The sequence below is a fragment of the Meles meles genome, chromosome 3 (assembly GCF_922984935.1).
Source record: "Meles meles chromosome 3, mMelMel3.1 paternal haplotype, whole genome shotgun sequence".
NCBI lineage: Eukaryota > Metazoa > Chordata > Mammalia > Carnivora > Mustelidae > Meles > Meles meles.
In genome coordinates, this window is record NC_060068.1 from 176,193,799 (window position 1) to 176,337,977 (window position 144,179).

The following is a 144,179-nucleotide window of genomic DNA, read 5'->3' on the forward strand; positions in this document are numbered from 1 at the left end:
GGGCGTGGGGACCCGAGAAGCGGACTCTCAGGCCCTGCCCCGACCTCCCGAGTCAGGATCTAACCTTTGACCGGCTCCGCGGGGTCAGGGTCAGGGTCAGGGTCAGGGGCTCCGTTCAAGTTCCCTTTTCTCTCGCAGCGGGAGGCCGGGCTCCGGCTCTGCAGGGCAGCGGCATGCGCTCGCGAGCACAGCCCGGCTCCTTTAGTTTATCTTCCCGACACTTTGTTTCGAATTTCAGAGGCCGATGGAGAGCGGGGCTCGGGCTGGTATCCTTCGGGGGGTTGTGGGCTGTGCTCACGACATTGACAGACGCTGCCTTTGACGGCCCACATCCGGGAGCAGCAGGCCCGGCCACCCCCTAACCCCCAGCCCCGGTGGCCACCTGCCCAGTAAACTCGGAAACCGAGTGAGTCGGGCCTCCCTGCTGCTAACACCAGCATTTCCTCCCCGTCCTTCAGAAAAGGCCGCCTCCTGGGAGGGGCCGGCCAGTCGGCGCACGCGCACCTCCACACCCCGCCCCGCTCCCCCGCAGGACCTGGTTACGTGTAGTCACATGACTGAGCCTGCCTGGTACTCTGTTTTCCTGCGCACAGTGATTGGTCCAGCACTGGTCACGTGACGGAAACTAGACCAATCAGAGTTCTTCCCTGGGGCTTTTCCTACTGAGGCAGGGAAATCGGGTCGCTGTTCTCTCTGTTCACGGTTCCCTGGACGGGCACGATGTTGGTGTCACCACCGCAAGGTACAGTCGGGGCAGCCTCCACAGAGGCTGTGCCGTGGCCGCAGCCACATGGATGCCCCAGCCTCGTGGTACCTGCCCCACAGAGGTTGCCCAGCCGTGGACAACACGCATCCTCGCGGGAGGAAGTCTGCGGACCACGGAGGAGCCGGGGTCAGTAAAGAGGGAGTCCCGGCTCCTCCCAGCGCCCCCGCTAGTCCTGCCGTCGTTGCCGTACTGTCCCCAGAGCCGTCCCGACACAGTGCTTTTTCTGCCCACACTGGTTTGGGTTTGGTTTCTGTCCTTTGCCACTGAAAAATTCCTAAAGCCTCCACCTTTCCGCTGTCCGCGCCAGGGGGCAGGGTCGGGCCCTCGCGCTGGTATTCATACCCCTCCCCCACCCCCATGTAACTCCCTGGCCCGGCCCGGACCCCGCACTGGGAACTCTGCCAAGGTGCTGCGCCCTCTGGGACGTTCCAGGCCCTTTGTTTCCTGCCGGGGCTTCGGGCTGCAGCCAGCAAGAGCACCTTCCAGCCGCCCCGCAGTCCTGTGGCTCTGCGGGTCTCCTCCTTAGGCTGTGAGCGTCCCGGGGGGACTCAGCCTGGGGCCGGTGGATTTCGCAATCCTGGAACAGTTCAGCAAGTCCTGTGGCGGGAACCTCCAGATTCCCCGCGTGGCTTTTCAGCGCCGGGTTCGTGACCGCGTTGTGTTTCAGGGAAGGCTCGGTGACCGTCAGCCCGTAAACTGCCTCCATCTCTGCAGCCTTACAAGGGGGGAGTCACAGCTCCTGCCTCGCCGGCTTGTCAGGAGCCGTGCTGCTGGAGCTCTTAGGACCATGTCTGGGGTCCAGGAGACATCGCCGACGACTCACTTGTGTGTTGTCCATCTTCTCCCCCCCCTCCCCCACTTCCTCTGCCTTCTCTCACCTCCCCCTGGTCTTCTCCCGGCGTTTCTTCACACCTCTTCTCTGCTCCTCAGCACAGGGCGGGAATGGCTACCCCGGCACCTGCCCCACCCCAGGGGAATGCTCCCGGACGGCTGTTTGGCCACTGACATGTGCTGAGATGTCCCTTAAGTAGGAAAAAAGGTACCCCTCCCCCTCCATTTTTCCATTCCGTGTGCTTCATTCCATCCCCACCCCACTGTCCCCAATTTAGAGCCTCTTTCCAGCCAGGTGACCCAGGGCTCCGATGTCCTCATCCCCCAGATATAATCCCTGGCTTATCCCCAGGATTGGCAGGTCTAAGACCCCCCGGGGCAGACGCTGGGTGGTTGTGCGTCAGAAGGAATCAGCACAGCCCCGGAAGCTCCCCGGGTCCCTAAGAGTCTTCAAAGGGTAAAAGGATGCGTTTTCTCCTGTACAACATCTTTTCGCTCTGATTACTATATCCTCCCCATTCAGATTCACCTGGGAAATTTTAACATGCGGCTAGTCAGTGCTGACCATCTGGATTTACTCTCTGAGTAAATGTCATCCACAAGGACAGCCCTGACCCCATGATCAGGGCACTGGGCTGGGCACAGACAGGCCAGCCTAGTGGAGCTTCACGCCCCCTCCCCAAGGGCAGCGGCAGACAGCACATCTGGTATAACGCTTCGCCACAGCTGGATCGTTCTGCCAAGTCCCACAAACACTGAGTGTTCAGTGCGACCCTTAGTGTGGCATTGGTGGGTGAAAGTGTTGGGAGGGACGCAGAGGCGGAGACGTGGAGTGCTTCCTGTGTTCTTTCTGCCCGTTCAGATCCCTGTCTGCTTCTCTTAGCCACGACACCCCCACTTTTCCTTTGGGAGAACCCCAGTGCAAGGGTGTGAGTGGGACTGAGGTCTCGCCACTCAGATGGCCCCACTTTCCCGCCTGCTCTGACCCATCTGGACGGACAGGTTCCCAAAGCCAGGCCACTCTGAAGCTCCTGAGTGCACCAACGTCTCAGGCTGAGCCAAGAGATGGAGAAAGGAAGGTTTTAGACGGCTTTTTTGGAACGACCAGATCCAGCCACTCTGAAACAGAGGCTTGCTGGCTGTTTCAGGTGGGGGACCCCTACATTCCCTCTCTGCACACCCGGCGAGGCTGGGACTCCTGGCCTTGCAACGTGATCCTGATCCCAACAGTCCTTCCCGTTCCTCTGCCCCGCACCCCCATTCTGGCCTGCAGTCCGCAGCCTCAGCCTCCTGGGGCCAGGTACCAGACTCCTAGGGGTAGCCCTTCTGCCCAGAGCCCATGGAAGTTACCCAAACCAGCAGCTCTAACCTGCCTGCCTTCCTCCTCCCCATGGAAACCAAAACAAAGGCTCTTGTCTCTTGCCTGAGACCCCCCCATCCCTGGTGCTTCCCCATGTGGCCCCCGTTGGGGGCAAGCCCCCCTGCTGCTGGGAAATGTGGGGAGCAACCTCCCTTACCCATCTGTCGGCCTTACTGTATCTCCGGTCTTCTACTAACATGCTGTGTTTTAAAGCTAACCTTGGGCTGCTTGTTCTGCTGTGAGTAATGAAGCCCCCTCTGGCCCTGCCCCAGGAGCTGTGTGTCCCCTGGCAGTGTCCAGGACACCCAAGGACAGGCCACCCGTGGGAGCAGGCAAACCTTCAGAGCGCTCACAGGCTGGTCAGACCCAGGCCTGCACAAGTGGCAGCTGCGGGGTTTGAAGAAAGCAACGGAAGGTCTGGAAGCAAAGAAGATGCCCCGGTCAGTTTGGGCGTGAGAGGAAGCAGATCCTCTTGGAGGAGCTGAGGCTGGTGAGCCCTGCTTTCTGGCTTTTCCAAAAAGGGGAGGGACTGTGAGGTCAGAAGGGAGCACCAGGCCTCCGGAGTCCCCCGAGGCTTTAATGCTCACATGACCCCATCCCCCAGGGAGCTGGTGAAAAGGCAGCCGGATTCAGGAGTGGTGCAAGCTCCCAGGGGGATGCCGGAGGCTGCTGACCTTGGCCTGAGCTTGGAGCAGGGCCTGAAGGACACACTCAGCACAAGGCTTGCCCTTAGCTGTGGGCCTGGAGAATGGGACAGAGACTGTCTTGTGCGCAGCCTGCGCCGCCCCGTCTCATCTTGAATCCCATCGCCCCATCCCCACGTCAGATCACACAGTCCCCATCCCAAAGTTTGTAATAAATCAGCGACCAAAATGCGTGATTCATGGCAATGATTGCCAGGGACCTTGGGAAATTTCTGGATCAAAAGTTGGGGTTCTCAGAATGGTTCTGATCTCTTTCAGGGCGCCTGGGTGTCTCAGTAGGTTAATAATCTGCCTTGGGCTCATGTCATGATCTCAGGGTCCTGGGATCGAGGCCCCATGTGCTGGGCTCCCTGTTTAGGGGCGAGTCTGCTTTTCCCTCTCCCTGTGCCCCCCCCCCCAGCTTGTGCTCTCTCTCCAGCTCTCTCTCACTCTCTCAAATAAATAAAGACTCTTAAAAAACAAACAAAGAATGGTCCCAAGCTCTTTTCCGCTCCTAACATCTCCCGGAGGACCTCCAGTCTCTCAGAAACCCGGCTGCTGTGCTCATCGCCTTACACATGGATGGGGGTCCAAGAAATAAATGGCTTCTGAATGGATAGGAAAAACTCTATCAATCTGTATTTGTGTATTTCATAGCTCCAGGGGACCCCTGAAAGGAAGAAACCTCCCAGAAGAAATAACCACATTTGCTTATGGCCTGTTTGTTCATTTAGCTGCTCTTCTGGAAACCAAGGAATCCCTATTTTTAGCACCTCCCATGCTCAGGCACGGATTTTTTTTTTCTCCCCTTCAAGCTCTCTTAAAAAGTTGACAATTCCCAGCTTATAAACTGCAAAGTCATGTCATGCATTCAACAGGAGGAGATGGGGGGGTGGGTGCGAGGCCCAGGGACAGAGGCAGCCACTCAGGGAAGGCCTCGTCTTCCCACGGCCCTCGGCAGCTCACGGGGCAGAAAGAGGGGCCTGGAGAGTCCGCAGGGCTGTCCGTGAGGAAGCCTCCCTGCAGAAGGCCCAGCTCTTTGACCTTGGCTGACCCCCTGTCTCACAGGGCTTCCAAGGAGCAGGATCCCGGGGCCCCGCCTCCACCCACCCTGTTCTCTTTCTGCTCCAGGGTGTGGGGCCGCCAAGCCAACCTCACCAAACAATCATTTCTAAGCCGCTCCCTGGAAAGTGGGGGGTGTGGGAGCCCAGCATGAACCCCCTTGTAAAAATGCTTGCCAGAGGAGAGTTGTCACACCCGGGGTTCCGGGCTGGAGAGTTTTCTAGCTCTGGCTCTCTGGAGGAGCTTGGGCAAGGCTGAATTCTGTGTGTCTCCGTTTCTCCGAGAGTGACGTGGGAATGCAGACCGGAGACTCTGTCCCTGGTAGAGTCCTGGAACTGGAAAGCTCTTCCCAGATTCCAGGTGATGAATGCACAGCTCAATCACTCGATCATTCCTCATTCGTGACGTCTCTAGCGCGAATCCACACGAGGAGCCGTAATTAAGGCAACCGCTCCAAATCCAGACCCGGGAGTGGCAGAAAGAGCTGTGAGCAGTGGTGATGCAGGACCGGAAGAGAGGAGACTTCCAGGGCATTCAGCCTCTCCGTGCTCGTGGGGACAGGCAATGGCTGAGAGGAGTGAGGACCGATGCGAGCGAGACCATCACCATCGATCTTTGCCATCAGAAGCTGCAGGCAGGCGGGGCGGTGCCACCACGAGCCTAGGACCGCTGGTGGCCAGCAGACCCCAGAACAGATGAAGAGTGTTCCCTGGAGCCTTGGCCCAGCCCTGAAGACACCTGAAGACACCTCAGTTGGCACTTCCTGTCCCCAGAGCTGTGACAATACCCTTCTGTTGCGGGAAGGTCCCCCCTCCCCCAGTGTGACACTTTGAAACCGAAACAGAGGGGACCCAGGACCTGGGACAGAGAGGGCCCCAAAGGGAGCTCCCAAGGGCTTCAAGAACACTCAGCGGCAGACGTGGGGCACCTGGAGAAGGCTCTGGTCCCTCCGGTCCCTCTGCTGGTCCCATCTGACCCAGGGCAGGAAGCAGCCAGGGATAGTCATGATGCCTCTGCGCTCTCTGCCCCCACACCCACCGAGCAGGCTGGCTCCCCGCCTGTCTGCTCGCACCTGTGGAAGGAGAAGCACCCTCCGACCAGACCAACGGCAGGTGCAAACGAGCAAAGACTGTGGTGTGTGTTCTCTGAGCTCTGAGTGCTCCCTGCCGGGAAGGCTGCCCAGCTGTGAGTTCTCTCACTGGGGAATTACTGAGATGAAGAGCCCCACGTCTTTGCCTCCTGTCTTCCTTTTGGCACCATATTCCCTCCCTTTTTTCTCACTCCTTGAATTCCCCATTTTGCTAAGCTCCTGTAAGTGCCTTAAATGCCGACCCAAATCCTTCCTGCCTGTCCATCAGCAGATCTCAGCCCCAGTCCCCATCAGCCACATGACCCTGTCCTGCCTTGTCGCAGGGACACTGGCCTTCTCCATCCAGCAAGTTCAACCGGAACGCCTTCCTCCTCGGTGGAAGCAGCAGGTCTTCAGGGAACACAGAACAGGCAGCGGGGCTCAGGAAGCTCCCACAGGGCACCCAGGACAACCGGGCTCAGGAAATGATCCGGGCAGCATCAGGGTCAATTTCAAAGACCAGGGGCCAGGAAACGGCCTGCAAGCCAAGAATGGGTTTTTATGTTTTTTAATAGTTGAATAAAAAATAAAATAAAATAAAAGAAGAAGAGCATTTCATGACATGAGAAAACGATAGGAAATTCAAACTTCAGTGTCTATAAGTCAAGCCTGATTGGAACAGGGCCATGCTTGTTTGCATCCCCATTGTGGCCGGAGCTGCTTTTGCCCTTCAGCCTCAAGCCAGAGTAGCTGGGACAGACCCATGACCCATGGAGCCTAAAATAAGCACTAGCCCATGCTTACGAGACGGATTGCCGGCACAGACTCCGGAGCCAAATTGTCTGACTTCAAATCCTAGATCCACTGCTTACCCGCAGCATGACTGGGGAAAAGTTCTCAGTCTGCCTCTCCCTAAATTTCCATATCTCTCAAATGGGCACAATAGTCCTCATTTCAAAGTATCCCCGTAAGGATTCGATGAACTGTGTGTGCCCGGCGCACAGAAGTAACAAGGATGGGTGAACTTATTTCCAGTCTCCCCAGATTACCGTCCCATAGCAGAGTAACATATAGAAGAATTCTTAAGCCTTCCTTCTACTCGACACTCAAGGGCTCTTGAAACACAGCATTCCCTTTGCTTTGCCTCAGGGCTCCATAAGCAAACAGATCCAGGGAGCCTTAGCTCAGACTTTCCAAATCTCGGAGGGGTTCCTCAGAGTAAAAAAAGTCTGTCTTCCCCAGCAGGTGCATGGGGTGACTTTGTCAGACAGACGCCACCTCCGTATTCTCCAGCATTAAAAGATGCTTTTGGAAGCCCTGTGGATCTTGACTCGAAAGCAAAAGCAGGATGATGAAGCCTGGATATCCCACGAGGACAAGGATGTTTTCCTTCCTTAACTGTGGGTGGTGGGGTTGGTGCGTGGAGGAGTCTGGGAGAGCAGGCACGTGGACGGTGGGCTTCGAGGGTTTCCCCACCTCCTCCTGCTTCTTCCGTGGGATTGAGTCATGGGTGGGCTCCTGACCGCTCCACTGGAGACGCACCGGGCAGGTGGGCATGGTCATGTGACTAAATGCACCCCCGCTGGGAAGGAGGTGACAGGCACCACCCGGCTTGTGGGCCTTAAGGCATCAAGCCTGTGCCCCGCCATGCCTTCCGCCTTCCCGAGAACCATACAGATGACAGTGACACTAAGTGATGGCTGAACAAAAAGATGGACAGAGCTTGGGTCCCTGAGTGACCATGTGGTTCTTCTTTGAGAGTAAACATCGGTCTTAAGTCACTGTCACAGGAGCTTAGCTTTTACCCTTAACAGACACAAAGCCCTGCAGTCCCCTTGCTTTGGGTTACAAGTGAGAAGATGGATTGGGCAATCCCACCCACAGCCCAAATCCCATACTCAGCTGCAGAACGTGGTCTAGAACCATTTTCTGACCTCACAGCTCCGAGCTCTGCCACTTACTCAACATGGACTCGATGTTTACTTTTTGGCTGTGGCCTGCATCCCCTCAGGTCTCTCAAAGAACCCACCTGGCACTCAGCCTACGGAGTTCCCTGGGTTCCGAGTCTGTGGGTTCCCCATTGGACCCCAGCATGGGTCTAATCAGGAGAGAGAAACCACATAGTCATTCAAACGGGGAGTTTCATGTAAGAATCATTCGGTCACTGTGACAGGACAGAGGTACGAGGTATTGGCTGGTGAGAGGCGGAGAACGCTGGAGAGTAATCAAAGAGCAGATCTCACCAGGAGTAGCCCCTGCCCCTCAGGAGTAGGGTGGTGGGCTCGAGGCTGAGGTCCCTGGGGTTGGTGAATGGTCTTCTGTGAAACGGTGCCCCCAGCAGCTGGCCCGCTCCACACTGTCCTCATGTCCCAGAAATGCCAGCGCCCGCCTCCTGTGGTTGCCGTGAGCATCCTTGAGCCAGAAAATCCTCACCTCAGCACAGGTCCAGACCTTACCAGGTGCTGCCGGGTCAATGCACTTGCATCTCAGGCAGGTGTTATCCCAACCCAAGAGCCCCCGAGGCCTCGCTGGACGGCGTTTGCCAGGGCACTTGGTACCAGCTGTCCGACTTCTGGTCACGCCCCTGTTCGCTCCACTTCACGTTGGATCCAAGCATGACGCTGGGGTTTGGCAGGGGTGGAGGGGGGGGGTGACCGAGTGGCCCCTGTGCCCAGAAGGGAGCCATTCTCTATCCCAAATCTATACTGGCTCCATCCAAGTAGGGGAGAATTTGTGACCTCCTCCACTCTGGTGGGCTACACACCAGCCAGCCATGCCGCTCCTGGGAAGGACCCAGCCTGGAAAGATGGAGCTTTGTGGCATCAACGCCCACTTGGTCTCCTTTCCCTGTTGGCTCTTGCGACGTCACGGAGAGCCGCACCAGGGATATGGCGCAGATACAAGGCGGGAGGCAGGGGGACAGAAGTGTGAGGTTGGGGTATCGAGGCTGCCCTTGGCTTCTTAGCTGTGGTTCATTTTCCAAGAAAAGGGGGTTAATTACACTTCTCCTCCCACCTCAGGGGGTTCCAGGGAGAATGTGCTTTGATAACCAGAGAGAACTAATTCTGCGTGAGAGTCAGAATCTTCCCTAGGGACAGTCTGACCCCTTTCATTCTTTTTTTTTTTTAAATGATTTTATTTATTTGAGAGACAGAATGAGGGGGAGAGAGAGAGCATAAGAGTGGGGAGGGTCAGTGGGAAAATCAGACTCCCCGCTGAGCAGGGAGCCCAATCGGGACTCGATCCCTGGACTCCAGGATCATGACCCAAGCCGAAGGCAGTCGTTTAACCAACCAAGCCACCAAGGCACCCCTGATGCCTTTCATTCTTTAGAGACCAAGACAAGGAGCCTCAGGCCGACAAGTGTTTCAAGGACCTTCAGAAAGTTTAAGACTGGAATAAAATTATGAAATTATAAATTATATATATTATATATAATTATAAAATAAAAATATAAAATATGGAAATAGCAATATGGAACTCCACAGTGATTACTTTATCTATTCCTTCTTCATTAATTGTGACATTGAGTATACATACAAATCGTCCTACATTTGAAAACCATTTGTAAAGCTAGACTTTCTCATGTTACAGGAATGCATAAGTAGGCCAAGTGATCGCCAGCAAGGAACAGCTAATTGTAAGTTCAACGTGCGACTTTCGGCCACATCATTTTCTGAACACGATCATGGCCCCGCCCAGCTCCCTCAGACCGCATCGTGCCAGGTGATCGCCCGTTCCAGAACCGTCTCTCCTTCCGCCTTCTCTCTTTCTCACCCACCACGAATACCAACCAGCTAAACTTTATTTCTTTAGAGAGGGAAAATGCAGAAGCCGACGAAGAGAGCGAGGTTGGAGACCAGCCGATTCTGGTTGCAGGTGCGGGGACACTGGCTTTGGACGTGCATCTCCGCGGGTCGGAGAGCTCCTGAGTCCGAAGGTCAAAGATGCCATCACGTGCGCCTTGTGGCTTTTCCAATCCTGCTTGCCCCCCAACCCACTCGCTCTCCTACGGTGAAGGGAAAGCAGATAGTTTCCAAACCCACACCTCACCAATGCCAGGGATTTTTTTTTTTTTAAATGCTCACTCTCCGTCACTGTGAAGTCTGTTTTTTAAGTGACTTTACTTGGAATAATCTTTTTTGGCTCCCGAGGTGCTGAATCCAGATGAGGCCATCTGCTTCCTCTCAGCATGTGTGCAGAGCGTGGTCCCAAACCCCCAACGATCCTACTGGGGTCCACAGGAACCCCACCCTTCTCCCTGCAATTTTGTGGGTCTCCCTGCAATTTTGTGGGTCTCCCTCCGGAGTGCCTTTGTTCAAACACTCCAGTCACTTGAATGACTTATTCCATCCAACAGGGTAATTAATGATGCTTGCGACAAGCTTGTAGTTATTAATTAAACCATTTGAGTGAGCCCCCAAGGACACTTAACCGTCTGAAAGCCAAACCTCCTTTGGCTGTTTCAGAAAGAAACAACTATGGGATATGAGGAAGAAGAAAGGCGGCTCAGTGATGGGACAGGAAGAGTCCAGACCAGCAAGGGAATAGGAAAAGTGCTCTCTCTAATGAGACGAGGCCCGCGGGCCGCCTGGTCGGGATCCAGCTCCCGAGAAGCGAAGATCTGGTTTTGGCGCACAGCACGCCTGTTTAATTAGGTGCTAGAACAAGCTGCTGGAGGCTCTCAGGCAAAAACAGACAGGAAAGTGCCTCCCTTTGTATGCTTTGCTAGTTACAAAATTAATTCATTTTCCACCTTCTGTCTGGGCACTTGGGAGCCCGCTGGTCGTTGTCAACACAGAGGGACAGCTTCTGGGGCTGAGGCTAAGCTGAGAGTGACCAGAGGAAGAACCCCCCCACCTTGGCGTGGGAGGGACAGGGCCAGAGCCCCCAGATCGCAGTCCGGGGTCAGTCTAACTGACTCCCTTCGAAGTCCTTGCTGGGACAGCCAGTGGGCCAGCATGAAGGGGAGGGGATTCCCGCTCTGCTGACTCAGGGGCCACCCTAAAGAATATTCTGGAAACCCGGCTTGAATCTGACTGTTCTGATGTGTACTTACTCCCAGAAACAGAAGCTGCACTCTGGTCATCCCCCAGAGCTGGCATGCGTGTTCAGGGGACATCCGCTGGACAAAAGCCAGCTCAGCCTTCTGTGCCCGGTTCTCTTTGTTTGAATGTCGGGGCGCTCTCGGGGCGTCCCATCAGACCAAAACCATTTTGAGGCGCTGGAAATTTTGTCTAAGGGAATGTGATTTCCAGTTCTATGACAAGGTCATTCTGAAGACCTTTTGTGGTCTGAAGATGCCTTTTGTGGGGCATCTCGGTGGCACCGTCAGTTAAGCGTCTGGCTCTTGTTTCAACTCAGGGCGTGACTTCGTGGCCCTGGGATCGAGCCCCGTGTCAGACTCTGACCTCAGCGTGGCGTCTGCTTGGACTCTCCTTCTCCCTCTCTCTCTGCTCCTCCCCCTGCTCACTCTCACATGCTCTCTTCCCTCTAATAAATAAAATCTTAAAAAAAAAAAAGACCCACATTTTAAGACGAAGGTCAAGCACAGAGCCCGTGCACCCACAGGGGCTGTTTACCCCCACCCACGCTGTGGCAGGTGTCCGTAGCTCGTTCCATACACCCCTGCACAGATACACGCCCAGCCTCCCCCACGGGCATGTCCAGCGCCAGAGGGACGCATCGTGACCGCCGATGAACCGCACAGCCTGCCTGGGAGCGCACTCCCGGCGCCGTGCGCTCCGCGGGTTCAGACACGCGCATCAGGACGTGCGCCCATCACCGGATCACACACGGCATTTCCCCGGCTCCGCCTCTGCACCACCCCCACCCACCCTGGCTGCTGTCTTTGTAGGGTCTCCAAGTTCGCCTTTCCCAGAGCGTCTCTCAGACCCGCTTCTCTCGCCGGATAACGTGCGCTTACACTTCCCCGCGTCTTCTCCCCGCCTGGCGGCTCGTTTCTCTCAGAGCCGATGACGGCACCAGAGCTTATCCCCTCACCTGCTTCGTTCCCTTTCATTCCCTTAACACTTGTGATTTTCTGGTGGAGTGAAAAGATGTCCCAGTTTGCATTTGTTAGTTCAGACATCCGCGTTAGCAAGTTTATTTATGATCATATTCATCTATTCTCTGTCTCGTTAAACTCCATCAAATTTACCTTCTTGACATAAGCCAGCGTGACTGGTCATGAGGTTCTTTTGGTAGATGTCGATGGCCTCCAGGGATGACAGGACACAGGGGCTCTATGTTCCTCCCCTACAACCTCATTAAATGAAAGCGTGTCCCACCCCCACATTCTACCCAATGGACAGATACTTGTTAGCAAGCAGGCCCCAAAGTCATCAGGTCCATGGTCGCCCGGATGGACACGTTGCATGATACGGTCTCCCCAGGGCTGACTCAGTGACATCGATGGCTGGCCTCCCAGCTGGGCCAGGCACAGGGTCTCCTGGGAAAGAGCCAGGACAAGGCAGGTTCCTGGCTCTCAGGTAGCAATTACGCAGGAGGAGGCTCTCTCCTCCCTGACGCAAATTTTTTCTCATAACGTCGGGTTCTCGCAAGTCTTTGAACACGGATAACTTTTATTAGCAGGGTGGCTAGTCTACAGAGAGCTCACAAGCCAAGCCATTTTTAAGTTCTCCAAAAAATGATCTAAGATGTGTTCATCACCATTTTGAAGAGTTAATATAAAGTTAGCAAATAAAGGGTCTGGGATGCTCATTTCTGTTCTGTGGACCACGTGCCGGTCTAACTTGTCTGCTTTGGGGCACCTGGGTGGGTGAGTCCGTGGGGCGTCCAACTCCTGACTTTGGCAGAGGTCATGACCTCAAGGTCGTGAGGTCGAGCATGTCAGGCTCTGCACTCAGTGTGGAGCCTGCTTGAGATTCTCTCTCCCCCTCTGGCCTTCCCCCTGCTCGCTCGCTCTCTCTCAAATAAACAAAATCTTAAATAAATACATACATAGTCTACTTTCTTTCCTGGGGCCGTGATGCTCCTCCAGCTAGCAGGTGTCCCCTAGGCCAACCTCTCCCACAGATCCAGCTTCGGCAGAAGACACTCTGCCTAGGGGGTCTTGGGGTGGTTGTCTGGGAAGCAAACATCAGCATTTCTGCTCATCGGGGGTCCCCAGTGAGAAAAAAGAACAGCCAGTCTTACACTGCCCACCCCCACTCTGTAGCATCCAAATAGATTGTTTTACTCAAAAAGACTGTTTTCCTGCTCCGAATCCTTTCCATGTAAGGGTCTTCCAGGAAACATGGCAAAGAGCAGACCCCAGAACACACGAACCACACGGAGCTCCCGCCATGAGAAAAACTCACAGAGCACACCCGTGTGCTGTAAGACAAGCTGTATTTGGTGCCAAGGTTTTAAAAAGCACTATTTGACATTAAAAAGTGTTCTTCTCTGTAATAATGGCCTCTGTCTTCTGAGGGTTCTTCTCGAGGCTTTCTAAACTTTCCTCTTCAGAACGAAGAAATCCGCAAGACCTATCATGCCATTCTTTCTAGATTCTCTAGAATGGAAACAGATGAAGGCCCTTTTAGTCATTTCTTACAGCAAAACAATGCAATTTTTATGAAATGCAACATAATTTAAAGGTTTTACCTAGAAAAATTGATGATTTCCAATCTCTAATTAGTAATTCTTACCTCCAAAAAATCAAGCATTGTTTTCTTGTACAAAATGGGCATTTATTTCTAGGTGAAAAAATCAGGACATACTTATAGGTTCTTCCTCACTGACCACTCAAATTCTAGTCACTACTCAACAAAGTATCCTTCTATTGGGAAATTTGGTCCAGCGAAACTCAAAGGACTGTCTTGAGTCCCTGAAATTTTGGCGTTGCCAACAGCGCGTCTCTCGATTTTTCTTTTTTTATCTACAGATACTTCTACTTCCTGAGAGACAGTGAGCATTAGTATATCTCTACTGCCAGCATCCACAGATGTAAAAATACTGAACTCAAACAATATTCATTCTCTAGGTCGGTGGGGGAAAGGAGAACCATCTCGAGGGCTCATCTTTTCAAGGTAAAAAGATCATTCGAGGTTCTAACCCGTATTTTGCCATAAACAGCAACCACCTCTCACAGCCCCAGGGAAACCACAGGTGTCCGACAGTCTCCCGCTGTGGCCGCTTAGAGGGGAAGAACAGAATGCTGGAGAACTCGGCCTGTCCCCCGACCCCTCGCTGTCCTGGGCGGGAGGACCTCCTGCTGTGGCGGACCCTACAGCTCTCCTCGGGCTGCGGGGGACAGTGGGCTTGCGTGTCAGCTGTGCCAACGACCATGGAGGCCCAGCACGAGTGTATGTCCCCCGTTAAGGAAGAGCCACTGACCAGGAGCAGGGGACATCGGGCAGCAGGGCCAAGGGGGCGGGTGTTCCGAAAGCACGTGCGGTGCCTGAAGTGTGTTTGGGGGGCAGGGAGCTCGGCTGGCTTGAAACCCCCAGACCCGTGCCGTTGGGGTCCTGTGGGGACCTGTGGAGTGCTAGGCAGAGAAGTGAGACTGCAGGGGGGCGGGCGTTGGACCCTGTGGGACCTCTGTGCATCCGGTGTCTGTCCGCCCCCAGGGGAGCAGAAGAGCGCGGAGGAGCCCACACCCTGCGAACACTCAGGGAACGAAGGTGTGAAGTCGCACCCTCCACCCGCGGGGCTGTTGAGATGTGCCTTCGAGCTTACTCTTTAACAGGCTGCGAGTTTAAACCACTGCACACAGTGGACTTAAGAATCAAGGTCATTTCCAGATAAACTTTTCTCAGAGACGGGATAAAGAGAACCGGACTCCCGTCCGGCACTGCCCTGCATCACTCGTGAAGAAAAGCTGCCTCCTGCCGCTCAGCTTTCTTTAGCACGGCTTGGGACATCTTGGGGACACGTGGGGCGCAGTGTGTGCGGCTCTCCCTCCCCGCCAAGGCTGGATTACTTGCAGCAAAGCCATCTGGGAGGAGAGAAAGGACCTTCTCCAGTGGGCCACGCACAGGAACCCCAGGGCGGGCTGTTACTTACAGAGTGTCCTTTAAAGTGGCGAGATAGGTTTCCGTGTCCCCTTGGAGGACGTCCGAGTCCAACTCGGACAAGTAGCGGTAGACGTAGGAGAACGTCTCAAACGGGATGCGCGCCGGCCCGCCCTCGGGGTCGGCGGTGAGGACCTCACACAGGTGCTTCATCGAACTGTTCAGCGACTGGAAAGACCACAAACCGGGCACAGTTACCACCTAGAATCGCCACGGTGAGAGCGTAAGACGCCGGCAGAATCAGCCCTTGGGTACGTTTCACGGAAATGCTCCGGCCGGTATGCTCTCAACCGGCATGAACTAGGTTTACGTACACCTGCTGTAAGCGAAGAAATTAAAAGGAAAGTTTTCATCAAGATGCTTGTGGCCTGAAAAGAATTTTAATCCACAGATTTTGTTTTATGTTGAAATGGGAATGAGGAAGCATCAGTCTCCTTGACGATGAGCCCAGAGCCAGCCCAGAAGCCTCCAGGCCCTTCAGTGCCCGGACATACCTGCGGCCACGGTGCGAAGGCCGGGGTGGGCGGGCTCTAGGACAGATGGCCCAGGAGCTGTCCTGACGCCCACCTGCGATCAGCCCACCTGCGATCAAGCTCCGTGCCGGCTCCACACGGGGCTGGCCCTGCTCTGGGCCTTGGCTCCCAATAGTACCAGACCTCGCTCCCCTGCGCGCTGTGCGTCTCCCTCCTGCCCCTTCTTTCTGTCTGGGTCAGTCACCCCGCCCACCGGGCTGACACCTTGACCTTCAGCCTGAAAGCTGGTCCCTGGAGAAGCCACCCCACTCCCACAAGGCACAGGCTCAGAGAGTGGGGACCCTCCCTCCAGGCCAGGAGGGCACGGGGACTGTGTCCAGCCCCTAGAGATCTCACAAGAGCCTGCGGGCCAGCCAGGCAGAGGCATTCACACCTCATTCAGGGGCTCCCGGTGCAAGTCAGGGCCCTTTGCCCCTGCAGAGAGCAGGCTGTTGAGATTTAGGGGGCGGCCCTTAGAGGGAGGAGCGAGGAAAACACAGGCGGGACAGGCACAAAGGAGAGTTTCCCATGTGGGGAGTCACACGCAGACCTGCTTGACCGTGACTGTTGGGAGGGGAACAAGCCTGACACCCTTAGGGACGCGCAAATGGCTAGAGCCACAGTTCCTATCCCGACATGCCTGTGGGACTGGGTCATCCAAGGCTCCGGTCGGGGTGGTGGTCAGGGTTTGGGCCTCCTCCAGAGGCGTCACTGGAGACGGACCTGCTCCTGCCCTCACCGAATTTGCTGGCAGATGCCCAACACACGGCAGGGGGCTTCCCCAGGAGCTGGGCCAGCTTCTCACAGTCACCGCGGAGAAAAGCCCTCCTGCCCCGGCAGGGAGAGGGGAAAAGGCCGAGGAGGAAGTCCAGGGGCCCAGAGAGGGTGGGTGGCCGGCTCGAGGTCAGCCCGCAGGACCGCCACACCCCAGCACCGGGAGGAGCCACGAGGCTGGCTGACTGGGGGAGCTGCCCTGTCTGTCCCTGACGAGCCCGGAGGCCTCCATCGCCACAGCTGGGGCTCGGCACACGTGGAAAGCCGTTTTCCACACTCCCCGGGACGGCCGGCCGTGGCGGTGGCCCGATGCTCCGACGGGAGAAGCGGCCGCGGTCCGTCTGCCGAGCTTTCTCCGGTGCTTTCTCTGGGGACACCGGCTGCGTCCCTTCCCTCAGAGCGTCCTGAAGAGGACTTGGTGGAAACAGAGCTGCGCGCTCCACGATCCGTGTCCCTCGTTTGGAACTTGGCCGAGACGCCAGTTAGTTGTTAACTTTCGCCTTTCTGCCGTCGCAGGCGGGAGAGTGTGGCCGCCGTCGCTGGGCAGGAGGCCGGGCGGGGACACTGGCTCCCGCAGGCATGTGAGGCCTGAGGAACGGAGCGCCAGGCTTCCAAGGCCGACGTATTTAAGGAAAAGAGACACCCCAACGGCCCCGTGTCACCGCCTCTGCGAAGGCACAGCGAACATTCCTGCCACGAACTCCGGCCACGAACATTCCTGACCCTGAGACGTGCGCATCTTTATATCCAAAATGTTTGCAAGGGCAACTGGCTGGGCTTTGCCCCCACGAGCCTGTTTCCCGGACCCGATTCCTGCGCTCCCAGGGGCTGTCGGCAGCGAGGCCAGGGGCTCGCCAGCGGGAGACCCTCCTGGACAGGCGCCCCTCCTCCTGCCCCCGCCCCGACTCCCCGGCCCCCCACTCCAGACACCGGCTGTCCCGGGAGGCGGGGCTCCCAAGCTGCACTTGGCCCTGGCCCTGGCTCAGCCTGCGCCCCTGTGAGACGGAGGCGGAGACGCGAGGGCAGAGTCGGCCTGCGGGGCCCGCGGGTCCTGCTGTTTCCCACGCGTCTGGAGCTGCCAGCGACGTGGGATCCGCTTCGGAATTTTAGCTGCTCGTGTCATGACACGCGGAGTCACCTCACACCTTCCCCAACGCCGGGAAGTGGCCCTGGGTGCGACATCCTGCAGGACCCTTTGTCGGGAAGGAGAGGGGCCTGGCTCCGAGGTGTGGGCGGAGGGAGCGCAGGAGAGTCGGCCCAGAGCTGCCCGCAGGGGGCCGGCCCCAAAGTCCGCTTTTAAGAAGCTGGAGGTCCTTTGCGTCTATTTCCGCCACTCCTGGGTCTTTTCTCATCTCAAACGTGCGTCCGTTCGTGGACTCGTGGCAGGGGAGGGCGGGAGAGAGGTACCCCCAGCTGGCGGGGACGCCGTCCTCCTGAGAAGCCAGTTCGTTCCAGCTGAGGCTGCCCGCGTCACTGTCGAGGGAGGTGCAGGGCCCCCGGTTGTCAGCAGTGACCAGGCCAGTGGAGGCATGGGGGTGGGGCGCACCCCAACTCCCTTCTCTCCTCCTTGGGATGGGGGGCCACTCAGCCGTGAGGTGACTGTGCCGGGGGCCCAAGGGCAGCCCTCCCACTGCAGCTACCAAACAAGTCTGTGGCTTGAGGCTCCCACGCACGGGGGGTGGCTGTCTCTTCCGTGGCCACAGGGTACAAGGAATGTTCTCGGTCACCTCAGAATGGGCTCAGCGGGGGGAGCTGACTGGACCGCAGCAGGGGCGCTAGCTGGACGCAGCCTCCAGCACTGGGCCCCCACCCCAGGGCACCGGCTGGGCGGAAGGACAGCTGTGCCCGGTTGATGCCCCAAGATCGTCAAGGTGAGCGCGGTTAGGAGGCTGACGCTGAGAGCTCTCTGGGTACGAGCCGTGTTCGGGTGTCAGCGATGTGAAGCATCATCCTTAGGAGTCGTTCATCTCTGAGACAGGAAGTGGCAGGCTGTCATTCAGTGTCCCAACCTGTGGGGGCACGCGCCTGCCCCCCCCACCGGCGCCCGGCGTCCGCATTCAACTTCTGCTCAACCACTTTCCACCGGAGCCACTGAGCCGCGCTGAGGTCCCCAGGACAGGCCCAAACTCAGAGGGGCGCTGGGGGGATCGAGAACGCAGACGAAGGCCCTGAATGCTCCAGCCCCTGGCGAGAACCCTAGACACGGCGCCCGTTCACGAGCCATGTGAACGGAAGCTTGGACGGAAGCTTGGGTTGCACACGTGTGCATTCGCCACGGAACACGGGGACACATGTTCTTGGGATAAGGAAAATTTGGTGCTTCTCAGAGCCTCACCGAGTCGGGCCGGTGGTTTGTCATCGTGGACTTTTTCAGTCAGTGGGGGCCGAGGGTGTGTGGAAGGAATGGGGGGCTTCCTTCTCAGTTTTTTTAGGTAATATGAAAGATCTTTGTGCTTACAAAAGCAGAGGATTTTGATCCACCGTTTTAACGCTTGGGGCGGTTACTGGGATCTGCACAGCACAGGAGAGGAGGCCAGGAGTCGGCGGCACACCCAGCCCCATCCGCCGGCCCGGGCAGCCCACGCGGCCCCTTCGCCCCATTCCTAGCTCCTGACACCACACGCAGGGGCAGGACACGGAGGGACGGAGGGACGGTGGGCTCGGACTCCCGGGGGTTGGGCCGCCTGTCTGTTGTGTTCACGGCCAAATCCTCCGCTCTCAGGAGAGGAGCTGGCACAAAGCAGCTCTCAGCAAATATTTGGGGAGGAAAGAAGGAAAAAAGGGAGGGAAGGAAGGAAGGAAATGGACAACTCTGAAATGCAAGCAGGAGTTCTAGTCTTTGCAGGGACCTTACGCTCGGTTCATCTGACCAGAGACTGTGAAGAAAAATTGAAGGGCTCGGAGGACGCATCTGCCACCAGCCGGGCAGAGGCTGGGGATGAAGGAGGCAGAAACGGTGGCTGTTGTGCTGACAAGAGCCACCAGATTCCAACGTAAGGGAAATCCCGCGTGGAGAAGGGAGCAGGCAGTGAGCCCCTGTAAGTTACCCGCCTGCACTTTGCTTCTCCGTCTCCTCCTGTTTTTGAAGGTTTTTTTTTTTTTTAAGCATAAAGATAGGGGTGCCTGGGTGTCTCGGTCGGTTCAGCATCTGACTATTGATTTTGGCTCAGGTCCTGATCTCTGGGTCGGGAGACTGAGCCCCGCATCGGGTTCCACACTCAGTGAAAAGTCGGCTCAAGACCCTCTCTCCCTCCGCCCGCCCCCCAAAAACACAACCACAGCATAAAGATGGACGCTAAGTTGCCAAGTTACTCCAAAATTGCCACCTGGTCACCTCCAAGTCGCAGCTTTGTGCTGGTGTACCTCCAAGCCACCCCAGCCAACGTGGGGACACAGTGGCTTCTCCCCATTCCAGCCTGGCCGCCCAAGGGCTGTTTGCACTAGGGGCAGGAGTGGGGGGCATGTCAGGGCAGAGCCGACACCCCCTGCTTCTGACTTCTGACACCTCCCCGCTCACCCTTCCCCCAACCCTACCCCCCACACAGACATGGTCAGTGAACCAGAGACCTTCCCGGACGGCCTGGCTGCAGAGCCCACAGCAGACACGACTGTCGAGGTAGCCCAGCTAGGGGACCACACACCTCGAGGTGGCCCAGCTAGGGGACCCCACACTGACCAGCGAGGATGAGAAACAGTAGAGGAAAGGACGGGCGTGGATGCTGCTTTCCGGTTCCTTCCCCACGTTCAGTCCAGAAGGTGACCGAATGTCTCCACCTAGTGTCCCACACGACACATGGACAAGAAACCCTCTCTTGCTCCGACTGGGTCTTAAATCCAGCACTTACTTTCACGATTGGGGAAGTAAATACTACGAAGACGGATCCCCAAAATATGAACTATCCTTTCTCACCACTGCTAAAATCTAAATTTCACAGCTAAGTTTAAAGGCACAAACCATAAACGTTCGTTCTAATCTTAGCTACTCATTTCACAGTATTAAAATCTTGCTTTCGCAGAGCTCCCAATGAACAAAGCGACGTGCCATTATCTTCCGTAGGCACATCTGTCTTTGTCCTTCCCACAGCAACACCCCACTCCCCGGTTACGTGTGAGCCCCGCTTTGCCGCAGGACAGTCCCCGGCACAAACCAGCCCAGGGCGCTGGTCCTCTCTGCCGCTGACGCAAACTGCGCCTTTGGGCACTTACGTGACTCCCTACGCAGCAATGAGCCAGCACCTGGCTTTCCTGGGGCTTCAGTGGCTCTCACAGGGGCCATTAATAGAACCAGTAAAAGGTGGTCTCTTCTCGGGAGTGGCTATTACACAGCGGAGGCAATGGACCACCTACTGCCGTCTGCGATGATGCGAGGGAGATGGAAATCTAACTGGGAATGAATACAAATTCCAGAAGATTATGAACCACAGACTCCTCTTTACATGACGTTAAAACCCATGAAAATTAAATACTGTATTTCTTGGGGTACGTATGTGGCCCACGGGAAGCAGGAGATTTGGGAAGGCGGTCGCTTCAGGCCGGGGAGACGGGGCAGGGCGGGGGGATGGGACGGAGGAAGAGTGCGCACTCATGTCCTTGTGTCCGTGATCATGTGGTGTCCATGGGGGTTTCCTACACTAAGCGACTTCTAAAAACTAAAATGGGAGCGAGTGTGCACCAGGACTGTGAGTCTCCCAGCTACGTTCTCCGCGGTCCAAAGACAGGAGGGGGGGAGTGAAACCAGCGCCCGGCTCTGCAGCGAAGGGGGCCGCCTCTAAAACCCCCTCTTCGCAAGTGGAAAGCAGTAACGCTTCCTTCCCTGCATCCCAGTGTCTCTCACAGAGACTCGGACACCGGAGCTGGAGAGAGACTTCCAGATTCCCAAAGAAGTCCTGCCCAACGATTTAACAAGACGGGACACGACAGATGTTGGCGAGGACGCGGAGAAAGGGGAAGCCTCTTACACTGTTAGTGGGAACGCAAGCCGGGGCAGCCACTCTGGAGAACAGGATGCAGGGTCCTCAAAAAGTTGAAAATAGAGCCACCCTATGACCCAGCAATCACACTACTGGGTATTTACCCCAAAGATATAGATGTAGTGAAAAGAAGGGGCACCTGCACCCCAATGTTCATAGCAGCAACGTCCACAATAGGATCTCCTTCAGCAGATGAAGGGATAGAGATGTGGTCCAACATACAACGGAACATCACTCAGCCGTCAGAAAGGACGAACACCCACCACTTGCACTGACGTGGACGGGACCGGAGAGATGATGCTGAGTGAAGTAAGTCCAGCAGAGAAAGGCAATTATCATACGGTTCCACCCATCTGTGGAACATAAGGAATAGTATGGTGGACCACGGGGGAAGGGAGGGAAATCTGAAGGGGGAGAAATCAGAGAGGGAGACGAACCATGAGAGACTGTGGACCCCAGGAAATGAAGTGAGGGTCTCAGAGGGAAGGGGGAGTGGGGAGAGGGTAACAGGGTGACTAAGGAGGGCACGTGATCTGATGAGCACTGGGTGGTACCCGCAACTAACGAATCACTGAACACATCAAAAATTAATGATGCGCTGTACTGTGGCTAGCTGTACATCCAAAAGAAGGAGCAGGAGGAAGAGGAGAAGAAGTCGTCCTGCCAACTCGTCGCTCTCCAGCCCTTCCCTCCCCACCCGTCCTTGGTTCAGAGGCTCCTCACCTTGGGAACTGGAAGGTCATCTCTGTCTTCATTCCCAAGGGTCATCCTTCAACATCGTCAAAGCTGCACTATATCTGTTAGCTACCAATCATATATTTTAACTCAAATATAAAACAATGTTACGCCTCTTCCCATAAATGAGGAAAAAAGTATCTGTTGCCCAAATGATGTGTAGTTCAATAAAAAGTCACCAATGCGTTCTCTTCTAACACCTAAATGCATTGTCATAGTTGTCTCTGTATTTTATCCACTGCTAACAATTTTAAAATTGAAGCATTCCTAAGTATTTAACTTCTGCAAATTAAAATAACTATAAGCTTATGGGGCGCCTGGGTGGCTCAACGGGTTAAGCACCTGCCTTTGGCTCAGGTCACAATCCCAGGGTCCTGGGATCGAGCCCTGTGTTGGGCTCCTTGCTCAGCAGCGAGTCTGCTTCTCCTTCTGCTGCTTTCTTGCTCTCTCTCTATCCCAAACAAATAAGTAAATTTTAAAGATTTTATTTACTCCTTTGATAGAGACAGCACAAGCAGGAGAGGCAGAAGGAAAGGGAGAGGGAGAAGCAGACTCCCCGCTGAGCTGGGACAACCCCCCCCCCCCCCCCCACCCAGTGCAGAGCTCCATCCCAGGACCCTGAGATCATGAGCTGGACCAAAGGTAGACACTTAACCATCTGAGCCACCCAGGTGCCCCATAAATAAAATCTTTAAAAAAAAAAAAGTAAGCTTAGAAATACAACAGACACCTGAAAAAGAATTGCTTCTGACAAAGTTACTAATGAAAGTGTTTCCTTCGGTTACTGAAACACCTACAGTACTTTTTTTTTAAAAAATAAGATCTTATTTATTAATTTGACAGAGATAGAGAGATCACAAGTAAGCAGAGAGGCAGACAGAGAGAGAGGAGGAAGCAGGCTCCGCGCTGAGCAGAGAGCCCGATGTGGGGCTCGATCCCAGGACCCTGAGATTGTGATCTGAGCAAAAGGCAGAGGCTTTAGCCCACTGAGCCACCCAGGCGTCCCCACCTACAGCACTTTTAAGCCAGGCCGTGATCACACAATTACTCAGAACGCGACTCGAAGGTACGTACCCCGCCGAGCATGCTGCATCCAAGCGCTAAAAATTTTATCCACTCGATTTTGTCTTCGCAAGGATCCAGCTGCAACAGCGCTCTGAAGTTCTCCACCGGCAGGCACAAATTCTTCCATTTCTCCTCAAGGTCCGCTAGGTCCACATACTGCTTGTGGCTGCACTGTAGCGAACACACAGTCACGACAACGTTGGCAAGTTTTTCAGTCTATAAATACATTTTTTTTAAGTTTTAGAAACCCGGGAAATAATAGAATGCTTATGAATAGTTCAACACACCCCAGTGCCCAACTGCAGGCAGGGAAAAGACAGACTCTGGATGCACAACACGGTCAGCCCCGGGAAAGCAGGGCGGGAAGGTGTGCGGCCGGAGGGGCGCAGGGCAGGGAGGCAGCAGCAAGCTGACCTGGGCCTGTTTTACTTCTCAAAAGGAAAAAGCAAACAGGGACTGATGTTATGGCTGAGTGAACGGGCCCACAGATTGGATATAGGATTCCGGGCTGTCTGTGCGAAACACCTCACAACAAAAAGTTAGCATCAAGAAATAAAAACATTTAAAATCCAATCTGCTAAAAGTGCTAATCGTTAAGTGGAAGAAATCTTAACATTGAAAATAAATTCACTTCTTCCCTTATTTTGAACAACCTGTGAAAACTGGTCACGAGGGCGATGTGCTAGCAGCCTTCTCTGTCAAAAGCTTTGAGCAATTTTAGTGTGTTTTTTCCCCCAAGCTACCCCTTCCGATGGTCATTCCTTTTCCCTTAAAAGAAAACTGTGGAATAATCTATTTTCAGAAGTCAATGCATCACAGAAGCACGGTCGGTCGGATTGTATAATGGGGACAAACCACTTTAGAGCTCGCGGTTGCAGCACGGGTATCGCTGAGTCACAACCAACTCAGTCACTGGGAAGGCCAACCCGCCGGTGATCCAGTCCCTATGAACTTCTTTCTCCACAAGCAGGGTGGAGGGGCGGGTGAGGGCGGCCCGGGCTCTGGGACAAGGCCCCGCGGGCAAGGATCTCGCCCACGCCCGGGCACTCGGGACCCCTCTGCGTACCAGACGCCAAAGAGCAGGCTGTCTGTCGTTCAGAAGAAGGTGACGGCAGATCATTTCTTTAGCGCATACACAATGTTCATAAGCTTGTTTCCAGAAGAGCCTCACAGCCCCCATTTTGGGAGTCGGATTTCCAGACTTTCAGTCCTGCAGCCTCTAGGGTTTTAACTGGGTATTTAAAAGCAATTACATGTCACTTGCTGACAATCTAATCACGAATAGGTCTTTTGAGTTCTTCAAACTAGAGAGAGGCACTGAGGCAGCAGATTCCTGCTCTGAAGACATCCAGCAGGTGTACCCCGGGGAGGGAGGCCTTGCCAAGGGGAGCTGGCGCGCCTGTCCCCTGTCCCTGCGGCGGCCGCGCTTTATCTGGTGAAGCTGACATAGAGCAGAGACACTCCCCTCCTACCTGCTTGTGCAAAACTTTCAGGAGTCCTTGAGTCAGGCCTGTGTCTGTTTTCTGAGTGGCCACGGGCATCTCGATTCTGTCCTTGACGGGAAGCGGATCTCCTCTGGACAAAGCTGAAAAGTACCTAAGAGCAACAGACATGTCTGAGGGCAGGTCGGTACCCAGAAAGCACGGGAAATCGTGTGGTTTCCTAAAGGAGCTGTGAACGTGACAGTGCCTGGAGCTACGAGCGTGACTCCAGGGACACCGGAGGCCGAAGGCCAGGCTGCGGTTCTGGCTCCTCCGCTCAGCTCTCCAACTTAACCTTCTCTGCATGCCTCAGTTTCTCTGTCTGCAAAGCCGACAATGGCGGCCCCTGTCACAGGGTTCCGAGGAGCAGTGAGCTCAAGCTGCCAACGGGCTGGACACGCCGCTCGGCCACTCGGCCATGGCGGGGGGTGGGAGGGAGAGGGGGCTCCTGGAACACGTGCGATTCTTATCCAGCCCACACTAGGAGGGGTCCTGGAAGGCTGCGACAGGAGATGGCAATGACCCAACGGCAAGGTCATGGTCTAGTCATGCTACTTTGACAATTAGTGTTTGGTCTTCCCTGCTCTTGGCCTTGCTGCTTTCCAAGGGGGATGACTTCAGCCATCCCTGTTTAACCCTACGGGGCCCGGGATCAGGGAAGTCACGTGTCTGCCCTGCGGGGGACCAACTGCCCACTCCGCGACATCAGACGCCACCCCTCCCCCACGCTTCACTTTTCCTGCCCGGTATTCTTTTTAGTAATTTTATTTCATATTTTTTCCCCTTACTTGTTCCTTTCTGGGAGGCAGCTGTTGGTGCTGATGTCGGGGGCTGGGGCGGCTACGGAAAGAACACAGGGTGACAAGTCAGGAGGGGCACCCAGCAGCTTCTGGCTGGTGGGGACTGGGAGAGGGCGCCAGGCGTGCCGGAGGGGGCCGGCCGCTGCAGCCGCATCGCTGGCCACTCTCATGACTAACACAACAAAAAAGAAACAACATACTCAGGAAAATGAATAGTAAGCCATCCACCGAGGCCACAGGCCATGATGTAAAAGACATGAATAATTAGAAACATCTCTGGTTATGTAACAAAGGTAGCTGCTGATAGATCTTTGAGAGGCAAAAAGAAATGTTACACCTCATCCCCTTTTCTCTCTCCATCCATATTTTGTTGACTCAACAGGTTGAGGGAAAGTCAAAACAAAGGCAGCGGCGTGGGAGATGAAGGTGAACAGGAGGATCCGAGGTGACAGGGGCAGGGAGGGTGCACCGGAGCTTAGTGTTACCATATTGTTCCTAATTAGGGTTTTCACCTATTCGGGGGACTTTATTCCTCCTTCTCACCGATCAAACCACAGCGTCTGAAGCAGTGATTCCCAATAATTCTCTCACCCCCTCCCCAGGAAGGCGCTGGCAATTTCTGGAGCCATTTTTGGTTGTCACAGTGCTACTGGCCTCTTGTGGGACAGGTCAGGATGCTAACGGTCCTATTATGCCCAGACACCCCCATCTCCCCCCACACACACACCCTACCCCCCAAGCAATTATCTTGTCCCAAGTGTCAAGGCTGAGAAAGCCTGCATTAGGGGTGAGCCCCCCGCACCCTGCCCCGTGCTAATTCCCTGGGGGCCCGTGGCAGCAAGAAGCAGCCTTTACACTGGACCAGTTTTCATTCCGGTCACACTGTGGGAGGCACCTGGGACAGAACATAGTACAGCCGCCTTGCTGGGGCATCGCAGCAGAGGACACAGGCAGGGGTTGGGGTTGGGGGGCGCGAAGAGGTTAACCTGCTTGCCTCCTGGAGTCCCCGCAGCAGGTACCTTCCTATGATTCCCGGGTCTCTGCTTTGTTTTGAGTTTGGTTTTTTGGTCCTTCTTCTTGTCACCGCCCCTTTGTTGGGATGTTCTTCTGACAGCAGTGCCCTTGTCTTGTCTCAAAAACCAATTCGCCCTCTTCTGAGCCACATCCCTCTCTAGAAGATTCTCTTTTGTGGCATCTGAGTCCATGCCACACACACTGCATAGTGAATAATGCGTTTCACCTAAACTCCAAAATTGCTCTTGAGAGAAATTAGGTGCACGGAGAAATTCAGTGCATGGAACATCCAGAAAGTTCTCAGTTAAGCCTTTTGCATTAAAGTGAAGCTTACGTTAAAATAATTTATGTCCCGGGGCGCCTGGGTGGCTCAGTGGGTTAAGCCGCTGCCTTCGGCTCAGGTCATGATCTCAGGGCCCTGGGATCGAGCCCCACATTGGGTTCTCTACTCAGCAGGGAGCCTGCATCCTCCTCTCTCTCTGCCTGCCTCTCTGCCTACTTGTGATCTCTGTCAAATAAATCAATAAAACCTTTAAAAATAATAATAATAATTTATGTCCCAAGAAGGGAAAAAAAATGATTCAATCTTGGAATGTCCCGTCGACTACAAACTTTCATGTGACCCATCTTTACTGACACTTGGATGGTGGTTAAAACCGGAGGCCATCATTTTTTTTTGGCAAGAACCTTGAGAGAATCAGAAGCAACTGACAGAAGTGTTTGTCGTAAGACAACACTGCATTGATGAGTAGCCTTGTGTGGTGGGCTCAGGAAGGGCCCCAAAGACATCCAGGCCCTAATCCTGGAGCCTGTGGATCTTATTTTGCACAGTGACAGGGACTTTGTAGATGGGAGAGAGGATTCGGAGATGCGAAAACGATCCTGAATTATTTTGATGAGTCCTAAGTGCACTCATCAGTATCTTTGGATGAGGGAGGCAGAGAGAGAGAGACTTGAAGATGGCAGGCCACTGGCCTTAAAGATGGAGGAAGGGGCCATGACCCAAAGAATACAAGGAACCCCGCTTTGGAAGCTGGAAAAGGCAAGCAAGGGATTGGGTTCACCCTAGAGCCTCCGGAGAGAACCCCTGACAACTCGACTTTAGCAAGGGTGGAGGGGGGGGACTGATTTTGGACTTTTGGCCTCGAGAGCCGTAAAGAGAACGCATGCCTCTTGTTTTAATCCTTCAGCTTCTGTGGTTGTTAGAGTCGCCACAGGAAACTAATGCACCTTGGTTATACAGTTTAGAGAAGGTCAGTGAAATCTAACATGCTAGTTACTAACACTTTTTTTTTTAGGATTTTATTTATTTGACAGAGAGTGTGCGCAAGCAGGGGGCAGCTGCAGGCAGAGGGAGAAGCAGGCTCCCCGCTGAGCACAGAGCCCAATGCGGAGGGGGTAGGGGGGATGCCGGGTGCGGGGATGCGGCCTCGATTCCCAGACCCAGGGATCCTGACCTGAGCTGAAGGCAGATGCTTCACCAACTACCCAGGCGCCCCAAAACATTTAATTTTGTACTGGTTCATGAGATCATAAAATGGAGTTTCTAAGTCTGTCTACTCAAAAGGGGCAAAGAGCTTTCCTTTCAAAACTAAATGGGTTTATTTTAATGGTTCTAAGGTCTGTTGACTTTGTAACTTTAAAATTATGAATGTTCCTGAAAATAGGATGTTTGTTACAGGAAACAGCGAAGCCTCCTTCGTCTTCTTAAGCGGGGCGACGTTTAACCTTACAGCGGCCTCGGGGTAATTATCCCGAAGCGACCTCGGTCGTCTCGGTTCTAGCAAACTCAACCAGGTACCGAACCCCGGGAGGATTTTCTGGGGTGAGGAACTTAGCCTTACGAGATTCCTTCTTACAAAAACCATTTTAGGAATCAAATCAAGGGACTGGAGTGGGTCGATTTTGTCCCACAAGGCAGACACGTTCTACCCCACGCCGTTGCTCCGAGGCGTGAGTCTGAGCAAGCGCCGCTCTCCCGCCACCGGCTCGCGGCCGTTCCGGGGAAGCGCGGCCGACCGCGACGCTTGCTGGACGGGTACTGGGCGGCCGCCAGCAGGGCGCGGAGCAGCGCTGCAGGGGAGGGCAGGAGGCCCCCGGGCGCTTACCCCGCGGACCACTGCAGCACGTCGGCGGGCTGGGTGCGGATCGCGGCCTTCGTGAACTGCTTCAGGATGTCCGGCAGCTCCGGGGGAATGTGGATCTGCTGCGCGCAGAACATGGTGTCGGGAAGCGGCATCGCTCTCCGCAGACCGGAACCAGGCTGGGAAGAATCAGGGTGTGCTGCGTGGAGGGGGAGGACGGGCAGGTGAGCCTCCGGGCGCGGGCGCTCAGGGGCGGGGCCGCCCTGCCTCCCCGGATTTGGAGCCCGGAGGGGGGGACCCGGGTTTGTGGCGGGGCCCGGCCCCCGGGCTTGGGGGCGGGCCAAGAGGCCGGCTTCGCGCGGTCCGGGCGGCCAGCCGGGGCTCTCACCCGCTCCTCCTCGGGCTCCTCGGAAAGTGAGGGCCAACCGCCCCTTCTAGCGACAGCCCGCAAGCGCCCGCGGCTGCAATTGTTGCACAGACGTATCCAGGCAACCGGGACGCCTGAGGGCCCCGCCCCTTGGCTCCGCGCAGGCGCAGCCGCCTCGGGCCGAGGGCCGGCTATCGGCGGCACGGGCCGGGGAGGCAATGCGCTTGCGCAGTGTGGCTCCCGCCCTTCGCCAGCTTTTTCCGCCACTACCTGATAGTAAAGGCTGCAGGAGCTGAACATTTCACTTAGAAAAGGACCTTTTGATCGACTTCCTACTGCCAGCTGTGAGCGGCGAATTCACAAAGGACCCCCCCGCTTCCCCTTGCTCTGGCTACGTTAAGCTTAAGGACGAAATGACTCGGTCGTCCTCGGTAGGAAGCCGTTATAATCATGGGGCCGGTGTGTGCAGGTGGCACGAGCCCCCTCCCTCCCCTAGAAGGAACCTGGCCCTCCTTCCTCCGCGGCCTCGCCCCTCCTGCACGAGACCCTGCAGGGGAAGCAAACCGTCCCGGTGCCCAGACCTTCACCCGCGTTCTCAGTGCCCGCCCGTTCTTCCGATGTAAGAGCCCCTTAAGAGTTCGGACCGTGGGCGATTTTCAGCTCCAGGAAGATTCTGTTTCACTTGTTCTCCGAAGACAGAGTGGTTGAGCCTGATTGGGTCTTGAAGGACATAAGCCGCGTCTTCTGATACAATAGCTTTGGGTCGAATGGTAGGAGAACTGCTCGGTTCTGGTGAATCCTGACCAGGGCAGCATATGAAGTGTCGATCATGGCTGTGGCTACCCTGGAACCCACTCTGGATAGATGAAGCCCTGAAGCCCGCCTCCCCCTGCTCACCTCCAGCCAGAAGATGGAGAACCAGAACGACCTCTTGCCAGGAAGAGTCAAGGACAAGCCCTTCCTCCTCCCCAGAGGCCTCACCCCCAACCCTGACTCCAAATTAACAGCATTTCCAAATTAACAGCACTAGCAAAAACTGAAAGCAGTCACTATTTAATGCTGATACAATACGGGAAAACTAGGAATCTCATACAGTGATGAGAGAAGATATTAGTACATTTGGAGGACCATTTGGCACTATATTTTGATGACTTAGCAACCAACACATCTATCCTACAGAAATACTACCCTGAGTATATATAATGTGGACAAAAATGTTTACTAAAGCACATAGTAAAATGGGTAAATTAATTCTTTCAGAAAACTTAATCTTATCCACACAACAGAATTCAGCCAGAAGTTTATAAATGAGGTAGCTATTTAAGTATTGACATAAAAAGATGTTCATGAAATATAAAGCCAAAAAAAGCACCCCACAGAGCAGAGTCTGTGAATGTATGTTTACCCATAGCACATTCTGGAAGCAAACACTCAACTCCTGACAGTGGTTACTTCTGGAGAATGGCACATGACTTTCAGGTTTTATTTTAACCATATATAATTTTGATTCTGATTCATCCATTTATTTATTCAACAGTATTGAATGTTAAATATGTCCCAAGAACTGTTCTGAAATATAGTAGTAATCCCCAAATAGTTAAAAAAAAGGGGGGGGGATACAAATATAAGTAGGACAGGAAAACCATGTTATCTTAAAACATGAGATAAGACACAGCATAAGAGTCAGGAATGCCCCAGTTGCTGCAATTTTAGATAAGCCTAAGAATGACACTTCAGTACAAAATGAAGGCCTAGATGAAGAACATTAAGGCACAGCAAGCAGCAGGTGCAAAGGCCCTGAGGTTTGACCTGTTCTGGAAGCAAGGAGGCTTGCCTGGAGCATAGTAAGTTGATTGTGAACTTGGGACTCTTGAGTGTGATGGTTCGCTGAGTAGAGGACTGATGTGATCTTAGATCCTAACATGATCACTCTGGATCCCGTGTTGAAAACAACTAAAATAAATACAAGAGAGCGTGGGCAGAGGCCGGGAGCTCAGGAGAAACTGCCAGTGACCTGGACAGGAGAGAGACGATGGTGCTTTGCGCCAGGCAGGTAGCAGTAGAGGGTGCAACCTAGTCAGAATCCGATTCATTTTTGAAGACTTGCTGTCAAATTTCATGTGATGTGTGGGAGAAAAACAAGTGCCGAAGATATTACCAACATTTTTAATCTAGCAACTTGAATCCCTCCAATTGCTTACCAACTGAAATGGGGACGTTTGAGAAAATAGATTTGGGGTAGTAAGAGCATCATGAGTTGTTTTGGGCCTGCTAAATTTGAGACGTCTGGAAGAGTCTACACAGACAGGCGCACAGACATGCCTGGAGTAAATAAATACACAAGTGATCAGAATACAGATGGCCCCACCTAACACCAGTTAGAATGGCCAAAATTAGCAAGACAGGAAACAACGTGTGTTGGAGAGGATGTGGAGAAAGGGGAACCCTCTTACACTGTTGGTGGGAATGCAAGTTAGTGCAGCCACTTTGGAGAACAGTGTGGAGATTCCTGAAGAAATTAAAAATAGAGCTTCCCTATGACCCTGCAATTGCACCGCTGGGTATTTACCCCAAAGATACAGATGTAGTGAAAAGAAGGGCCATTTGTACCCCAATGTTTATTGCAGCAATGGCTACGGTCGCCAAACTGTGGAAAGAACCAAGATGCCCTTCAACGGATGAATGGATAAGGAAGATGTGGTCCATATACACAATGGAGTATTATGCCTCCATCAGAAAGGACGAATACTCAACTTTTGTAGCAACATGGACGGGACTGGAAGAAATTATGCTGAGCGAAATAAGTCAAGCAGAGAGAGTCAAGTATCATATGGTCTCCCTTATTTGTGGAGCATAACAAATAACATGGAGGACATGGGGAGATGGAGAGGAGAGGGAGTTGAGGGAAACTGGAAGGGGAGATGAACCATGAGAGACTATGGACTCTGAAAAACAACCAGAGGGTTATGAAGAGGCGGCAGGGGGGTGGGGGGGGTGGGAGGTTGAGGAACCAGGTGGTGGGTCATAGGGAGGGCACGTACTGCATGGAGCACTGGGTGTGATGCCAAAACAATGAACACTGTTATGCTGTAAATAAACAAATAAAAATAAAAAAAAAAAAAGAATACAGATGGCCTTTAAGACCATGAGAGTGAATGAGATCACCGAGTTAATGAGTGTTGGTAGAACAGAGGTCCCCGCTGGGCTGGGCTGACAGGATAGGAGGGTCAGCGACAGAGTCTGGAAAGGAAAATCCAGACAGGCAGGAAGGAAATGAGGGGAGCGCTGTGTCCTGACAACCGGGAAAATGGTTTCACTGAAGAGAGGAACCACCCATTTCAGGTGAGAGCTGAGAAGGAACCACATCAATTAGTGGTGGCCAATTTGTGACTTTTACAGGAGCAGTTCCAGAGAACAGTGGAGCAAACACCTGATTGTAGCAGGCCTGGAAAAGGAGAGGAAACACTGGAAAGAGTACAGAGAACTGTTTGAAGGGCTTTGTTGGAAAGGAACGTGAAATGCAACAGTTGAAGGAATTAGTGGAGTGATTTTCCCAAATGGCGCCAACATCTGAAGTGATGGGAACGACCCAACACCACTGGGAGGGAGAGGGAGAAGTGCAGAGCAGTGCTTCGGGGCAACTGAGTACTGTGGCCTAGTGAGCCTGTGCAGAGGGTGGGGGGCCCAGGGATCGCACGTGGGCCCGGGGGCAGTGTGCATAGCTGGAGGCGACGCGTGTGGCCTGCACAGCCTGGTGAGCACGTGGGCACAGGTGCAGATAAGACGGCAAATACGGGGCGCCTGGGTGGCTCAGTGGATTAAGCCGCTGCCTTCGGCTCAGGTCATGATCTCAGGGTTCTGGGATCGAGTCCCGCATCGGGCTCTCTGCTCTGCAGGGAGCCTGCTTCCTCCTCTCTCTCTGCCTGCCTCTCTGCCTACTTGTGATCTCTCTGTCTGTCAAATAAATAAATAAAATCTTTAAAAAAAAAAAAAAAAAAAAAAAAAGACGGCAAATACGACGATGTGAGCCTGTGAAGACTTGTTCTGATTGCTTTGTCTTCTTGGTAAGACAGAAATGAACTCAGCAGCCAAAAGTGAAAGAGAAGGGGGCATTCTGAAGAAAGATAAAGTATGAAATGATCCCTTAAAGAGCATGTAATACGCTGGTATTACTTTTTGAAACTGGGATGTAATTGACATGCAATGAATTGCACTTTAAAATGTACACTTTCACATATGTGTGCATGTCAAACCAGAAGCACATCGAGATAACGAATACATCAAGCCATGTCTTAATGCCCCTTTGAAACCCTTCCGAGCCCCTTCCCACCGATCAGTAGGTCTGCTTTCCCTTAGCACTGAGACTTGTCCATGCTGCGTATATCAAGTTATTTATTTTTACTATTGCTGAGCAGTATCTCATTGCATGATCATTTGTTTATTCACCTGCCGATGGGCGTGTGGACTGTTTCCAGCCTTGAGCTATTACAAAAAAAGCTACAAGGAACGTTCACGTATGAGTCATCGTATGGACTGAATTCTTGCTTGGTCAGTAACTAGGAGTGCTGAGGACTCACTGTAAGGATTTCAAAACTGCCCAGCTATTTCCCAAAGTAGTTTATACCACTTCACCCTCCCTCCAGGAGAGGGTCAGAGTTCCAGTTCCTCACATCCTCACCAACACATGGAGCAGTATTTTTAATTTTAGTCATTCTAACAGATAAGTGGTGCTAACTTGTGGTTTTAGTTTGCATCTTCCCAGCGGCTGATTATGTTAACAGCTAGCTTCTCATGTGCCTATTTGCCATCTGTGTATCCTCTTTAATGAAGTGTTTAAATATTCTGCCCATTAAAAAAAAAAAATGCGCAAAGGGATCTTCTTAAAACTACTGAGTTTTGAGACGTGTCTATTGTGAATGCATGTCTATTATCTGAAATGTTTTGCGAGTAATTCCTGCCAGTCCACGGCTTGTTTGTGGTTGCTGTCCCCTAAACAGCATGTATCACAGAGCAGACACTTTCAGTCTTGGTCACGTCCAACTTACCAAGTTGTTCTCCTATGGACTGTGCTTTTGCCCATATCTAATCTAAATCTTTGCCTTACCCAAGGCTGAACATTTTCCCCTTTTGATTCCAGAAGTTATTTGGCTGGAGGTTTCTTGCTCAGGAATACAATCCATTTTGAGTTAATTTTTGCATATACTGAGATATGGATCAGTTTTTACTTTTGCATGTGAATGTCCAATTACTCCAGCACCGCTGTTCGACTTCCACACCTTTGTCAAGCATGAACCGTCCGCGTTACACGGGGGTCTACTTCCGGACTCTGTGTCGCTCCACCAGTTCTGTGGGTCTGTAAACCCGCCAGGAGACTGCTACAACTGAGCACAGAACAGAGGAGTGACTGCATGGGGTTCCCGGCACGTGAAGCTTCTTGGCCTGAAAGAGTTACTGAACAGCACAGAGACAGACACAGTACTGTTTGTTATTCATGTAAAAAGAGAAATTTCAAAAAAGAAGATTGAACCGTATAAAACACTGGAAAGGGGACCTCCTCTCCCCAGGCTCCGGGCTGTCGCAGAGTGACGTACACCACAGGAGGCTGGAGGGGGGCCTGCGCGTGGCGGGGCACAGTACAGCGTGTCCAGGGGGACTCTGCATTCCTCAGGACATTCTAGTCATACCTGGACTAGAACCCTCTGCTTGCTTTTCTGGCCTTTTCCACTCTAAGGGGTTCCTTGAAGGCAGACACCATACTTCGATTCAACTACAGAAAAGTGGGGGAAAGAAAGCAGACCCCCAAACCAGAACACTGTGGGAGGAGGAGGGGGAAAGTCAGCTCGCTCACACCCTTACCCCACTCGTGCTATCAGTGTTCTGTTTGCAACAAGAGCGCCATACACCGCGGGGTGCGAGGGGGAATTACTGGCCACTTTCTGAGATTCACCACGCCATTTCCTTTGCTGTGAAACGTCAAATTCACAGATTATAGATGCCCTGTGGTTCAAACAGCATTTCACCTACCACCGCTGCACTGAAAATACAAATGCACTTGATTAAAAAGAAATAGTTCTGAACCTAGAAATGAAAGGATCTGTTCACATGGGGCACACAGGAAGGAAAAAAAAGCGTGATGCAATACTTTCGTTTTTCTCTGAGATTCAAGATCAACTACATAAAATGGACTTGATTGTTTTTCCTCCATTCCAAGTATCCACTTAAAGAGAAAACCTGGTGAGTCTTTGGCACATGATCTTGTAGACAGGTGCAGAAACGAGTAGCATCTTGCCAGCAGCTGGGAAGAGGGCCTTCACTATTCCTAGTGATGATGGTCTCCTGGTACAGTGAGGGGACAAGGCAGAAGGGATGTGTTTTCTGCAAATATACTTTAAAACTCAGAATAGAGGAACTACAATCACAGGTAACTTAGTTTTTTTCTCATGTAACATATTAAAAAAATACCTGGATCATCTACATATGCTGATTAATAATGCACATTTCTGTAATTCTGAAGCAATCTTGCAACAAAGCAAAAACAAACCAAAAATCTAGGCTACAACTAATATTCACTTTATTCAGTTTTGTTCTCTTGACTTAGAAGGCAACAAACAACCACATAAAAAAGGGAGCATTTTAGAATATATACACATAAAATTGGTCTGGGTATCTAAGGTGTTTGCTTTAATAGAAAACTTAAGTCCCGAATAACTAAATGTTCTATTTATCCTCGAAGACAGTCATTCCTAGGCCTTACAGTCACTACATTTCCATTTACGGTACACTACTCTACTCTCATGACAGAATGAGGCACTCATACAGAACAGATGGGAATGAAAACGACATACACTGTCCTAACTTCGTTGTATTCATGCCGAGCGTATTGCTGGAGACTTGAATGAAACCCTTACTCAAAATGTCTGCTTTTAAAAAATGACACAGGGCAGTTAGGAGGGTGAGAGGGAAAGAGGGGGCCCAAGGGTAAATTAATGAGATACAGACAGCCCAGCTGAGGGAGTCAGAGGACCTCCACACACAAGGTTTTTAGTAATACTTCGGTGGTAAGACATTTTACTTTTGTCTCTTCTCCATGGGAACTGAGCAGGCAACATTCTAAAGGAGTCTTTTAAACATAATCATTTAATTTTACAATGAAAATCCCAGTAAGGAGAGAACTTAAAATACTCAATCCTGAAAGTGACAATAAGGAGCTCACCTGTGAAGGTGAAAAAAGTGCCAGTGTTCTTGGACTTGCGCTACACTCTTGTGCGCACACGTGTGTGTGTACGGGGGTGGGGGCTACTCACAGTACAGTGGAGAAATGTCCACTCTGTTTTACAAAGTCATCAATTCAACCTCACTTTAATAAGAGTTGCACTTTAATAATAGCATTTGCCAATACAGAAATGACATCTCTAAGACCAGATCATTTAAGAAAGTTATTCTCTATCACCTGAATAAGGGAAAGAAAAATTACAGACAAGAATCCACAGTAATAACAGCTATATTAGATGTTGAAATAAAAACTGCTTTTTGTTTACATCTGGAATTGAGATGTCCAATTTCCACTGTTTCTCCAGCAAACTAACTTTTCCACTGTTTCTCCAGCAAACTAACAGGGGAAAAAACTCCCTAAAACATGGAACTTTTTAAGGCTAGCTATACATAAACATCACACTGGCATTTTTCTTCAGTTTTCGGCTCAACTATTAGTATTAATAGTTTAAAAAACAAACATAATTTGCTAAACAGGAACAAATGCACACTTCATACTATGACCATTTGATAACTGGTCATGTGGAACTAACTCCCAAATGTTGATTTGTCTCCAACTTAGAAACAGTTAAAAATAAAGCAGAAAGGTCTTTCCTAATTATCTTCCTTAAAGACTGTTTTGTTTTAGCCCAATGTAAAATGAAGCAAAACTACACTATTATTAAAAAAAAAAAAATCTACAGGAAGAAGGGCAGCAATACTAGCCCTTTCTGAACTAGAGGTTTAAAATGTTTGTAAGACTACTGGTTAATAATAAAATCCTGATGCCACCCACGTAAATATTATGCCAGCAAATGCTTTCCTTACGGAAGTATTCATCTGATCGAAAAAAGGACAGAGCATAACGGAAAACCAAGAGGAAATCCTTAAGTACAACAAGATAAAGTTAGCGCCAGTGAAATGGAGGGCAACTTTTCGCCATTCATACACATTCATATCTGTAAGTTTGGTTTGGTGTTTTTTTTTTCTTTTTCTTTTTTTTCACAAAATATCTGGTAAGATTCATTTAAAATTCTGTAGCATAACAATTTTTAATCCTTTATGGTATCGGCCTAGATCTCCCCCCAGTAAAACAGATAAATGTTTCAATGACTTTATATCAAGATCTACAAATTCTCTGAAAAATTAAAAAAGAAACTAAATTAATATAATCAAGTTATATGCCCAATTGATAATATTTTTCTCCCAAAGAGAACAATTTATATAGACTTACACCACAACAGGTGGCATTACATTTTAAAATGCTCTTAATTTTTTAAAGTAGAACTAAATTTCTAAGTAAAGGTAGGGCTAGCAAAGACCTTATTTTAAATACAAGAGAAAGGACTGCTACAAAGTGCCAAAAAGTTAACACTGAACCCTATGTCAAGCTTTTTTTTTTTTTTTTTTGGATACTGATGTTTAAAAATGTATTTTTAAAGTAAAGTAACCACCACTTCAGGAAAAACTGCTGAAATGTAAAACAACCAGAACACGTTTGCTTTTTTGGTAGCTTATGCTTAGCTGACTTCAATATTTAAAAAATCTTCAGATTAGAGTCTATAGACATTTTAATACTATATGGAAACTCTTTAAGAGTTCCTGAAGACCTGTGATACCCATTTTCTCTGAGAACTTTTGGTTATCATTCAAAAGCAAACACCATCCTTACAATATACTATTCCCATTGAATACTTGGATCATTGCCCAACTGTTCCATTTCTCTAAACTGCTTACTTGAAGCTTTGGTTATAAGGGGAAACCAGATTTATAAGTGTCCAGTTTTCTGAGATTTTATAGCACATACCCAATGAAAGACATTCTTTACTCCTATGTTAAAAGGCCAGTTCAAGCCAGCTTAATTCTGGACAAGCAAAATCAAGTTGGTTTTATTTGTACTTCTAGTCTGTAAACACAAAGTTCTAGAAACTTTGGGATGTACTCACGGAAAACGAGGAAAAATGTACTTCCTCACCCTCCCCCAACGGTGCACTAACCAGCAGGACCAGGTGTTCTAACCAGTCTTCTCTAATGCTGCTGGCCGAAGGCCACAAACCACACCTACATGGAAGAAACATCTCAGTGTGTTCTAATTCCAGTATGATACATTGTTGGTGATGTTATTTTATAAGACTTGTGATCCTGCATGACTTTAGGCCACTGCTTCCAAAACGGAAAAAAAGACAGCTATGCATGGAAAAGGGGGGTTGGAGGGAACTAACGAAAATGTTCTCGTGGACTTGTTTTCTCTAAATATAAACATGCCCCTAACAAGCACAAAAACCCAACCCCCTAATGCTGATCACTAGGAATAGTAAATTATCAAAATTAAAAATAATTTCCTCACCTAGCACAAGATACTATACAATATTATAAACACAGACACATGAAAAAAAATCAGGCAGTAGAAAACGTACAACAGCTTTGGTGTTATACAAAATAACTTCCAAAGAACGACTGACAGCGAAGCAGAGTTCATGTTCTCTGACCGCAGACACGCCACCGTGATTTCTACTTGTTTCCTTTCAAGTGCTTGGTAAGGTCTGAACAGCCAAGAAAGACAGAATGTACAGTTTACTTAATAAGAACTGCTCGGAACACCATGATACTGCGCTCCAAGAGACGTCATGAAAATGTCTTGCCTCTGCACTACGGCTCTGTGGCACGTTTCCTGTCAAGATCACAGCAGGTCCAAAATAAAGTGACAACTAGATTTAATAAATTAATATACATTTTGTTTAAAGATGTACAATGCACATTCTGTTTAATCCAAGGTTTTAGGGTATCCAGGAACTTCTATTTACACATGTACAGATCTGACAGCTATGACGTCGGAAGATGCAGGAAGGGCAGCAGGGCCTTGCACTGCCGCTCTCTGAATGCCGAGAACGCAAGTCAAACACAGTTAACTTAAAAACAATGCTGAGAGATCACTGGGAAAAATCTCCAAAGAGAGAAGTCCACAAAAAAGGACACGTAAAGGCAAGGGGAAGGTCAAGGTAGTTGAGACAACCACTTTATTCTTGGGACGACTGTGGAGGTGGCGGAGATGTGCCTTGTTTGCCAGATTTCCGTTCATAATTCACGAGGCGTTGGCCCACAAGGTATCTAGGTTGTAAAAACAGGGCGGTTACTCTCTTATATGATCTTACATATTTAAACATCCTTCCTAAGACCAGCCAGTTTTTAAATGCAAATCAGATCACTCTCACTTAAAACCGTTCCGTGGTCAGCTGGGTGGAAGAGGACTCTAGAATGAACACCGGGCGGACGGTACGCCAGCAGGCACCTCACAGAGAGGCATCGGCCGGTGGGAAAAGCAGAACAGCAAACGTCGGAAGGTTTCGGATGCTGGGCACTGGACACAGGCTCTGGTCCGTACGTCAGGGGCTTCTCACAAACTAGCACACTTGGAGGTGAGGCACAGTAAGCTTGTTCAGGGGAGTTATCTGTTACAGACGTTTCATAAAACAGCTCAGTAGACAGATCTGAAGAAACAGACTAGAAACATGACCTTCGGAAAGCTGGGGAGAGAGGCAAGCTGACCAGAAAAGCTCTAGCTCTAGAGAAAAGGAGAAATCAAAGGGCAAAGTTTTCAATGAGGTCAGAGGGGAGATGGCGGAGAGGTGAGCGTACGCAAGGGACGGAAGGCAGGAGGCTGTGGCGCCAGAACTTAACTCACGTGCTGGGATGAGAGGGAGCACAGGACAGAAGGTGCAGGGGCTGCAGAACTAGAGACAGTGACCATGGCTGAAATGACAAGATACCACACCCCCAGGACGACAGCGGCAGATGCGGAGAAGCAGTGGTGTGCCTCACTAAATGGGAACGGCCTGCAGCCTGACCCTCGAAGAACAGTGGGTGACCAAGCTGACAGTGTCAATGAGCTCCAGGAGGCCAGGGTAACAGGTGCCCATCTGGGGTCAGCACTGGAGACTCCGGAGTGCCCCATTAGTCCTCAGCCAGTGTGCCAGAGTGTGAGAGCGGGAGAGTGCAACCAGCCTGTGGCAGGGTGGCCCAGAGCTGGGTCTTTGAGACCTAGTTTACTCGTCAATAAAGTAAGAACAACAGTACCATGTCCCGTGCTCACTGTAAGAAGCAAGAAGCATACAAAAACCACGGCCACAAAGACCTGGCATGTGCTAAAGACTAGGAGTAGTGACTTTCACTCTCCCCCATTACTTTTCCCACCTTGACTGTCACATCCCACTTTCCTGCCAGCAAAAAAAAAGCCTAATGAGATCTTTTTGCAGTTTATGCCAAGTAGCTTAGCATGTCACTTCTTAAAACATCTCGCTAATCCTACCGCTGCTTCATCCATGATCCTACTGTTTACTACTTTTTCTGTCTTACCATTCTTCTCCAGAAGTTAACTACTCCTTTCCACACGGCTCCCCAACCAACCAGTGGCGTTTTAAACTGTGTGGATATTACGTATGTTTTAAACAACGACTGAACAGACGCTAGTGTAACCCACATGGCTCTACCCGACACACGGGTCATCACGAAACATACCAAGTCATGTAAAGAATGGGGTCAGCATGATGGCAACGAATAAGCAATATCCACTGGTACAAGAGATATGGTATAATTAACTTGCCCAAGACCAAAAAGTAACTCGGTGGCAGAAAAAGGAGCCTCTGAGCCCATCCCCCACTTTCCCTGATGCCCAGCACCCTCTCATGCCCCAGCCGGCCCCACGCACACCCCACAACATGGCCTCCAGCGAGCCTAAACTTCAAGTCTTCTACATGAAGGAACAAATGGGGAGAGAGAAAACAGTACACTGGGCTGCAGAAAATAACAAGAAAGGCTGGGAGGAGGGGTGGGAAAGGACATGGGGGCAGCCGAGCAGGACCAGGGACAAGCCCTGAGGAAGCATCAAAAGTCGAGGCTGTGTCTTGTTTGCTTTCTGCCCGCAGAACTCACTCGTCAGCCTAAACAAGGGAAGTGATGCAAAGTGACATTCATCACCTACATCCCCCTCCTCTGATCTTTTGTGGTGGACAGAATTTGATACCCTGACCGCCTAAGTGTACTTGTATTTTCACTGCCAGTAAATGCTTTGGAAAAGCCTTCACACTCTCAATCTCATTCTTAAAAACTCTTAAGAATCCTCAGAGTAAAGAAGGTGACCACAGGGCGCCTGGGTGGCTCAGTAGGTTAATAAGCCGCTGCCTTCAGCTCAGGTCATGATCTCAGAGTCCTAGGATCGAGGCCCGCATCGAGCTCTCTGCTCGGCAGGGAGCCTGTTTCCTCCTCTCTCTCTCTCTGCCTGCCTCTCTGCCTACTTGTGATCTCTGTCAGATAAATAAACAAAATCTTTAAAAAAAAAAAAAAAAAAGAAGGTGACCACAGAATGTGCGGTCTAAACTGGGATAGGCTCACAGAAAAATGGAGGTGTTGTTAACAGTGACACGAGATGGCACGTGCACACTTCGACTTTCCAGACAAACCTGGATGGAGAGTTACAAACCTCCTTTCCCTGCTGGACACCATGAAAGCAGAAGAGGATTCAGCTGCCTGTCAGGACACGGAAGGTCAGAGGACCGTTATCCCCGGAAGGTGTTTCCCTCAGCAGCCATCCTTTTCTCACCAAGCTCAGGTCACAGAGCATCCCATCCCCCAGGGAGGGCCCTACGATGCTTCTGCAGGGGCCTCACAGCCTCCCTCAGCAATGGCCAGAGCGCCCTGGGTCCCCTGGCTGCAGGCAGGGCTGAGGCGGGCTGAATCCTCACACAGGCTTCTTATGTTATCCACAACTATTAAATAGATTGTCAGACCAAAACATTTGGAAACAGACTAAAAACTATTTGGACTAGGCATTAAAAAAGTCTTCCTCACCTTCCTAGTTTCTCCCAGTCTTCATCTCCATAAACGACAAGTCTGTATTGCCAGCTGCTTGGCCCAACTGAGTTCTTGATAACGTTCCCTTTCACATCCTACACCCGATCTGTTAGCGAATCCTGTTAATTCTACCTCAAAATACATCCAGAATCTGAGCACTCTTCCCAACTATGATTTATCACATTAGAAATAACAAGTAATGCATGAGACATGTTAAGCTAGATGAATGAAGTCTAGACTTACTTGTCATTTTTAATGTGTTCATAAAGGCGCTTGAACTGGCGGACCTGGAAGGACAGGATCCCCATCAGCACCACAACCATCAGTAAGAATGGATAAATTCGCCGGTGGACCAAGTTCTGCATTTCCGCAGTAACACCTGTAAAACCAAAAAAGACAAACTCAGGCGTCTGTGGAAGGACAGTGAAATGAAAGCACGTTCCTCTCCTAGGAAAAAGGGGCTGGTGGTGCCCAACCGCAACAGAAGCTCTTTGCGTGAACCGAGCGAGGCCGGAGCGTGGCGGTCGCAGCCAGAGGAGCCTCGTGAACACGCAGAGGAGCAGGATGGTGCCTTCTAGGCCAGGCGGAACCAATGAGAGGATGTTCACTGAAGAGGAACAGTGGGACCCATTCAAGAGAAAGGTCATTGTGGACAGTGAATTAGTGCTGGTGGCTTCCAATTAGGGAAACCAGATAGGAGGCCACTGCGGTTCAGGTGAGAGCCCTGGGGAAGGTGCCAGCTTCAAGAATGGGTTCTGGAGGCTGGGTCAGTGGCACCTGGGGACCACCTGAGTAGGGAAGGCAGAGACTGAGGTGACACAGATGACCTACAAGGTTTCGGACTCATGCAGACTGCTGGATGAGAACACTCGTCACTGAGAGAGGAAGTCCGAAGAGAAAGGTCTGGAGGGGGAAACTCTGTGCTTCTCACTCACAACACATGCTGTGTTTAAGGTCCTGTGAGGCCTCTTCAGCACAACTGATAATATCTAGTTGCTGAGGTATCGCTAAATACCATCCTCTCTTTGTTTTTCCTTTCATGATAAAGAACATTCTGAAAATTAAATATAGCAACATTTTCCCTTGATTTTACAAGTATGGGACCACAGCACTTCTAGTCAGGAGACAACCCGAAGGAAGTCTGTTCCTCTTTTGGGGACAGTGTAAATGTTAATACCACCTCACCTGCCTAGAGGAAAAAAATGATACCAAAGAGCTTTATGATTCTCTAAATCTTGCCCTAAGTTATCAAGTCTAAGAAAAAGAGCCTTCTGAAATCACTGTTTTAGCTAGATTTATATTTACAAATCAATCAGACGGAGCCAGACGGCCTACGACACCGAAGGGACACTACCACAACGGCGTTCATAAAGGTGCTCTCTCGAGCTCCCCAGCCAGCATTACCCACCTAGTAAAGGAACGACACCAGATGCTATGACGTAAGGTACACACAGGGAAAGCAAGAGCACAGAGATCACGGGCGCTGCCAGTTTACGAATGATATAGTGAAGGTCAATGTTCCGGATGCCATTTGCATAAACCTGAAACATGAGGAAGAAAATCAGAACAAGGATACAAGACAAATTCCTCCAATTAACAGAGCAATCTCTACTGAATTCAAGGCACAGCAAGTTTAATCTGTTGGTTATTTTTCCCAAATTCAAGACATATTTTGAACACAAACTTAAGTACGGTGCTCACAAGTTTTTACAGAAATGCATTTACTTCCTTAGACTTTGTAGTTAATTCTGCTAAGGGATGAAGTAAGACTCCAATCTAGAATCCTAACTGCATGATCCCTGCACCATACAATACCAGGCGTATCCAATAACGTTAGATGAAGACCACATCATCTGAAACAACTGCACACATATCTGGTGTAAGAGTGATCTGTATTATTCATTCATTTTATCTGAAAAATTCATTTTATCGGAAACATATTTCTGAAAAGCCTGCATAAATGAAATTTTTGACAAATCAAAGATATTTTTGATTTGTGAAAGAATTTTTTTTTTTACTTCCAAGGATTTCTACAATATTTCATCATCTTATCCAGAAAGTTCTAATGAACAGCACTTCAGAGTAAAGAACAAATGGAAGTGGTGAAACTCTGGGAACAACGGAAAATAAAGATGGTGTGCAGAGGAGGACGAAACAGAAGAGGAACAGTACTCTTCTCCCGGCCACAGTCACAGCACCCTGCAACCCAACCCAATCCCGCAGGAATGGGCCAGAGCATTCAGATGTGCATGACAACAAGCTTAACCCTCCAAAGGCATGCTTCCAACCCAAAGAAACCTATTTAACCCAAATGCATTGAAATCAGTGCAACAAGGCACCCCAGTGTTTCTCAATCCTTTTATTCAAACTTACACATATGCAGGAGAAAAGAAGGCATCAGAGAGCAAAATATTACAAAGATCAACAATGTTTCACAGCCTCCAACTGTGATTAAACCTTTATTCTACCTCCTCTGCAAGGGTCAGAGTCTCACCTGGAGACCCCCGAAGTGGAGAGATGCAAGTAAACATGCAGCAACTCCCTGGCTCGCCCTACCTCCAAAAATCTCTGGTCAGGAAGTTCTTTGACAATTTCTTGTGCAAGTATGCTTTTATTTTCTATACATCAAAAGTATACTTTGCCTTTACTGCTACAGAACTGCAACACCTAATTCATTTGGCACTAACCTAAAGATAAGAGGATTGTCCACAAATATATTTTCTAGGCAATTAAAATTTAAAGTAATACATATCAAAATCTGTTATGTTAGTTATTTTAGACAGAAATCTTCCTAAAGTGAATTATCATACTTTCCAGCCTCATTATCAGAGTGCAGAAGCACCATCTACTTTTTTCAAGGTTATCAACACAATGACCAAGTTGTCTGACGGGTCCATAATACAACAGTTTTAGGTGCTATGCAGCTAGAATATTCCCAAACAACACTGCCTTTTTTTTTTTTTTTCTTTTTAAATATCGGTGTTTTTATTTTTTATTTTTACTATTTTTTAAGGCTCTGGGATACATACTTTGGAAGTTTTTATTTTAATTCTAGTCAACAACATAGTGTTGGATCAGTTTCAGGTATACAGTATCAGTTTTGCTTTTTCACCCTATTTTTTTCTGCCCTTTACTTTTAAGAAGACTTCTTTATTTGAGAGGGAGAGGGCGTGTGCACGTGCAAGAGGGCAGAGGAGAGGGAGAATCTCATGGAGACTCCGCACTGAGCGTGGAGGTGGACGCAGGGCTTGGTCTCTCAACACTGAGGTCACGACTGAGACGAAAAGGAGAGCCGAATGCTCAGCCGACTGCGCCCCCCAGGCGCCCTGCTGTCCACTTGGGGTCGTGGGCGGTGACCTCTTCACTCCACTACACACTGAGCAAACTGAGTACCTGGCCTACATCACAACTCCTGCCCTGAAAAGAAACCACATGCGGTAATTTTGGCCTTACTTTAGACAGGGTTTTAGGCACTTTGAGCCACTGGTTAAACTTCAGGTAAGGGACGTTTTAAAAGAGTGGTTGATGAAAATTCATGGCAATACAACAGCAAACTGTATTCTTTAAAAAAAAAAAAAAAAAGGTTATATATGCTTCTTAGAGAAAATGTGTAGAAAACTCAGGAAGGTGGAAACATGGAACATAAGCACCCCAACAGCCAAGCACAACCCTCCGCCACTCCCAGTGTCTCCTGAAAGCCGACTCTGCTCACCTGCTCTATTACTGTTTTCAACCACCACTGCGGACCCATCAGCGTTATAGCTGCAATGATTTTGGCGTGCAGGACTCCAAGGGCCCAGTCCTAGGGAAATACAACCATTTAAGATTTATTTATTTGAGAGCAAGAGAGAGGGCAGGGGGAGGGGCAGAGGGGGAAGGAGACAAGCGGACTCCCCACTGAGAAGGGAGCCTGATATTGTGATACCCTGTGGGGCTTGAACCCAGCACCCTGAGACGGTGACCTGAGCTGAAATCAAGAGTCTGCCGCTTAACTGACAGAGCTACCCAGGCACCCTGGGAAATAAAACCCATTTAACAGATTTTCGTTTTCAGCAATAAACCCAGTATAGAGGCTATACAATTTTCTTATTTTCTTGCATATTTCATTTCAAAACAGCAGTTCTGCGGGATCAGTAACAATTTTACGGAAGACTGACATACACTAGAAAATCCAGGGAAATTGCACGCCCTCCCCCCAAAGCTCAATTTCAGTGTTTCCAACAAAACAAATTCTAGTATTTTTCAGAAACTTACGGTACTTGTGTCAACGTTAACGGAGACCTCGACAGGCAAATAAATAATACAGCACCATTATTTTTATTTTGTCAACCATCCTGGACTGCCGTGTTGGTTTCAGCCAAGCTAACTATGTCAGAAGAAGCCTGTGGAGCCATGTTTGGCCTAAAGAAACTGTCCCAAAGGCTCACAGAGAGCTTCTAGCTCTAGTACTGCTGAACTGTTACTAGAACCTCCATGGCCACACCAGGCTCCCCACCGTGCCTCCGGCCTGCCCACACCAGGCAGCCAGCGCGCTCGCCACCTCCACCCCCACCCCCAGTGTGACGTCGTAAAGCACAAATCAGACCACACGAGGACAACTTTCTCTGCTTACAACCCCAAAGTCCTCAGCATGGCACACAAAGTCCTGCATAGTCTGGGGTCTGTTTTTTTTTAATTTATTTTTTAAAGGTTGTATTTATTTAACAGAGAGAGCATGAACAAGTAGGGGAAGCAGCAGGCAGAGGGATTAGGAGAAGCAGGCTCTCTGCTGAGCAGAGAGCCCAATGCGGACCTGAATCCCTGATTTTGATGTGCAGGACCCTGGGCCACTTAATGACTAGGCCACCCAGGTGCCCCTTAATGTATTTTTTAAAAAGGTAACCTGTAATATTTTTATGTATGTGTGTGTGTGTGTGTGTGTGTGTATGATTTTTATTTATTTGACAGAGAGACAGCGAGAGACGGAACACAAGCAGGAGGAGTAACAGAGGGAGAAGCAGGTTTCCCAGTGAGCAGGGATCCCGAAGCGGGTCTCGATCCCAAGACTCCGGGATCATGACCTGAGCTGACGGTAGACGCTTTATTGACTGAGCCACCCAGGCACCCCTAGATCTATTTTATATAAAACCAAAACCTTTTGCAAAGGCTGGAGTCCTCTGTGACTACCACCAGCCTAAATCCTGACTCCTCCCCAGCAATGAATACTACTAATAGTGGTATACGGACCCTCCACATTTCCACCCTAAGCATTTACCTGTATCTACACATATACATCCCGCAGAAAAGTCGGAGTATCATTTTTATACGGATTTGCTCATGCTGTTTCTCCTTTCCGCTGTCCACCATCTTGAGGCTAATGTTCTGATCTACTGATCAGTATTCTGAGCATCTTCTTCAAACAGGGTCAAAGGTGACGCATGCTCTGAATTCCTGCACATCCTAAAAACGGCTCTTCACTCTACAGACCAGTGGCCGAAAGACATTTTGCCTGGGTATAGGAAGCTTGGTTTTTGTCCCTTTCCTCTCAATGGTCTATAGATGCTCTTCTGCTAGATGGCTTGTGATGCCACAGAAAAAGTCTATTACCAGTATGATCTTCTTTTTTGAAGTTTGACTTCTCTTTACCTTTAGAATTCAGAAATCTTACAAAGATATGCTCAAATATGTGTTTTTCTTATCAGTTTCATATCAATGCCCACTTTACCAAATCTGATGAGTCCTTTAACCTACAGAATCAGGACTTTCAATTCAGTTTAATTTTTCTATTTCATTCCATGCTGCCTCATTTCTGCACTCTGGAGCTCTTATGAGGGGATGTTACATCCCCTGGATGTACTCTCCAAGACCCTTATCCTTTCCTATAACGTCCTACTTGTTCAGTTTTGCTCTGTGCTCGGCAGTGGTCTTCCGGGAGCCCAATCTGAACTTCAGTGGTGACTACCCACATCTTCAGTTCAGCTACCGAATGTCTGAAGACCCACACTATACAGCATCACAGTTTCGCTCTTTTACTGCCACCGTGTGCACACGAACACATACTCCCCCTGATCGCCTGCATTCTCATTCTTCCAGCTGGATACTCATGGTTTGGGGAGCAGCTCCATGTCACATGGGACGTGGTCTGATTGCTCTGCCTGGCCTTTCTGTCACTGCTGCGCAGCCCCCTAGATAAAGCATTTGCTGTTTTTCTCTGAGGTTCAATGAGGCTCAGGTCAGACCAAGTATAACTCGAAGGGCTGCAAAAGGACCTCTGAGCCCTTTAGACCTTTGGGAGAGCAGGTGCCAGTCCCCTGCAGAGAACATGGTGAGAGACTCTCTGCGGCTTCGGTACTGTCCCAGGCTCCCAGGTAGGGAAGATTCGACCCACAAATTCAGCCTTCCTTTGGCCTTTGGGAGTCTAGAACACACCCAGGTGAGGTTCACGTTCACCTGAGGAAGTCCACAGTCTGCTCAGGTTCAAGCTCTTTCAAGATCCACTGATCTATCCAGTCCTTTCTGACAGGATAGGACACACAACACTAGTTCCTCCGCTAGAATTCCGAGAGTCTAATCTCCATAATTCTACAACTGCTTGACACAGGGAAGGCAAGTAACTAAGAGTCAGGAATGGAGAAAATGCAAACTGTTCTTTCAAATGTTAGAGTTTTACCCAGAATTTTAAGGATACCATGCTGTTCATATCCGTCTACAGCCGGAATATTTCTCCTACTTAAAAACACGTCTGAGAGCTACCTACAGCGAAACACACGGCTCCACTGCACTCCTTTTAACTGCTGCACTAAGGGCCAAAGTAAAAATGTATCACCTTTCTTTAGTCATTCTCTGCGGATGGACATCTGGGTTGCTTATAATTTTGGACAATATAAAAAAAAGACACGGTGGAAACAGCCTTGGCTGTGCTTCCTGCACACATGTAAATGTTCCTTTGCAGCAGATCTGAAAAAGTGAAACTGCTAGGTCCCAATACATAAATATTCTTAAAACTGGACAGCTGCCAGTTACTCTGCAAAACGACAACGGTGGGTACTGTCAAGACCTCCAAGGACACACAGGTAACCATGCCAGCTGCAGTCACTACCCACTGCAGTGAGGAAGAACACACAGTGTGGGGAAGTTGGGGAGCTCAGTAAGACGGAGAGAGAGCTTATTATAGCAGTTCAGTTTGCTTGAGGTGATGAGAGAGAAATTTATGGAAGCAGGGCTTTGCTCTACGTCCAATCCTTTAGAAAGTGAGGTAATCGATATTGGGTCTCCAGAAGCAGGGACTGACTGAGGCTAAAACGGTAGCTGGGAATGAAGCAGCAGCCAATGGTGGGGGTTGTTTTCTCATTTTTGTGGTTTGGACAATGCTCATGTTTTGCCTGTGTTCAGACATGATTATGAAAGATGAAAGAGTCTTGCTTCTGTCTGGCTCCATCACAGTCAAGAGTGGTCTTGTGTGATGCTGATGTTCTGTGAAATTGTTTCTGGAGAACACCAAGGCCCAGCTGATGATGCCAGGCCAGCTCCTGGGTATCGGGGGCTACTTGCTCTTTTTCAGTGCGGCACATTCGTAACACCGAGACGCAAACAGTACCGATCTGCTGCATGCGCAGTGCTCACTGGGTTAAGGCAGCATCTGCCTGACCTCCTTCCATAGTAAAGTTGTGTTTTCCTTTGGAATATCAAGTAACCTGTAAGATGACACTTTGCCACCATTCAAATAACTACTAACTACTTCTGCACTGTAGTGGTGTTGAAACATGCCTGCAAATTCTTCTCTCATCAAGTGGTTGGGTCTACAGCCCCTTCCCTTGAATCTGGGCCAACCACTGTGCCTTGCTTGTAGCCAACAGAATGCAGTAAAAAGCAGTACTGTGGGAATTCTGAAATGAGGTCACAAAAGGTGGCACAGCTCCTACCTTGTTAGCTGGGACATTCATTTCTCTCAAGTACAGTGTAAGAATCCCAATACCCTGACACTACCAAGCTGTGAGGAAGGCCAGGTATATCTAGGAGCTACAGCTCATAGCCCAGCTGGGGGGAAACCAACAACCAATGTCAACAACACAGGTGAGCGATGATGCTTCTGAAGGATTCCTGGCGCAGCTCTCAAATCACACTGGGCTACTAAGGGTTCGCTGCTGAGGCCCCAGTTAACATGAAGCAGAGACAAGTCAATACTGCCTGTCTTGATTTCTAGCCTGCAGACACTCTGGACACGATAAATGGCTGTTTTAAGCCCCACAGTCATGGACATAAGTTGCTAGACAGCAATAATAACTGAAGACCCATCAACTTTCCCGATGGGTTCCGTATCCACTGATCAGCCATCCTTGCTGGAATTGTTTATTTTGTTAACTACTGCAAAGTAGTGATTTTCTTTTGTCAGCTGGCCTTATTCTGTAAAATACAGCTTTCCTTCAACCCCTGATGCTACGTGACTTTATGGGATATAGCTCTTACATGAAGACATCACATGGGCTTCATTACCTCCCTTTATTTCCACTTTCCTCCCCAAGTCTGATCCAGACAACACAGGGGTTTGAGGCAGTTCCACACATACGCCCTGTCTCACTGCGTGGTGGGTCCCCTCGCTCCTTCCTGGAATATCGTCTTCCTTTCTTACCCACTCCTCTACGCTCTACTAGGTTGTCCGAGACACTGTCTCCCACAGAGAACCAAATCCCAGCTCCCAAAACCAGGGTAAACACCTCTCCCACATGACGCCACAGCAACCTGTGCTTGCCCCAGTCACAGAGAAGCCACCGGCCTGTGAGGCGGACAAGAAGTACCCGCACTGGCCTCACTTCCGTCTGAGGGAGACACACAAGACAGGGTTGTAGCACACATTCGAGCACTGATGTAATTATGTGCTGCTAAATGAAGTTTTTGTGGAGGCTCTTCATCTGGCGAGTAGAGGAGGGGAAACAGACCCCGCATAATTTTCATTTCTAGTACATCCACTATCATATATGCAAGGAAACACACAAGGCTGAAAAGCCTCTGAATGACTGAAGTCGGTGCCTAGCTCTTCCCCCTAGGATCTCTTAAGAACCCGAAGTCTGTGATGCTAATTTCTGGCTCTAAATACTATAGAAAAGTATTATTTTTCTTCCCTACTAGCTTTAAGATCTTTGTTGTGCTCTACATAGGTTTCGTCAGAATGCTGCTCTTTTTAATAAGTTACTCTGGAGAAAACATACTATAATTATTTAAAAACTCTAAGTTACTACTTAAAGTCTCAAACCTAAAAGAAGCAAGAGCTCTCACCTTAACGAAAAAGTGGAAAGATCAATGCGTGTTAGTCTGTATCTTTAAATATAAGCAAATATATATAATATATAATATATATAATAATATATATAATATATAATATAAATCAACAGTGACATTTTAACCTTTTAAAGGAATTTTACGACCTGCATATTTTGAAGACAATAGATTAAAATGCATTACTGAATCGATTTTATAAGGTTCCTACAACAGAAAAAATTAAGGAGTTTTTCTACACAAACTGCCTATAATCATTTAAAAACACAAAACAAAACAAGGATTTTTTTGATTCCAAGTCCACAAAGAAAAATCATGAGCAAAAGTCATGCACTTACCTGCCACGGGTAAAAAAGAGGAGTCTGATCCAAGGGAACCCTCAGGGGAGCAACAATAACCAGTTCAAACAGGAGCCCCAGGAGGAGCGGGACAACCCCCGCCAGCAGCACAGCAACTATCAAAGTCTTCATGATCTATTGGGAAACAAGGCCATGTCACTAGGGAGTCTTTCTGACTTTTAGCTAAACCCTTTATTCCATTTGGAAATATTTTTTCTTCTTTAACCCAATGCCAAGCAGAACAAATATATTATTACCTCACATACATTTTATGTTACACCATTAAATGAAATTTGAATACGCACATACAAGCTCAAGCTATAACAGAAGCATGAAATTATTATGCATTTTTCATATAAAACTCTACAAAATTCACTTGATTACATATATTAATCAGGTAGCTGTGCTGTTTTTCTCAATCTCATTCTCAGGGGCAGGCTTTTATTTGTCCAAGAAGAGTACAGATGATCCCAAACTCCTATTCCAATTTGTGACCCCTGAGGCAGACTGGTATAGGAAGGCTGCGCATAATCCCAGTGAAGGTAATTAATCAGTTTGATCAAACTGGATCCCTCCAGAACCCTTTATGGTCCAACACAACTCACTATGATGACAGAAATGTCCTGTATCTGTGTTATGGTAGCCATTAGCCACATGGCTAGAGCCAGAGCTCTAGAATTTGAACAAAGCAACACAAAATAAAAATAAAGTCAAAACAAAGAGAAAAAAAGAGAAACTATGAAAGCGTCACTACAGAATCCAGGTGGAGAAAGGATTCTTTAGAGTGGCTCTGATGTCTGGGGACCTCCCTTTTTCTTAAGGTAGCCTCAGTGCGTAGGTCTGTTTCAACAAGAGACTGATATGATGAGGGTGAAGACACGGTACTTGATTTTTTATATGGCATACTACAGATAAAGAAGAGTATCAAAGGAAAACTGGTATTAGCTGGTTTCTGTATTTTAAATATAGTTGCGTGTCCCATTATCTTGTGGAATTAAATAGCAATTAAAGCCCTCTGTTCATAGTATGCAATAAATCTCGTGTTTTTCTTTCAACACTAATATTAACCTTTCAGTGAAATGAAAATCTAAATTCAGACACAAAACGGGTCCTACGAACGAAGGGGCATAAGCAGTGAACTACGCAACATCCCAGTCAGTCAGTCAGTCAGTCAGTCACCACACCTGGACGACAATCCCACACTGTCATTTTTCCCACCTTCGTGCAACTAAGTACTTTATTGAACAGTAATTTCCAGTACTTACTACACGTTCACATTAGCCAAGACATTCTTGAATTAGTAACAGAACATGAAATTAAAGGAATTCCACTTATATGAAAAACATGCAAAACTTAATCCTGAACTCAAGATTTTACATATTCAAATAGATCAAAAAATCAAATTTTAGAAAAAAAAAAAGGAAAGGAAATTTAAGGAAAGGAAATTTCCACTTAAACTGATTTTAAATTCTACAGAATATCTTATTCCTTAAAAATTTCCAAAACAACTTTTCTAATTGCACTACTTACGGGTCTAACTGGATCACTTATCAGGATGATTTTCTTTGGACACTGACTACACCTGACCATGATTCTCAGAATTAACCAGAAAGCTACTATCTTCTTAAAGGAATATTCCTTCTAACTCAAAAAAAAATCAATTCTCTTGACACTACCAGCATAATGAAATGAAAGTGAAAAGATTTAAAGAAATGATTAAAAAAAAAGAAAATTTCCACTAGTCCTATCAAAGATGACCAGTTCTTGATTAGAAAAACCTACCATGAGGGACCACTCTTTAACCTTCTGGAAGATCACTCTGCGTCCCTGTGGCATCCATGCCACCAGCACCGTCACTGCCCTTATGGTGAGCCAGCAAACATAGAGACCACAAGCAGCTGTGTAGAGCTCATGAATTTTGGCAGTTCCCGTCCAAAATGACATTAACCAACGGCCAGCAAATACTGAAAACAGAAAGGCTGATAAATGAGATATATAGCTATCTATGTAAAAAGAACTATAATCCTGATGTTTAGTATTTTCAATTTCCATCATTTTATGTCATTAATAAAAAGATCACATTTGGATATAACATATCTTCATTAAAAACAAACAAGAAACCCCCCCCCCCCCAACTCTAAAGAATGCAGTTATTTAAGGTACAACCAAAGCACAGGAAGTCACTGGAGACAAGCTCTCCTGTGACATCTATCCTGACTGGCCATGCCAATCACCTGTTCTTTCAGAAATGAAAGAGATTGAGGAGGTTGTTCTTACTGTTTTTATCACCAAATAAAATCATTATACACATAATATAACAAAAGTGGGGAATTTATTATTTTGCTGTCAATACTTTCATCATTTAGGAACATTACAAATAATTTAGATTAACTTTCAATTAACTCATTCATCAAGACAGAAAACTAGGGGTGCCTGGGTGGCTCAGTAGGGTTAAAGTCTCTGCCTTCAGTTCGGGTTATGATCTCAGGCTCCTGAGATCGAGCCCTGTACTGAACTCTCTGCTCAGCGGGGAACCTGCTTCCACCTCTCTCCCTGCCTGCCTCTCTGCCTATTTGTGATTTCTGTCTGTCAAAGAAATAAAATCTTAAAAAAAAGAAAAAAAGACAGAAACCAAGCTTATTTTAGTAAGTGGGCATAACAACATTTTAAAGCACAATAATCAAAGAACATAATATTAATTTTCTTAGAGAAAAGATCCAAATATGCCAAAACTTAAAACAGATTTGAGAAGTGTCTGAAAAACTGCTTCAAGATAAAGAGTTAATACAAATAAACTCTACAATGTACCGATAAAAATCTGCATCAGGCAAGATCACTGGTAAAGTAACTTTCTTCACATGGTTACTCCTTCATAAGGCTAGAAAGAACAGCAAGGTCCGAACGTCTTGTGTATCTTTCTACGGATTGATTTCCTCTTAATACAGTACTAATTATTATTTTCAAATACCTAAACGGAGCAAGTGGCTGTGCTGAGCATTTTCCATATATCCTAACATTAATCCTCCCTAAATCCCCCAAGTAGCCACTATCCAAGGTCATGTGAGGGTGAAGACTGGATTTGAACTCATGCCTATGTGACAAAGCTCAAGCTCTTAACCAATGAACCAAACTGCACCACACTGCCTCCAAGTGATTGAAACCAGCTCAATAGTTAAGTCTTCCAAGTTGCGATGCTGGCAACCAGACTTCTTTGCAATCTCACAAAAGGGTTTGGGTGTGAAGGTAAGTTATTTTTAAAGACAAATACACATAAATGTTACGTGAAATAAACACATGGATGGATAGATGGATAGACTGTTGGATAGACAGACATAATTTCACATACTTCTAATAAAGTGTTTTTGAGAGAACAGGGTTAAGGTTTTAATTTATAGTAATGTCATCAGAAAGTAAACTATGGGGGAAAACAGCCTCCTTGCTACCTTAAATGCATACTATGACACCAAACATTTCTAGGATTAAATATGACTATGTTCTTCCCATTAGATGGCGGGACTGGGTTGTACTTTCACTGCCAAATTCAGGTACTAAACTCTGTTTTCTCCTTTTAAATTTTTCTTAATATTTCTGATAAAAACATGAACATGGAACATAAAAACCACAAATAAAAGCAGTCCAAAATTCAAAAACGAAGTTTTCTCAGCAATATGTTTACTAAACTGCACCCAACCGTTAATCACACTTTGTCATCTCAAGAGCAGTGATTATGAGGAATAGTGAGCTCTCAGTACAGGTCTAAAGATCAAAGTCTTTATTCAGAAACATATGAAAAAAATTTATTTTTTGCCACCACTTTAAGTTAAATCACAATTCCTACAGATTAGAGAATATTCTCATTATTTTTAGAAACCTCACTTGAAACTCTATTTCCTACTTGCTCCTTCCTAACCTTATTAGCCCTCATGGAAAAACTCAAGTATTTAATAGAAATTTAATTTATAAAAGTGTAGAGGTAGTGCTATAATCAAGGTAACAACTCAGTATACATTTATGTGCTTGTAAGAAATGAAAAGTATCTTCCACTTAATGATTATTTAAGCGGCTAACATGTATCAGGATGATTTAGAATGTTCTGGCTTACTGTACACACTAACTGGGAGGGTGGGGCGACAAGCTGTTCCTGAGACTTTGTCACTGGCTTTGGACTCAACCCCATTTACCTGTGACCTTTGCAGAACATGATAAACTATTATATTCACGAACAGTGTCTTACTTGTTAGAGAAGGAAATGGTGTCTAGCTGAAACTTAAAGATGATTATTTGTGAATACCAGATGATAAAGGGAAACAGTATGGCTTCATAAAGTGTCTAGTAACACCATAGACTGGACCGGAAAGATACAATGAGGGCAAACATAACATCAAAAGACTGGCTTGAAAAAATTATTAAAGCCACACAGGTAACTTCTTGAAAACCCATACTAGAGAGAGACTATCTCCAAAACAACTGAGTCACTACACATACTTTACTTCTAAAAATGAATCAGGAATTTTGTCTTGATATTATTCTCCCCTCTGTTCCAATACAAATGATTCCAAGGAGAGGGAGAACCCTAGATCATATTCCATATTCAATCAAAAATAAAAGGCAAACTACTTCAAGTTTATTCTCTATGAAAGAGATACAAAGCATTTCACATCATTAGCTCGTACCTGGTAGAGTAAGGCAGATGAGGCTGGCAATCAGTAAGGTTATACACATGAAGACAATCAACAAAAAAATCTGCAAGGCAAAACACAAGACTAAATAAATGGTTCATATGTGCTCAACGTATTTCATGACACCCCTCAAAAAATCAGCACAATTCCCCCAATAAAAAGAAATTGCCTGTATTTCTACGTTTTCTTCCATTTCACATAAAAGGGGATTTTTATTTTAGGTAAAATTACCTATAATTTCAGCCAAAATAAGTGTCTATTTTCATATAATCTGATACATCAGCAAGTAACAAGTAAATGTATTTTTTAATCAGAGAGCATAAAAACACAACAATCACCTTCAATTTTACCTATTAATTAAAACTAAAAACATTCATTTTTTAATCAACTTCTCAAAAACAAGTTTTCATGAAAGGAAAATGATGTCCAATTACAACTTTCTGGGCCGATGGAATCTGCGCTGCCCGACACAGCAGCCCCTGGCACAAGTGGCCACTGAGCACCTGACACAGGGTCAGTGGGAACGAGTCATGAAATTTTACACTATTTACTTGGTGTGTAACCCTACTAGAAAAGTACTTTTTTTTTCCTTTTTTTAACTTTTTTGAGTTATAACTCACAAAATTATATTTAAATTGTGCAACAGGATTTACTACAAGTACACCTTATAAAGGGATTCCCACCATTAAAGTAATTAAGACATCATCATACCACATCCTTATGTTCACTTTTAATTAAGTTTAAACGTAAACAGGCACGCGTAGCTGGTGCTACCTGTGCTGAGAAGTGCAGATAAAAGGGAGTACACTAAGAGGAAAGCAGCGGCCGGGGCCAGAAGGAGCAACTGCTGCTCGCTTTCTGCCTTACCAGCACCCCCCCTTCCCCTGCTCAGAGGGCAGAGCTCTAGGGGGAAGACGGAGAAGGACCTACAGTCACACTGTGAGGGGAGCCTTTAAGGCTGTCAGCTGTCCCTGCGTGAGAAACCTATCAATTCTCTCTAACCTGAGCCAGGAAGTACCTTCTGCCCATCTAAGAGCCTTATCTCACAGAACTCCTCCCATCTCTCCTACTCACCTGCACACACCCCACCCTCTACATACACTTAATCCAAACCTACCAGCCTGCCTCTTGGTTTGGCACTTCGAGTGCCCTTCCATTTTTCCATTTTATTCTCTGTCTGGCCTAACTTTAGAAACTGAAAGCATCACCTCCTCCACAAAGATTCCTGGATGCCCTCGGAGAAAGCATTCTGTGGAGCAAGGAGTGACTGTGCAACAAGTTACCATATTGCAAGTGAGGCGAGGACCAAGACCTAACGACCAAATCGAACAACACAAAAAGCCCCCACCACGATCCTTGTCAGGAACAGTTTTGGTGGGAGTCTGGGGGGACAGGTGCTTCGTGAACCAGTCTTGTCTTCACTTACATCAGATGTAAACTTGAGATGACTACTCCCTTGCAGTAGTGGGATGGATAGTAAATGGGAAAAACATTAGAATGCTCATTCCAGCTCCTAACACATAGCTGACATAGATCAATAACGTTAATTTCTTATTTTCACTAGGGTCTTCAACACTGCTACTTTCAAACAGGGAGCAAAAGCACACAGAATCCATCTCCAAAATCTGATAAAGTTCTCTGACATTTACATATATTATCCTGCTAATGGGAGGACCAGGGGTTCTTGTCAGGAGACTGTAAGATATGCCTATATAGAGGACTACATGCTAACAGCACTAAGAACTGCACCAATTTCTCAAAGGGAATTTGAAAAAACTTGACTTCTGCTTGACTCTTACAGTACCTACCCTGAGTGGAAAATTTAAAGGCCGACGATAAGGCTGAAAGCCAACAGGCCCTCCCTGCTGGAGTATGGCTTGGTGGGCTGCGTGCAGGCCTTCACCCACCACAGGAATAGCGTTGTTATTTCGAGCATGCTGATTATTGTTAACTTGTTGATTTGCACTGTTCTCATTTTCTTCCTGGTCTCCCAATAAATAGGAATGAAGATCCCTGTGTGAAAAAGCACCTTCTCACTTGATCAGAATAAAACAACAGAAAGAGACTTAACTCTTATTATTACTTATGGTAGAAAATGTACAAGTAGTATCTGTACACAGCAGTATTAAATACCTCATTCTGGTCTAAAAGTTGGTACCTGCTTTTAAAGCGAATCTTTCCTAATTAAATGTTAATGTCCACAACCCCCCAGAATTCAGCTGAGCTACTGCGCCCGCTGTGGCGTGAGCTCAGCTACAACCTCCAGAGCGCACGTCAGTCATGGAAAACATGCAGGGGCAGGCAAAGGAGGGCACCTGCTTAATCCAATATACCAGATGCACCTTTCACAATAAGGTCCCTGCAGAATGCCACAAATTTTATGAAAGAAACATTTAAATTACAAAGATTCAACTTTAAAAATAAGTATGTAATATGGAAACTTGAAAAAAATACAGGCAACATGTTGACTGAATGCCTGAGAAACCTCCTGCCAGGATAAGACTTCTAAAATAATCAGGGATGGGGCATCTGGGTGGCTCAGTTAGTTAAGCATCTGCCTTTAGCTCAGGTCATCGTCCTGGGGGCCCTAGGATGGAGCCCCTGTTGGACTCCCTGCTTGGCAGAGAGTCTGCTTCTCCCCGTCCTTCGCCACCCCCCACTCACGCTCTCTTTTAAATAAAATCTTAAAGTAAAATAAAAAACCAGGATTAAGTTGGTTTGCTTTTAATGCACTGAAAAAAATGTTTACTTACACCCTGTGTAATGAAATCACAGAACCTGGCCCAGAACCAAACCTCTGTAAGAGGGTAAAAACATGCACACATTCTCCATAAAAAAACAGACAATAATTAGAAAAGTTGAGAATTAATTAAAAGAAGTATTATATACAACCTGCAGATACCACCAATGGTCTCTTCTTAAAACTATTTCTGGAGTGCGGCACGGAACACACTCCGCAGAAGGGCGACCACCGGCCTACTTACAGCAAGTATCCAGCAGTAACGGTCCATGCTCGCACAAGCCCCTTCAGCCACTGCCGCGTGTGTCCCTGTTCGAGCAGCGCTGGCAAGACCACCTGAAGCAGAAGTAGCTCAAGGGACAGTTCACTCACTGGAGCATCACTAGGACAATTACAAACAGTTGTAATTTACATTGTGAATCTATTTTCCCATTATAACTGTATCAATGTTAAACATCTGATGGGCAAAACTCCTTCAAGATCGCCTTACGAACTCACCACTATTATCACTTCTCCCCCACTCTCCCTTGAAGCCAGCAAAGCTTCCCTCTCCAACTCCTCCAAAACTGTTCCCCCCAAGGGTCACCAACGGCCTTGGTGTTGTTAAATCTGGTGATCAGTCTCGGTGCCCACCTCACTTGCGGTACAGCAAGCGGCATGTCACACAGCTGGTCACTCCATGCCCCTCAAAACACCTTCTCACTAGATGCCTTCCTAGATCTGTTAGCAGCCCTTTAGCTCCCTGGGCTGGAGACAACGGAGGGCCCCAGGCTCTGTCCTCTCTCCTCTCATCTACACATGCTCTCTGGACAAATACAAAACTCCTGTGGCTTAAAATACCGCATTTCCATGAATGTCTATGTACCACTCAGACATCTTCCCTAACTCCTAACTTCATATCCAAAGTGCCAACTCAGTGTCTCCTACAGACTTGAGACATCTTAAATTGATCATTAGCAAACTTCTACTCTTTCCCTTTTTTTTTTTTTTTAAGATTTTATTTATTTATTTGACAGAGAGAGATCACAGCTAGGCAGAGAGGCAGGCAGAGAGAGGATGAAGCAGACTCCCCCACTGAGCAGAGAAGAGAGCCCGATGTGGGGCTCGATCCCAGGACCCTGACATCATGACCTGAGCCGAAGGCAGAGGCTTAACCCACTGAGCCACCCAGGAGCCCCCTACTCTTCTCTTTTAATCCTGCTCCCCCACAGCCTTCCTCACCTCAGTAAATGGCAACTCCATCTTTCCAGGTGCTCAGGACAGAAACGTGGATCCCTGACTGCCTTTTTTCACTCCACATTCGAACAGCCAGAGTCCTGTTGAGTGGACCCCAAGACTACCCTAAATCTCACTTCTTGTGATCCCCACTGCTACTTCCTTTACCTCTCACCAGGATTGCTGCACTATCCTCCCAGCTGGCTTCCTGCTCCTGCCCTGGCCACCCTGAGCCAGGCTCTTCTCATCAGAGCAGCCACAGTGACATTTGGTAACCTGCATCAGATCACTCTTCTATACCAACCTTCCCAAGAACTCCCTAAATCACTCGAGTTAAAGCCAAAGTGCTTACACCAGCTTATAAGCCTCTCTAGGATCTGACTTTCCATGACCTTTCTGACCTCACAGCCAACTACCATGCTTTCCTTCTACTCTGGCCGAACTGGCCTTCCTGGTGCTCCAACAACAGACCTCAGTGTCGCTGCACCTGCCCAACCCCCTGCAGGGACACTTTACCTCCAGGAAACCACATGGCTCACTCCCTCATCAGCTCCTTCAGGGCTTCCTCAACTGTCCCCTCTTCAGGTCATCAGTCACTTCTAAATTATAACCTCATTCTGACCATTCTCTCTATTCCCTCTGTCTGCTTCATTCTTCCCCACAGTATTTATGACCCCTGATACACCTCACTATCTTTTATCTATTTTTATGGCTGTCTCCCCATCCATTCCATAAGAACGGAATTTTCTTGATTCTGTTTTGTTCACTGTTATATACCTAGTGCACAGAAAAGTACCAGGCACATCATGGATCCTCAATTGTTTTTAATGGAAGAATGAAGCAAAAACCACTATGTAGTTCAAAAACTTTGCTAAACTTCTAGGTATAACTGACTACCAAGATGGGTCTATCTTAACAATACTAAAGCCAAAACCTGTGCTTCCCTGGTTCCATGACCAGATCCAAGTACATAAGGAGGGAGTGATAATATACTTTAGGGAAAAACTCAGAGAATAAAACCTTAATTTGGATTTTGAGGAAAGATAACAAAAGCTTGCCAGGCAAACATGGGGAATGTTACTCCAAACAGAAAGGGGAAAATAAGAAATAGCTAAGTATTTTAGCTATTGTTTTTTAGGGAGACTTAATGGAAAGGAGTATGGCTGGAGAGCAGAATTCAAGTTAGACAATGCTGGGACCAGACACTGGAAAGTCATTGTGAGATCACACCAAGGCTTGCAGATCTCTCTAAATGACCCAGATATTATCACGGAGATTATGGAGGAAAAGTAGGGTGTTAAGGATGGGTTGTAAAAGCAGAAAAAGCAGAAAAAGAGGAAGGCCTAAACTAAGCAAGTAAGTGGCATAACAAGTTGGATTAGATAAGAGAGCTTTAAAAATGAGACTCGGGGTGCTTGGGTGGCACAGTTGGGTAAGCGTCCGACTTCTGACTTCAGCTCGGGTCACGATCTCAGGGTCCTGGGGGCAAGCCCATGTGGGACTCTACGCTTAGCAGAAGTGTGCTTGAGGTTCTCTCTCCCCCTCTTCCTCTGCCCCATCCCTCACTAGCATGCTTGCTTTCTCTCGAAAATAAATAAATCTTTTTTTTTTTTTAAATGAGATTTAAAAGATTTAAAGCCCAATGAGAAATAAATCTGAGGAAGAAACTGGGGTGCCTGGGTGCTCAGTTGGTTAAGCATCTGCCTTCAGTCAGATCGTGATCCCAGGGTCTTAGGATTAAGCCCCACTTTTCCTTCTCCCCCTGCTTGTGTTCTCTGTCTCTCAAATAAAATAAATCTTGAAAAAAGAAAAGAAATCTGAGGAAGAAACCCAATTTCCCGGCAGATTTCTGTTCAGGTAACTGAAAGGATAATGCAAGTCACTAAAACAAGGAATAAAGGAGAAGTGGTAGAACATAGGTTTCTAAGTGATTTAAACTTTTAAATCAAAAAGATTTTACATCTGTAAGCCTGTGTCTTGTTTTTAATCTAAAGTTAAACATACAACTATAGTGTATATGATGTGCTTTTCATATAAAGATGTTTGTGGCTAACGTGCTCTCATTAAGTATGGTAAACATTTCAATGATGAGCAAATGCACACTTCATTTGCAGAAAAAATAAGTCTTCCTTTGGAAAATGTAAATGCTAAACTAATGCTTATATAATCTAAAATGGCAAAATGCAACTATCAAACGATTTCCAGTGTCTGTTAAGAAATGAATGGGTATCAACAGAACTAAATTAGTAAAGCTTCCAAATTTCAAAAACTCACCTGTAGAGCATGACATTGTACGGAAGAAAATTAGGCAGCAGACTCTTAATTATACGTATAGGAAGCCAAAGCATCAGAAGGACAATGGAGCCAAAGACAATCTGCAGTAAGACAAAAGACATGACAGCACTCACTATAAATCACTCCCACGAGAGACAAGGAGACTCTAAACATACCCAACCGACACACACTCCAAGTCTACACCCACCCAGGGTCCAGAGTGTTCTCACTCCACACACTAAACTTGGGTCATTCTGCGGACAGAATGCATTCCTAGGGAGGCTGCTCCTCTCTCTCTAGAACACCAGGGCTCAAACAGGAGCCACAAAGGATAATCACTGCATGGTATGTGAAGAGAGAGTCAGAAACTTACAATGAAGGACCAGAACTGTCTGCATCTTAAATCACCTGTAAGTATTATAAGACATGACCCATATTAACGGCTACAAATTTTCCAAAGTGCATTAAGACTGCTTTTTAAATTTTATTTTGGAAAAACTTAGTTTTAACTAGGTAATTTTTTCTTCCAGGCAGGGAATAAGCTTTGACATACTTCTGTTAATGAGTTTAATGTAAAAGCTATTAACAAATCTCCACTTCTCCAATGCAAATGAAATGGAATTCTAAAACCCATAATTTGGCAATTACGTACTTAAGAACTGGAGGGTATTTTTGTCTTAGTAAACATTTTATTTACTTCATCAAAGTAACTAATAAAACAACTATTTGACAACAAAGTTCTACAAGTTTTGATAAACATAAATTTATTCAATATATCTACTTTACCAGTCCCTGACCAAAACACCCCCAACAAAACAAAAGGGTAGCACACTTTACTTAAAAAAACAGTAAAAGGTATGCTTACCACTGACAAAATAAATCTTCGGAGATGCCTATAAATGGGCAAATGGATCATTTCTTGTACTGGGTTAAAATCTGGATCATTCAAATTCCTTAGAAACCATAAGACACCAGGTCGAAGTACCTGCAAATGTATTTTAAATGCTATAAATACCAATATCTTCAGACTCTGTAATATGAGCTAAAATATTAACATAAAAATAGATTCCTAAAATTCTAGCTTTTTAATAAAATGGGCCTCAGAAAATTCACATGGTTTTCCTATGAAAACAAGTTCCTAAATCAGAACATGTACGGAAACCATCTTGTGTCTGATGTCCTTTGATGCTTTTAATCATTCAATGAAAAAAATTTAGTAAGTTTGTCAAGTTTAGTAAGTTTGTCAAGAAATTTAAGTCTCTGAGGTGAAAAGTTTTTTTTTTTTTTAAACACTGTCATTATACTGCATCATTGGTAAAAAAGAATTACACTGCAATTTATAAATGTTCTAAATAGAAGATCTGACTCCAGTCTGATGCTCCTGAAAGGAGGAATCTTGTTAAGTAAGAAGCCCTAAAGCTTCTCGGCACTGCATTCTACTGTCCACATCTTTTCTCCCTTTCTCAATGGAAATCATCAACCCAAGAGGCTGTGGGTGGCAGGGCAATGGAAGAGTCTGGGTATTAGTGCTGAGTGGCCCCAATTCTCTGAGTTACCCCGTGTACGCCTCTCAACTGCCCCAACTGTATTTCCCCATCTTCCAAGTGAGGGAGTATATGAATGACCTCTATGGTTCCATCCAGATCCCCAATCCTAGGATTCTGTACCAACAAAAAACCACCACGCTGAGGAGATGAAAAACTTCAATGTAAAAACACTTCATCACTTAACAGTGTATTTCAGAGATTATATGTAATTATAGTTCAGAAAAGATGTAGTCTCAAATGCTTGTTTCAAAGAAAGAATACAAGTTTTATCTACAAATAGACTTTACTGAACTTACACTATATAATTCAGGAAAACATTCTGACCCCAGCCCACTCCTTAACTCCTCAGTATCTCAAAGGAAAAGTACACCAAGAATAGCATTAAATAAAAAATAAATAAAAAATATTTTATTTTAAATTTGTAATTTAAATTAAATTTATTTATATATTTTAAATAGATAAAAAAATAGCATAAAACCTGCTCGGTGGGTGCTTCTGTATTCCACTCACACTGGATTAGTCGGCCCTCTCTGTCACTCCTGCACATTTGCCCCCGTACTTCTCCACCACCACTCTCAACGGAACAGGCCGACCTGTCTGATGGCTGTATTCCTTCCCAGGATATACAATCAAAAAAGAATGGGGATCCTGTCTTTCTTTTTTTTTTTTTAAAGGTTTTATTTACTTATTAGAGAGAGAGTGAGTGAGAGAAGGAACACAAGCACAGGAGAGCTGTAGAGGGATAAGCAGGCTCCCTGGAGCTGGATATGGGGCTCAATCCCAGGACACCAGAATCATGACCTGAGCCAAACGTGGAAACCTAACGACTGAGCCACCCAGACGCCCCCTGTCTTTGTTTCTTACTATTACATCAGCATAGTGTCTGGCCCAGAGTGAACATGGAGTAGTATCCGAGGAAAAAATGCACAAGGCCGAGGCTTTAACCCACTGAGCCACACAGGCGCCTCAGTAAGGACTATATTCTAAAAACAGAATGAGAACCGGTACCCATCAGGCAAGTGAACTGGAATCATAAAGGCCCCTCATTGTAATTCCATGCTTAAGGTGTTTGACTACGTATTTTGCGTTTTGATCCCACAAAACCATATTCCCCGCTTTGGGTATTTCCAGTACTATATTTCCTTAATAGGAGTCCAAGACAGACTCACATCACATAAAATTCCAAGAACTTGTAGGAGAGGATGGTCACGATAACTATCAAGTAAAGCAAGTAGTTTTAGTTTTTTCCCTCAATCTACTCATCTTTCAAACTCGTAACTAATTATATACAGAAATATTAAAACTTGTCCATTTTTGAGACAGATAGCTAAAAAGAATTTAAAGAAATAAAGCCAAACTCAGGGCGCCTGGGTGGGCGTCATTAAGTGTCTGCCTTCAGCTCGAGTAATGACCCCAGAGTCCTAGGATCAAGTCCGGCATCGGGCTCCCTGCTCAGTGGGAAGCCTGCTTCTCCCTCTCCCACTCCCCCTGCTTGTGTTCCCTCTCGCACTATGTCTCTCTGTGTCAAACAAATAAATAAAATCTTAAAAAGCCAGACTCATCTATCAAACTATCTATCTCTTAGACTAAAATAACAGAGAAAATTAGTCAGGAAATCATCATTAGCTTTTGATGTACTACTTGCAGTTAAAACAAAAGTACTTTCCATAAATTTACAGTGTTGGCATTTCCCTGCAGAACTTACCTCTCTCAGCAACAGGATGAAGGAGGCAAAGTAGAATACATACACCATTCCCACTAGCCAATGCAGAAACATGGTAGTACCTGGAGCTGACTGAAAGCTCAGTTCTCGATCTTTCAGAGTAGCATCAAACATTTCCTAAATCAAGACAGAACAGGTGAGAGAGATTTGTACCGCTCACATTGGCCAAATTAACATCTCCATCTTCCAGGAAGTGAATAAATCACCATGTGCGTGGGTTATGATGTTCTAGGACTCCAGTTCTTTCAATGCCATTTCATGGTGTCGAAGAAATGTAAGTAAGGCTGGATACTATGTCAAAGACGTATAATGACACTTTAACATTTTAACTATAAGAAGACTGATGAACCAATTAGTGAATAAGAACTTTAATACTGCTGCTACTGTGAAGAACCATTTTTGGTTAACAGTAACTTCTTTCCGGTGTGCCTGAGTGGCACAGTTGGTTGAACATCTGACTCTTGGTTTTGGCTCAGGTCTGATCTCAGGATCATGAGATCAAGCCCGCATTGAGCTCCATGTTGCACTCTGCACTTGTTGCCAACTCCGCTTGGGTTTCTCTCTCCCTCTCCTTCAGCCCCTCCCTGCTGTGTGCACTCTAATAAATAAATATATCTTAGGGGAAAAAAAAAATCTTCTTTCCATGGTTACACGTCTGCATTCATGACACAATTTTTTCTTTTTCTTTTAAAGACAGAGAAAGAGAGAGCACACAAGGGAAGGACAAAGCGAGAGAGAGAATCTCAAAGCGGTCTCCTCACTGAGCATGGAGCCTCACACTGGGTTTGATCTCAAGACCCTGAGATCCGAACCTGAGCCAAAACCAAGAGTCAAATGCGTAAAAGACAGCGCCATCCAGGCACTCCCGCCCCTCAACAAGTTTTAATAGTAAGGTACAGGTGAAAATGTTATCTCAGAACCAAAGGCAGCTTTTCTACATACAAAATAATTTTGAAAAGTCAAAACCTGATTACCACTGACAGCAACTAAAAATTATAATCAGGACTGATCATCTTAGTTAAAAGAAATGATTAGAGTTGAATTTACTTATTATTACAAAGGCTGTTCTTATCAGATTGTTCTCCTTATGTGTATAATGTCTTGAAATTACTGTAAAATTAAGAAGAGTAAAATGAGTAAGAAAACTTTCACTGGTTACTAGAAAAGTTCAAGTCAAAATATTCTAACATCAAAAATTTTCACAAAGCCTCAACAAAATATTAGGTACTCAAAAGTTAGTAACATTAAGACTTCAAAATAATCCATTCTCAGGGGGGGAAACAAAGCAAATTATTATCACACAGAGTTTCCTTTAAAAGAAATTCATTCTAAAGACCTCCCTTTTCGACACCTTTACATTATTTGACTATATCTTAATGAATAATAAACTTACCAGGGAACAGATATCCAGCCACCAGCCACAAATGAGAGGGAACACTCCAATCTCTACCACCACTAACAAAGAAACCTTAAGTAAAAACAAAAACCATCAAATACCATCCAAATGGGGAGAAATCATTTCCAGTTTTAACTTCTAACAGGAATTACCTTAACAACAATATAGCAGACTCCCAGCAAACGACGAGACCTATGAAATTTAACAAGAGTTGCCAAGCCCTATAGCATCTAGTCAAGGAAAAAATCGAGCATTTAAAGGTACAAAGAACTAGGTACTTATTTAGGCAACACGTATTATCTGACAGAATTAATTTCATACTTCGTCTACCCTCATCCTCACTACAAATAGCTACAACTTTTACTGAGAGGACAGAAGAGAAACAGTTTTGTCCCTAACAGGAACAACTCTTTGATGTGAATAATAATACCACCAAACATCCATGTTATTAGTTCATTAAAGGATACGTGGCAAATTATCAGTGTTATTGCTAAAAGTATATACCCAACAATGGTTGTGATTAGACCTTCAAAATGAGATGCCTGGACCTAGAAATAAAAATAAATAGAATTTAATTTTACCATATGGCCTCCCTCCCAGCTTAACAATGTATTAAACGATCCGAGCAGACTCAAAGTGAACTGTCCCAGCAACTTACAACTAGACAACTATGAAGTCCCTTTGAATGACATCTCTGCAAACCAGATTCTCCCACTGTCAGTAATCTACTCAAGCAGGCAAAACAGAGCAATTTAAATTTTACGAAAACGAAAGCTGCACTACGCTAGTCTGCACCCACTCCATCCTGCAGGGGCTGCAGGCTGAGCAAGGAAAGCAGCAGCACGCCGTCCAAGCAGCCCATCTGCTGGGTAAGTCTCAGCCACCTCACCTCCTACCCCAGGAATGACTTTAAGTTTCCCTTGTTCTCCAAATCCATTCCATTTTCAGCTTACAGAAAGTAGAAATTTGGACAGTGACAAATCTTTTAGGTTCCTAAATTTCTGACAGCAAGGGCTGATAGTTTGGAAATTCAAATTTATCAAAGCATATATCTGAACTTTCCAAGTTCTTGTGTTCAATGAAAACTGAGAGCTACATTAAATACTGGAACACATCTCTTTACTCTTTCAGAACACTTCAGAGTGATCTTTCAGGATTCACATACACAAACTGAACTGAACATTCCAGAAATGTCAGATCTCCTTAAAAGACTAGTTCTTTCTGGAGCCCCTGTAAAACAGTTGTAGGTTTGACCATTCAAATATTTATCTATCTAAAAACAAGAACAAAATGTCAAAATTAAATTCTTTAGAAAACCCTGTAGCCCATCATTCCAAAATAGACCAACCCTTTTTTTTTCACTTGTCTGATATACTATTACTTTTCTAAATCACTATGGGAAAGCTGAGGAAAAGGGAGAAAAGGGAGCAAGTTAATGGAAAATGGGTCAAAAATCAGCCTATAAGAAAACTTGGCCAGTAGCATGCCTTTGGCCTGCCCAACAGGAAGGCAGTGCACCATAGGATTCAGAACACATTTTTCTTAGCTGGCAACATGACCTACTATGTCTTGAGTGACTGTTACTTTGAAAAAAAAAAGAATGAGCTCATGTTGGGTAACTATTGCTTTGCATAAGGCAAACTGAGAGATGACGTAACTCCTTACAACACTATCATTTACTCAACAATTAACAAGTTTGACGGCAAGTAATGAAAGTAAGTTTGTAAAAGTATTATACTCACGTGTTCTTCAAATCCCAAACCAACAAGGGAAAAATGACCAATGTGGTAAGGGCAAAATGCTAAAAGGGGGAGAAAAATTAAATGAAAACTTCAAAATCAAAACAACAAACACTCCTAGTACCAATCCACAGTAAAAGAAACCAAGGCTTTTTGGAGAAATGGAAGATTCCAGAACTGGGGCCAAAAATGCACTGCCTAGGACATTCTCTATAACCAGAGAACAAAGATATCAAGGTCTAATACGTTCATGACAAAAGGACCGGAACCATCATGAAGAGGGTCTTACTAGCCAAGGAAAGAATGATATGAGCCTCAAAGAATGACCAAAACGGATGGAAACACACAGAATGCTTTAAAAATCCATGAGTTCAGGTGCCTGGGTGGCTCAGTGGGTTAAGCCTCTGCCTTCAGGTCAGGTTATGATCTCAGGGTCCTGGGATTGAGCCCCACATCGGGCTCTCTGCTTGCCGAGGAGCCTGCCTCTCTCTCTGCCTACCTGTGATCTGTCAGTCAAATAAATAAATTAAATCTTTAAAAAAAAAAAATCCATGAGTTCCTAATACTCAAAAAGGAGAAAGCCAAAAACAAAAAACACAAAGGGAAAAAAGAAAACATAAGGAATGACACTTTCTTCACCCCTGGAAATACCACATCAATTGTTTACCCTGAAAACTGGTAACTGGGGGAAAGGACTGCCTATCTATCTCACTTCTTCTGAACAAACAGGTTCAGGGTAACTAAGATGTTACTTAGAGCCTCCAGTTTAAAGGAAATATGGAGACAAAAGAGTGAGGCAGCAATTCAGAAAAATGTAGAATGCAAGACAGACAGCTGACTTGTCTCTTCAACAAATCAGTGGCAAAATAGGGTAGGAGTAGATGAGGGGAGCAAAGAGAAGACTATTCTAGATCAAAAGGAACTTAAACTTAAACAAAAGTAACGTGCAGATCTGGATCCTCATTCAAACAAACCAACTGTAAAATGACATTTGAGATAATCTAGGAATTTTTAATATGAAGGGATGTTAGGAAACACTAAATTCTGCTAATTTAGTATGGTATAATACTACTACTATGGTTAAATAAAAAAAAATCCTTAACATTTCATAGTAAAAATTTTTATAGTCTCTTTTCTTCAAGTCTTTGTGTCATGTTAATAAAATTTTACTTTTTTAAAATAAAATTTAATTGTGTTTTCCTTATGGCAAAATAAATTGAACAGCATAGATTATAAGGAAAGCAGGGTAACTGCTGTTAAGTGAAGTGCTGGTAAGTGAATCCATAGGGATCTGGCCACCAAACCTTTTTAATCAAGTATTCCATGGGTACAAATTTTTCAGAACAAGTATTCCCAACACATTGAAATTTATAAATCATACACATATTTTACTAATACGTGTATTATAAAGCACAAGAAATTCTTAACGAGTAAGAAAAAACTATTTGCAGAATTTTCCTATTTTGTTGTCTCACCCAACTCTGAGGATGACTCAAATTGGCCCCTGGGAAAGGCAAATTTTCAAGCTCCAACTCTATTTACATAGGGAAATATTAACCTGAGCACCAATTTTTAACAATCCATTTCTATCCCATTACACAGCAACTATCAGATTAAGTATCCTGAAATTAAGGTCACTTTCTCAGTAACATTTCCTTCTATTAGGAGATAGCCACATTTTAACTTTATAATTCTGCAAAGTACATGACCCCAAGACTCCAAAAATGCAAGTGGAAAATTCCAACACAGCAACCCAAGTAGGAAAGAAACAGGAGTGTGCTTAATTCCAATGACCATTCACCTTTAAGAGAAAATATACTCCTAAAAAGAGGAAAACAACTTGGCTCATTTCAAAAGATCCTAAGTATAAAACAGATTTACAAAGATTATTTCTTCATAGTATATAAGCTTAGGAGGTTGGATTAGGAAAAAAATTTACTTAAGATGTGATGTGCTTTACATAAATGTTAGTTATCTTTTCTATAATTCATGTGGGGTTTTTTTTCTTTCTTTTTTTTTTTTTTTTAAATAATCTCTACACCCAACGTGGGGCTTGAACTCATAACCCCAAGATCAACAGTCGCATGATCCTCTGACTGAGCCAGCCAGGTGCCCCACTACAATTCACGTGTTAAAGGTGACTTTATCCTCCAAACATTAATTTAGCAGTAAGCTTTTCTTTCAAGAACAAAGACTAAATCTATAGATCATTTTTTCCTCTCAAAATCTGGTCAAGAGTCAGAAACAGATTCACACTCTATATTAATCAATTATTTTACATAATTAAAAAGTAGGCAGAATAATCTGCATTTTTGTTTCCACCTCCTATGCAAAAAATAAGAGTTTCCTATTAACTTGCACCATCTTAAATAGCTAATAAAAATTAAGAATCAATGAAACTTTTTCAAGATAATTTTGTTTAAACAAGATACCTGTAAATTTATTTTGTTCTTTTATAGGTAATATTCAGAAATTAATTTTTTGTCTTATTCTCATTTACATAATTCAGGGTTTTTTGACTGCATGGTTTCCTGTTGAAAACAACTGCTTTTTTTTTTTTTTAAGATTTTATTTATTTATTTGACAGAGATCACAAGTAGGCAGAAAGGCAGGCAGAGAGAGATAGAGGAGGAAGCAGGCTCCCCGCTGAGCAGAGAGCCCGATGTGGGGCTCGATCCCAGGACCCTGGGATCATGACCTGAGCCGAAGGCAGAGGCTTAACCCACTGAGCCACCCAGGCGCCCCGAAAACAACTGCTTTTTAAGGTACAATGTGGTCCCCAACCCAAAGCAAGTAACTTGGAATCTGTGGCAAAACCTTGGAAAATCTTTATTTCTCTTCCTCAGCAGGAATGAGGGTTAACTCACATGCATAAAAAGTTTCATTCTTACAGAGCTATCTGTAGCCTGAGGTGTCTCTAAGAGACACAATTCACAGTACAATCTAATAAGAGCCTGATTCTATCACACTTCCACTTTCTTTCCCTTGAGAGATGAAGGAATTGAATTCTATGGCATTGTTTTGCTTGATTCAGTTTCTTTTATCTTTCTCAAAGCGGAAAAACCTGCCACCCCTCTCTTCCTTTCCCTGATTAGTCCCAACATCAGGGATTCCTGTGTGGTCACAAGAATTCTCACAGCCACAATTGGGAAAAGTGTTTGGAAGTGACTTTGAATTTACTGGAATTTGGTTCTACAGGGATTTCACACTTTGGAAAGGTTCACTCTCTCCTCAAGCTTATATCTATCCTTAGTGACAGCTCCCAAGACAGGGTCTCTGGTAAAGCTTGGTCAAGATTCTGAGAGAAGAAACAAGATCTTCTGCCAAGGGAAAAGCACACAGATAATCAGCACAAAATTAGTTCCAGGGAAAGGATGCTGCATAATCTCAAGTCAGTCTAAGATCAACTTTTTTTTTTTTTTTAAGATTTTATTTATTTGAGAGAGAGAGAGCGCACAAGCAGGGGGAGTGGGAGAGGGAGAAGTAGACTCCCCACCAAGCAGGGAAGCCCCCAGGCAGGGGCTCTGTCCTAAGATCCCGAAATCAGGACCTGAGCCGAAGGCAGCCACTCAACCAACTAAGCCACTCAGACACCCCTAAAGTCAATTTCTATAAAAAGAGATGGAGATGCCCAAAAGCAGCAGAGATGGTAGGTAACTGTGGTCAATGTTGCTTGGGAAGGAAATGTATCTGTGTACCTGGGGCCTTCCTTTACAGGATGACTATCTGCAACCATTTCACATATTCCAGTGTTTAAGAACAAAAACAAAACCTGTAACAAGGTTCCTTGAAAACTGAATTTCTATCATACTACCATAAATAATAGTATCATAAACACCACTTACCAAAAACAAGAATGAACAATGTGTTTAGAGACACCACCCAGAAGACATGTTCCTAAAGGAAAAGAGCATTAATAAAACATATTCAATTCTTCTTCCATATCTAAGTGGACTACTCCACTTAGTTAATTAAGACTGAAATCTTCACTCAGTAATGTTGTGATTTCATTACATGCAACTTCTCATTTTTCATCAGACAGCTCATAAAACTAAACCTAGTAAAATTCAAGTTCATAATGTTACATGCAAGAAAAAAAATCAATCCATAAACATTTCCTCTTCAGAAATTAGTATGCCACTACAAACTACAGATTCTCAGAAATAACAGTCAGATTTCATTTAAATCAAATGACACTGAAAAATTCCAAATGGAGGAAAAAAAAAATTCTAAATAGAGGAAAATTTGAAAATTGCATTAATTCTAGAACTTCACATCAATATAAACCACACAGTGCTTCTTTCCAGTGTCCATTTTGTTCTCACGGCTTCTGCAAGGTCACTTCTCTTCCTTGGTCCCTTTTCTGCCTGTGGCACCCTGGTTTTTTTAGTGGACGTCTTAGAATACTCACTCTCACTCGGCCTTTCCCCCACCCCACCACTCCCAGTTAGGTATCATCACCTCAAAGGGACTGCTGTCTTATGCTACTGTTTCAGTCAGCGCGGGTTCTTCGACCAGGAGCTAAGTTATCATGACACCCAAAGCCACTTAAAAATCCCAAGTGATTTTTTAAAAAAGAGTCTGGAAACAGCATCGCTTCTCCTAAAGAACAGGTTCTTTACAGAATTATTCCTCCCCTTTGAGTTTGTACTCTTTGCTAATAAGGTAAAGATAGGTGAGGTTTGGTGAACAGTAGAAACCTAACATGAAACTGGGTCTCCCTGTGAGCACTGCAAACCATTAAACACTGCAAGGTTAAAAGAAGATCAAGTTCTTAACTACTATGAAATCTGTATTTCATTTTCTTCAAGTACTTAATAATGACGTTTTTAAATACTATTACATTTGTTCTTTGCCAGTATTTTCAATGCACAAAACAGACCTTCTTCAGTAATCAAAAATCAAAGGGTATCTGACCTTTAGTATAAAAAGTGTGGACATACTATAAATTTGAAATCACTAAATCATTAAGATAAATAAGTCACAACTCTATTAAAAAATATTAGCTTTACTTACTAGAAAAACTAGTGATCCATCAAGTCCTAGCATCTGAAATAACAAAATGCACAAGATCAAGATGCAACAGGATTTTTTATTCTATTTAGAAAAAAAGCTCCCTTTTAATTATATTTAAACATAATCCTTACCCACTACTTTCCAATACAGCATATCATTTTCAGAGAGTAAAAAACGTGTTTATTACAGTTTTATACTTAGGCTACCTTTTACTCCAAATCATATGATTATAAAGTAAAAACGGTTCTATTATGGGTTTAATTTTTATAGTGGCTAAGGAGCCAGCCAAGATTTCATGGTATATCAACTGCACTATCAGAATATTTCAATTTAAATTGTCACTTCATTTTACAGAAGTCCACAATTTGTTTGTATTAAAGGCCAGAAAATAGAAAAATAGTCAACATTATAATATTTTCACAACAACACATCACTTTTCTCTAGAAATTAAAGTTCTCCTACAGCTTCCAGTGAATGTAGCTATGAAACTGGTGTACGCATCTAGACACGCCCGACTTCAACACATAGTTTAAGGTTAAAACACCAGAATGCACGACAGAAAGACTCTTACTCTTTCCCACGTAAGCTCTTCTGCAGCTCGGTCCCACTCCAAAGCATTCCAGTTCATGTCATCTGGAAACAGAATTGTAGTTGAAAGATTACTGGTGGAACCTGAACCAGAAATAATAAAACATATGCTTTTAATTTGGTGTTTTGTAAGCTGCTAATGAGAAGATGAACTACATTCTTTGCTTGTTAGGTAATAAGAACCCAAATACATAAATACAACACACATAATGCGATTCTAGATTGTGGTTAAGTGCCAGAAAGGAAATAAATAGGGTTATGTGAAAGCGGGAACTTAACTGCTCTGAGTCAGGAACAAATCTGGCAATTTTAAGAAAAACGAGGAAGCCAAGGAACAAGAATTCTCTGGGGGTGGGGAGGGAAAGGCAGAAGATGCAGTATGAAAGGCAGACAGGGATCAGATCATGGGTAGTAGTGGGGTGGAGGTTAAACCTGGATTTTGTTTCATTCTTGAGTGTAACAGAAAAACCACCATCGGATTCAAAGGCAGGAGAGCACTGGGAGCACTACTGGAGCACAGGTGGAAGACAGAAGCTACGCACTCAGGAACAACTGGTTGGATGAAGAGAAGGAAAGGATGGCTGCACCAGAGGCAGCAGGTTGCCTTCTTGGAGCGTCTGATCATAGATTCTCTGCTCCTTACAAACGCCCCTTGCTCCCAGCACACAACTTGCTTGTTCTGATCTTCAGGCTCACCCCAAATATCACCTACTCTGAGCTACCTGGAGAACCTTGTTTAAAACAGACTCTCCCAACAGCATTCTCAGAGCGACCTGCACATTTATCACAACACGTAACGAGGTGTTTGTGCACTTGGGCACTCCTGCTTCCTCACTAGACCAGGAGCTCCATGAAGGCAAGAACCTGTTTGAGAGCCTGGCACCCAGGAGACACTCAGCCACCAGCAATCTCCAGTGGACGGAGGCAGGGCAGTGCTGGAGAGGAAAAGTCTGGGGCGAGAGGAGACAAGCAGAGGTGGTGAGCTACTGGCAGCGGACTGGCGGACACGGTCCCAGATCGTCTTTGGCATTCTGGAGTTAGACTGCTAGAAAATGAGAAAATGGTTTTCTTAATGACATCTGACTTGCAGTGTACACTTCAAGAATTCTTGGATATCGGGGCGCCTGGGTGGCTCAGTGGGTTAGGGCCTCTGCCTTCGGCTCAGGTCATGATCCCAGGGTCCTGGGATCGAGCCCCGCATTGAGCTCTCTGCTCAGCAGGAAGCCAGCTTCCCCCTCACTGCCTGTCTCTCTGCCTACTTGTGATCTCTCTCTGTCAAATAAATAAATAAAATCTTTAAAAAAAAAAAAAAAAGAATTCTTGGATATTAAAAGTTGTGCTTTTCAAGAGAAACGAAAGGGAATAAAGAAATCTGTATCAAATTCCTTTAAAAATATTCAAGTCCAGTACAACTTACAAATAACTTCTTCCTATCCACCCTACAAAAGTTCTGTGGAGAGCAGGATTTTAAAATAAAAAATGTGGGGTGCCTGGTTGGCCCAGTCAGTTAAGCATCTGCCTTCAGCTCAGGTCACCATCCCAGGGTCCTGGGATCGAGCCTTGCCTCCAGCACCCTGCTCGACGAGGAGTCCACTTCTCCTTCTCCCTCTGCCTACTCTCCTCTACTCTCGTCCTCTCACTTTCTCTCAAATACATAAATAAAATCTTTTAAAATAAACAAAACACAAAAGGTGTCCCGCTTCACAAAAAAAAAAAAAAAAATTACACATATGTATATAATGTATAAATGCAAATCTACAAAATAAAGTAAAAACAGGTTAGAAAAAGAACTCCAAACCCACAAAATTTTGAAATCTCCAGTCCTTCTCAAGGAAAGCTGTAAATGGACTCATGGTCATGAAGGAAGGGTAAGCGTGGGCCAGTAGCCATTACCCTGGGCCCCGTTGTTGGCATCGGCTGCATCCTCCCCACCCGCGTCATCTTCCTCCTCGTTGTCCTCCTCCTCCTCTTCTGCCTGATCATCCTGGGCATCGGGGTTTTCTCCCACCACCGCATTCTCAGCTGGTGGGTTAGCAGGCTGGTCAGGGGCAACATTTTCAGCACCATTTCCTCCTGCTGGAGCCTAAAATGATAGAAGAGCCCAGAAATGTAGCTAATTTGTCTCAATTCTGTTCTATTTCCAAATCGCACTCTTTCCGTTAAAAAAAAAACAAAACTAGCAAATAAACACAAACTATTAAAAAAAAAAAACCTCGCAAAGTTATCTTTTCTACAAGTATCTGATTTTGGATCTACTTGGCATATGAGAACATAAACTCACTTCACAGTGTATATATTCATTCAATATAATTTAGGGATTTTACTAAGTATTACAGAAAATGGGTCAACAAATCTGGCTAACTTTAACACTTCAGGCACATCCCAAACCAGTTACTGGTAGAGTTACAGAAGTTTCTACTCATGCCAGCAGAGCAAGAATCAAGAATTCAGAAAGTTAAAGCCACTACCTTCTGGATACATAAAAACAATACATTAAAACATGTCACAAAATGCAAAAAAGAAGGCATTCAACAGACTAAAAACAAGCAGCAGGCTGTCTTAACAACAGGGCAGAGGAACTCCCTCTGGAGTTCAGCTTCTGGAACCAGGGCTGCCTCAGCCAAAAAGAGGTCCAGATAGCAGTTCGGGCTTAATCTTATTACAACTAGTCAAGAACAAACTCAAAGAAACCCAAGGTTCAGATTTCCCATGACCGCAGTGGGGTCTGGCAACAAAGAGAACTTTGGTTACTTTTCACCAAAAGTAGGTTGAGCAAGAAGGGAGCAATGAGATTCAGCCGGTGATTCTGACCCCAGGCTGACGTCTCTGTTCAGGCAAGACAACCCAGAATTACTTCTGCACCAGCATCTCCACAATCTGCTCCTCTGCGTGAACACTAGGTCTCAGCCACTGTACAGCAAGCTCCTGTAAAGGTCTGAGGACATCCCTGGGCCCAGCTGCAACCTATGCCTACAGGGTTGGGAGGATTCCTTCATGGAATGGTCTCAAGGTCTTCAACATAGTCTTCATCAAGGCTATTTGGTGGAACCCCAGGAAGCTCTCGTGGAACCTGGACCTGGACAGCCACTCTTAGGATGACCTCTGGCTCCTCAGCCACCATCTCACTTGGTGGTGACCTTATTTGATCATTCTGGGCTTCTCTGTTTCTTTGTGTCTTTGGTACTGTTCAGTCTCCATTCTTTAACTCTGGGGAAACAGAACTCAGACTCTAGCACTTGTGCCACATCGGAGGGCAGGGGCCACAGGGACGGGGCCAGCTCATGATGAGACTCAAACCCCACGACCAACTCTGGGCCATAATCCTTATAAGGCATCTCCCGCCTTTACCAACTGCCTCAGGGATGAAGACATACTTACCTACATCCCTATTTATTTATACCCATACAGATCTGTAACTTAATTCTCTGTTATCAGTTAAACACTTAAGGAAACAATTTCCAATCCCTGTCCATATGGACTTTGTCAGTTCCTCCGGCTTTTACGGAGTCTGGCTACCTACCTAATGCAAAGACATAGTTAAGGAAAACACTGGACATCCTGGAATCAATGAAGATTCTAAAAGAGCAACATTATTTCAAAATACGCATTAATGCTTCAAAATACGAGATACGATGATAAAAGTATTAATACTAGGTAAGTAGTGTCTTTTCTTTCTAGTCCCATTTCTTGTATGTGTGATTTGCTAAGAAGTTACACTCAACCCTGTAAAGAAAAAAGTATGGCAGAATCTGATGGAAATCGAACTACACACTAACACAGCAAAAGGTCCTTAAATGAAAAATTAAGTTGTTAATTATCATCTTGAGTATCTTAGAGTCATTTTTTTGTAATAAAATTTTACAAAGCATAGTTTTTGTACATAGCTAAATCTTAACATTTTCAGCCCAATAATTTCTCAGCAAGCAAGACACTAAAGGTCATTGATCTAATCCTCTTTCTCTTAACACATCTAGCAAATGCTCCTACATCTAACATTAAGCATGCATCTCTCATAAAGAAAAAGTGAAACTGCACCAGCTTGTGTAACAGTGTTCCAATGACTTTACTTTTAGTGCCGTTGCTACTGGGAGCAGCAAACACAAGGCATTTTACTTAAGAAGAAACTGATGAGCCCAGAAAGCAGGGCACCTCCTCAGCGGCCTGCAGCATGTTGGTATCATCACCGGGGAGTCTGTATGTTCGCTTACAGGCCGGCACGAAGCAGTCAATCCGGCAAAGGGGCTGAAAGAGCACTTCAGTACACCCCCTAACACTGCTCCCAATCTCACTCCAAAATTAAGAGGAAAAGTAGAAGTGCCTTCTTCCGATTTTTTTGCATTTCCCTTAATCTTCTCCCAAACCTTTCACTATCCTGCTTTGCAAGGAGGCGCAAGAGAATGACAGCAATTCCCATATCCCACACAAACAGAACCGGTTCAGGGATGGAGGGGATTACCTCATGCTGGTGGTGCCCCGCTGCATTGAAGGGCGGAGCAGCATGCTCCAACCAAATCGGAGCTCCCCCGTGGACGATCTGCTCTCGCAGCCACACGAGGCTGATGAATGCACACAGCGTGCATGTCACCACAAAACAACCCTGCAAACAATCCGCCAATAAATTGTCCCTATTAAAAAAAAATTATATAGAATTACTCCAAAGAATGCTTAAAATTAAGACACCAAAGGTAACAACATTTCATCTTAAACTACAAAGTCAGAGAGAAGAGGCAGAAAATGAGTCATAATTTTCTGGGTAAAAATCAGTTTCTCAGAATCATTTCTGAGACTGGGGAAATTCTATCTTATAAGCTGGCCAAATATACTTATTTATTATTGTATTATATGCATTTATATTATAATAACTAAAGAATAACATCAGAACTACACAGAAATTAGCTACCTAGCCATTCTTTGAACATGGCTTAGAAATGCCTTTAGGCAAAAGGCAAAACCCAAAAGCAACCAAACACTGACAAAGGTCAGCTATGTATGTAATTTATGAAAGGTGAATGACTGTCCAGCCCACATTAAGAATTTCCTTATCCTTATTTTACACACAAGTTTAATAAACTTGGTTAGCTGATAACCCACACAAATAAAGATAATCAGCAAATCAGAAAAGAAGAACCTCCAGAGAGGCCCAATGACAATGTAAAGCCAGCAAGCGGAGAGATACTCAGTATACAGTGTGCAAGACAAAGGAGTCTGTAATATACTTTAGGTTTCACTTGGAAAGCAGATTAAATTTTGATGCTAACTGCAAATAATCATAAGTATGTTATTAGTTCCTCAACAAATTCAGATAGACAAATTATGATACTTGTAGTATCGTAGCACCAAAGACCTCATGTTCTTTTCCTCTCAAAAAGGAAGGAAGGGGCTTGTCCTTCTCTAGTCTATGTCTGATTTCAGAATAATTCAAGGATAACTCAAGAATCTCGGTGGCCTTTGGAAAATCCTTTATCGTAACAGGACTTCTTCCACCACAGAAAATCTGAGAAGGGTCCATTTGAGAGACCTCAGCCTACTGGTTCCAAACTTAACGTATTAATGTGGCCCACAATATGACCTGAAATGTATCCTAATCAAAAGAGGAATCTAACCATTCCCAAGCTAAGAAACCCTCCAGATTATTAAAACTTTGTTAACCTCAGACTAAAATACCCACTTCTTCTACTCCGTACTTGTCATCATCAATAACAATTGTTTGATGTCAATTTTAAAGAGTGACAAGCCCTTTGTAGAGTTCTTTTCCCTCATACCTATTATCTGGACTGGTTCTGTCACTTGCCTGGACCAACGTGAGGCAGCCTGAGTTTAGAGACTAGAAGAGAGCTGGTGAACTTCAACTGTCACCCTTCTGGAATGCTGCCCTGCGAGCACCACGTACAGAAGCCCTGCTGGCTGAGAGATGAGAGGACACACGGAAGAGAACCCAGGCGCACAGCTGGAGCCATCTCAGACCACCCAACTACAGTGAAACACCTGAGTAACCGAGGAAAGCCCAACAGATGAACTCGTCAGCTGAGCCCAGTCCAAACTGCTGACCCCTGAATTATCAGCCAATAAAATTACTGCTGTTTTAAGCCAGTAAGTTTTGGGGACAGTATGCTCTGAAGCAAAATTAATTGATATGTTGTGCCTAGAGATGATCTAAAGAACTGAGCTACAGGATATGTAAGCAGCTGCTATAATATTAAGAGAATTTAAAGTAAAATTTCATAAGTAAAATTAATACTACAGAGAAAATGAAACACTGCTCATTAAAAAAAAGTAGTTTAGCTAAACTACTTGGGTTTTTTTGGGGGGGACTACTTAGGTTTTTAAACTACTTTTAAAGTACTTTTAAAGTAGTCTTTTAAAGTACTTTTAAAGTAGTTTTTTAAACTACTTTAGTTTTCAGGAAAACTGGCTCAAGTCTTCAAACTGTAAAATGCAGCACGAGATTACAAAACCAAACCACGTTTATAATTTCTTTTGACTATCCCCAGCCATGCCTCTGGTGACAGCCAACTCGCTGTCTCCTGAAGGCAGTTCTGGTGGCCCACTAACCAATCAGGTTAGAAACAGAAGGGGAGCCTGCCAACGTAAGACAAGCAACAGCTCTGAGCTTTACTGAAAATTCTGCTATACATTAACCTAATACACAAAATTCATATATAGTGGGGCGCCTGGGTGGCTCAGTGGGGTAAGCTGCTGCCTTCGGGCAGCGCAGGCCTCAGGGTCCTGGGATCAAGCCCCGCATCAGGCTCTCTGCTCAGCAGGGATCCTGCTTCCCCCTCTCTCTCTGCCTGCCTCTGTGCCTACTTATGATCTCTCTCTCTGCTAAATAAATAAAGAAAATCTTAAAAAAAAATTCATATACAGTCTTTATATATATATTTAAACAGCCCACTCAAAGACCTGAGGCATGATCTTTCTCACTTTACAGAGGAGGAAATGGGTTCAGAAAGGGCCAATGATTTGCCCAAAGTCACCAAATAACCTGCAGATACAGAAACCATGTTCGAATGCTAGGGTTCCTTCTGTTACAACCAACTACCTCATTCTACCACCTAAGTGATCACATCTGCCCAACAACCAGTCGGTAACAGCTGCACCAACAAGCAGTAAAGAGAGTAGGGAAGCAGGATACTACTATACCTTGTTTGTCTGGCATTTCACTGACATGCCTTCCATAAACACCTGTTTTTCATATTTAGGCTTTGGTAAATGTTAACATAGCCAATTAAAACAGAAATCATTAGGAAAAAAATGCATTTCTCCTTCATTAAATGAACTGCAAAGATTGGAACTCATGTCTCCTTTTCTAAACAACTGAGATACTGACTGGCCGCTACCATGCACATTCGTTAACTACCATTAGAAGATTTTAGCCTGAACTAAATGGAACAAGAACACCCTATGTGAAACGGTTCTTTTATTAGCTTATACATACTAAAATAAAACATCCACCTTTCTTAGCAGTTACCCTTGCTTTTATCGGACTTCTCTCGCTACTTCCAATATGTATCTCTGTGATGTACACGATTCCTAAATGCCAGCCAGAGGTCAACGATGTCATATACCAAAGACATAATGAATGGCAGCTGAGCCATTCAAGACAAACGTCTTACACTTCTGTACTGAGACCACGTTCTGGATGGCGGAGATAGAAACCTGATGTCCGGAAATGGGAATGCCGTCCCATTTGTTTCCACTGCATCACTTCACAAAAGGCCTGCATTTTTACATAAAGGGTTCTCTTCTGACACTAACTCCAAACTTTCAAATGTGTTAAATTACTGCTTCTCTTTTTTGTCATGGCCACAGCTGAGAGCACCCTCTTTCAAGGCCCCTGTCTATGTCTAAACATTATTTTATCAAAGCTGTTCTTTATTAATGAAAAAAAATAATTCTAATGTAAATAAGTTTAAGGTGAAAACCTTTTATCTATTATTCCCTATACTCCTAAAGGCAGACAGAAATGAAATACCTGACCTGTCCCGAAAATGTATTACCAGCAAGCAGAAAAACCAAGTCACAGACACATCTAATGTTTCTAAATATTGAGAAACATGATTAAAAATAATGATGCAGATGCAAGAGACTTAAAAAGAACTCCTCCTTATTTCCTTTTCTATCAGAAATACAGTATGCCCTCCTGCTCTCTTCTTTTGCCTTGTGGCTTATTTTAATGGTAACATACTCTGAATACTTCTGTTCCATGGGATGGTTTTGTATTGTTCTCTGTCTTTACCCACACAGCCATCAGAAACCTAAGGTCAGCTGGGTACAAAAGATTTAGCAAATACAGGTGCAAGCGTGGGCAGGCTTAATATTTAATGATCTTGATACAGTTAATCATTTACAGCATTTCTAATTCTGACACCGGTAATAAAAACACATCTTTCCCAAGAAAAGAGTTATAATGCTTAATGTCAAATTAAGATACAGTAAAATAATGACAGTGAACAAGTTTTTAGTCCATATTCTAATAATCACAAGAAACATTTAAAAACTAAATTTGAATTCAAATGACCCTGCTGTTAAAAAAAATACATGTTTAAAGGAACTCTCGGCACATGAACACGACAGCACGTATCTCTCACTGCATGGCAGCCTGTTTCACAGATCGTCCCACCATACCAAGCAGTCTTTAAAAGAGGTATGTTTTAGAACAAACACGTACATGTCAGCTACTCCTACTGTGGCTATAACTGTCTACTCTTTGTCCTGGAGACCAAAGGACTTTTCAAATTACGACGACTAAGAGCGTGCCGGAAAACCCAGCACTAGCTCTTCGGCACGGCTTTCCGGCCGCACGAGTACTCACGTGGACAGCATGTCCAGTGGCAGTGTCAGTAGTGAGCTCACGGAGCCAGTAAACAAGCACTTGTAGATGCGGCCTGCCAAGAAGGGCAAGATGGCGTTCGGTTAGACATACAGCATGAACTCAGACAGGTACTCTGACTAAACAGGTGAAGTGTAAGCCCCTAGAAATATTTAGTCTTCGCAAGGCTGTCCTAAAATACTACATTGAAAGAAAACCCTGGGGCGCCTGGCTGGCTCAGTGGGTTAAGCCCCTGTCTTCGCCTCAGCTCATGGTCTCAGGGTCCTGGGATCGAGCCCCGCATCGGGCTCTCTGCTCAGCAGGGAGCCTGCTTCCTCCTCTCTCTCTGCCTGCCTCTCTGCCTACTTGTGATCGCTGCCTATCAAATAAAATCTTAAAAAAAAAAAAAGCTAAGATCTCTAAATTACAAGATGGAGAATTTTTTTAAACTGAGAACTCTAAAATTCATTGAGTCTGCTCATGAAAATAAAGGGTTTCAGTTCTGGGGGTACACAATCTGAAATTAAGAGGACTTTTCAGAAGAGTAATGGTCCAATAACATGAATGGCAAACTAACAACCAATTTTTTAAAAACACAGGTTCAAGGGTCCTCAAAAACAGATTCTTTAATTTGGCCATGAAGGGGGAAAAAAGATAAAGCATGGGTGAATGCACAGCCATCCCCTCATCCTTAGTCAGAAAGGCAAGAACAGAAGTAGGGCCCAAGAGAAAACAGCTGATTTTCTTTCTAACCAAAACTTGTGTATTAGTTTAAGCATCCTCTATAGCCTAGTATCAGAAATTTTCAGTGACTTCAATGACTGTTTTCAAAAAGTCAAATCAAAATGAAAAGGTAGGAAAAAAGTTCTTTTAAAAAAAAAAAGATTTTATTTATTTATTCAGAGAGAGAGCACGCCCACATACATGAATAAGGGGAGGGGCAGAAAGACAGGGAGAGAAAGCATTTCAAGCAATTGGGTGTGCTGAGCTGGAGCCTGAGGCAGGGCTCAATACCACAACCCTAAGATCATGACCTGAGCCAAGCAGAAACAGACGCTTAACTGACTGAGCCATCCAGGCACCCCATTCTCCCATATTTTTAGAAATCTTTTGGTTTTAACATTTACATTCAGGGGGTGCCTAGGTGGCTTGGTCTGTGGAGCGTCTGCCTTCAGCTCAGGTCATGACCCCGGGGTCCTGGGATCGAGCCCCACATAGGGCTCCCTGCTCAACCGGGTGCCTGCTTCTCCCTCTCCCCCTCCTCCTGCTTGTGTTCCCTCTCTCGCTGTCTCTCTCTGTCAAATAAATAAATAAAATCCTAAAAATTTTTACATAAAAAATAAAACAGTTCTAATTCTAAAAACAAAAATCACATTCAGGCTTATGATCCATCTCAAATTAATATTTGTGTCAGGTGTGAGATAATGACATGATTCTTCTTCCTTCGTTGGCCATCCAGTTGACACTACACCATTTACTGAAAGGATCGTCCTTCCTCCACTGAACGGCAGTGGCGCCTTTGTTATGAATCAGGTGATGATGCAGATGTGGGTCTAGTTCTGAACTCTAGTTGATTACCCCGTAATTTTTAATGCAGAGTCACACAGTGTTTTCCTATCTCTGTCTAGAGCATCTACAGTCTCCTCACAAATAAGATAAACAGCTTGAAAAGCTCTCATTCCTACCCTCTCCTCAGTTTCTCCCAATTTTAGTTCCAGGCTACTACCTAAAAATTACCAGTCATTGTAGATTAAAACAACTACTAGTTAGCTGGGGGAGATACCTGTCTCTCTTTGCAGTTCATGCCTTTCTCTCTGATTCCTCACTTATTGTGGGAAAGTATATTCTCAAACAGTTTCTTTTTCATAAATAGTTTGAGGTGGCAAACTTTTCATGCCCTTGCATCTATCTATTGACATGTCTTTATTTTGTCCCTCCATCTGAGGATAATTTATGGGTAGATTTCAGATTCAGAAACATCAAAGTCTAAAGTTTTTGCTGTCCTCTAGCATTCAGAGCTGCTGATTTTAAGTCTGACACCAATGTGATTTTTTACTTTGTGCAAGTAGATCTACCATTTTATTCAGTTCTGGAAAACTTTAGAATTTGTCTAGGTTTGTGAGGCACCGTCCTTCATCATGGTGAGCTCTCTTTCAATCAAAAAGATGCCTGTCATTTTCTCAAGTCCACGATCCTTCACCTTGTGAAAGTACTTCCTAGACAGGTGCTGAAACAACTGGATGCAGCCTTCACCTCCCGGTTTTTTCCTCCTCACACTTGCAACTTCTTGTTTCTGAGTTATGTCTAAGAGAACCCCTTGCTCAATCTCCTAGTTCACTACTTCACTTTTCAACAATACCTATTCTGCTATTCAACGTATCCCCAAAGATTTTCATCTTCTTAAATGATCAGCTTTATTTGTTTTATTTTAAAGGGACTCAGGATATTAATTATACTTATTTAAAAGCTCACTTGCATTTACCTCCAAAGAATCATAGCCACATACTCTGGCACCATTTACTACCCACCCTTCTGCATGTCTCCAAAAACAAAAACCCAAAAGGGATCAACTAAGGGCTAGTATACCAACCTCCCAGAAAACTTCCTGGATCTTGAAAGATAAGCCTCCCAATTATTCAGAACTATTACAGATACAGGAGTTGTCTTTTAAAAGGGAGGGAAAAAAATCTCAAAATAATCCAACTTCTGCAATCCTTGAAAGTTCTAATACACTTCAAAGAATAAAAATCAAGATCCTTCTAATTATAATTGGTTTTGCTTTTTCAATTCTTTCATGAACTTTCATTATTAGCCTCTGTATGCTATTTTTCATTCCCACTTTCATTCAAGAAAATGATCTGTTAAAAATAGTTCTTAATTTAGGTGGACAATGTTTTCTAAGTGAGGCTTTCCTAATACATGAAACTGTAGCATCAAATAAGTATCAAACAAAAATATGATGCAATATTACAAAATCCAATCAGAGAGAAATGAATACTCACATGCTGTAAGAGGAACAACTCCCAACCATGCAAAGGCCACAAGTGTATAATGAAACCAGTATCGTATTGCAGTGCCAATACTTGTAACGAGTCCAGCAAATATGTCTTGGATTGGAAGCCGTGAAGGCATATCTGGAGAATAAACTAGAAGAGAAAAAAAAAAGTACATATAATTTGAATTGACATATACATATAATACATAACATAAAACATAATACATATAATTGACATATTGAATCATTAACATTCAATAACAGTTTAATTCATAAATATAAAAATGGGCATGTATAGCTAGCTTAACTCTCAATCTTTCTATTTCACTTGAATATCTTTTCCTATTAAAAAAGTGAATCGGGGGGCGCCTGGGTGGCTCAGTGGGTTAAAGCCTCTGCCTTCAGCTCAAGTCATGGTCTCAAGGTCCTGGGATCGAGCCCCACATCAGGATCTCTGCTCAGCAGGGAGCCTGCTTCCCTTCCTCTCTCTCTCTCTGCCTGCCTCTCTGCCTACTTGTGATCTCTGGCTGTGAAATAAATAAATAATATCTTTAAAAAAAAAAAAGTGATCAGGGTACCTGGGAGGCTCAGCGGGTTAAAGCCTCTGCCTTCGGCTCAGGTTATGATCTCAGGGTCCTGGGATCATGCCCCACCTCAGGCTCCCTGCTCAGTAGGGAGCCTGCTTCCCCCTCTCTCTCTCTGCCTGCCTCTCTACTTACTTGTGATCTATCTCTATCTCGCACTCTCTCTCTCTCTCTCTGTCAAATAAATAAATAAATCTTTTTAAAAATTTAAAGAAAAAAGTGAATCAAATACTTAAACAATGCCACATTTACCCAGAAGTCATCTGAAAGCAAATCACATGTGAAATGTAGAAACCAACAAAAAAGGCCTCTGTGCAGGAAAAAAGGTTCAAGGGCAGTTCACAACCCTCAGTCATCGTCATGAACTTCATGGAAAGCTAACTTACACATATTTTATTTAAACAATGCAATTATCTGGCTTCCCAAATTATAAAGTATCAGATAAAGTCAACAGGAGCAAAAGGTAACCTGTTGACATGTTACCAAGGAAGAACCCTCCTTAGTAAAGACCACAGTAAGATATCACAGTAAACTGTCAAAAAATAGTATCAAAAAGTTAATAGGGGTGCTTGGGTGGCTCAGGGGTTAAGCGTCTGCCTTCAGCTCAGGTCGTGATCCCAGGGTCCTGGGTTCTAGGCCCACATCGGGCTCCCTGCTGAGTGGGAAGCCTGCTTCTCCCTCTCCTACTCCCCCTGCCTGTGTTCCCCCTCTTGCTGTATCTCTCTCTACCAAATAAATAAAATCTTTTAATTAAAAAAAAAAAAAGAGAGGGTTTTGAAGGGTCAGGGGTGGGAGGTTGGGGGAACAGGTGGTGGGTAATGGGGAGGGCACGTTTTGCATGGAGCACTGGGTGTTGTGCAAAAAGAATGAATACTGTTACGCTGAAAAAATAAATAAAATGAAAAAAAAAAAAAAAAAAGAAATAATAACTGTTGGCAAGGAGGCAGAGAAAAAAGGAACTTTGTGCACTGTTAGGTGTGAGAATGTAAACAGGTGCAGCCACTGTGGAAAGGAGTATGAAGGTTCCTCAAAAAGTTAAAAATATATAGTATCATACAATCCAGTAATTCCACTTCTGGGTATTTACCCAAGGAAAACAAAAACACTAACTCGAAAGGACATGTGCATTATGTTTATTGCAGCATTACTTACAACAGCCGAGGTATGGAAGCAATCCAAGCATCTACTGATAAATGAATAAAGAAAGAATAGTGTGTGTATACACACAATGGAATATTGCTCAGCCATGAAAAATAATAAGACCCCTGCCATTTTTGACAACGTGGATGGACCTAGTAGGTACTGTGCTAAAGAAATTAAGTCAGTAAGGCAAAGAACATATGATTTTAACTTACACATGGAATCTAAGAAACAACACTCGAACAAACAGAAAAGCAGTAACAGACATACAAATACAGAAAACAAACTGGCAAATGCAAAAGGGAAAGGGGGGGGTGGGCAAAATGGGTACAAGGGAATGAGCCACAGGGATGAAAGGCAGAGCAGAGGGAATACATACAAGCACTGTATGGTGAAAAATGGGAGCCATACTTGTGGCGAGCACAACATCAAGGACACTATGCTATACATCTGAAACTAACGTTAACATTGTGTCTCAACTACACTGCAATTAAAAAAAAAAAAAAAAAGAGCAAGTCGTCCTCCCAAATATAAGCCTTCGACCCAGCACTCAAAAAGTACAATCTGTAGCAAAGTCATTTCATGTGGAAGCAAATCGCCTACTGACATTTGTTGGCCAATCATCCCCCCTCTCGCCCAATTTTCAAACAGTAATTAATATTCCAACCAGTAAATTCAGATCTTCCCATCTCTCTGTAAGATGTGGTTCAACACACTCAGAGAAAGGTTTTGCCTTTTTGAGTTTGAGAAAGACTTCCTTTTTAAATGGTTCCAATGAAAAAAACCACTGCTCTACCACAGGTCTCAGAAAGAACACATGGGAGGAACAAACACATTTCTCCAGTGAGGCCAACATAAGGAATTATGACATGTAAAGCTTTAAAATCAATGATCTAAAATTAATGAATGAACTATTATAAAAACTATTCCCAGCTGCAAACATTAAGGAATAAGCAATTTTGCAATATACCCACAAAGATCACCTACTTTAAGAGGATACTTGATACACAAGTCATTAAACCAGTAAATAAAGTTTTTGAGAAAGATACAGAGAATGGCCTATGTCAAATGCTAACTAAAATGTACCAACACAAGCTTTTATCGGTCTCAAAAAAAACTCACACGAGTATTTCCTAGGAAACACCATGAAAATACTCAATTACTTAGAATTAGTTTGCTATAAACCTTAAGTTGTAGAGTTTTTACGCCCTATAGAAAATTAAAGAACACAAAATAGGGCGCCTGGGTGGCTCAGTGGGTTAAGCTGCTGCCTTCGGCTCAGGTCATGATCTCAAGGTCCTCGGATCAAGTCCCACATCAGGCTCTCTGCTTGGCAGGGAGCCTGCTTCCTCCTCTCTCTCTGCCTGCCTCTCTGCCTGCTTGTGATCTCTGTCAAATAAATAAATAAAATCTTAAAAAAAAAAAATACAAAATAAATGACTTGACCTTTTTTTAGATGGTAATAAAGTTCCAAAAATAAAACCGTAATGACTTTAATCATTTATAATCCCTCACTTAAAACTAAGAGCACTGAGACTCAGTTAAATGAGTTAGAGCATTTATACTCAGCAGCTCAAGATACTATTTATAAAAAACAAAAAACAAAAATGAAAACACAAAAAACCTTTGGAAGAAGAGGGCAATGTACTATAATCCCAGAATGAAAAGTACACTTCAAATTCTTGACAAGCTGCCAGTATAGTCCTCTACTTAAGATGAATAACATTAAATATCAAGCAGTAGGCACAGGAATCATAAAATATAACTGGAATTTTAAAGACCTACAAAGTATATGCCATAGGCTTACAAAAATATTAAGCTTAGAAAGTCTCATTTTTAAAAAGTGAATTAAGGGGGGCATCCGCCTGGCTCAGTAAGTAGACCATGTGACTACTGAACCTTCTCTTTATTATTATTTTCCAACCTACACAATTTTACCTCAAAAGATACCCCAAGTTTGAACAGTGAGGAGATATTTGATAAAAATCAAGGCATCGTTACTAATTTTTCTGAGTAAATGGTGGTATCGTAGTTACTGTTTTTAAAAAGAATCCTTACTGAGATACATACTAAAATATGTACAGATAAAATGACAAATTATGACATTTGCTTTAAAATGGATAGAGAGGTGGGGAACCAGAACATAGGTAAGGAATACCATGTAAAGGCAATGAGCTAAAAAGGAGTCAAACTAAAAGATATGAACATGGGGGCTCATTACACCTTTTTTTATACATTTGATCTTGTCCATAATAAAAAATTTAAAAAGAGGGGCACCTGGGTGGCTCAGTCGACTCTTCCAATGAAGAGTCCAACTCTTCATTTTGGCTTAGGTCATGATCTCAGGGTCCTGAGATCAAATCCTGAGTGGGGCTTGTGCTGAGCATGAAGTTGCTTAAGATTCTCCCTCTCCCTCTGCCCCTTCCTCCCCCACTAGTGGCACACATGCTCTCTCTCAATTAAAAAAAAAATTAAAATTAAAAAAGAAAGACATATTCTACAAATTAAATCACTGTCTTTCTCACATACATATGTGTCTGTGTATTAAAAACTGACATGTAGGGCACCTGGGTGGCTCAGTGGTTTAAGCCGCTGCCTTCAGCTCAGGTCATGATCTCAGGGTCCTGGGATCAAGTCCCGCATCGGGCTCTCTGCTCCGCAGGGAGCCTGCTTCCCTCTCACTCTCTCTGCCTGCCTCTCTACCTACTTGTGATCTCTCTCTGTCAAATAAATAAATAAAATCTTTAAAAAAAAAAAAAAAACTGACATGTAGTTTTAAAAAATATTTTCCAAATGTTACAGCAATACTTTGTTATTATCAATGACAAAGTTAAAAATAGTTACTTTAAAACTGCTTAAAAACCTTTTTGCATCCAGTTATAACCCAAAAATGCAATGTAAACTTCTAAAGCACTTACTTGGTGTGAAAGCAAATCTGTGCTTGCATAATTCACAGTATTCTTTTCGACTGTGTTTCAGCCACTGAACTAAGCTGTAATCACAAACACATTCGTAAGTATAGTGTTACAATGAAGATATTTTAAGGTTTCACTGAAACCAATGTTCTATTAAAATTTAACATATTATAGAGCTTTTACAATTTCAACAGTTTCATATTTATAATATTCTTTTTTACTTTTTATAACTTAATGCTTTCTGAAAGTACAGAACTGTAACAGATATGTTTCTACTATTTAAAAAGTTCAGTTAACTAAATTGTAAATCTCCTCAAGGCTAACCTCAACTATGAAAGAATCTCCGAGCGTCACATCAGTTCTAACACTGGTCTGATGACACTGCTCCATGGGTAGCTCAGTCTGAATCCTGCTGGCTGTGCACCCAGAACAAGTTACTTAGTGCTTGTCTTCTTATCTGCATAATAATAAAAACATTCCACCTCGGGGTTCTAAGGATTAAATGATTTAAGATGTATAAAAGCAATGAGCACCACCTGGCACAAAGCATTATACAAATGTAAGGTATTGTCATGTCAAGCAGAATCAGAAAACTTTAACACTTCCAATGAACAAAATAAGCTCTCTATGGTAGAAATGAACAAACAGGTACTCACATGCACCTGGAAAACAGTAACACCAAAATGACAGGGAATGGTTAAGAAGTAATATGGGTAATTTCCAAATTTTCACAAGAGAAATTAAAAAAAAAAAAAAACTACTATAGACAAAGTTCATTGAAACAATCCCCCTTACTATATAAATGACAAAACCAAAGCTCAGACATAAAATTTTCTGAAAGGATGACTCACCATTCTTGATGGATAAACTTAATACTGCCAGTACATACACAAGGATGATAAAGAGGTTTCTCAGGTGTTCCTTCTGACCGACACACTCTACATATGTCTGTGAATGAAAAAGATAAATAAATTAAACTTTTTTTAAAAACCCCAAATCAAAAATAATGTGTTAAAGCAAGAATCCATCAGCAGCAGAGAAATGAAAGTGTTATGATAATAAGCAAGTATATTCCAAAACTAGGGGCCCCTGGTGGCTCAGTAGGTTAAGCCTCTGCTTTCAGCTCAGGTCATGATCTCAGCGTCCTGGGATCGAGCCCCATATCGGGCTCTCTGCTCAGCAGGGAGCCCGCTTCCCCCTCTTTCTCTGCCTGCCTCTTGCCTACTTGTGATCTGTCAAATAAATAACATCTTTCAAAAATATATATATATTCCAAAACCAAAAAAATTCCTAGATATAAAAAGGCCAGTTGTTCCTTTCAGTGATAACTGTACTCATTAACTGTACTCTTCCATAACTAATGCTAAATAGAAAAACACAAAATCAGGTCACCACTGGTATCCTAATAGTTTTAAACTCCAATCCTAACAGTTTAAAATCCTAAATCCAGTCCTCACAGCTGAAACTCCACAAAACACAACCAAGGACTCAATGGCAGTGGGCAGCACTGGAGACACCCCTGTAGCCTCACCTCACTCCACCACTGATACAGAGACACACACTAATAGGGTGAGTTTTGCACCCCAAAACTACGAAAGTGCCAGGTCAGAGAGAGGTGAGCCAGAGGTCACCTTAAGCAGAAGCTACCGGAGCCCAGGCCTACCTGGTCAGAGGCCAGAGGCAAGAGCTCTGCCTCTGCCCCACATGGTTCTGAGCACATCTGCCCTCTTCTTGCCTGGGGCGGCCCATGATATGTTGAGGAAAAACTTAAAATTCCAAGAACCATCCCACTCACAGGTTCCATAACGCTCCCTCTGCAGGACAACCTACGGAAACTGGCCACAACTTTGATTTAGACCTTCTTCTCTGTGATCTTCAAGGCTAAGTGCCCACCCCAAGTGGGCAACATGAGGGGCAACGAGCAACGTACTAGAGACAGGGACTTAAAACTTCTGATCTATTCTCTCAAGGGAGCTCCTCGTTCATGGGGAATAACTGCAATCCAAGCCCACTGTTAATGGATTTAACCAGTCCCCAGCACCTGCTGGGACTAGGGTACACATACACTGAGCAGTGTGGCACTCAGCCCCCAATGTTAAAAAGCAGTGTGTTCCTCAACTTAGGAAGGCTGAGCACCACTTATCAAAGTTGAGGGATAATGACTACTTGGGCTGCCTAACTGGTTAGCACACTCATCCCAAGAGTTATCCATAAGCCAGGGGAATCACTGCTGACACAGAAAGGCCACACACCACCACCCACAGAAGAGCTTTTGCTGTGCCATTTCTACACAAGAGCCAGGAAGGGTTGTCCAGGTTGAGTCAAATTAAGCACACTCCAGGGCTGTGTCTTTCAGTTAGCTTTAGAACCATACCACTCCCCGCCACCAACCCCTACTACCGCCAGCAGAGGACTCTGGCTTCCCGGAAGCAATCTGTGGGTCATGAGAACAATGCTGGCTGTCCGCATCATTTACGGTCAGAACTACACAGGATACATGGGATCCAAGCCTCTTCAAACCGCCCACTCACCTTCGTCCTTGATTAATGAAAACATCTTTGGCAAAAGCTTTCACTCTGGTCCGTCTTGCACCAGTCTAAGACGCTGGGCTCTAGCAACACAGTATGACTGTCCCAACAATCCTGCCTAACCAGCCTCTGCAAAGTTCTGACACAAACAAAACAGAACCACACTAGAATTCCATGATTCTCAGGGCAGTATCCTGGCAGCTTGAGTCTGCTTTGAACACTCGAATTTTCTCCAAGTGTACACTTCAGCCTAGGAAAACTGGACTAAGAGCCAGGACCTCACCCAAGGAGGTGGGGGTGGGTATTTTACCTGTGGTGGATCTGCTGCTGTCGGCATTGGGGACCCAGCGTCAAGCCAGCATTTTAACTGCGCCAGGTTCAATACCTGCCCTGGAGCGGAGATGCCCACAGCAGTCAGCAACCAGGCTTGCCCTGCGTGGATCCTCCTTAAAGGACTCAAAATGGACTCACTCAAAAAGAGTCCAGTGTGACTCTTCATCACTGCTCTCCCGGGTCGGAAGTAGGTAATCCGCACGTTGCTGCCTTTCTTGGTTGGCGAAGTTGATCATCAAGCTCCCTTTGTGGTACTGAACCTGGATTTCTGGTCACCATGGCTGCCACTGTAGACACTAGGACTTCTACCTAAAAATAGCTGACAGGTCCATGGAACATGCAACTGATCTTGGTTATCTAGACTCACCAGAGCTGCTGGTGCCTGTGGGCATCAATTAGTTCCACAATTACCACAGTTACCCACGTAGGAGCAGAACAAGCACTTAAAGCCATTTGGAACATGACCACACCGGCCCAAGGGCCAGGATGCCTACAGATTAACTTTAAAAGACAGGCAGGAGCTAGTGAGGGGTTATCCAGGTAGGGTGGCTTGGGGGCAAATACGGGTGAGCCAGTGCAGACGCAGGGTGAAGCTGTCCCACACTGTCCTGTCTCCGCAGCCAGTGCTCAGGCGGTTGCAGAAGTAGGGCACAGCCGCGGAAGTGCGGCAAGGTGTGTCCTGCATCGGGACAGGTGTGTCCTGCTCGGGACACAGTGTAGGGAAAGCAGCAGAGACAATGCTACGCTCACACAAATGCGGGTTGCTATGCTGCCCTCCAGAAACAAGGTGACTGACTGGGCAAGGACTGTCCTTGTTAGCACACGGCTGCCAACAAGATGCAGGGAAAAAGGAGGATATCAACACGAGTGCAAACGGCTGATGCCGGCGGCTCATCCTGTGAGGGGCCCAGCCTCACAAGGGTGGCCCAGCCCCAGGTGGCACAGGAGAGCTCTGGAGAGGACCACGCATTGGCCAGATTGGGGGTGGGGGGCTGCAGAAGGCACAGTGTGTGTGTGGGGGGGGGGGGAGACGGGGACACGTGTGCACAAGACAGTGATCTTCAGAAGACCACATTCAACGACAAACCAACAAACACAAAACTCAGCAGCACAACAATCTACATCGACTGTAGGGCTCTGCTTAACAGTACAGAGAACTGGACCCATCCAACTCTGTAAGGCTGAAACCATTTTCACTGTAACACTAAGGCTTTGCCTTTTATCCTCATTGTCTTGCCAGGGTACAGTGGAGTTTTCCAGATGCTACCTAACACAACTAACTGAATGCAGCCAAGATGAAAAAACATCCACCAGCCTCCCATTAAATCTGACATTTAGATTTGTAAATATAAAACAAATCCATTCTTCTCACCAATATTTTAGGTCTGAAGTATATAGTTATTTCTTTTTTTAAAAAAAGATGTTAACATATAACAGGTGTGTTAAGTGAATTAGTATTTCCAAATTTTGTTTGATTTTCTAATGGCAAATGAAGGCTCTTACGATATGCCGATATGTTTTTAAGAGTGTAAAGGGATCCTGAGGCCAAAAACTTCAAGAACTTTTTGTGTGTGGGTGCTTGTGAAACTTTTGGAAAAAATCAGAATAACTATGGTTCTCTCAAAATACACAAATAGACAAAATTTCCATTATTTTGTAAGGAGTTTCACAAGCCTCCATTGAGTCTAAGAAAAGTGGGGGGGGGGGGGAATATTAGACCTCTCAACTGCCTCATTTTAGAACCATGGAGATTTTTACATAATTACAAAACAAAATTATAGCAAAATGGAAAATAAGCAACCCCTAAACCAAAAACAAATTACAACAAATGAACCATAGGTGTGTGTGTATATATATATTATAAATATATCTTAAGTTTAACCACAGAAAAGAATTACTTTAGAAACTTTAAAACAGTAATATGATCACATATACCTAGCAGGCTATATTCTAAGACAGAAGAAACTGCAATTAAATCCTAAACAGAATTCAGTAATCATGGTGTGAAGAGCAGTAATATTGACAATAATTTTAACACTCGGAAGGATAAAGCCAGGAAGCAGTATGATGCTGGTATTGTGGTTGTGTGTATATTTTTAAAGTGATCTCTTAGGATACATATTTACTGGTGAAAAGATTTCATACCTGGGATGTGCTTTAAAATGATGCAGAAGAAGTGTGGAGATGGGAAAGAAAAAGGGTTGAGATAAAAGAATTATCAGCCATATGCTTTATCTGTGAATAAAATGCTGGTTATTAGAGGTTATTGCATTAGTCTATTTTGTTTTAAATTTTACATGATGGGGCACCTAGCTGGCTCAGATAGTGGAGCATGCAACTCTTGGGTCTTAGGGTTGTGAGGCTGAGCCTCACAATGGGTGTAGAGATTACTTAAAAATGAAATATTTAAAATGGAGAAACATTCCATGCTCATGGATTGGACGAACAAATACTGTTAAAATGTCTATGGTACCCAAAGCAATCTACACATTCAATGTAATCACTATCAAAATACCACCACCGTTTCTCACAGAGCTGGAACAAACAATAAAATTTGTATGCAACCACAAAAGACCCCAAACAGCCAAAGCAATCCTGAAAAACAAAACCAAAGCTGAAGGCATCACAATTCTGGACTTCAGGCTGTATTACAAAGCTGTACATCAAAAGACTATGGTACTGGCACAAAAACAGACACACAGATCAATGGAAGAGAATAGAAAACCCAGAAAAAGACCCTCAACTCTATGGTCCACCAAACTTTGACAAAGCAGGAAATACCCAACAGAAGAAAGTCTCTTCAAGAAATGGTGTTGGAGGGGGCGCCTGGGTGGCTCAGTGGGTTAAAGCCTCTGCCTTCGGCTCAGGTCATGATCCCAGGGTCTTGGGATCGAGCCCCGCATCAGGCTCTCTGCTCAGCGGGAAGCCTGCCTCCCCCTCTCTCTCTGCCTGCCTCCCCCTCTCTCTCTGCCTGCCTCTCTGCCTACTTGTGATCTCTGTCTGTCAAATAAATAAATAAAATATTTAAAAAAAAAAAAAAAAAAAGAAATGGTGTTGGAGGGGGCACCTGGGTGGCTCAGTGGGTTAAGCCGCTGCCTTCGGCTCAGGTCATGATCTCAGGGTCCTGGGATCGAGTCCCGCATCGGGTTCTCTGCTCAGCAGGGAGCCTGCTTCCCTCTCTCTCTCTCTCTCTGCCTGCCTCTCTGTCTACTTGTGATCTCTCTCTGTCAAATAAATTAAAAAAAAAATCTTAAAAAAAAAAAAAAGAAAGAAAGAAATGGTGTTGGAGGGGGCGCCTGGGTGGCACAGTCAGTTAAATGTCTGCCTTAGGCTCAGGTCATGATCCCAGGATCCTGGGATCGAGCCCCACATCGGGCTCCCTGCTTGCCAGGAAGCCTGCTTTTCCCTCTCCCACTCTGCCTGCTGTGTTCCCTCTCTCTCACTGTGTTTCTCCCTGTCAAATAAATAAATAAAATCTTTAAAAAAAAAAAAGAAAAGAAAAGAAATGGTGTTGGGAAAATTGGACAGTCACATGCAAAAGAATGTAACTGGACCATTTTTTCTTAAGCCATACAGAAAAATAAACTCAAAATGGATGAAAGACCTAAATGTGAGACAGGAATTCATCAAAATCCAGCAAACTCTTTGACCTCAGCCACAGCTCAACTCCTTGCTAGACATGTCTGCAAAAGCAAGGGACACAAAAGCAAAAATGAATTATGGGGGCTTCATCAAGATAAAAAGGCTTTGCACAGCAAAGAAACAGTCAACAAAACTAAAAGACAATCTACCAAATAAAAGAAGATATTTGCAAATGCCTTATTAGATGAAGGGCTAGTATCCAAAACCTACAAAGAAAACTTACCAAATTTAACACCCAAAAAATAAAAAATCCAGTCAAGAAATGGACAGAAGACATGAGCAGACATTTCTCCAAAGAAGACATAAAAAAACCCAACAGACATGAAAAAATGATCAACATCACTAGACATCAGGGAAATACAAATTAAGACCACAATGAGGTATCATGTCACACCAGTCAGAATGGCAAAAATTAACAACTCAGGACACAACAGATGCTGGCGAGGATGTGGAGAAAAGGGAACCCTCTTACACTATTGGTGGGAATGCAAACTGGTACAGCCACTTTGGAAAACAGTATGGATGTTCCTCAAAAAGTTAAAAATAGAGCTACTCTATGACACAGCAATTGCACTACTGGGTATTTATCCAAAGGATACAAACATAGTGATCTGAAGGGGCATCTGCACTAAAATGTTTATAGCAACAATGTCCACAAAAGTCAAAATACGGAAACAGCCCAGATGTCCACTGGCAGAAGAATGGATAAAGACAATGTGGTGTATATGCATGATGGAAAACTTGCCATTTGCAACGACATGGACGGAACCAGAAGGTATTATGCTAAGCAAAATACATCAGTCAGAGAAAGACAAATACCATACGATTTCATTCATGTGGAATTTAAGAAATAGAACAGTTAAACACAGGAGAAGGGAAGGAAAAGATAAAATGAAATTAGAGAGGGAGACAGACTATAAGAGACTCTTAACTATAGGGATCAAACTAAGGGTTACTGGAGGGGAAGTGAGTGGGGCAATGGGGTAACTGGGTGATGGGCATTAAGGAGAGCACTTGATGTAAGGAGCAGTGGGTGTGATATGCAACTGATGAATCACTGAATTCTACCTCTGAAAATCAATCAATCAGTCAAATCCAATCTCTAGGGGCACCTGGGTGACTGAGTAGGTTAATCGTCCAACTCTTGATTTCAGCTCAGGTCATGATCTCAGGGTCATGAGATCAAGACCTGTGTCCAGCTCCACACTGAGCGTGGCACCTGTTTAAAACTGTCTCTCTCCCTCTTCCTCTCCATCTGCCCTACTTCCCGGCTCACACGTGCATGCTCTCTTTCTCTAAATATGTAAATAAATAAGATCTTAAAAGTAAAATTTTACATAATAAAAGTTTTAAAAAATAAGCAATGGTTAACCATGCAATTTACAAATATCACGGTTGAACTTTCATTGTACTGACACTACCAAGTCCAATTTTATCAATGAAGTTCTTCAACAAGAAGGCTTAGCATGTGGGTTTCTTAATTTAATTTAATCTATGTATTTGACAGAGACAGTAAGAGAAGGAATACAAGCAGGGGGAGTGGGAGATGGAGAGCGGGCATCCCACTGAGCAGAGAGTCTGGCTCAATCCCAGGACCGGGATCATAACCTGAGCCAAAGGCAAACACTTAGCTACTGAGCCACCCAGGCACCCAGCAGGTGATGTGTTTCCTATGTGCACCCTCGTACACACACACAAACCTGAAAACTCGTGTGAGATTTTATTTCACTAATCACAATTTTAAAAATGTGATAAAGCTTTCATTGGCTACATCTTCATTAGGGAAAAGCAGAGTAAGATTTAAATAATACGTCTCAACATTCCTAAAAGCCTCAACAACCCAATTCTAATTTAAATTGTAATTCTAATTTAAATCATTTAATCCAAATGCCTTTAACCCATTGATCCACCCAGGTGCCCCTAATCTAAATGCCTTTAATCTAAACCATTTAATCTAAATGACTTTAATACGGTCCAAAAAATATCACTAATTTCTTTTGCAGTACTGACCCTGTTTTTTCCCAAATCATGAAGCTCTGAGTGTTGTTCAAAAACACCTCAAATGTAAATACCACCCTAAATGGAAAAGTGAAGATTGTTGATATAAACAAACTAGAATGCAATAAGCCCTAGCTATAAAATACTTGTAAGGCAAACACTTGGCTGTTTAGCAGGCCCCAATCCCAGTTTAGACTGTGCCATGGGCAGAGTCATACCTTATTAGGAACCTGGAAGCTGGGAAAAGTGCCCACAGTGAAAGACTGCACCTGCTCTCACTCTATATCCTCAACTAAATTTCCTTAGCTAGTCTCTCTATGGACTAGGAAGGAATGGAAGCTTCTCCCCTGCCAATCCATGTTCCAGTGGAAAAATCTAGAACAAGTCATAGGTATACAGAGCTAAACATTTTTCCTGGAAGGATACATAAACTATTAACTTTATGTTAACATTATGTTAAGTTGCTGACTTTGTGGATCAAAGTCTTTGTGTATTTTGCGGGAAATACACATTTTATATATGTACTTGTGTATTATTTTGCTTATACCCTACTATTAAAATTAATAGTTTCCTTATAAACTTACATTCAAAGACATGTACAAGAACATTCATAGCAGCACTATTTCATAAAAATACCTCCAAAATGGGGGCTACCTGAGTGGCTCAGTCAGTTGACCGTCCGACTCTTGATCTCAGGGTTGTGGGTTCAGGACCTGTGTTAAGCTCCACCTCCAAAATGGAAACTACTAAGTGTCTATCAACAGTAGAACGGATAAATTTTGGTATATTCAAACAACTGAATACAACATCACAATGAGAATAAACCAACTAAAACTACAACCACAATGTATTTATTGCATAGTGATGTTCAGTGATAAAGAACTCTCTCTCTCTCTCTCTCTCTCTCTCTCTCACACACACACACACACACACACACTCTCACACACATACACAAAGAAAGAACTCAGACACAAAGAATACCTATTCCACATGAAAAACTTCAAAAAGGTTGGGATGCCTGGGTGGCTCAATCGGTTAAGTCTGCCTTCAGCTCAGGTCATGATCTCAGGGTCCTGGGATTGAGCCCCACATTAGGCTCCCAGCTCAGCAGGGAGTCTGCTTCTCCCTCTACCTCTCCTTGTGCTCTCTCTCTAATGAACAAATAAAATCTTTAAATAAATAAATGTTCACAAACAGGAAAAACTAACACTTACTAGAAGTCAGCACTGTAGTTATCTCTAGAGGAAAGAGGCAGCAGAGACTACAAGAGGACTGAAGAGAATGGCCCAGATGAAATCGACACACTTTTCCCTATACTTTCTGCCAAGTAGAGCCAAAAGCCCAGGACGTTATACATAAACAGAAGAAGATTCTAAAAAGTGAAGAAAAGAGCAGCAAGGGAATTGGTGGTGACCCAAGGAATCATATCCAGTGAGTTCTCTGTTTTTTTTTGTTCAGGTATCCTGGGGACTGGTGGTAGAAATGGAGAAGCTGACAACCTGAAAAAACACCAATGGAACAGATAAACTTATCCCCAAAAAGCCAAAGACCAGGAAAAAGGCAACTTAGCAAGACGGGAAATTTTTAGACAATAAACGCCTCTGTACCCCAGCCAAATACCACAGGGGGGGAAAAATGAGGACCCAACATCACCTCTAACAGCCAACGCCAGGAGGGGAGCAGACCTAGATTAGCTGACTCTATTTAAGTTACTGAGGCCCAACTACATTATCAAAGAAGTTAATGAGGAAATGATTAAAATATAACTGTAAATTACAAAAGAGTATTCCCTCTAACTTGCTCATTCTTCCAACTTGGTTGTATGATCTTTTCTTGAATGCTTATTTTTCTCCCAATGTAATGTCAATATTCTATACATACTCTCAACCTACTCCTCCGACTTTGTCATACTCTTCCATTTGGATAGCAGGCTGCTCCCTCTGGCAAAACACATTACACCACCGAAATATAAAGGTAAAATACCTAGGTAGTACAGCAGCTAATGATGCGTGAACTCAACATTTTTTTATCTTACCACAAGTTCTCTTTCTATGTGAATTTTCTAAGTCCTTTGTCCAGCTTACTAACCGGGATCTTAACAATAAGAAAACAGTCAAAAAAATTTAGGGGCGCCTGGGTGGCTCAGTGGTTTAGGCCACTGCCTTCGGCTCGGGTCGTGATCTCAGGGTCCTGGGATTGAGTCCCGCATCGGGCTCTCTGCTCGGCAGGGAGCCTGCTTCCCTCTCACTCTCTCTGCTTGCCTCTCTGCCTACTTGTGATCTCTCTCTGTCAAATAAATAAATAAAATCTTTAAAAAAAAAAAAAAAGAAAACAGTCAAAAAAATTTAAAAAATCAGCCAAAGATCTGAACATACTTCACCAAAGAAAGTATACAAATGAAAAAATGCTGAGGTCATTAGCAAAGTGCAAATTAAAATCACAATAGGGGGGCGCCTGGGTGGCTCAGTGGGTTAAAGCCTCTGCCTTCCGCTCAGGTCATGATCTCAGGGTCCTGGGATGGAGCCCCACATCGGGCTCTCTGCTCCGCAGGGAGCCTGCTTCCTCCTCTCTCTCTCTGCCTGCCTCTCTGCCTACTTGTGATCTCTGTCTGTCAAATAAATAAATATCTTTAAAAATAAAATAAAATAAAATCACAATAGGATGGTGATGGTTGCACAACAGTGTGGCTATATTTAATGCCAGTGAATTGTACCATTAAAAAAATGGTTAGAATGGGCGCCTGGGTGGCTCAGTGGGTTAAGCCGCTGCCTTCAGCTCAGGTCATGATCTCAGAGTCCTGGGATCGAGTCCCACATCGGGCTCTCTGCTCAGCGGAGAGCCTGCTTCCCTTCCTCTCTCTCTGCCTGCCTCTCTTGTGATTTCTCTCTGTCAAATAAATAAATAAAATCTTTTTTAAAAAAATGGTTAGAATGGTACATTTTGTTATTTTATATTTTGCCATAAAATATTTTATATTAAATAATTTAATTTAATATTTAAATATAAAAAATATTTTATATTTTGCCATAAAAATTTTAAGCCACAGTTTGATACCACTACATACTGATTAAAATGATAAAAAGGAAAAAAATCACTCTTATCATATGATGCAACAATCATATTCCTAGGTATTTAACTTAGTCAAATGAAAAGTTCTGCTTATACAAAAACCCATATAAATTTGTATAATGGCTTCAATCACAATTTCCTCAAAATGGAAACAACCAATCAAAGTATTCCACAACTGGAGAATAAACTGTGGTACATTCAATATTCTTTTCTACAAAAGAATACTATTAAGCAACAAAAAGGAATGAAATACTGATACATACAACAAGGTGAATAAATCTCAAATGCATTATATATATGTTAAGCAAAAGAATCCAGACTTAAAAAACTACATACTAGATGATTCCATTTATGACATCTGGAAAAGGTAAAACTACAAAGACAGAAATACATCAGTGGCTGCTAAGGTCTGGGGGTGGGAGTGATCACAGAAGGGGAGAGGGATATTTGAGAGGTGGATGAACTAGTCCACCTCTTGAATGAGCTGGCTACATGACTGCATTTGTCAAAAACTCATGGACACTACCATCGACAGATAGATAAAGGATATATATACATATATATGTGATGTGTGTATATATAAAAATATTTTATATAAAAATATAAGACGTGTTTGTGTGTAACACACATATAAAATGGAGTATTATTCAGCCATAAAAAAAGAATGAAATCTTGCCATTTTTAACCACGTGGATGGAGCTACAGAGTATAATGCTAAACAAAATAAGTCAGAGAAAGACAAATATTGTATGATTTCACTCATATGTGAATTTAAGAAACAAAAGAAATGAATAAAGGGGGAAAAAGAGGGAGACAAACCAAAAAACAGACTCCTAACTATAGGAGAACAAACAGATGGTTACCAGTGGGCAGGGGAATGGGTGAAATAGTGAAGGGGATTAAAAGTCCACTCACCCTGATGAGCACTGAGTAATATACAGAACTGCTGAATCATTGTATTGTGCATCTGAAACTAACACTGTATGTTACTGCACTGGAATTAAAATAAAAAATCAAACTATCCCAGACCAAAACAACAACAAAAACCTCATGAACATTAAATAAGGTAAGTTTTACTATATTTACATTACAGTTTAATTTTAAAAACACTTCTAAAGACTGTCTAAATAGACATATAAGAACAAATGAGAAAGGAAAATGACATGAAAAGAAAACTACTGTTCTCCTCACTAATGAAGTTCTATAGTGAAATGTATCCCAATAAGCACATAAATGAAATTACATCCAGCCAGATAAGAATTAATGCTGTTAGGGACTGCGGACATTAGCACTGGACATCAAGTATTTCTGGCATTCCATTTTCTGGATTAATAGCAGGACTGCACTTCCCTGCCACTTCGGAAATTAGACACGGACATGTGACTTGCTTCGGTCAATGAAATACAAGCTACAGTAACGTATATCACTCCTGGGTAGAAAACTCTGGGAGCTAGTGAACACAACACATCACACTATGTTTTCCTGCCTCAATGACTGCCTCCACCAATCTAGTCTGTAAGTGACTACAGTTAGCAGCATCTCCCCCCAGCCTGCAGTAGACATAATATTCGGTGAGAAAGGAACCTTTCGTTGCTTTAAGCTGCTGAGGTTTGGGGTCTGTTTGTAACAAAGACATAAATTAGCCTATCATGTTTCATAAAGGGTCTCAGCAGCTTTGGGGTGGGCAGGGAGGAGTAAAACAAGCACAACTACCACCAACAGAGAAAGTCAATGAGAGAATAAACCATTTTGTATACGAAGACCAATCCCGCCATCCAAAACCTCAACAGAGTAACACCACCAAGGTTATAAAAGACTGTCTACAAAAGGCGCAGTCTGAGGCCCTTTACTAAAACTGAAATAATGAAGTTTTGAGGTAGAGTAAATTTCCTGCTAGATTTACACGCAGTAAAATTACAAATCTCTCTCAGGCCAAAATAAAAGCACTGCACTTGTCATTAGTGCGAATCAACTTAGAAGCAGTAAAGCAGAACTCTTCCCCCTCCAGCTCGCCAGGCTTCTCCTGCTTTTTGAAAGCAAATTTCTTCTGTTTAATCCTGTGGGAACTTTTGTTGCTTTATTTGAATACCTAATATCCTTTGCAAGGCATACCTTTTATAAGTTCCTAGCACAGTGCCTAGAGCTCAATAAATATAAAGGGGTTTTGTTGTTTGTTTGTATGTTTTAATGAAAAATCTCAAATCCTTAGTGACTGAGTATGGAGACTGTCCTGGAAATGAGAGGGAGGAGAAAAGAACAACTAGTAAGAGTAGGTTCTCAAGCTGGAACCAGCTGTTGGAAGTCCACACCCACGCTGGTCTGGCTCACACTATCAGTTTTTCTAGCCGACAATTCAGCTCACCAAATATGTCCTAAGTACGAACTATGAAAAAAAAAGAAGAAAAACAAACAAACAAAAAAAAAAAACACAAAAAACTTTGGGTATATGTCATAATTTTTAGGTCATTATCTACCTTGAAAGTTTTTTCACGTTAGATTTCAAAGTGTATGCAAATTCCTTCTGGTAATTATCCTTCTGGTGATAATTCAATAAATAAAGGACTATTAAATTATTAGTAGTAGACTTTATTTTTCAGAACAATTTTATATTTACAGAAAATTTGAAAAGACAGTGCAGCGTTCCCATACACACAGCACCCAGTATCCCCTATTATTAACATCCACATTAGCATGGTATTTTTGTTAAACTTAATGAGCCAATGTTCACATATCATTAACTAAAATCCAGTTGATTCAGATTTCCTTAGTCTTCACCTAATGTCCTTTTCTTGTTGTTTCAAAATCCACCTGACATTTAGCTGTCATGTCTTCCTAGCTTGGCTAAGACAGTTTCTCTTGGCTCTGGCAGTTTTTCAGGCTTTCCTTGTTTTTGATGACTTTGGTCATTTTAAGGAGTACTGGTTGAGCACCTCGTAAGATGCCCCCTAACAGAATTGGTCTTATGTTTCGCTCATGACTAGAACAGAGCTATGGCTTTGAGGGAAGTAAAGGACAGAGGCAAAGTGCCATTTTCATCACATCAATTCGAGGGTAAACCATTAACATGAATTATGATGGCTACTGCTGGCCTTGATTCATTTGGCTGAAGTCACAAGGATTTCTAGTATCTAATTACCAACAAAAATTTTTACAATTAGTAGCTATGACACAGTAAGTAAATATTAAGAATCTATGATTGAAAACTACTATTCGAAATGTCTGTAAGTAACCTACATACCCCAAACCAGGAGAGTGGGGATCTAAATTGTGGTACACTGACTACACCGAACATGAAAAAGTCCATGCTAAATAAGCAAAGCAAAAATAAAGAATGAATAGAATACACACTGTACTCCCTAGTAGGTAAAAAGTCCCAATTCTACATGTATCTCAAAGTTTAGTTATTTTCTTCTCTCTCCAGATTACTGGTAATTACAAACTTAACATTCACCTGTACTGTTGCGCCTACAAGCCTGGAAACTACATTTTTTTGGCCTCTCTGCTGACTAGGCTTGAGTTGCACTGAATCAAAGGGAGCACTTTTGTGGAAAAAGGTGAAGCCATTTTCTATTTCTGGCTCTAAAAACAGCAGTGGCAACTAATTGCAAATGCTCTGAACTCCTGCAGTAGTTACAGAGATCCTGGTGGTGATTCTTTTTTTCCTTTTCAAGTTTTATTTATTTAGTAATTTCTACACCCAACATGGGGCTTGAACTCACAATCCTGAGATCAAGCGTCACATGCTCTTCCAACTGAGCCAGCCAGGGCCTCTTGTGGTGATTCGGCCAGGAGCAGAGGGCATCCCCGAGTTCTTCAGCACAGGCACAGGAACAGTGTGCCAGGTATCAACTTACTTCACCTCAGTTCCAAACCTCTCCTTCAGTACCTCATCAGTGGTAAGACACTCAACTCAAAAAAAATTTTTTTTAAACAAATTTGTGGGGCACCTGGGTGGCTCCGTTGGTTAAGCGGTTGCCTTTGGCTCAGGTCATGATCCCGGGATCCTGGGATGGAGCCCCACACTGGCATCCCTGCTCAGTGGAGAGCCTGCTTCTCCCTCTCCCTCTGCCTGTCACTCTGCCTACTTGCGTTCTCTTTATCTCTCAGTCAAATAAATAAATAAATCTTTAAAAAAAATCGTCACTAGAAGATACTGGCGGGACAACTCAGGAGGAAGTGATTTTCTGGCTCCGGCTGCACTGTCAGTAGGTTTGTTTTAATGACCACCTGTCACAACCCTACTGGTAAGAATCCAAGACACCAAGAATATAAGACACACCAGGTCTTGTACCCAACAGTGGTATCCAACTCCCCCCACATGCCCATCCACCACCTCTGGCTCTCCTGCAGCCTGAACGGTTGCTTCCTGCTAGCCCAGAAACTGCAGACTAGCTCTGGACAACTCCACACTCCCCCACTGGTGTCTAAACCACACCTGTGAGGAGTGGCCCCACCTCTTCCGAGTCTGTCTCTACTTGGATACTTCCCTTCTTGCCCAGGTACCCTTTACTGTACTGTTTACATCTCTACAGCTACCTTCCTCCCATAGCTTAGTAATTCAACTTCCTCTGCTTAACTTTCTGTGTGCCATCTGTCTCTTCACTAGATCAAGACCACAAAAAAACATACTTAAAAGAAGAACCAACTGAAAGTTTTGAACTGGAAAATACAGGGAGTGTGGGATCACTCCTGGACTTGAGCTCAACACCAATGTTTGCCTCAAAAAAAGTACTTTGTACAATTCTTTGGAGTTACCAGTCAAACTAACTGTTTTTTCCTCCCAAGAAACATCATGTTTGTTTTTGAAACATCATTTTACCATGGCTAAAAAAAAAAAAAAGAAAAAGAAAAAGAAAAACAACAAGTTATTCAGACAGATCTGGGTATTCCGCAGACATTTTATCACAAAAGAATGAAGTGAGCCTAGGAGCCAAGGAAAACTGACGATATTTGCTGCCAATAATAAAAATCCAACTTTCGAGCAAAAATTGGGATTTTAGAAAACATGTATCCACCACAATGAGCATGACAGCTTCCCCAATTGCTAAAAGGCTTTTCAAGATGAGACAGGTAGTGATGTTAAGGAATGTAAGCTTTTATAATACACAAGAAACCTGTCAACATTTGGAAGATCTGCATAACTCAATGACTGATTATCTACCAAAACACCAATACATGATGCTACAAAACCATGCATGACTGAAAAACAAACCAATGTATTTTTAAAAATAGCTTCACTGGGGAAGCGCCTCGGTGGCTCAGGTCATGATTTCAGGATCCTGTGATCGAGCCCCACATGGGGTTCCCTGCTCAGCACAGTGTCTGCTTCTCCCTCTCATTCTCCTCTGTATGTTCTTTTTGATTACAGTCATCCTAGTGGTGTGAATCATTTCACTGTGATTTTAATTTGCATGTACCTAACGACCAGTGGTGCTCAGCATCTTTTCATATGCTTATAAACCATATGTATATATTCTCTGGTGAGGTGTCCAAATCTTTGGGCCTCTCTTAAACTGTGTCATTCGTTTTATTAAGTTTTGAAAAAATTTTATATAGTCCAGTAAGTCCTTTATCAGAGAGACATTTTGCAAACATATTCTGTGGCCTGTCTTCATTCTATTAACAGTGTCTTTCAAAGAGCAGAACTTGTGAGTTTTGATGCCATCCAATTTATCAATTTCTTCTTTTAGAGACCATGCTTTTAGTGTTTTATCTAAGAAATCTTAGCCTAACCCAAAATCACAAAGGTTTTCTCTTATATTTTCTTCTAAAAGTTTCACAGTTAAGTTTTTCATTTAGGTCTAACATCTCTCTGAGTTAATTTTGGTATATGGTGAAAGGTATGCCTCAAAGTTCATTTTTTGTCTATGAACAGCTAATTATCCTAGCACCACTGGCTGAAAAACTATGCTTTCTCCACCGAACTGCTTTTGTATCTTAGTCAAAAATCAAGTCCACATATATAAGAGTCTATTTCTGGACTATTCTGCCCCATCAAACCAGTGAATTTTAATTTAAGTTGATTTAATTTTTTTTAAAGATTTTATTTATTTATTTGACAGACAGATCACAAGTAGGCAGAGAGGCAGGCAGAGAGAGAGGGAAGCAGGCTCCCCGCTGAGCAGAGAGCCTGATGCGGGGCTTGATCCCAGGACCCTGAGAGCATGACCCGAGCTGAAGGCAGAGGCTTTAACCCACTGAGCCACCCAGGCGCCCCAGTTGATTCAATTTTTAAAAGGTGATGCATATGCTTTCAGATTAATAGTACTTAAAGAAACTACCACTTTAAAAAAAAGAAAAAGAAGAAGAAGAAAGAAAAAAAAAAAAAAGACCACTTGTCAAATTTTGGCATAGTATCAGAGGACATCAAAAATTACCTAAAAATACAACTCCCATTTTCAAATTATCTGAGTGAAGCCCAATCTTCATACACTTTAACGAAAACATATCACAAGAGTAACTGCAGGGGCAGAGATGGGAATCCAACTGTCTTCTAACAAGTCAGACATAAAGATTTGCAAAAAACTGAAACAATGCTACTTTTCTCCCTAAAGTTTTCATCTTGGAAAATATGTTTATCATAAAGTGATTTTTCCTAACATGTATTGCATTTGAAGTTCTTTTCGGGCGCCTGGATGGCTCAGTCGGTTAAGCGTCTGCTTTCAGCTCAGGTCATGATCCCAGGGTCCTGGCATCAAGTCCTGCATTATGCGCCCCTGCTCTGCAGGGAGTCTGCTTCTCCCTCTACCTCTCTCTCTCTCTCTCTTTCTCTCATGAATAAATAAAATCTTTTAAAAAAAAGTTCTGGGGCACCTGGGTGGCTCAGTGGGTTAAGCCTCTGCCTTCGGCTCAGGTCATGATCTCAGGGTCCTGGGATCGAGCCCCGCACTGGGCTCTCTGCTCAGCAGGGAGCCTTCTTCCCCCTCTCTCTCTGCCTGCTTGTGATCTCTGTCAAATAAATAAACAAAATATTAAAAAATAATAAGTAAAATTAAAAAAGTTTTTTAAAGTTCTGTTTTCATTTCTAATATACTAAAAAGATATCCTCCATATAAACAAAAGTCCTGTGGGCGCCTGGGTGGCTCAGTGGGTTAAAGTCTCTGCCTTATCCGCTCAGGTCGTGGTCCCGGGATCGAGCCCCACGTGGGGCTCTCTGCTCGGCGGGGAGTCCGTTTCCTCCTCTCTCTGCCTACTTGTGATCTCTGTCTGTCAAATGAATAAATAAAATCTTAAAAAAAAAAAAAAAAAGAAGTGCCTCTAAGGAACTTTGAAATGGCTAGGAATGGAGGAAATGAAATTCATGCAAGAAACACAGTTGACACAGGGCCTTAAGTACAGATCAAGTATTCAATATTTGATACATGGAGAAGAAAAAAAAAGCAAGGAATCTCCAAATCTTTTATCTCAAAAGTGCTATAGTAGAACTTTACAGTGAAAATGCTAAATCTGATTGCATGAAAATTATACCTTACTAACCTATCATTAAAAAATACTCAAGTGGGGGTAGGGAAGAGAGAGAGAAAAGTAAGATTAAAATGAAGTTGTTACAAGAAATGAGCATACAGAAAATGTTTCAATATCTTCCAAGCGTTCAAGAACTCACCATGTCTCTTATGTACTGAATTGTGTTGTTTCCACCAGCTCCACCAAAATTCACATATATACCCATATATGTGTGTGTGTGTGTGTGTGTATATATATATATATATATTTTTTTTTTTTTACTTATTACAGAAAGAAGGCACTCAAGCTTAAGTGGGGGGAAGGAGCAAAGGGAGAGGAAGAAGCAGACATGCAGCTCAGCAGGGAGCCCAAGGACCCCAGGCTCAATCCCAGGATTCCTGAGACCCTGGATCATGACCTGAGCCAGAGCCAGACCCTTAACTGACTAAGCCACCCAGACGCCCCACCAAAACTCATACACTGGTGGGGCACCTGGGTGGCTCAGTGGGTTAAGCCTCTGCCTTCAGCTCAGGTCATGATCTCAGGGTCCTGGGATCGAGCCCCACATCAGGCTCTCTGCTCAGCGGGGAGCCTGCTTCCTCCTCTCTCTCTGCCTGCCTCTCTGCTTACTCGTGATCTCTCGATCTCTCTCTCTGTGTCAAATAAATAAATAAATAAATAAAATTTTAAAAAAAAAACGCATACACTGATGTCTTTTTTTTTTTTTTTTAAGATTTTTATTTATTTATTTGACAGAGAGAAATCACAGGAGAGGCAGGCAGAGAGAGAGGAAGGGAAGCAGGCTCTCCGCCAAGCAGAGAGCCCGATGCGGGACTCGATCCCAGGACCCTGAGATCATGACCTGAGCTGAAGGCAGTGGCTTAACCCACTGAGCCACCCAGGCGCCCCTACACTGATGTCTTAATCCCAAGAACCTCAGAATGACTATTTGTAGACAAGATCTTTAAAGACATAATCAAGTCAAAGATAAGGTCATTAGGGTGGGCCTAATTCAACATGAGGTGCCTTTGTATAGAGAGATTAGGACATAGACTTGCAGAGAGAGAAAATCATACAGAGAAACAAGAAGACAAAAATCTGCAACCCCAGGAGAGAAGCCTCAGAAGAAACCAGCTCTGCAGACATCTTGTTCTCAAACTTCTGGCCTCAAGAACTGTGAGAAAGTAACTTTCTATTGTGGAAGCCACCCAGTCTATGCTACTTTGTTATGGCATCCATTACAAATACAATATCCAAAACTGACTTTCTCTTCCCATTCAGAGCTAATGAAACTGCAGTAGAAATCATTTTCAAATCCTCCTCCCTTTATCATCTCATTGATCACTATATTCTATTAATTCTAACCTGATCTGTTGTTTCTTTCTTTTCTTTCCATTTCCAATGCCTGAACTTAGACTCCTGTAATGTATCTTGCCTTGCCTAGTGCAAAAACATTCTAAAATATAATCTGAATTAGTAAATTTTCCCTTGTGGTCTTACTTCCTGTTCTCTTTTTAAGAACTCTTTCCATTTTACCTGTATTACACTAAAAATAAGCAATCTTCATGTCCGTACAGGAGAGGTAAAGTCCAACAAAAATAAGCCTGGTCTGGAAGATAATACCCAGGAAGCCCCACATTAATCACTCAGAGCATTCCAGCCTAGAAGGTATTTAGTTCAACAGTGGAAGAGACATCTTTTGGGATGTCTGCCCTGACCAAGAACGGAGGTAGCCATTTATGACTTTTATTCATTTTCTTTTTATAGAGATGTAACTGACATACAACATTAGTTTCAAATGTATGACACAGATTCAACAGATGTATATATTGTGAAATGATCACCACAACGAGTCTAGTTAAATATATCACACATGCAATTTTTTTCTTGTGGTAAGAACTTTTAAGATCTATTCTCTTAGTAACTTTCAAATATATAAGATAGTACTAACTATAGTTACCATGCTGTATGCTATTATCTCCAAGCCTTATAACTGTGAGTTTGTGCCTTTTGACACGATTTTTATTCTTCCACTTCCACTACCTTCCTCATCACCACCCAGCTACCTGGATCATGGGCAGGCTCCTGACCCAACATGGGCCAATCAGATTCTAGCTACCAGAAATTTGGATTTAAGATTAAGTTGGTCAGGAAAGAGATAGATTCAAGGAAACAGCCGGTAACAGAATAGCCTCCCCTTCTACACTCCCCCGGCCCCATGATCTCTCTGACCTCATATTTTACTTACTCTTCACCCAACTAACTCACTCCATTCACACTGGTCTCCTGGTTATTACTTAAACACTCCCGGCATACTCCCATCTTAAAGATTTCACACTGGCTATTGCCTCTACCTAGAATGCTCTGCCCACAGAGTATGCCTAACTCCCTCTCTTACTTTGCTCCTTCTCCGTGAGGCCTTCCTTTCCTGTCTTTCTTAAAATTGCAGCACCATCCTCCTATCCTGGCACTCCTAGTCCCTACAGATTTACTGTTCTCCACAGCATTTATAATCTTCCAGTTATGCCATACATTTTTTGTCTTCCCTTCCTCCCCTACCAAGCCAAAAGACTGTAAACTCAAAAAAAAAAAAGAGTGTAAACTCAACGAAATAAGGGATTTTGTCTATTCTGTTCCCTGCCTAGCCCAAAAGCATAGAATAGTGCCTGGTCTGTAACAGGGGCTCACTAAGCATTTGTCAAATAAGTGCATGTCTGCTTGGTGGTCATACGCATGCCAAAGGAGTGAAAGGTGATCCGTGGTGAGAAGAATGAAGCAGACATGTCTGAAAGCGGAGATGAAAGACCATGTGGTTCTAGAAAGATGGTAAGTAGCTGTCTGGTTCTGACAACCTCCCATCCGTTTAACTCATCTCTTCCGAATCTATGCCATCTCAGGTTCTGCCATGGTAAATACAGAACATGATCAACTGCACGGCACTTCAACCCAACCTCCCCAGGACGTCTCATAAAGCATAAAGAAGAAGTCTTCTGGTACCCCATAAAAAAATTACTAATGAGATTTTGTATTACGTTTTGCTACAGTGAGGAGTGATTTAGTACATTTTTTTTAAAAAGTCAGGTCTGTATCACTGGACTGAAATGAGAACACTCTACTATGCAAAATGTATTTAATATCTTCATGAGGGTTTCATAAACCAACACTTGCTTCCAACAATTATTCCAACAGTGTGGTGCTTTCCTTCTAAAAAATGAATATCCTTCAGCAAAAGACATTTTTTTTTCCCTGAAACTAAAAAATCTCAGCACACTGCAGGATCAGACTCCTAATCCATAAAATGAGGAAGCTGCATATCTAAGGTATCCTCTGAAGTTTAAAGATTTGATGACAGCTGTTTATATAAACTATCTACACCCATACAAACTACGTACAAACAGTATGAATGATTCATGTATCCTGTGTAATGAAAATGGATTATAAACCTGTTGATTTTACAAAAATAAAATTTAACACACCAAACACATTTTAGAGACCTTTAAAATGTAGCAAACACTTAATACGAAGGGCCAAAATCCACCTGGCAAATAATTTTCTAACTGATTTCAATACTGTTTACTACAAATACAAAATATTCTCAGCATTATAATATCATATATAGTCCTCTAGAGAAAAGCAACATGCTATCTTTAAGAGTGGGAAGAGTTACACTCTACTTGTATGGTTGGTATTTTAATAACATTCTTAGTCTGTTGGCTCAGATTAACATTTAAAAAATAGAAAAGTAAACATTATCAGCGTTTTTAATAGGTAACAATTTTTAAATTTAATTTTCTATACATTTTTTTTAAAGATTTTATTTATTTATTTGACAGACAGAAATCACAAGTAGGCAGAGAGGCAAGCAGAGAGAGAGGAGGAAGCAGGCTCCCTGCTGAGCAGAGAGCCCGATGCGGGGCTCGATCCCAGGACTCTGGGATCATGACCTGAGCCGAAGGCAGAGGCTTTAACCCACTGAGCCACCCAGGCGCCCCTTCTATACATATTTTTATAATTTTCTTCCATTTTTACTAAGTCTCCTACTGAAAAAAAAAAAAAAAAAAAACGCTTCTTTTGCAATCACATAAAAAACCCAACTGCATTTTTTTCAATTTAAAAAATAATCTGTAATGACCAATTTAGCAAACAGAGCAGTTGTTTCCAAGCTAGTCTTCACTTTATCATGAAATCCTCTGTAATTGTTTTTCAAGTTAAGTTTAAATTTAATTTTGAAAATTTCATGTCTTCTGATTTGGAATTTAGCAAAAGTGGGCATGAGAAGTATTAAAATTCACTTTCATTTCATGACTAATAGTTTCATAAAACAAATGCCAAAAAAAAGGTTCTGTCAAAATTTGTAAATGATCCATCTTATAAAGGGAGCAACAAAAATAAGTTATTTTATCTATTTTAACAACAGGGTCTGACAGACCCAAGTCTGAATCTTACCTCTGACCTTGTTCCCTGTGAGTTAGACAAGTCACTAGTAACACCAACCTGCCCTCTCCTCTCCATAAAGAGTGGATACTGCCTACCTTAAAATGTTGAGAGAACTGAATGAGAGGTGTATAAAGTGTTTAGCAAAATAAATGCCATATACACGTGTTCATAGTTATTTCAATAGGAAACGGGGTTCAAGCCAATAAAGAAAAATCATTTGTATCTTACCCTGATTATAATGTTACAAGGAAAAAAATGTTTAAGCATTAGAAGTACACTGCAAATCTTTTTTTCATGAGTCCATATAAACTCTGAGATTCTGCAATTCCTGAGTTTCCACTAACTACAGCACCATAAGTGTGTATGCAAGTACTATGGGTACCCAGGCTCAAAGAATAGAATTTAATGTAATACGCCTGTACACATTGTGATAAATAAATACTTGCCTTACTAGACTGTCATTAAAATGTGAATCCAAAATGACCCGACATCTACGCAGATAGAAATCTACACACCGACCATCTGTCAAAAACAAAGTAATTCCTAACCCCTCAGCAGTTTCACTTTACTATTTTTACCAAGGGAGTCTCCTGCAGCGACTAGCTTTCACTCACTGTGTATAATAAACGCAACTGAAGCATAATGGGAGGAAAACTGTTTATAATCAGAATATCTAGGTTCAAATCTCTTACCAGTGTGTGACACTTGTACGAGCTGTTAAAATAACTAAGCCTGAATTTCCACATCTGTAAAAGATATTACCACCTACCCACTGGCTGGGGCTGCTCTGAAAGATCGAGTGTAAACGCGTGTGAGTGTGCTGTGTAAACCGTCGCACACAAACGTTCTTACGGAAGCCAGACTCATTTAAAAAACAAGAAATTGAGATCTACCAATCCATTACATATACAGACAATATCAAACCTGTATTACTCACTATTGCACACCATGGCAGTATTCCACGATTTTCATCTAAAACCACCCAAATCGAAATCCATTAGGATTGAAAGACATACCCCCCACATAAGCACACCCCAGGCATCAATGCACCTTCACTGATAACCAAACCAGCAAGAAACAGGCTAATTTACTAATTTCCTCTACGGACTCACGAAAGGGCTTTATAGATAGATTCTACAAAGATAAAAGCGCTTTAAAACAGCCTGCCTTCCGTGGACAAGCAAACGCACTGAAATGCTCAACAGATGTTTGTACCTCCGTACTCAGTTCTCGAGGGTTAGCTAGTTCCGAAACGCACGCACTCACAAAACAAAGCACAGAAAACCCTGCCTACCGGGGTCAGCGATTCAACGCAAAATAAACTACCGAAACAAAAGAATTCTCCACAACCTCCCTCCTCCTAATCACTCTCCCACGTTTAGTGAACAAGTTATTTGGGAGCAGGGACGCCGAGAGCAAGGTTCTTCAGTTGGGCTCAGTTCACTGCATTCAGCCGTCACCTGGCGGGGCATTTTTCGCGAAGTTTCAGAGTCAACAAAGAAGTTTTGTTGTCAGGGGGTAGGGCCTGTACCGCAGCAATAGGCGCAACGACAGTAAGAAAGACAAAACCGCGTGGGGGAAGGGCGTGGAATACGCCCCCATACTTCGAGCAGCGACCACAGCGTGTCCCCCGGGGACTGGGGGTTAAAGAGGGGGCGGGGAGGCCAGGCAGGCCCCGATCCCCACGGCCCGAAGCCCCCCGACCCCGGCGGATCCCCGCCCTCCGAGCGCACCGGCGGGAAACGGCGGGGGGCGCCGAGGGGTCACCTTTCGCTCCCCGCTGCGGCCCATCGGCCAGCCGCCCCTCGCGCCCAGCGCGGCGGGCAAACGGCCTCAGGCGCCGGCCCCGCCGCTGTCACCGCGCGCCCCCGCCCCGAGGCGAGGGCCCCCCCGCGCCGAGCCGCCCGGGAGCCCGCCGCCTGCCTCGAGCTCCGCGGCCGGGGCGCGGGCCTGGCCCGAACCCCGGCGCCGGTGCAAGGGCGCGGGCGCCGCCGCTTACCTTCCTCGGCGGTGTCCATCTTGTCTGGGGGGGCGGCGGTGACGCAGCCGCGAGGCTCCCGCGGCCTGGCCGGAGCCTTCCGGCCGGGGCGGGAAGGGAGGGAGGGGGAGGAGGGAGGAGGGAGCGGAGCCGGGCCCGGGCAGGTGCGTGCGCTCAGGTGCGAGAGAGGAAGCGAAAGGAAGGAGAGAGGGGGAGAGGGAAAGGGAGACAGGCTGACAGAAAGCGGACGTGAGAGGGGAGGGGGAGGGGCGGGGAGAGCGGAGCCGACAGGCCTGGGCGGGGCGCCGGGCGGAAGAGGCGGGAGCGCCCAACGACGCGCGCCGTCACTTCCGCCGCTGGCGGGCGCGCGGGCGGGGCGGGGTGGGCAGAACTCCCTGAGCGCGGGTGGGGCTGCGAGCCCCCGGGCTCTGGGCCACCTCGGCGGTGTTGTGGGCGGCGGGGCGGAAACCTGAGCTGGAGCCGAGCTCTGGTGGCATCGAGGACCGCGACTAAGGAGGCGCAGAAGCGGGGTGGGGGGTGGGCGGTGAAGAGCAGCGTGAGCAGGCGCCTGGCGGCGAGCGCGGCGAGGGTCCCGGTCGCCGTGCACGACAGAGGCCGGTCCCTGGGAGGCTTAGGGATTTTCTGGGCGAAAATACGGGCTCTGCGCCCCCTGTTCCCACCGCGAGACGCTAAAGTCCCGCGTGCCTGGAGTGGGCCCCGGAATATGCGTTTTTGTTTGGCACCCGGGTAGTTCAGGTGCACGTTTCGAGGCGGTGTTGAAACAGCCCTGAAATGTAAGAACACGCGCGTTAACGCTGCCAAAATGCGTCCCGGGGAGGCGTCCGCATTTGGTTGGAAGGACTTCAGTAAACCACGGAGGCCGAAGATTGAAACATCCCCCTCTACCTGAAGTCGGTTCGGAGGCGAACAGGATTTGGTGTATTGAATTATGGACGCCTGCCTGGACAGAGCTGACCTGCCTCGGCCTTAGGAGAGGCTGACCTCTGCCTCCATCAGTAGTCCTTTCCTCACCGAAGCTTGACTCTTTCAATGAAGATCTATTTAGAAAATACGGTTTAGAAAGGCCACCATAGAATCGCCTGATTAGATGCAAAGATGTATCTAAACTCCACCCCAAATATTTTAAACAATATGCAGATGATTTGCAGAAATAGGTTCCAGAATGCTAGCAATCCCTTTCCACCTGTGTGACTAAAGGAGTTGGAAAGATCCCTCCTCCAAGCCTCCTAAATCAGAATGAGATTTAGAATACAAATAATGAAACGGAGTCCAAAATCAGCAGCCCTTGAAAACTAATGTCACTGCATTGACTGATATCACTCGTTACCCAAGGTAGGAAGGCAAATTCTTCTTGACACGATAATGGAAACCCACTGATTCCGAGGGCTGAACTTAAGAATTGATCACATTTAAGCTTTTACTTTAAAATGTTGATACTATCTGCCGAGAAACTGAATTTGAAGGAAGCTCATTCCCCAACCCGCATCCCTCCCACCCAACCCCAACATGAGCTCACACCCTTGTAAGGCCTGTGGTGAACACTTCTCCCGGAGCTCAGACCAGGGGCACAGTTCAGGAACACCAAACCCAGTCTCATGTTGTATGGACAGAGGAGAGGGATTCTGTGAGACAGGCTGAGAGTTGCCGAAAGAAGTACTGGTAATGTTTCAGGGCAGGTATCTGAACCTCAGGACGGCAGAGCTGAGGTAGGACTGGAAGGAAATGTGTGTATGTGGTAGGGTAGAGGGCTCCCTCTCATCTCTAAGTGTCTTACTTAGTGATGCTCAAAAACATTACTTGTGCAATTGAGAATTGCCCCAGCGTTTCTCGTTAAGCATTTGGAAGTTAAATATAAGAGTAAGGAACCAACATTTGTTGAGTCCCGCTCTGTGCCAAGCACTGGTCCTCACAACAGCCTTTTAGGATACATAAATCAGTCACACTTCTCTTGGTTGCCATTCACAGGAACCCAGTTAAACTCGCAGGCAATGTTTGGAGGAATGTACTGTTGATCTGAATGAATTGTGGTGGGGTACTGGTCCGGGGGCCCTGAAGGACTACTAGAACCAGAGTCCCTCTCTCTGCCCCCACCACTAAATTCTGCTTCTCTTCTGCATGTGAGTTTCAAGCTGTCAGGCCAGCTTCCTCCACATGGCTGGAGAAAAGGCCACCGGTAGCTTTCAAGGTTGTATCTTCAGCCTCACCATGGATGGGCAGGGGGTGATGATCTCTAGTGCCAAGTTTTTTAACTTGTCCCAGGGAAGGACCGGTAATTGGTCCAGGGAGGTGCCCATCCCTGAACCAAATGATTGTGCTAAAGAGCTAAGATCTGTGAGAACATGGACACTGTCATTGAACTACATTGCGGAGGTGGAGAAAGGAACATATCCCCTGAGAAAGGCGAGGACAAAATAATAGATGCTCATTATATTAGAATCACCGTTTTCAAATGAGAACACCAACATTATATAAAAATATTTTCGGGGGGGTGCCTGGGTGGCTCAGTGTGTTAAAGCCTCTGCCTTCAGCTCAGGTCATGATCCCAGGGTCCTGGGATGGAGCCCCGCATCGGGCTCCCTGCTCAGCGAAAAGCCTGCTTCTCCCTCTCCTACTCCCCCTGCTTGTGTTCCCTCTCTCGCTGTGTCTCTCTGTCAAATAAATTTTTTTTAAAGGTGAAATATAAAAAACATGTTGTTACACGTTTAGAAAAACGGTGAGGAAATTATTGGGCCAAAATCTAAAGACAAGAGGTAAATGGAACGAGGAAGTTCCTTGTGCTCTCCTGAGCAAGGCAAACGAGCTTGTGCTTTGACAGCTTCCAGAAGCAAGAGAAATCATGGAAGCCCAGAACCTGCCCAGCACAAGACTGTGTTAAGGGACCTTCCACCAGGATTCTTCCCAAGGCCCATAGGCCTGTTATCTCGGGAATGGTGAGTCAGAAGTAAATATGGCCCCCTCCAAGACTTCTAGGAAAAGCTGTCTGCTGATGATACCCATGAATCAGGCCTGGCATGGATTGTACCCCAAACTTCTATCACCCCAGTGACCAAATAATCTCCGACAGTGAATTCAGTTCAAAATGATCTGGGATCACTGGGAGCCCCCGGCGCTTGGTAGACGCAGACGTGGATCCCCTCTAGAGGAATGCACTGTTCCCTGGCTGTCTTGCTCTGCTGGGGCTGCCGTGAAGGAATGCACAGAGTGGGTAGCTTAAACTACAGGAATTTATTTTGTCACGTCCTAGAGGCTGGGAGTACAAGGTCAAGATGCCATCAAGGCTGGTTTCTCCCAAGGCCTCTCCCCTTGGCTTGCAGATGGCTGCCTTCTTGCTGCATGCCCTCACATGGTCTTTCTTCTGTGTGTGCATATCCCTGGTGTCTCTTCTTCCTTCTACGAGGACCACTGTCCTACTGGATTAGGCCCCTACCCACATGACCTCATTTAATCTCAATTACCTCCCTGACAGCTCTATCTGCTAATATGGTCATATCAGGAGTGAGGACTTCAAAAATTAATTTTAGGAGGACACAGTTCAGTCCATAGCGCCAGCCCTCAAAGAACCCGAATAAGTTTACAAGGACCATGAGCTACACCAATAAACATAACCAAATGTATGTGTGTGTGTGTTTATATATGTGTGTATACATGTCACAAGATGCCTTGAGCAAGAACTCACATAACAGCAAAACCACCCTACAAAAACTCCAGACATGGAAATTCCTAGACACAGATGATAAAGAAACTACACTTAGGATATTTTTTAAAAGGCGATGAAACAATTTTATTGTAAAATGGTAATTTTATAACATAATGACATCTTTTGCCGCCATTTAAACAAAAACTGAACATTTTCATTGATCAAGAAATAGAGGTATACATAATTTTTGAGGGAGTATGCAAGCAAAATCTTGAGAGAACTCTGCACTTTAGCATGAATGAGGCTGCTCCTGTCCTAGTGCCTACGGAGGTCTGTAGCCTGTGGTCCTTCACTGGTCACTTTTCATTCACCGATGTATCCTCGAAGCCAACATAAGTCTTAACATGTAGTAGCACGTCAACAAACATTGGCTGAATAAATTAAGTATACTTTTTCAGGAGATACTGTCTGATGCTGGAATGACAAGAGGCATATAAAGGCCTTTCTTAGGAAGAGACAAATTCATATCATAGCTCACCTTGAATAACACTCATACATTGTTACCTTAGTGGGTCTGTTCTTATACAGCTGCATTTCTTGGTTGTAATAAGTTCAAGTTCAATATTTCATGCAGATGTTCTCAACAAGGATGTACAATGAGTCAAATCAAACCATCATATCGAGTCTCAGGAGTTTCGTATTACTGACATTATCTGGGTATGAAATTCACGTAAAAATCCTTCACAATTTAAGCCAAAATGTTGCTGAGATAAAGCCTTCAAGATCAGAGTTCCTTTTTTTCCCAGATGTCTATTCTGAACATTTTCAAACACACTGAAAAGGTAAAGAAATGGTACAACGAGCAGCTATCCGTCCTCAACCTAGATTCAGCAATTATCAACATATAGCCATATGTATTTTAACTATAGTTTTTCTTTTCCGTATCATTTGGAAGTATGTGTCTGTCTGAACAATCCTGCCCCTGAGCAGGTTAAGGTGTATCTCCTAGCGTTAGAATAATCTCCTTTAAAATCCTTAGCACCCCATAATAATTTCTAGAATCTCAAGTGTCTGTAATTGTCCCAAGAGGGCCTTTTACGGTTTTGTTTTGAAAAACATTTTGGGGGAAAGGTAGAGGGAGAAGCAGACTCCCTGCTGAGCAGAGACCCCCCCCCCCCATGTGGGACTTGATCCCAGGACCCTGGGGTCAGAACCTGAGCCAAAAGCAGACTCTTAAAGGACTGAGCCACCCAAGCGCCCTGGAAAAAACATTGTAACACAAGCATCTTCCCAATCTAGCTTCCTGCATCGCCACGGGTGTTGTCTATATGGTCTCCGCCCTTATTCTGAAACAGTCCCAAGAGGGCACCTGGGTGACTCAAGCGGTTAGGCGTCCAGCTCTTGATTTTAGCTCAGGTCGTGATCTCGGTCATGGGACTGAGCCCAACATCAGGCTCCCTGCTGGACATGGAGTCTCCTTGAGATTCTCCCTCTCCCTTTACCACCCCCCAAAACATGCTCATGCTCTCTCTCTCTCTAAAAAAAAATAAACAATAAAAATAAGATAAAATAAGAAAAAATGAAAATAAAACCGTCCCTGTACCTTTTGTTTTCTGGTGACATGTCTGTTGGCAGATCACAGGACAGCTGTTATACAATATCTCTCATTCTCGATTTGTCTGATTGCTTCTTCCTGTTGTCATTTAACTGGTTACTTTAACCCCTGTTTCCTGTAAACTGGAAGTTGGCCTAGAGGCTTGATTTGATTAGGGTTAAATATTTTTTTTAATTATTTTTATTAACATATAATGTATTATTAGTCCCAGGGGTGCAGGTGAATCATCAGCCTTACGCATTTCACAGCGCTCACCATAGTAAACATTCCTTTAGAAAGAATATCTCATAGGTGGTGTCGTATCTTTCTTAGTACATCACACGGGGAGGCCAAAAAGTCAGGTTGAGCCCTCACTAATGCGACTGAGTTCTATCCCTCAGTTGAAGTGACGGCTACCAAGTCTCACCACTTATTAGCAATCTGTTGAATAACAGATTGAAAAAGCCACAGCCCATGAATACTGTTACGCTGAAAAAATAAATAAAATGGAAAAAAAAAAGAAATATTTGACCACTTCAAGGTCTTTAAAGTATCCTAAAAAAGAAAAAGAAAAAAAAAAAGCCACAGCCCTTCACAACCTTTTATTCATATCTCCCTCATTAAGGAGAACAGCTAGATTTTAAAATTATTCTTACATTTGAAATTGCATGTCATCGTTAAAAACATTCTTATTGATATTCCTAATAACAAGTATAATTGACAAGATCTTCTGCACTCTTTATAATGAAATTCTCCCTTAATTTTTCCAGTGAAATAAAGCCTTGTTCTAATTTGTATTAATCTCCTAATTGTAGAAAGCAAGCAAGCAAGCGGAAGGGAAGGAAGGGGAGGAGGGTAGAAGGAAGGAAGGAAGGGAAGAAGGAAGGAAATAAAAGGAAAGGGCGCCTGGGTGGCTCAGTTGGTTAAACATCTGCCTTTGGCTCAGGTCATGATCCTAGGGTCCTGGGATCAAGTCCCACATGGGGCTCTCTGCTCAGCAGGGAGTCTGTTTCTCCCTCTACCTCTCCCCCTTGCTCATGATCGCACTCTCTCTCACTCTCCCAAATAAATAAATACAATCTTGAAAGGAAGGAAGGCAGGCAGGAAGGCAGGCAGTCTACAGTTGACTCCTGCTGGTCTTCCTGAGTGACTGGGCCCTGAGTGCTTCTCCATGGGATGTAGGCCAGGCCTTGAGAGTTCCTCCTAGAGAGACCAAAGAAGGGAAAGGAGAAGTTAGGAACCCCTTCACCCCTTCTGAGCCACATACAAATTCCGATTGAACTGCCACGTTTCCGACCTTACTACTCAATGAAGCCTGATTAAAGAGGTCTTTTAATGCCATATATGCAAAAGTTCACCCACAAACAAGGCAAGGTCCCCGGCTGTGGTGAAAGGGCAGAATGTGGGAAGGGCCAGGAAGACTCAGCACAGCCAAGGACTGTGCCCTCTGTACTGCAACATCAAAGCAGTATCACCAAGTCCCGGGCAAGCACGGCGGAATCCTGGGACGAAGTGAAACGTCAGCCAGTGAGCAGGTACCTAATGGGGACCAGAGCCCATAGGGTCAGCAGCTGGCACCAGCCCTGGGAGGGCAAAGAGGGTCAGAAATGAGGAATAGTCTGGCATTCGCTCATGCTGCCAACCCAGAGGACACACACACCAAACACAGACCCGTAAATTTCCTCTTTACTAGGTCTCCCTTCCAGAGCAGGGTATGAGTTGTCAACGGTTCCAAGCAAGTTGGGGAATACTAGTCTTCTCTACTGTAAGATTCCTGGGTGCCTTTAATCCAACGAAGCGTGTTGAGGATTTGCAAAAAGGGAATGTCACCAGTGGTGTCCCAAGGATCTGGCCACTGAACCCTTCCCTAAAGGCCATCTCATGCAGCTGGAATGTCCAAGCATGCACTCTGCAAAGTGTTGACCCATCCATGGAACCCAAAGGATAAATGAACCAAGAGGTCCACCCTGAAGAGTAGAAAAGCTCCTAAACTGGCCATGGAATCTTGCACATCCAGAGGATCCCATCGCCCAGGAATGCCTTGAAACTGTGTTGGATTTCTCACACTAAGACAGACCCCCCCAGGCTGGTAATAAACCCCATCCCATCTCTGGATGCTGGGTTGCTGGGTTGCCTGGTGTAAACCCAAGAGTCAGTTCCGGAGTATCACAGGAGCCCTGTGGCAGTCCACAAGCATTTTCAGGAGTGAGCTATGAACGTCATGTTCTGACCTTAGGGATGTGGGATAGAAGGCTAAAAGATACGTCCGTGCCCTAATGCCCAGCCCCTGTGGATGTTACCTTATTTGGAAAAACAGTCTTTGCAGGGTGATTAAGTCAAGGCTCTTGAAATGAGAAGATCGTCTTGCATTACCCAGGTGGACCAAAAATGCAATGACAGGTGTCTTCATAAGAGTGGGGCAGAGAACTCTGGAAAACAGCGTGGAGGTCCCTCAAAAAGTTGGAAATAGAGCTACCTACAACCCCGCAATCACACTACTGGGTATTTACCCTAACGACACAAATGCAGTGATCAAAGGGGCACATGCCCCCTAATGTTTATAGCAGCAATGTCCACAATAGCTAAACTGAAAGAACCTAGATGTCCATCAACAGATGAATGGATAAAGAAGATGTGGTATAGGGGCGCCTGGGTGGCTCAGTGGATTAAGCCACTGCCTTCGGCTCAGGTCATGATCTCAGGGTCCTGGGATCGAGCCCCGCGTTGGGCTCTCTGCTCCGCAGGGAGCCTGCTTCCTCCTCTCTCTCTGCCTGCCTCTCTGCCTACTTGTGATCTCTCTCTCTGTCAAATAAATAAAATAAAATCTTTAAAAAAAAAAAGATGTGGTATATATATATACAATGGAATACTATGCAGCCATCAAAAGAAATGAAATCTTGCCATTTGCAACAACGTGGATGGAACTAGAGGGTATTATGCTTAGTGAAATAAGTCAATCAGAGAAAGAATTATCATATGGTCTCCCTGATGTGAGGAATTTGAGAGGCAGGGCAGGGAGTTTGGGGGGTAGGGAGGGAAAAAAAATGAAACAAGGTGGGATCGTGGGGGGGACAAACCATAAGAGACTCTTAATCTCAGGAAACAAACTGAGGGTTGCTGGAGGGGTGGAAGGGAGGGAGAGAGTGATGGGGTGATGGACATTGGGGAGGGTACATCCTATGGTGAGTGCTGTGAAGTGTGTAAGCCTGATGATTCATAGTTCTGTACCCCTGAAGCACATAATACATTATATGTTAATAAAAATAATAATAATAAAAACTGGGCATGCTAGTCCAGGAAGGTGGACTCACAGAGTGGGGCAAAGAGGGACGCCTGGGTGTCTCAGTAAGTTAAGTCCCGGGATCAAGCCCCACATCGCATGGGGCTCCCTGCTCAGTGGGGAACCTGCTTCTCCCTCTGCCCCTCCCCCTGCTCGTGCTCTCTCTCTCTCACCCTCTCAAATAAATGAATGGAATCTTAAAAAAGAAGAGAGAGCAAAAAAGAGTGAGACAGAGAGATCTTTGAGACACAGAGAGGAGGCCCCGTGAAGATGAGACAGAGGTCGGACCAGTGCAGCCGCAGTCAGGAACGTCTGGAGCCACCAGAAACTGGAAGAGGTGAGGAACGGGTTCTCCTCAGAGCCTCTGCAGGAAACGTGACCTTCCCAACACCTCGATTTCAGCCTTTTGGTTCCCAGAACTGTGATGTGAAATAATAACTGTCATTTTAAGCTCTTGTGTTTGTGGTTAATTGGTTGCGGCAACCGCAGAAAACTGACACGGTGGTCAGGGAATATTCGAGCTCCAGCACGAGGGTCCGCTTCAACACTGACCGGCTGGTTGCAGCCTGTGCCCAGTTTCAAGTCCCTCTGCCACACCCCCTCTGCCCAGCATTCCGGGGCAGCTCCCGGGGCCCCAAGGGAGTCTCCCTCTGGGGTGTCCCTTGAAACATACATTTCAGTCTGATTGGCTTCTACTCTGAAATTGTGTCGTTGCCCTAAACCAAGGCCCTCCCTTAGAGATTTTATCCTAGCCCTACGGAACCCAGAGGATCTAAGATCGCTCATGCTGCCAACCCAGAGGACACACACACCAAACACAGACCCGTACATTTCCTTTTTTTTTTTTTTTTTACTTTTTAATTGTTTGACTTTATTACTGTTGCACCATTTATACAATTACATATAATTTCAATGCATCCATTGTACATTTTTTTTGTTTTTTTTTTAATTTTTATTTTTTTTCCATTTTCCAATGAGTGGTGTGTTGGTGTCTGTGACACAGAATGGAAGAGAAACCGGAACTGCAATGAACGCAGACTTTTTTTTTTTTTTTCATTTCCACTGACCAATAAACAGAACTACAGGTGCACCCAACCACGGACATGCATTAACTCGTCATGAGAAATCTAGGGAGGCTAAGTAGGATGAGAGAATGTTTGTTACTCCCAAAAATACCTGGGGAGGAAGAATGGAGTATTGGCATCAAGATACACGTGGACAGGCTAAGTGGGCTGTCTGAAAGTTGGCATTCATCCACAACATTAAAAAAGTATCAGATCTTATGAGAGCAGTATTTTCTGTGTTTTCTTTTCATTTACAGCTTTTCGTACATTTCCTCTTTACTAGGTCTCCCTTCCAGAGCAAGGTGATCCCAGAGGATCTAAGCTGACCTTAGGGATCGGCTCTACCTCACCCTCCTCATTTATGGAAAACATTCAGCTCCCGGTTGAGTTTCTTCTGTCGTCTGTGTGTCTCTGTTACCATCAAACATTTACTGGGTGGTTTTTCTGTAGATTCTGCTTTGTTAGATCCTGGAGATAAGCAGGTCAGGCAGATCAAAGACTTACTTCCTGTCCCTGAAGAAGTTGCCGTTGAATTCAAAAACATTTTCTAGGTTTACCGGGAAAGCATCACAACCACACGTGGGGCTCCCATGTAATGATTTCCGTTCTGACCGCTTAGATGTAATTCTGAAGTCTAACTAGGATTTCTTGATTGCTTAGGGTTAAACCTTCTTCTTCTTCTTTTCTTTCCTTTTCTTTTCTTTCTTTTCTCTCTCTCTCTTTTTTTTTTTTTTTTTTTAGATTTTATTTACTTATTTGAGAGAGAGAGAGCAAGAGCAGGGACAGGGCAGAGAGAGGGGGACAAGCAGACACCCTGCTGAGCAGGGAGCCCGATGTGGGGACTCAATCCCAGGACCCCGAAATCATGTTCTGAGCTGAAGGCAGACACAACTGAGCCACCCAGGCGTCCCTAAATCTTTTTGAGCACAAACCGTTAAAGCGTATGACATACGTTGGTATTTTTGTTTGTGAAACTCTCCTTCCTTCTTGTCTCCTGGCAACAAGATCTGCCTTGCTCTCTGTCTCTCTCTCTCTCTCCCTCTTTTAAGCAAGCTCTACACCCAGCGTGGGGCTTGAACAGACAACTGGGAGATCGAGAGTCGCATGCTCTACTCCCTGAGCCAGCCAGGCGCCGCCTGACCCGCCTGCCTTCTTCAGAGCTATTCCTGCCTCACTCCAAGCAGAGTTCTAGGGGACCTGCCAGTCTCACCACTGGCGCAGCCCCCCTTCCTCCTCTGCCCTGGGAAGGGCACCTGGTTTAGGCTGGACAAATGCCTCCTCTTGGTGCCCACCGTGCCCACTGTGTCTCTCCTTCCCGCCCCACCTGTCTACTCACTAGCCACCCTTGGGCCCCATTCTGCGTCCAGGTCTTGGACATATTCACTTACAGTTAATCCACAGTTTGGGTTTTCATCCCCACAATGCTCTGAATTTAAATTTCTGACCGATCATTCGGCAGCACTAAATAACATCTAACTTGACTGAGCTCTTGCTGAACGCCGGGCCCTGTCCAACGAACTTGGACACAATTTTCCGTCCCAGTCTCAGCACTCCTAGGAGGTAGGTGTTGAGGAAGAGAGCGCTCAGCTTCAGCGAGTTACCCAGGTCTGACACGTTGGAAGGGGCGCACTCAGTGTCTGAGTCCAGGGCCTGTGCCAGAAACACAGCCCCGGCTCTCAGAGGACTCCGGTTCCCCATCAGAGGTGCTCCCTGGTCCCCCTACTGCGAAGTTCACATGGGACTTTACCGTCGCCCGCTACTCTCCTCCCTGGGATGCTCCATGTCCCACGTCTCCCGGGGTGCCCCTCCCCCCAGCTGGGGTTCTCACTTCCTTGTGAATTAGACCACAGGGACCACCCTCGACCTCTAACTTCTGGGTATTCCCTGAGAGACCACCCACACCGACGGACGATGGCCTGATCATAGAGGACCAGAGAACTCTAACCCACAAGCTGCAAAGCCTGCCCAGGAAGCCAAAGTTCAACCCTGCAGCGATTGGCCTGGAAAGGTCCACGCTTGATCCCTGTCAGCGTCTCTAACTTTGGGTCCCACCTCCACGTTCGGAGCCACCCGCGGGTCTGTAACTGATCGCGCAGGAGGCCGCTGGGTTGGCGGCCCGCAGCGTCCCCCCCCCCCCCCAGCATATCCGCGGTCTTCCTTTCTGCGTGAGAAGGCTTCCCCGATGCTCTGCCGCCCGCGGGGGTCTGCCGAACGCGAGGTGGCCGGCTCGGTGTGCGTAGTAAGCTCTGGATGACGAGCCTTCGCCTTTGCCCGTTCGGGTGGCCTTTGTGCATCTCCACATCATCTGGGTTTTACCGGGTTCAGTCTTTCCCTCGGTGCCCCGCCCACCCCTGCCCTTGAGAAACCCTCCCCCACGCTCACCGACCAGTCCCCCAGCCTCCGATCTGCCCGTCTGGACAGCAGTGACCCTAAGCATCAGCCTTTCCTTGCGGTGACTCGTCCGTTTCTTCGTCAGGCTCCTCGGTCGGTGGCAGGTGAGACCTCCAGTCCCCGCCCGACGCCCGCTGGGGCTCCTTCCAGCCCCCTGCTGGGAAGCGGTTGTCACAGCGATGGCGGCGCGCAGGCGGGGAGAGCGGCTCCCGCAGCCCAGGAGGGGCGGGCGGCGGCTGGGTGGCCCAGCTTGGCAAGCCCCCTCCCCTCCCCCTCCCCCACCTCCGCCCCTCCCCCACCTCCGCCCCTCCCCCACCTCCGCCCCTCCCCCACCTCCCAGAGCAAACGCGGAGCGGGAGCGCGGATTGTCGCTGTCGGTCACTCTCGGATCCCTGTCTAGCACAGCCCCCACACTGGCTCCCCGTCCCCGGCGTCACTTGGTAGTGCGGCTCGGACTGTGCTGCTTAGCGACGGAATAACAAACAAGGTAAATCGAACCTCCATTGAAACTGCGTGAAAGCCTCGTTCACCCGGACGCGTCGTCAGGGCTGCCGCGCCGGGGCGGGGGTGGGGCTAGACCTTTTTAAATGTAGGATTAACACCTAGAGTAAAAAGTAGGCAAAGCTCAGGTGTACATCTTGAACACTTGTGTCCGACACCCAGAACAGGCTGTAGACTACTTCCAGGACTGCGCAGAATTCCCTCCTGCCCTTCCCGCTCAGCACCCGCCCCCCAGGGACAGGAATGGGACTTGGATCACCAGCAGTTTGCTCCGCTTTTGAACTTCGGATGGTTGGGATGAGACGGGGGGACCGTTGGAGTCGGACTTGCTTCGCTCATCATGGAGCCAGTGAGAGTTCCCCATTGTGGGTAGCTGGAGGAGTTGGACTCCCTCCGTTCCCAGCAACAGAACTGTTAGGGCTTTGAACTTCATCTGCCTCCTGGCTTCTCTGCCTCACCTTCGCCCCTGGAGCTCCTGATGGATATCCATTCGAGCCCAACCGAAGCTCCCCAAGGCTCTTTACATATTGGCTCATCTCCGCAAGTGGCTGGGGTTGCCCTTGTGTCTGTTCCAAGAACTCCTGGCCTGTTTTTTCCCCATTGGTCGGTGTGGCTAAGACCCTACATCCCTTTTTCTGGTGCCACCTGAATTAGGGTGTCACAGAGCCCAGGTGGCCAAGACAGCCATAGGCACAAGAATCCTGTTCGCTCCAGACCATTTCATTCCTTTCCAGTTAGTTCAAGTTCTTCTAATTTTTTAAACTGCTTCTTTTGAAGTAAGTTTACAGAAAAGTTGCAATGATAGTACGGATTTTTCTCTACATTTCACCCACAATTCCCAAATGTTAATATTTTACGCATTTGCTTTACCAGTCTTTCTCTCCATGGTATAGGAAAGATGTTAGGGTTCAAAGCCGACAGCCAAGAAAGAATCCTTGAGACGTCTTTGGTGCAAAAAGGTGATTTTATTAAAGCACAGGGACAGGACCCATGGGCAGAAAGAGCTGCCCTGAGGTCATGAGGAGTGGTCCCTTATAGACTTTCAAGTAGGGAAGAGGTTAGGGTAAGTCTCTAAGGAATTTTGGAAACAAGGTTTCCAGAACCTTGAGGGAGTTAGCTATCAGGAAAAGGTCATTTATTGCCGTCTAATAAAACCTGAGTCATCCATCCTTCAGATGGATATCAGTGGGTCATATGCTTGGGAGATGATCACCAACACGTGTCTTGGGGGGTTAGATATAAAGAAACTTCCAAAGGAATTTTTATATGTTAAAGTAGACTCACAGGATCGTGGGAGTCGGGTTGGGGTTACCTTTTGCCCTTAGCAAAGTATTAACATTGAGGCAGTTGAGTCCCTAGAGGAATGTCACTCTGCCCTCTTCAAGGACTTGTCAGTGGGCTGCAGGGAGTAAGGAAATTGAAGTTTTTCTTCTTTGTTTCCCACATCATCCATATACGAATAATTTGTGTACATTAATTTTTCTGAACTGCTGGAGAAGATACTGTAGACATCATGCCTCTTTGCTCCTAAATACTTCACTATATGTCTCTGTATTTTTAAAGGACATTTTCATACATAACCATGGTACATTTCTCAAAATGAGGAAAGCAACCCCCAGATGGTTCAGTCAGTTAAGCCTTGACTCTTGATTTCAGCTCAGGTCATGAACTCAGGGTCGTGAGATTGAGCCCCATGTCTGGCTCCACGCTTGGTGGCGGGAGGAGGGGTGTCTCCTTGGGATTCTCTCTCTCCTTCTGCCCCTTGCACGCCTGCACACACTCTCTTTCTAGATAAAAAAAAATCTTGGAAAAAAAAAATCTTGGGACACCTGGGTGGCTTGGTCGGTAAGTGTCTGCCTTTGGCTGAGGTCATGATCCCAGGGTCCTGGGATCAAGTCCCACATCGGACTCCTCGCTCAGTGGGGAAACTGCTTCTCCCTCTGCCCGCTCCTCCCCCTGTCTGTATGCTCTCTCTCTGACAAATAAATAAATAAAAACTTTAAAAATTTTTATAAACAAATAAATAAAATCTTTTTTAAAAATGATTTTAAAAATGAAATTAACATTGGCATACCCGTATTATGTAACTACAGACCTTACGAAAATTCTGCCAATCAGCCACTGATGGGTGTGTTTGTGAAAGTCGCAGGATTTTTCAAATTATTTTTTGTTATGGTAAAATACACAGTGCATGAGATTTAGCATTTTAACCTTAACTGAAAAATACTCTCTATAATTTTTAAAGTTTTTATCTTCATTCCAGTTAGTTAACATACAGCATTTTACTCGTTTCAGGTGTACGATAAAGTGACTTAACACTGCCGTACGTCACCCAGTGCTCATCACGACAAGTGCCCTCCTCCATCCCCATCACCTATTTCCCCCACCTCCCCAGCCCTTCCCCTCTGGTAACCATCAGTTTGTTCTCCATAGCTAAGAGTCTGTTTCTTGGTTTTCTTCTTTCTCTTTTTTTTCCCCTTTGCTCATTTGTTTTGTTTCTTAAATTCCACATAGGAGTGAAATCATACCATCTTTGTCTTTCTCTGACTGACTTATTTTGCCTGCATTATACCATTATACTCACTAGCTCCATCCGTGTGGTTACTAGTGGCAGGATTTCACTCTTTTTTATGGCTGAATTATTTATACATATATTTATATTTATGTTATATTTATATTTATATATATAAATAATATATAAAAATATGTATATATATTTATCTCCACATCTTTAGCCATTCGTCAACTGATGGATGTCTGGGCTGCTTCCATATCTTGGCTATTGTAAATAATGCTGCTGTAAACATGGGAGTGCATGTTTCCCTTTGAATTAGTGTTTTTGTATTCTTTGAGTAAATACCCAGTCGTCTGATTACTGGATGGTAGAGTAGTTCTATTTCTTTTTTTTTTTTAAGATTTTATTTATTTATTTGACAGAGAGAGATCACAAGTAGGCAGAGAGGCAGGCAGAGAGAGAGGAGGAAGCAGGCTCCCCGCTGAGCAGAGTGCCCCGATGTGGGGCTTGATCCCAGGACCCTGGGATCATGACCTGAGCCGAAGGCAGAGGCTTTAACCCAGTGAGCCACCCAGGCACCCCGAGTAGTTCTATTTCTAACCTCCGTACTGTTTCCACAATGCCTGTACCAGTTTGCATTCCCACCAACAGCGTACATGTGTTCCTCTTCCTCCACCTCCTCGCCAACACCTGTTGTCCATTATCACGATTTTTAAGTAAACAATCCGTGGCATTAATTTCATTCACAGTGTTGTGCAGCCACTACCACTGTCTTCGTCCGTGTGAGCTGCTGTGATAAAAATACGGTAGACCAGGTAGCCTACAAACACAGACATTCACTTCTCACAGGTCTAGAGGCCGCAAGTCCAAGATCAAGGTGCCGACAAGTCGGGTGCCTGGCGAGGATGCTTCCTGGTTCATAGATGGCGGTCTCTCATCGTGTCCTCACGTGGCAGAAGGGGGCGGGGGAGCTCTCTGGGGTCTCTTTTAGAAGAATACCAATCTCATTCGCAAAGGCTCTGCCCTCATGACCTACTCTCCTCTCAAAGGCTCTACCTCCAAGCACCATCACATTGGGGATGGCGTTTCACTCTATGAATTTGGGGGAGCTACAAACATTCAGTCTGTAGGGAATAGCATCGATACGCACACCATCGACCACATTCAGTCTGTAGGGAATACCATCGATACGCACACCATCGATCACATTCAGTCTGTAGGGAATAGCATCGATACGCACACCATCGATCACATTCAGTGTGTAGGGAATACCATCGATACGTACACCATCGATCACAGCATCTCAACGCACTGTACTCACTGAACAGTAACCCCTCTCCCATCCCCCAGCCCCTGGAAACCACCATCTCTTCTATCTCCAAATTTGACGACCCTGAGTACTTCACAGAAGTGGAATCCTGCAATATTTGTCCTTTTTTGTTTGTTTGTTTTTTGTTTAATATTTGTCCTTTTTGACTGGATTATTTCATTTGCCATAAGGTTAAGGTCCTCAAGGTTCATCCACATTGTAGCCTGACTAATGTCCTTTAAAAGGGAAGGGAGGAAGATACTGTTTTTCCCGGTCTAGGATCAAGCGTCAAATCCACAGGGCAGCTAGGTGTCATGCTTCTTTAGTTCCTTCTAATAAGGAATGATTTCCTAATCTTTCTTTGTTGTTCATGACATGGGCATTTTTATAGGATATAGGCCAGTTATTTTGTAGAAATACCTTTCAATCTGATTTGTTTGCTAGCCCCTCACAAACTGAGGTTATGAATTTTTGGCAGGAGCAGCACCGAAATGACAGGGACCCTCAGCGATATTGTATCAGAGGCTAACGTTGTCCATTTGTTCCATTACCGGAGACATTAATTTTGATCCCTTGACCAAGGGGGCTGCCAGGTTTCTCCACTGGAAAGTTGTTACTTTCCCTTTTATGGTTCCTACCCTGCAAGGAGAGAGTAAGACCGTATACAGATCCCATTTCTCATTAAAGCCTCACCCACTATTTCAGCAGCCACTGGTAATTCTCTCCAACACAATTAATGCTCTGATGGCAAAAGCGGTATTTCGACTTCCATTACTCCTTTGGCACTTCGAGTTGATATTCCACCGTAAGAAGAGCTTTCTCGGGCGCCTGGGTGTTTCAGTGGGTTGGGCTGCTGCCTTCAGCTCAGGTCATGATCTCAGGATCCTGGGATCAAGTCCCGCATCGCATCCGGCTCTCTGCTCAGCAGGGAGCCTGCTTGTGATCTCTGTCTGTCAAATAAATAAATAAAATCTTAAAAAAAAAAAAGAAGAAGAAAAGCTTTCTCTTCTCCCCAATTATTTTTTCATTTACATAATTACATCTGTCAGCACTCGTGGATTTTTTTTTTTTTTAAAGATTTTATTTATTTGACAGAGAGAGATCACAAGCAGGCAGAGAGGCAGGCAGAGAGAGAGGAGGAAGCAGGCTTCCGGACGAGCAGAGAGCCTGATGTGGGACTCGATCCCAGGACCCTGAGATCATGACCTGAGCCGAAGGCAGCGGCTTAACCCACTGAGCCACCCAGGTGCCCCAGCACTCGTGGATTTTTACTTTACACTAGGATTGGGATGGGTAAAATAAGAATGGTCATAATTCAATATTATCGGTATCGTTGGTCCAGTTATCCCAGATTTGTCAAAAGGGAGTTCCTCCAAGCTAACTTTCTTGGGTTCTTTGGCTAAGTTCCTATCATTCTTTGAGCACTTCCTCACTGTCTTGCAGAATAGTATGATCTGGTTTCATTTGTATCTTTCCTATCTGAGCCCTGAAATCAGCCATTTATCCAAAGAGCTCTGGTTTCTGTGAGTGGAGAATGATATTGAGAAGCCCAGATCTGGGCACCAGGCAAGCTGGGAGACCCTCCTGGCTGGTGGAATGACTGAGGCATCTTCGCCTGGACAGGCCAGCATGAGCTCCATGCTTTCGTTCTTCCCAAGTGCCCTCACATACCAGTTCTTGTCCTCTGTTGGCTGCTAAATTATAGGTATTAAAAATTATGATTTTATTCTGGGTGGTGGATCACAACTGATTTATTTTCTTTTTAAAAATGTATGTATTTATGCATTACTTTCCTGTGCTGCTATAACAGATTATCACCAATTTAGTAATTTAAAACAGAAGCGATTTATTGTCTGATACTCAGAGGTCAGAAGTGTGAGTTGGGCTTCACCACCCCGTCCTGGAATCAGGGTGTTTGCAGGACTGCAAACTGCAGTTCTTTCTGGGGGCTCAAGGCAAAACTCTTTTCTTGCCTTTTCCACCTTCTAGAAGCCGCCAGCATTCAGCAACTCGCATCCCTTCCCCCATCTCCAAAGCTAGCGATCGCTTTGCTGGACCCTGCAGCCGCGCCCCCCCCCCCCCCCCCCGTCCTCTCTTTCCTGTGACCACCCTGGGCCCACCCAGGTAACCCCTGATAATCTCCCACCTTCAGAGCCTCAACCTAATCACACATGCAAAGCCCCCCACTTTGTACCATAGAGCATATTTACAGGTTCTAGGCATTAGGGGGCGGCCATCTGGGGAGGGCCAGGACACTGCGATAATGCATTTGATATACTGTTAAATAACGAACATGAAATATGTTGGTAATAAGAGAAACAGTGCCCTTTGGCTGGAGGGCAGCCGAGGTAGTAACTTGTGACAAGGTGGTCTGAGCCAGCCTCAAAGTCAAAAGCCCCAAGCGAATGGCTCCAGGCTGAGCAGCGTCGTCTTCCAGCCTCCAGCTCCCAGGGCGAGAGCCCCTCTTTCTTTGTCGCTGAGATTCCCCCAGCGGGCGCGCCTTTTAGAGGTGAAACCAGGACACCAGGAGGCGGGCCTACACCGCCACCATCCATCAGTTCCCCTCGGCTGCTTTTCTCCGCGCGGGGCCTGCTCGGCCCGGCCCACACAGCGCCCAGCCGGCTGGGCAGGGGTCCCCTGTGTCCCTGGCGCGCCCTCGCCTCCGACACTAGCTCTTGCCCCCCCGCCCCCGCTGCTTTCTCCTGCGAACCCCCGAATCCCCACTGCGAGGGCATTTGTATTTGCTTTTTCTCCCGTAACACAAATATTGCTGTTTTCCAACCTCCCGCCCCCTGCTGTGCCTTTGATTTTGAACCAGGTCTCTCTCCGGGTCGGGCCGGATTCCGCTGACTCGGCACCCGTATTCCTGCTCTCCTTCCCCTCCCCGCTCCGCCCCCCGACCCCCGATCTCTCGGGCGGCCCCCGGGAGGCACCCCACCTCTCGGCCCCCGGCAGCGCCCGCAGCTCCTCCCCCCTCCCCCCTCCCCCACCCGCGGCCTGAGGTTGGCAGGAACCAGAAGGGACGTGATCCACGTGCCTGGTGGCTGAGCGGCGGCTGGCCGCTACCCCAAACCCCCTGAAAAGCCCCCTCGGGGCTCCCCCACCCCGGAGTTTGGTTAAGGTTGGGTCGGGGTCTCTCGGGGAGGCTGGGTGCACCTGACGCGGAGCAGCTCCCTTAGAGTCCGGTGTCACCCTTTTCCCAGAGCACAGCCCCAGGGGGCTGGGCAGGCGCGTCTATGCAGCCTCGGCCTGGGACCGTCCTGGAGCGCGTGCGCACCTGCAGGGGGGCCTCACGGGCAGGTGGGGGGGCTTCCTCGTGCACCTGCAGTAGCGGCTTCTCACCCACTCTCTGCCGGCTCTAACAACCCACCCACCCCACCCGAGGGGGAAGAAGAGGGAGAGCAGAGGCTGAAGAGAAGTTAACGGAGGCCAAGAGCCAGAAGATCTTTGGAAAGCGATTTTTTCTTGCGCTTAGAACAGATGTGACATCCAATATCTGGGCCTCCAAGGACTAGAATATCCCTTGACAGCTTCCCAGGACAATTCTTCTCCTCTCCATTTGACCTCTTCATCTGAGGTGTAACTCCCACGTACCAGTCATCCCCTCCAGACGTGCAAGTCAGGTTTGATAGTCCCTGAGCTGAGCAGTCACCCCCGCGACCCGCTGGAGAACGTTCTCCTTTCCGTGGGTGATGGCACCCACCAGCCGTCACTCCGTTCCTCCTCACCCACCAGCCTCTGGCAAACGCTAATCTTCCTTCCTTCCTTTCTTCCTTAAGATTTTATTTATTTGCCAGAGTGAGAGCGAGCACAAGCGGGGGGAGCGGCAGGCTGAGGGAGTGTGCGGGGCTCGATCGCAGGACCCTGGGATCATGACCTGAGTCGAAGGCAGATGCTTCACTGACTGAGCCACCCAGACGTCCCCAAACTCTAACCTTTCGATACATCTTCTATGGAAAGACTAGAGTCAAATAGATTGGACTCCTCTGGACATTCCCTATACATGAAATCATGGAATCTGTGGCCTTTGTGTCTGGCATCTTCCACTTAGTGTAAATGTTTTCAAGGTTTATCCATATTGTAATACGTGCCACACTTTCATTCCTTCTTACAGCTGGATGATGGTCCCCCGGGTGGATGGAGCACAGTTCTACCCTCCATTCGTTAGCTGATGGGCATTTGGGTTGCTTCCACTTTTTGCTGTTATGACTAATGCTGCGGTGAACATTTTGGTCCCGATTTTGGTGTGGACATAGGTCTTCACTTCCCTCGGCTCTATACCTGGGAGTGGAATTGGTGGGTTATATGGTAACTTTGCCATTTCAAAGAACCATCAGAGACCTAATTTTAGCTTTTTTGGGAAGAGGAAGGTGGGGCCAGTTCAAAGAACAGTTGACTAGATCTACAACAGGGAAGGATAAATCACCTCCCACATGTTGACAGAGAACCTTCTCCTCCGAAAGCCCTCTGCATGGAGACCTATGAGAGGAAATGTTCACTGTACGGTGTGGAATGAGACAGAGCTCAGGGAGGGCAGGATCCAGTGACATCCTCCTCCTGGACAGAAGAGAGGCAGACACCCCAGCTCCCAGCTGTCACCCATCACAGGGACTGAAACCCATGGTGAGCAGAAATCCCATGGGTACAGCCCGCAGTGAGAGGTTAGGGCGAGGGTTCTGCTGAGGTCGTGGGGAAGAATGCAGCCTTACAGCTGAAAAAATATTTGCCTCCACCTCCAAGAGAGTTTGCAGCAGGGAGAAGAGAACAGCATGGATTAAAGGCCAGCAGTGCGACAGTGCCCGATGTCCTTGGTCCTGGAGTCAGAGGGGAGGCGTCCATGGGAGTAAACCGAAGCCTGACATCAATGCCACGCTAAGGAGTTTGACCTTGAACCTTTAGGTTCTGGGATCTGTCCCAGGACTTGGGGCTGGGCAGGGTGGTCAGCCTGTGTTCTGGGGCCATGCCCTTGGAGGAGGGGAGGGAGGGAGTCCGGAGGATGGGGATCTGGGCAGAGGCTCCACAGGGAGAGAGACCAGGAGAACCTGGGAGTGGGAGGGGTAGGGAGGAAGGGGCCAATGAAGGACGTCCCCAGGCCTGCACGGAAGGTGGGAGGTGTGGGGGACAGGGAGAGCTGCCTGAGTCATAAACACTTTGGTTTTTCTAGAAGAATGACTGACCTTACAGCCCCTGGGCACACACAGCTGCTAAATGCTTTAACCGCTTGTTTCACGCCATCGAGTTCCCACAGGAAGACAGCTTCACATGCAAACTCAGAATTTTGAGAGAGGCTTGCAGATTCTTTCGGTTTGGGACGAAGCCTTCGCGATCTGTCTCCATCAGGCGCGGGTGTGCATGCCCACTCTATAATGGCGCCATTATGCGACGGCCCCGTTCGTGGCACACACCACCCAATGCCAGGCCCAGCCCCATGCCACAAACCCCTCCAGGTTCCTACTCATGGGCATGTAAGGCCCACCCCAGGGTCAGCAGAAGCGTGAAAAGCAAATTCTTATCTCTAGAGTCACATTTTTCCCTCCTCGTTTTCTTGTTTTTCTGTTTCAGGGCTTCTTCTCCCTACTTCCCTGATCTTCCGGAAGAATCTGGAACACTCCAGCTGCCCAGTGTTCTCTGCAGGATCTGTGTCTGCAGGAGCTGGTGTCATTTCTCCCCCAGCAAGAAGGCTCAGGCACAGTCTGGCACAGCCTGGGGATTGCAAAAATGCCCTTGACTCAAGGTGTCAGAGGAAAAATCAATCCCTAATGCAGGATGAAGGTTGAAAATCCAGGCTGGGAGCAACACAGGGGCAAGCCAAAACGCTTCGAGATGCCAGCTCCCTGGCTTTGATTTATACTCCTCTTCTCTACTTACCCTGGGGCATCAAGGATGGCCAGCATGGAGGCTTTCAAGTGGGAAAGAGCATAAGGAATTTGGTAAGGCTGTGTAATTGGGACAGGTGTCTGGGCAGTTTCCTGACCTTGATATTTGGGTGTGATACTTTTCCCCCAGGGAATGCCTGGAATTAGCCCAGACTGCAGAGGTGGCCAGGTGTCGCTGTGGCTCTGGTCCCATGTGAGCATCACTCCTTATTGCCGGAAAGGTGATAGGTTTGGCAGCGTGTGGTGACAGAAGGCTAAGTCTGAACTGCACGCACAAGGATTACCCTGGTTTTCCTCTGTGCCTCTGCTCCAGAGACCTCCCAGCAGTCCGGCTCTGGTGGATATTTCTGTGCTTTCTTCCTTTTGGGAACTGGATCCTTTCATAATTCTACAACATTGTGAAATGTTTAGACCTTAGGACACCTAGGGGATTTGACACACGGTTAGATAATAACAGCGCATTTTAAAAGAGCGAATGGGTTCCGTGTTACTCTTCTGTTAGCTGATGGTTAAAATCCTCATAAAAACCTCAGGGTCAGATTTCTCTGAATCGTCTGTAAGTGGTTTCCGATGGTTTTCAAATAAGGATTAACTACATCAAAGCTGGAGTGAACTTGAGCTTCTAATCCAAAATATATCTTTAGTTTAACTTTATTCAGTTTCAGATCTAAGAGCTCATTTAATTAATATTTATATGAGCTTTAAACATCATTAACAGTGGAGTGGTACATTGTTATTGTCATAGTCCCCCGATGGATAGCGTCCCTGTGCCCTTTATACTTTGCAGTGTGACTTTGTTGTTCCTCCTTAACCAACTGAGCCACCCAGGTGTCCCCTTGTTGTTCCTCCTTAAATCAAGCAGTAAGATTCATTTCTCCAACCCCGGGCTGGCCCAGTGACTTGCTTTCACCAACAGAATGCAGCAGAATTGACACAGGGCCTATACGACTAGGCCTTAAGGGATATTGTAAATTCTGTTGGCAATCTCTAGGAACACTCACAGTCCCAGTGGAGAGCAAAGGTGAGCTGACTGCTGTTCAGAGGCCCCAGACATGGGAATGAAACCACCTTAGATCCCCGCCTCAGCTTTTCGACCAGCTGTCTGGACCCAGGGGTGGCCAGCAGAAACTTGAGAAACCACATATTTCATTGCTGAAGTCACTAAATTTTAAGGATGTTTGTTATGCAGTAAGAGATAACAAATACAGGGGCGCCTGGGTGGCTCAGTGGGTTAAGGCCTCTGTCTTCGGCTCAGGACATGATCCTGGGGTCCTGGGATTGAGCCCCTCAGCGGGTTCTCCGCTCAGCGGGGAACCTGCTTCCCTTCCTCTCTCTCTGCCTGCCTCTCCGCCTGCTTGTGATCTCTGTCTGTCAAATAAATAAATAAAACCTTAAAAAAGAAAAAGATAGCAAATACAAATGGGACCCTGAATGGTGATAGGACGGTGTCCGTTTTCTTTCTTTTTTTTTTTTTTTAAGATTTTATTTATTTATTTGACAGGGACCACAAGTAGGCAGAGAGGCAGGCAGAGAGAGAGGGGAAGGGAAGCGGGCTCTCCCGCGGAGCAGAGAGACGGATGCGGGGCTCGATCCCAGGACCCTGAGACCATGACCTGAGCCAAAGGCAGAGGCTTAACCCACTGAGCCACCCAGGTGCCCCTGTGTCATTTTTCTATGAAAACTGACATCATCCCTAAAAACAAATGAAAAAGTTTCCCACTTTCCAGAACAGTAAAGGTAGGGTTTCTTCCTTGGAAAAAAAAAAAAGGAAGCAGGGTTGTTTAAGAACATCTGTGAATTTAGATTTAAATGCCAAAATGTAATAATGCTTACCCATGAAAAAAAGAAAACGGAGTGGTTTCATTATTTAAACCAAGAGCTAGTTCAGGGAGGCAGAGAAAAAGAAATTGCTAAATGGGTCCAGTGATTGCTTGAAAATTGCCATTTTCTCCTTACTGGTGTGTTTGCTTGCTTTGTACTCAAAGGAGTTGGAACTGACCGTCCTTTACACTTGGCTTTGAATTAGCAAAATTGGGCCCTCCCTTTCTGCTCCTTTTCGATGCTGACCCTTCCTTCGTAGTAGCTCTCCTCACACTAGTAGACTGTAAGCTCGTCCATGCACGTTTTGGGTGTCTGAATAATTTGTCCCTTTTTATATTGATTAACTTTTTTTTTTAAGATTTTATTTATTTGACAGACAGAGATCACAAGTTGGCAGAGAGGCAGGCAGAGAGAGGAAGAAGCAGGCTCCCCGCTGAGCAGAGAGCCCGATGCGGGGCTCGATCCCAGGACCCTGAGATCATGACCTGAGCTGAAGGCAGAGGCTTTAACCCACTTAGGCCCCAGGTGCCCCTAAGTAACTTTCTATTGCATTGATATATCCCTGATTGTTTACCAACTTGCTCACTGAAACACGTTCGGGTCGTTTATTGTTTGGGGCGATTATGAATAGAGCTGCTGCAAATGTCTCTTTATTGTATTTATTTAATTATTTAAAAAGTTTATTTATCTATTTTATTTTAGAGAGAGAGTGTGTGCAGGAGTAGGTCGAGGGGCAGAGGAGAGGGAGAGAGAGAATCTTAAGCAGGCACCATGCCCAGCCCAGAGCCTCACACGGGGCTGAATCCCACAAGCCCATGACCCCAACTAAGAGGTGGGGGTGCTCGACCGACTGAGCCACGCTGGTGCCCCTCTGCACCCACAAATTTTATTTCATTTTATTTTAGTGCCGGTACAGCGAACACCCAGCGTTATATTAGTTTCAGGTGGGTCCAGTGATTCCGCAGCTAAGTACATCACTCCACGTTGATCACACTCCGCGTTGATCAGAGTAAGTGTCCTCTCACGCCCCTTCACCTATTTCACCCATTCCCCCACTCACCTCCCCTCTAGTAACCCTCAGTTTGCTCTCCATGGCTAAGAGTCTGTTTGGGGGTTTATCTCTCTCTGTGTTTTTCTTTTTCTTTGTTCATTTGTCCTGTTTCGTAAATTCCACATAGGCATGAAACAGTATGGTATTTGTCTTTCTCTGACTTATTGCACTCAGCACACTACTCTCTAGCTCCGCCCACATTGTTGCAAATAGCTGGCCCAAATTCGAGGACCCTAGGCCAAGCAAGATCAAGTTCACATGATGGATACAAACACAGTGAAATGACCGTTTGGAGCGGGTTGACTTTACATGTGATCAGAAGATAGGAGAGATAGAAATACATTTTTTTTTTTAAATTTGACCCAGTTTCATTGGGCCTAAGAAAGTATTCGATGTTGGCAGCCAGACATGGACAAGGGATGGCCCCAATTTGTTGATTTGAGGGTTTGGGCATTCTTGAGGGCAGTTTTTGGGGACAGAAAGAACTGTGCAGGTGTTCATTTGGGTTCTATATTTTAATTTTCAATATATGAAGTTTCCAAATCCTAAATCGTTGTTCTTTCATTATTAAAGCTTAAGTTACAGATCTCATTTTTCTTATGCTTCTAGCAAATTTGAGGCATCAGTTTAAGTAGATCTTTGGATGATACTTGGTCCCATTTACTAATTTAGTTAATTAGCCCTCCTCAAACCTTTTTTTTTTTAGTGTAAGTGAGTATAAATGTTATTATAATGGAATACAATTGAAATCAGAATTATCTTTCTATAGTAAATCTAAAATTCACACATGGTGGGGAAAAGACAAACTTCATAAAAAGAAAAACATTAAGCTTTTTTCTGAACTCAAAGCTAAAGCAACAGTCATGACTCATACCTTTGTAATAACACCCTTAAAATGTTTTTATACGTGTGTCGTTTCAGCCTTACTGGAATTCTGTAATAACAGCCAAAATATCACCAGCCCCGACCTTTCAGTTCAAGGCATCATTACTCCTCTTGTGATGAGTGAGTAAACTGAAAGGACATGCGATGTCTGTGTCTGCTCCCATGTGCCTCTCCAGCCTAAGAGGACATAATTTTCTGGCTTCTTTAAGTTAATCAAATATGCTATACACCTACGCTCATTGAGCCTTTCAACACATGGCTTTCTTCTCATCAAATGCGCAGTTTTTTTCTCTTTGGCTGCCTTATTAACATTCTTTTTTTTAAGTTTAACATGTATAGTAAGAAGGCTTGATTTACATACACTGGGAAATGATCACCACGATAGGTTTTGTGAACACCCTTCACCTCATGTACATAGAACAAAAAGAAGAGGGAAAAAATGTCTCCTGTGGGGAGAAATCTCCAGATCCACCCTCCTACGTTTCCTGCACACCCGAGGCCAGGGCGAGCTGAAGACCTCAGGTTGTACATGACATCCCTAGCCCTTGTTTCTCTGAAAACTAGAAGGTCATGTCTTCTGACCCCTTCCTTCAATCCCCTCTCCTCCCACCACCCTCAGATCTTGTTAGCTGTATTGTAAAATGTCATCTAACTGATTTCCTCGTACGGTGCTTTTCTTATTTGGGTGTCTGGCTGATGTGGTTGACAGAGTGGGACTCTCGATCTCGGGGCTGTGAGTTTGAGCCCCACAGCAGGTGTAGACATTACTTAAAAGTAAAAGAAACTTATTTTTATTTTTTATAGTATTTTTTAAATTAACATATAATGTAGTATTTGCCCCAGGGGTTACAGGTCTGTGTATCGTCAGGCTTATACACTTCACAGCACTCACCATCGCACATACCCTCCCCAGTGTCCATCACCCAATTTTTTTTAAAGATTTTATTTATTTATTTGTCAGACAGAGTGAGCACAGGCAGACAGAGTGGCAGGCAGAGGCAGAGGGGGAAGCAGGCTCCCCATTGAGCAAGAAGTCCGTTGTGGGACTCGATCCCAGGACGCTGGGATCATGACCTGAGCCGAAGGCAGCTGCTTAACCAACTGAGTCACCCAGGCATCCCCTTTTAAAAAGTTTTTAAAGATTTATTTGTTTTAGAAAAAGAGAGAGCTTAAGTAGAGGGGCAGAGGGAGGGGAGAGAGAATCCCAAGCAGACTCCTTGCTGAGCGCAGAGCCGGACACCGGGTTCAATCCCATGACACTGAGGTCACAACCTGAACCAAAACCAAGAGCTGGACGCTCAACCAACTACGCCACCCGGGCACCCCTGAAGTAAAAACAAACAAACAAACAAACTTAAAAACAACAACAACAACAACAACAACAACAACAAAACTCCTGACTATTGATTATAGGAAATCTAACAAAGTTACAAAAGAAACAAAGCCTAAGTTCTCTGAACCATTTCAACCTGGTAGATAAACTCAGTAAGATAAGACTTCATCCCCAAATCAAAGTCAAATGAATGATTCAGTTGCACATTTGAAATTCGGTGTGACACAGCCTGCCTCTCCGCCTACTTGTGATCTCTGTCAAATAAATAAAATCTTAAAACAATAAAGAGCCAAAATATTAGCACTGGAATCTCAGTGGAGAGTACAAGTGTGTTCATCGTACTAATTCTTCACTTTTTTACACTTTCAACATTTTTCCAAATTAAAAGTGGATAAATATGTGAGGATAATTGGGTCAAATTCTGGGTAAAGGGATTTGGTTGTCATTCTTGGCCTGCCCATAAGGAAAATGAGAACTTTCACCTTTACGTGAATGTTCTTCTTTTATCTGGCAAGATAAATGTTTTTCTTTTTCTGGCAAGTGGGTGTCTCATTCGCTTCAGGGACCGTTCTTTCTGAAGGAAACCCAGGGGCTTCCTGTGGGGTGCTCCCTCTGCTAGACCAGGTAGAGAAGCCGTGAGGAGGATATTAAAGACATACAGGGAAAGCGGAACAAATTAGAAACTGATGGCTGGGAGAAAAATCAGTGTCGTTTATGAAAAACAGAAGTTCCCAGACCTTCAATGACTCGCTGAGGTAAGGAATAAGGATGGGGAAGAAAGAGGAGGCCCTTCAAACTTGCAGGCCAGGGTTTCAAAGACAACCACCAGGAA

At 45.3% G+C, this 144,179-nt stretch overlaps 2 protein-coding genes and 1 long non-coding RNA gene across 6 annotated transcripts in view; 1 reads left to right on the plus strand and 2 right to left on the minus strand.

The window, feature by feature from the left end:
• Window positions 1-13,140: 13,140 nt before the first annotated feature.
• Window positions 13,141-28,618, minus strand: ROPN1L (rhophilin associated tail protein 1 like). Its single transcript, XM_046000573.1, has 6 exons — window positions 28,612-28,618; window positions 28,248-28,422; window positions 24,317-24,440; window positions 22,854-23,015; window positions 14,781-14,956; window positions 13,141-13,287 (listed from the first exon to the last, which is right to left on the minus strand). The coding sequence occupies exons 2-6, from the start codon at window positions 28,376-28,378 to the stop codon at window positions 13,224-13,226; spliced, it is 657 nt and encodes a 218-aa protein (XP_045856529.1). The 5' UTR covers window positions 28,379-28,422; window positions 28,612-28,618; the 3' UTR covers window positions 13,141-13,223.
• A 7,668-nt stretch (window positions 28,619-36,286) lies between these two features.
• MARCHF6 (membrane associated ring-CH-type finger 6) lies at window positions 36,287-116,334 on the minus strand. 2 transcript variants are annotated; one of them, XM_045999146.1, is made up of 26 exons: window positions 116,091-116,334; window positions 91,493-91,589; window positions 90,645-90,718; window positions 86,010-86,153; window positions 83,011-83,083; window positions 78,652-78,820; window positions 76,089-76,278; window positions 74,179-74,240; window positions 73,608-73,640; window positions 72,437-72,488; window positions 68,595-68,653; window positions 67,320-67,400; window positions 67,005-67,073; window positions 66,850-66,924; window positions 65,439-65,573; window positions 63,052-63,171; window positions 62,187-62,287; window positions 58,942-59,079; window positions 57,766-57,970; window positions 55,952-56,021; window positions 53,061-53,242; window positions 51,279-51,413; window positions 45,401-45,490; window positions 43,097-43,229; window positions 41,932-42,067; window positions 36,287-38,949 (listed from the first exon to the last, which is right to left on the minus strand). In XM_045999146.1, exons 1-26 carry the CDS (start codon window positions 116,107-116,109, stop codon window positions 38,859-38,861), a joined length of 2,733 nt encoding a protein of 910 aa, XP_045855102.1. In that variant the 5' UTR covers window positions 116,110-116,334; the 3' UTR covers window positions 36,287-38,858. The 2 variants fall into 2 exon arrangements, with proteins under 2 accessions (XP_045855102.1, XP_045855101.1); XM_045999145.1 differs by having other exon boundaries at window positions 53,061-53,257.
• An 11,385-nt stretch (window positions 116,335-127,719) lies between these two features.
• Window positions 127,720-144,179, plus strand: part of LOC123938212 — a 21,401-nt gene continuing 4,941 nt past the window's right edge. Inside the window, exons 1-5 of one of the 3 annotated variants that reach the window (XR_006817690.1) lie at window positions 127,720-128,160; window positions 128,397-128,543; window positions 137,944-138,311; window positions 140,984-141,087; window positions 142,051-142,752. This is a non-coding gene — a long non-coding RNA (uncharacterized LOC123938212). Of the gene's footprint in view, window positions 128,161-128,396; window positions 128,544-137,943; window positions 138,312-140,983; window positions 141,088-142,050; window positions 142,753-144,179 lie in introns of those variants that run through there. The other 2 variants (XR_006817689.1, XR_006817691.1) reach the window with 2 other exon arrangements.

Excerpts from the sequence above, each read along its gene's own strand:
- ROPN1L (XM_046000573.1), bottom strand. The coding sequence starts at position 28,378 with ATGCCGCTTCCCGACACCATGTTCTGCGCGCAGCAGATCCACATTCCC. Across the intron at positions 23,016-24,316 it reads TGAAAGTTTTGCACAAGCAG|TGCAGCCACAAGCAGTATGT; the intron begins GTAGGAGGGGAG and ends TGTTCGCTACAG. Across the intron at positions 13,288-14,780 it reads GCCACTTTAAAGGACACTCT|AGAATCTAGAAAGAATGGCA; the intron begins GTAAGTAACAGC and ends TTTCCATTCTAG.
- MARCHF6 (XM_045999145.1), bottom strand. Across the intron at positions 73,641-74,178 it reads AAGAGCTTACGTGGGAAAGA|ATGCTAGGACTTGATGGATC; the intron begins GTAAGAGTCTTT and ends TTGTTATTTCAG. Across the intron at positions 65,574-66,849 it reads GGCTGGATATCTGTTCCCTG|GAAATGTTTGATGCTACTCT; the intron begins GTAAGTTTATTA and ends GTCTTGATTTAG.